Raw genomic sequence first — 144179 nt, 5'->3', positions numbered from 1 at the left:
CACCATACTTTCTAATGCACACTTGGAAAGGGAGTGGTAAGGGAGGGGCATTAAGTTGGTTGCAATCAACTGAATCCTACATAGTGGACCTTTAGTATACTTTAACACCTCACTATAAATATACAGTATTTCATCCCAGGGCTTTGAACCAGAATTTTTTTCCTATTGGTTCGTTCCGAACAGAAACGGAATTTTAACATTTCCGGTTTTGGGTTCCACCATTAAATAGACGTTCCTGAACCGGTTAGAACAAAAAAATTTCGTTCCCGGAACGGTTAATTACGTTCCCTGTCAGCTGTTTAACAAATGGCTATAAAATTATGTCTCTGTCTCATCCAGCTTAAGCCAAATGTAGGCTAATTCTATTACAACCTTCTTTAAATAAGACAAGAAACAATTCAAAACAATTATTATTTCAAATGTTGGCGATTTGGATTCTCAGTATGTCTTCCCATCTACACAAACAGAAAAAGTGCCAAAAATGAAAGATAATTCATTTAGTGTGTTACCAAAGGCTAGTCAGGCCCTATGCATTGATAGGCTAACAGAGGTTAACATCATTTAATGTTCACGAGCCTCTCATTAACATGGACAAATATATTGATATCATATTTGAAATTGACGTTTTTGAATAACGATAGACTGCAATATTTACCTCTTATTTAAGATGTGGAGACGTGATAGTAGTCCACCCTCCCGCTCTCTCCATTCAGTCAGCGAACGTCACACAGGAAGTGAACCCCAGCGGGTCATAGAAACTTGCGCAGGAGAAGAATGACTTTTTTATTTGTAGGCTACGGAAACTTTGAGGAACGAAATAAAAACCGGTATTAACCATTATTTTTAATAAGCGTTTCTGTTCCGGAACATAAAAAGTAATAAAGTTTCTGGTTTCGTTTCTGTTCCATGTGAAATAGAAAAAGTTCCCGGTTTTCGTTCCTTGAACCGGTTCAAAGCCCTGTTTCATCCAAATGTGGAAGTGTTTTATCCATCTGTGGCAGTGGGGGCGTGGTCAAGCATCGGTCTGTGACCGGAGGGCGGAGTCAGGGAAGGTAAGTGGCAGAATCACTGCACCTGACGTTAATTAATGTGTTTGTGTGTCTTCCCCAGTGACCGCGCCCTATTTAAGGAGAGAGAGTGAGAGCAGAGGGAGCTCTCTCCCCAACCAGACGACTGACGTGTGTGCGTGTGTCTGAGTGTGTGTGAGAGTGAATATAGAAGCTGAAAAGCTAAATAAAAGAGTTTTATGAACTCAGTTCTGGCCTGCCGTCCTTCTGTGCTCCACCCACCTACACGAACTGTCACACCATCCGTTATCTCTAGCCGCTTATCCTGTTCTACAGGGTCGCAGGCAAGCTGGAGCCCATCCCAGCTGACTATGGGCAAGGGGCGGGGTACACCCTGCACAACAACCATTCACACTCACATTCACGCCTATGGTCAATTTAGAGCCACCAATTAGCCTAACCTGCATGTCTTTGGACTATGGGAGAAACCGGAGCACCCAGAAGAAACCCATGCAGACATGGGGAGAACATGCAAACTTCACACAGAAAGGCCCTCACCAGCTGCTGGGCTCGAACCCAGGACCTTCTTGCTGTGAGGCGACAGTGCTAACCACTACACCACTGTGCTGCCCCAGAAGTGTTTTATTTACTTTATAGTCTTGCCTAGGCTATGTTACCAAAGAGTTGGCCTAGTGGTTAGCGTGTCCATCTTTCAACTGGGAGATTGTGAGTTCTACTTGCAGTCGGGTCATCCCAAAGTCCATCATAAAAACGGTACCTACTGCCATCTGGCAAGGCACGCTGCAATACAGATGTGAGTACGGAATCAAACTCTCGTGGTTACCAGAGGACCAGCTCCCCCACTGTAACCCAAACTATATAATAGGCGAGAGGCTGAGGGCGATAGAACTGGAGATTGGCGCTACCAATGTGCCTTGATGGCATGGGAAAGACTGACTAGGCTATGTTCCTGAAAGATTATGTTGGGCCAGTTTAACAAATACAATGATAAAATAGTCAATCTGTCTGAAGATGTCTAAATGGAATTTCTTCACACAGTGAAAGTCAGGTTTAATCAAATAGTTGGATAGCTACAAGTGATAGCAAAATGGATATAAGCCTAATCAGTTCAGATTGTACTCAGATACCATGTGTCAAAATGTCCACAGTGCTCTGGTACCACAGTCAGAGTGGAATCTTTATGTACAATTTTCTCCTTTTTCACTTTTGGAGGTAACTGGACCTTACAATTCGATCTCTAAATTCTTTGTTTTAGTGAGATATGCATAAAAGAGAAGATATTTCAAGAAAGCCTGCAGTTTTTAGAACTGTATATCATAGAAAATCTTGAGATTTAACCATGTGAAAGGTTTAACCATGGGAAACTATGTTTCCCCAACCCACTACACATATGTACATGATTTGTTAATGATACAGACACTTTTCTGTATAAGAATATAAAAAGTTTTATAGTTTTATTTAGCTCCAGATACATCATCATGTGTCCTTAACAAAGTGTCAAACTGTCTCAGTATGAATAAATCAAAAATAAAGTACTTTTTCCACATCAAATAATAAATCATTAAAACTTTGTGTTTTTATTATTTAGAATCACAGTTCAGTGTCTACTACAGTTTCCATTTGTGTCAGATAGAGTGACTAACCCTACTAAACACAATGTCTAATAAACTACATATGTACTGGATGGGTGGGATGAGCTCTTTGTGTGTGTGTGTGTGTGTGTGTGTGTGTGTGTGTGTGTGTGTGTGTCTGTGTGTGTAGCGGTGCGGTAGACTGATTGAACAATGATTGCAGAGGCAGCAGAAGTTTACGGATGAGTGGGTGCGAATAAAAGGGGGCCTTGAAGCAAGGCCAGGACACTGATCCTACCATGCATAGGGCTTTGAGCTCATTTCCTACTGTACAATTCAGTCTAAACACATAAGTTATACAGGTTCAGCCTTGATCACAGACTCACAAGAAAAGACAACCCCTCAAATGACAAGGGTATTCTATTAGAGTGAGTGGGAAGAGATTGAGCCTCTCTTTGCGAGCTCAGCTTGGTATTGAAATGTAAATGTTCTTTGGTGAATGTAGTAGTCTTTCTACTTTGTGACTCAAAGAAGGTGCATGGTACAGTCTTGTTTGGTGCTGCCAAAACTATTTGCGCTTTTGAATTTTTGGAGAACAAAAAAAGATGAACTTCAAAATCACACCTGCCTTCTTTAGGGGATGAGGTAAACATGAGCAGATTAGGTTTATTTGAATTACTATATGAATACAGTGTATTTTCATTGTTTCACCACTGGGTGTCCCTGCTCCAAACCTTAGTCATTCCCACTTGCATCAAACTTCAGCTAAAATCCACTTAGCATATCAAAAACTGCTACATTCAACAGTAGCATCATTTGATTATTTGCTATACTTTGGCTCATGGACAGTGAAATTATTTTTAAAAATCCACATTTTTGGTGTTTTGTCTCATTTAGAAATACAGGGTGATTCCATATTTTTCTTTACATTTTACTTTTCTTTTCTTGACAGTACTGTTGTCCTTGTATGTGAAAGGGCTACCAGACTGAAATGGCTCTGGAGCAAAGAAGAAAGGTTGCAGCATGAGGATGAGGTCTTTCAGTCTCCTGTCACCATTACAGTGTTACCCTGTATTAACCAGCCTTAAAGGAGATACGCGGAACCTTTATTTTTAAATAAATTTCTGAGTGGATAGTATCTCCATCCTTGACTCTTGTATGCTGCATAAATGGGAGTTAAAAATATATATTTTTGAGAGTTAAAATCGACCGCAAAGTTAGCATTGGAGCCGCCCCGCTGAGCCAGCCAGCCCTGAGTGTGTGACGTCACAGCGGTAACCGGTTTTAAGGCCGAGGCCTTTGACAGCTATAGACCAAAGTCATATCAATAAAAATTTACGGTGAAAGTAAGAAATACCATTACCAACTTGCTCAACTAAGACTGATTTGACTTCATTGATTGTGGGTTGACTGTCATTAAAACAGGATGGGTGTTATAACTTATGCAACATACATGTACATGCATGCATTTTCACTGACAAAACGTAAAAGGCTAATTAAATAATCAGATGAACGGAGACAATCACATTCTGAAACAAATTAAATAATCTTATACCGGTAACTTAAACACACAATACAAGTTACATTTATTAATCTAAATGCAGGTAAACAACGTGTTGTTTTCTTATCCAAATGAGAGTTGGAGCTTACCCATCTGTGTCCTTGCTTCTTGAGGCCAATTGTTTTGAAACAATCTGACTTTCAGTTGTTCGTTCAGTTCTCCGTTCATTCGCTTCTTCCACGTAAGGGCGAGATGGCAGCAATATCTAGTTTAGGAATAAGATGGCTGCTCCACTCATTCTCTCCATACTGACTATTCTGCCATTACTGCTCGGCTCAGGCAATTACTAAAACCCGGGATGGAACGGGATGTCACCAGTTTTAGCAACAACCGCGGGGAGGTCACTGCCCGAGCGATATGTCCCATCCCGTTCTGTCCTGGGTTTTACCAACAACCCTCGGCTCACACTCCAGGAGGACTGGTGCAACTAAACTCACTTTCCTTTTAAAAATATATATAAAATAAATACTTTCCTTTTCTTGTAGTTTTATTTAATTGTTGATACTGCTCCCTCTTTCAATACGGGCTTATAGCCAACGCTCCTCAACAGATCAGAGGTCTCGTACGAGTCTTCAGTAAAATGTGCAGAGCAGAGGAGAGACCACTTCGTAGGCACCCAATGTGCCCATGAACTTCTCGCAAAACGCATCCAAATCTTTGCAGTTTGAACATTCTTGGGCCATGAATGCAACGTAAATCTACCTTCTGTCATGTTGCTGCACCGGCCAGCAACACATCTACGTGGCATGGCGATAAATTAGCTCAAAATGGAGGATCAGAGTTGCAGTCAGCTCTGTGCTTTAGTATAGCGGAAATGCCGATGAGACCGATAGACTTCCTGCTGTGATTTTATGGACGTCAAGGTCATTCACTCAGACCGCTACCTATATGAATCACTTTAATCGTAAAAATTACTATATTAGGTTTATTGTTAATGCTTAAAACTATTCCTGTGCCATTCTTGAGGTCTCAAGGCATTTATAAGCGAAAGTGAGGCCATGGTTCTGCCTATCTCCTTTAACACGCTTTTTTGTAATATTGTACATTCACTGTTCCTTGGAGCTAAGTGATCCTCTCTCTCTCTCTCACACACACACACACACACACACACACACAAAAAAAAAAAAAAATTGGACTGTGACAAAATATTACTTCCATAGTATGACAGTTAGCTAGCATCTGCCTGTCAAGGAAAGAAAACAAAACGATCACCAAGAAATCTAAGCAGCACCTATCCCTCAATCAGCTTCCACGAAGGCCTGCTCTAAAATTAAGAAGAAAGATTGTCTTAATTGGAGTTTGCATGTTCTCCCCGTGTCTGCATGGGTTTCCTCCGGGTGCTCCGGTTTCCCCCACAGTACAAAGACATGCAGGTTAGGTTAACTGGTGACTCTAAATTGACCGTAGGTGTTAATGTGAGTGTGAATGGTTGTCTGTGTCTATGTGTCAGCCCTGCGATGACCTGGCGACTTGTCCAGGGTGTACCCCGCCTCTCGCCCGTAGTCAGCTGGGATAGGCTCCAGCTCGCCTGCGACCCTGTAGAACAGGATAAGCGGCTACAGATAATGGATGAATGGATGGATGGATGGATTGTCTTAATTCAATGCTGAGGATTCCATAAATATCATGCTACTGTATTTAGGTTAAGAGTTATTGTCAAGGCTGTAGATTGTTACTTATGTTTCACTTATGTTTACTTATGTACTCTTTTTGCATTTCTCTCCGTGTTAGTAAAGCAGTGCTACAGTGCTCCATGGTGGTACAGTAGGTAGTGTTGTAGCCTCACATGTCCAGGGTCCCTAGTTCAACTCGCATTATTGCCTGTTTGGAGTTTCACACATTTTCTTCAGGTCTCCAGTTTCTTCCCACATTCCAAAAACATGCTGACTGTGGGATTGGCTATGCTGAATCGCTCCTAGGTGTGAACATGCATGTATGGTGTCCTGTGAAGGTCCAGCATCCCATTCACCCCATTCCTGCCCCGCACCCAGCGTTCCAGGGATTAGCTCAGGATCTACCACAACCCTGAACAGGATGAAACAGTTACTGAATATGAATGAATCGCTGTTTGTAAAGTTTTTGTGTTCAGGTGTTAAGGCGCTTTTCATGAAAAAAAAGTCGTATAGTAACCATTTTAAAGTATCATAAACTATGGTAACCATGATTGCTACATACATGATTTCTACATAAATACAACCTACTAAGTGCAGCCACAAGCCCTACAAGTGCTTATAATAGGAGTTCAGGAGTTTCACTGCTGAACTCTACTCCCCGATGGCTCCCCTTCACACACACACATTCACCAACTCTCCCGACCAAACTGAATTGATTTGAACTGACTTCACTGCACTATTACTATCACTGCATTATCATTATTTGTACTATTGTTTATTCATACCGCATTTTGTATATACTACAAATATTTATATCATACCATTGCATTATAGTACATTCATATCGCACATTTATACATACTATAAATATCTATATCATATCATTATACCATTCCATACCCTGTAATTTCTGTACATTTATATTTATGTATATTACACTTGTGTTATTTGCTATGTATTTCTGGTTAGATGCAATCTGCATTTTGTTGCCTTGTACCTGTGACATGCAATGACAATAAAGTTGAATCTAATCTAATCTAAAGGTCAAAACAATCTTTTGTATTACTATGATGTGTACATACTCCACTACCCAGGGAATGTTTTGTTCGATGACCACGATTTATACAGAAATGGCTTATCTCATATGACATGGTGACAACTTTTGCAAGTGAGAATAAGGAAATCTGAGCAAATACCCCAAAAGCCCCAAGTAAACACTTTCTCCTGGTGAAGTAAACAAATTTGCATGAGAACAACAAAGTCTGTGCTTACAATTTATTGCATGGGCAAAAACATTTCAGATCAACCAGTGTGTGTTTTTGCAAGAGGTAAAAATAAATCTGGGTGAAGGAACAACAGGGTAACTACCATATGTTTTTGACTTTTGGTAGCAAATATGGCATAGTCCTGATATGTTATGTTACAGGATGAAGGAACAAGAATGATCGGTAGCAGGGAAAGAAGATGATGACAGAATCAGGGCAAGAAAAGAAACAGGAAGGAGTTTGAGAGATAGTGGCAGATGTTGGCACACTTGGCCTAAACTATAGGATAAAATAAGGAAAGGTGGGTATTAAAGCAGTTCACAGCTTGAAACAAAAGGGATAATAACAGAACATTCTCAACATAGCCTCTCTCTCTCTCTCGCTCCCACATTCAAGCCCCTTTCACAAAGGAAGCCTGTTAATCTATCAGGTAAAAACAATGTTATAGATAAAATATAGATATGATGTATAATTCATTCCCATTTCCAGCCATATCTGCCTCTTTTCTTTCCTTGTTGTTTTACATTTGCAGCCGGCCGCTTTCCAGTGAGACAGCATTTAGTATTCGTATTCGTATTATGTAGGTGTCAGTAGTTTCGTCACAATATCACTGCATCATCATTTACGCAATGTTTCCCACACATAATCTGCATCCGAATACTCTTACTGCCTTACTATAGAGTATGTAAAAAGAAGAACAGGGCTATAATCTATAGGCTGTCCAAATCAACAAACAAGATGAATCTACATCAATGGTCTGAACACTCAGTAGGCACTTAAGGCCAATTTATGCTGACAACCCAGTCCTCGCAGATAGCGTCGCAGACAGTGTCTGCGTAGCCCCCCCACCTTCGCAGACGCTCTGCGCGCACCTCCCAAAAATTGTGACCACCGCAGAAGCCTCGCAGACAGCGCCGCAGACAAGAGGGCTCTAATTGGTCCACTCTACATCCGCTGTACACACACTTCTGCTTCCCTACTTTCCCGGTTTGGTTTGTTTTCACGACCGGCATTTTTAAAAACACGAGCGAAGATGGAGCAGCATGAAGAGCGGTTGATTGAGGAAGTACGTACATCTATACGACTCCAGTTCTAGTCATTATAAAAAAAAAAGTTCTAGTCATTATAAGTAACCGGAGGATAAACACTCCACTAACCACACCCACCAACTACTCCTAGCGACTTCGCGCCCCCTTGCGTTGTGCCGGTGAATAACATCGCGCATGCCTATTATCCCCGCTCAACAATAAATTACAACTGTCTGCGAAAAGCTATCTGCGAAAGCCTTGTCACACGAGCATGCAGAGGCCTTTAATAGTAGGCAAATGATGATGTCCTACATCTGTAGTATGCAAACGTACCAGAATGTACAGAAACTGTCAGGTAGTAGATGCATACTGAGTATTTAGATTCAGCCATAGATTTTACTTGGGTGGGATTTAATTTGGCAACCCATTTTAGCAAATAAGTATGAAGAACAAGAATGTTCTGTGAGCGATAGATAAATAATGAAGAACATAATGTACTGTATCACTAAAAGGAACTGTGTTGTGCTGGAATGATTGACCAAATAGCCCTTTCCGCTGGCTACCACCACAAGGATATGTCAGACCTGTGGGAAACACGTTGTCACCACCAGAAACATCAAGACCATTACAAAACTTTAATCCATTGGTACTGATTCCCACTGGAGCCATGGCAAAAGATTAGCATTAATGTTACTAATTTGCCAGTGGATTGATTAAAGTTTTGACTTTACTGTTTTGCTCCCATTCCACACAATACCATTACAACATCTCATCTCATTATCTCTAGCCACTTTATCCTGTTCTACAGGGTCGCAGGCAAGCTGGAGCCTATCCCAGCTGACTATGGGCGAAAGGCGGGGTACACCCTGGACAAGTTGCCAGGTCATCACAGGGCTGACACATAGACACAGACAACCATTCACACTCACACCTACGGTCAATTTAGCGTCACCAGTTAACCTAACCTGCATGTCTTTGGACTGTGGGGGAAACCGGAGCACCCAGAGGAAACCCATGCGGACACGGGGAGAACATGCAAACTCTGCACAGAAAGGCCCTCGCCGGCCACGGGGCTCGAACCTGGACCTTCTTGCTGTGAGGCGACAGCGCTAACCACTACACCACCGTGCCGCCCCATTACAACATAATAGTGGTAAATAAATGCCTTTCAGTGTCAGTGGGAATGGGGCAGTGGACACAAGTTATGACTATCTGTCTAAAGCTGAACTCTTCTTCCGTCTTAATATTTAGTTGAAAATGGAAGTGTATCCAACTAAGCTCCCTTAGAACAGCCTTTCTCAACCAGGGTGCCATGGCACCCTGGGGTGCCATCTGGCTTTGTTAGGGGTGCCGTCAAAAATTATATATTCTAACATTGAAATAAATAAAATGAATTAACATTCCAAAAAACAATAGTTACACTAATGCAGATCATCGCCGCCTCATGCATCATCAAAATTTTTCTCACAGCCCCCTTTCCCATGTCACAACGTCACTGCCGGGGTCAGTGTGACTGCGTATATTTTATATGGGGGTGCCTTGAGAATTTGCATACTTCTGAAGGGTGCCGTGACTGAAAAAAGGTTGAGAAATGCTGCCTTAGAATGTGCTACTTTTAACACTGAATGCACATTTTCTCTGCTTACACTCTGGAAAATGTTGAGGTAATCATATACAGTATATACAAATTTATTCTATCCACATTCACCGGATATGAGCAATCACGCGCTCTGATTGGCTACTCTATTACTAGGATATTGGCTCATATACCGTGAGTAGATAAAAACAGAATGGCGGAGTGTGTTGCTGAACCAACTGAGGATGAAATAAAAACTCTGCTCGAAAACCAAACCCCAAAAATGATCAAGTATCTAAAAGAAACAGAAATAGCTAAAAGAATATAGTGTGTGCCCGCCCCATATTTCCTGTTCCACACTCCAGCCCAGTCAGTGGCAGTAATGGTTGGTTTGCCAACCGCCAAAAAAAAAACCTAAAGAAGAAGAAGAAGAAAACTCCAAAAAATGCAAAAAAAAAACCCACAACAAAATACGGAATAAAAGTATTTGATGGTAAGAATGTATCTTGTTTTATGTTTCAACAGATATTAATATAGCATTTTTCACAAATTGCTACTGTCATTTTGCCGGGTTGTTTACATTCTAAGCGGAAATGATTTTGTCAGACGTTTTGTATGAAGTTTTTATTTGTTGAATTTGTGAAAAATAAAAATAAAAAAAGCTCTGTTTTTCAAAATCCAGTCAATGTGGATAGAATAAAACAATTATTCCACTCAATCTCGTCGTACATGGCTTATAGCCGACGAGGCGCTATCAGCTCATGTACGACTCGATTTCGTGGAATAACTGTTAAATGTACTGCAGGTTTAATTACTGAACACGCTAGGAATGCAATCGCAGTGTGATTTAAATTTCATAAAGCATGTGCTGGATACTCAGCACATAGCCTGTGTTCACATAATACAGCCATGACATTGATTTTTATGACTGTGATATTAAATTTCATGTAAACCCATATTTCCTGTTTTTAGAGGGCAGTTGGTTGGTTGTCTTTTATATCTAACATTGGAGCCAGAGGACTTTTGTTTACCACCACAATTGGAAAGAAGTTGTGTGTCTTGTTTGTTTGCTTGTCTTTTTGTAATTTTGCGTTTTCGGCACACAGCTTGTCTTCAGAAGGATAATTTTCAATTCATATGCTTGTTTAACTGAGCACTGGCCACAGGACACAGCAGCTGTAGTATAGCTGTATTGGTGTGTTGGTGAAATAGAAAAGCAGGTGGGCAGGATTTCCAATAATGCTAATGTTATCCATATATAAATCTGTCATTAAGGGATATCATAAAGCATTTTAATTTTCTCAGCCATTAGTATAAATGCATATGCTGCCAACATAAGGAGTAATTATTCAATTTGCAAGTTGAACATAATAACATGCCAACGCTACATGTTCTGCCTTCACAATATTTCCATCACCAGATAATGATTATGAAATCTTTTAACAGAGTCTGTTGCTGTGAAATACACCAACTCCTTCTCCACCGCCCTCCCAACTCTCAGTCAATCTGTATCTGCTCTCTCTCTCTCTTTTCTCTTGCACTCTTTCTCACCCTGTCACTGCCAAGGCACAGTTTGCAACAAGAACAAGCTGTACATAGAACTGAGCTCATGCTTCTCTCTCTCTCTCTCTCTCTCTCTCTCTCTCTCTCTCTCTCTCTCTCAGGGTTGATTTGGCCAAAAATGCAGTACAGACCTTGCAGCTTTCAGGATTAACAGTGATCTGTCAGTCAAAAAGGCCACTTGACAAACCCACTCACATTCTTCTGTTCTGGTTAATAGTCCAGCTTCTGCTATACCACCTATATGACACCAGTTACTCTGAAAAAAAAAAAAATCCTGTCCTAAATATGGCACATAAGGAGCAATATTGATTCAGCACTGCATTACCAAGAGCTGCTGTTCCAGTTCACAGAGAACCCTCCAAGGCTTCCTGTAAATTGATTACTCAGAGGAGATGAAACACAAACTCCACACCCTGAGATTCAATACACAAGACACTTGTGATAAATCTGAAAGAGAAAAAAAAAATCTATTTTTCACTGTTCTTAATTTGCGTGTGAAGGAAAAGCGAAAGTGTGAAAATTGCAGACATATTCTGCCAAACAGGAAGGGTGTGTGTCAGTGATGCTTCACACATTGTGTCAATCACGTATACTGATCTGGCTGGCTGTCATGTAGACATTCAGGACGTTGTGATGAGAGCACTACATGTGTATGATAAGAAACTTGTGCTGTTGCTGTTTGATGTTGAACTAATAATTAAATACTGGGTGTGGTGGTCTTCTTATCAGATCAGGCATCAGCCTAGAGGTCTGCATTACCTCTGTGAAGTGACAGATCAGCACTGCTATGCAGTCGACTCCACCCTCCCACCACCAGCCCTGTCTTTCTCTACATGCAGCCCCCCCCTTGCACTCTCTCTCTCTCTTTACTGTCTCCACATCTTTCACATACAGGAACACATGCACAGAGATGGCCAGTAACATCTGTTCATTTACTGAAAAAGGCAGCCAGCCAGCTACGCTACTGTGGAATAGTCATAGAGGTCAAACATACCTATAAGATAGCTAAAAATACTTTCTGACTCAGTTGCGCTTGAATATGAGATCAGAACAGATGTAAATGCATTGATGCAGTATTGCAATAATGTAACCATCCTTTTATGCACACTGAATTAATAAATATATACATATAGTAGGGGCGGCACAGTGGTGTAGCGGTTAGCACTGTCGCCTCACAGCAAGAAGGTTCTGAGTTCGAGCCCAGCGGCTGACGGGGACCTTTCTGTGTGGAGTTTGCATGTTCTCCCCGTGTCTGTGTGGGTTTCCTCCGGGTGCTCTGGTTTCCCCCACAGTCCAAAGCCATGCAGGTTAGGCTAATTGGTGGCTCTAAATTGACTGTAGGTGTGAATGTGAGTGTGAATGGTTGTTTGTCTGTATGTGTCAGCCCTGCAATGATCTGGCGACTTGTCCAGGGTGTACCCCGCCTCTCGCCCATAGTCAGCTGGGATAGGCTCCAGCTTGCTCGCGACCCTGCACAGGATAAGCGGTTACAGATAACAGATGGATGGATGGATATATACAGTAACTCTCTTCCTAAGGTGTTGAGCCATATGAGCCACCAGAGCTTTGTCAGTGTGTCTTGTCACAGATTGTTTTAATGATATTGGTGGAGATCGGTATTGAAAACATCTCTCCAAAATCTCCCATAGGTATTCAGTTGGGTTGAGATCTGGCGACTGTAAAACCCATAACATGTTGGCATCATTTTCTTATTTCTCAAGCCATTCCATGAGCTCTCATTCCCTGTGGATATGGGCGGGGTCGTCCTGGAAGAAACCACTCCCATCAGGAGAGAAATGTTTAATCATAGGATAAAGTTGATTAGTCAGAATAACCTTGCATTAATTTCCAATGACCACTCAATCTACGTGGACAAGTGAAAACCCAAAATATGCCACAAATGCACTTGGTGACAATGTAGTAAACTGTATTTTCCGGTTCACGTGATCATATCACCGTTTTCCACATGTCTGTGTCTATGGACTGTCACACATGTTATGAGTGTTTATGCACTGCAACACTATAATATACCTCTCTGTAATAGTGGATTGATGCTTCTTGCTAACAGTCTGATCACATACAGTGTTATTTTACTGCAGTTACTGCAGCTCTTGCCAGCTGACATGGTACACTATCTATCATACTAAAAGTCATCATTATAAGATAAGTGACTTATGACCATTAAAAAATGCAATAAGTGTTCAGCAGTAATACTCAGCTGTGGCATTCAAATGATCTCATCTCATCTCATCTCATCTCATTATTGCTCAGTTGAAATTAAAGGACCCAGTGTGTGCCAAGAAAACCTTCCCCACACCATTACACCACCACCACCAGCCTGAACAGATGACACAAATCAGGCTGTATCCATGGAGTCATGCTATTGATGCCAAATTCTGACCCTACCTTATGCATGTAGGAGCAGAAATCAAGATCAGACCAGGTGATGTTTTTCCAATCTTCACCTGTCCAGTTTGGGTGAACCTGTAGCCACTGTAGCCTGATATTCATGTTCTTGGCTGACAGGAACGGATTTGGTCTTGTGCAGATGTTGCCTAACCACTTCAAGGTTTGACATATTGTGCATTCTGAGATGTTAGATACTTTTCTGCTCACCATGGTGGTGAAGACTGATTATTTGAGTCTGGTTATTTTCCTCTGACTTCAGTGTTTCAGAATGCAGGACTGCTGCCCCCCCCCCCCCAAAAAAAAAGCATGGTTCTGAGTCAATTCAAGAGACTCAGAAGTTTCTAAAATACACAAACCAGCCTGCCTGGTACCAACAACCATGCCATAGTCAAACTGTTTGATGTGAACATTAACTGAAGCTTTTGACTTGTATCAGCATGGTATTATTATTATTATTATTATTATTATTATTATTATTATTATTGCATGAATGAGCAGGTAATATGTGCATTTTATAAATACAATATATAAGATAGGGCAGAGGATGTCATTGTCCCTACAGAGAAGGCCATACACTCAGGATTACTCTTGATTTGCATTTGGACATTGCAAGGTACAAGGGGGTCTCCCCTAACTGTGCATCTTTTAAAAGTCAACCAATCAGAAACAGCAATGACCTCCTGAGGAGGAGGAGCCCAAGAACCCCCAACGTTCCCCATTCACACCCTTTTCAGGAGGAGTTTCTCTCTCTCTCTCTCTCTCTCTCTCTCTCTGTGTGTGTGTGTGTGTTTGTTTCAGGGGCCATGAAAGGGGCTTGCTCAAGCTGCTTTCTGCATCTCATCAACTTTAATGGGCTGTGAATTTTTTATGCTATTCATGTACAAGGTTATCAAGAGGTTCCTAATGTTATGATTAATGCTTTGGTTTTATGTTTACATTTTATAAGGAATTGTATCTGTAATCTGGTATTTGTAATCCACTTACTGTATTGTTTCCCATATTAGTTAACATTTTGCATTTTAGTCATTATAATGTTTTAATGTTTTGGATACAGTAGGGCTTGTATGAGTGGTGCAGAATTATGCATGGAGGACTGTTGATAAATAAGATTTGACATTCATGTGGGTAATATGACAAGGCTACATAACATTACCACCTGCCTGTACACTGCAACTACACTGTAACATTGTGCCCGATGTCTCCATTCTCCAATTTGTATCTCCACGATGCATATGGCTCATCCTGTATTTGACATGTTTACAAGGATAAACTGTAATGCTTTATATTAAGATTCCCTAACATTCTTTGCTGCAAATTTACCATGAGCAGAATCATCCATATGTAATATTAACAAAATCACAAATTTAATACATGCATTACCTGAAATTTGTGAAAATAGCAAAGATTAATTGACTGATGTTTATTGAATCCATGTCTAAAAATAAAGCCACATAAATTAGCAAAAAATAAAAGTAATTTTAAAAAAACCCCACAGCATGTCCCTAAAAGTTGGAAGTTTCTATTCAGTGTAAAATTTTCCAGTTAACCCCCCACCACCACCAGCACCACCCACACACACATTTTAAGCTGTTGGTTCATATCAGCCACTGTGGGATTAATTTTTCCTTCATTGTTTGTATGAACATTGGATTATGTATGGAGGTGTTCATAATTTGGATTTTCTAATTAAAATTAATTATTAAAAGTGTGAGTGTGGTATATTAATGCTAAAGTACATTATTTACTCTTATTAACTAATATGTTAAATTAAGTCACAATCCTTAAAGGTGCAACATGTAAGAATTGGCCAACTGGCAAAGTCATACTCAATACTCTTTAAAAAAAAAAAAAAGAGGCAGTATATCACCAGAAAGTTGGGGTGTCCACTCCTATTTGTAAGAAACAAGTAAACAAAGTTTCTCCTCCCCCTTGCCCCCAAAAGCACCACCACCACCACTCTCATAGAATTACTGTTTACCAAATATAGCGTGAAGCTATTTTGTTAGTCGATCAACTACTGAGTTCATACAATCTAAATTTACAGTCATTATTTGTAAAAAAAAAAAGTTGGCACAGTGGATACCACTGTTGCCTCACAGCACAAAGGTTCTGGGTTCGAACCTCATGGTTGATAGGGGTCTTTCCCTTTCTGTGTGGAGTTTGCATGTTCTCCCTATGACTGTTACCCCTTTTCCACCAAATCAGTTCCAGGGCTGGTTCGGAGCCGGTGCTAGTTCACAACTCGTTCAACTTGCGAGCCAGCTGAGAACCAGTTTGCTTTTCCATAGCTCGTGGTGCTAAGCGGAGCCACGTCATTACGTCGCTGTATACGCCATTACGTCGCTGTATACGGCGCTACTTTTACATAAACCTTGGCGCAAATATCAAAGCAAAAACAACACGGAAGAAGCAGCAGCGGCAACAACAACAATAATAATGGATGACTTTGCGTTTGTACAGCTGCTGCTTCTCGTCGCTTAAAAATGGCGATCTTTCGCGGTCTTGTTATCGTTGTTGGTCTTAACACCCCCCCCCCCCCCCCCCCCCCCCCCCCGACATAAGCGGTTCTTTCCTCTGGCCCAGCAGAGAGTTGGTGCTAGCCTGGAACCGTTTTTTCTGGCCCCAGAGCCAGTTCTTTGTCAGTGGAAACAGAAAACCCAGTTCCAAACTAAGCACTGGCCCCGAACCAGCCCTGGAACTGCTTTGGTGGAAAAGGGGCACAAGAGGTTTCCTCCTGTGGTCCAAAGACATGCAGTTAGGCTAAGTGGCTCCTCTAAATTGCCCATAGGTGTGAATGTGTGTGTGAATGGCTGTTTGTCTGGCAGAGCTGCAACAGACCTAGCAAGCTGGTGGTGGATGTGCTCAAGATAGATGCAGACAGCCTCATAAGAGGCTGGCAACTGACAGGCCAATTGGCTACTGGTGTCAGGGTGAGTGAGTTAGCGAGTTATAAAAAAACAAAAAACAAACAACAACTACTAACTAACAGCAGGGTAGGCATACGCAAAATTCAACCAAACTGCTGAAACTCTGACAGCCAGTCAAGATATCACTGCTATCTTATAATCTTCATGTGTGCCATCAGCCTGTAGTTTATGTTATAGCTTGCTTAGCTCAGTTTTTAGCAAGAAATCAGCCACAGCAACTCACTCATCAATAGTACATGAGACTGTTACGGCTCACGACACGGCAGATATATAACTGAACTCGACGGATGCAGATTGAGTCCAAATTCATATCCCTTTTTCTTGGTTGAATTGCTCAGAAAGTATTCATTGCAGTGAGGTGCAGTGCATATCACATATGACAGCACAACAGCATTCTTGCCTGTCTATGCAGCAAAGTATTGACAAGAAAATTATTTTGAATTAATATCAAATATACTCACTTACCATCTGCGTATAGCTCTGTGTCCATTTCCACATCCATCAGGCTTGTTTGAATTGCTCATGAACTCATCACTGCATAGATATCAAGCACATATCACAAGAAAGAGTAGAATCCGAGTTTTGTAATGATGCTAGACACATTTGTACTGTATTTGTACATACCAAAGTAATTACGTTATGAAGACAGAGCAAACTTCTGCAAAGTAATATCATCACTAATTTCTTCACCTGTTTTCACACTCCTGCCTCTTGATGTCAGCAATGAAGTCCCTATCACTGACATAACATACCGCATAACAGTATAAACAGCAAAACTTACCCTTTCTGATGATACTAAATGTTTCTCTGTGTGTTGTCGAGTAATCTGGTTTTGAATTCACAGTAAATAAAGCAATGGCATTTTATGATTGACATTACAATTTAGTTTCTCCAAAGTAAGGTTCCTTTTCTTTGTCTTTTCCAACATATCTGAAACAAACTGTAACCGCAAATCTATGTTTCGGTGCCTGGATTCCTGGTGTTTCTGTTCTTGCAGTAATAGCTCTTCTCTTTTCTTTAGCTTTCTGTAGTTTATAAGATAAGATACGATAAGATAAACTTTATTCATCCCTCAGTGGGGAAATTTACACATTCCAGCAGCTCACAGATAGAAAAAGTCAGGAATAGACAGAAACAAAAAGAAATAGAGTGCAATAACAGTCTCATCTCATCTCATTATCTCTAGCCGCTTTATCCTGTTCTACAGGGTCGCAGGCAAGTTGGAGCCTATCCCAGCTGACTACGGCGAAAGGCGGGGTACACCCTGGACAAGTCGCCAGGTCATCACAGGGCTGACGCATAGACACAGACAACCATTCACACTCACATTCACACCTACGGTCAATTTAGAGTCACCAGTTAGCCTAACCTGCATGTCTTTGGACTGTGGGGGAAACCGGAGCACCCGGAGGAAACCCACGCAGACACGGGGAAAACTTGCAAACTCCGCACAGAAAGGCCCTCGACGGCCACGGGGCTCGAACCCGGACCTTCTTGCTGTGAGGCAACAGTGTTAACCACTACACCACCGTGCCGCCCCTGCAATAACAATATAAAATAAAATAAATAAAAAAGTAAAAACACAGGCCATGTATGTAATGTACACAACATAAAAATGGAACTTAAGTACGAGTACCTGAAGTAGCAATGTTGCACTAATTAAATACTGCCAACTGAAATAGGAATATAAATATTGCACTAGGTAGTGAATGTTATTGCACAGCATAACGTAACTAACAAGGATGGAATATGTGTGAAAAGTAACCAATAAATGACAAAAAAAACCACACAGGCTATGCAATTAAAAAATAACTGATTTCTTGTTAAATCTATTTGTACAGTCAATCACAAAAAACCTCTTTCACATTTTAGATCTGTGTGTGTGTGTGTGTGAGAGAGAGAGAGAGAGAGAGAGAGAGAGAGAGAGTTTACACAGCATTTGTTGTGTATTTGCGGCTGAAAACTAACTCTGCCTCTCAGTGGGTCTAACAGCGCAGTGAATTCCATATACAGTCACATGTGCTACTTCTTCAGCCTCTCTTTTTGGACTGAGGGTGGACTGGATGCTACAGTGACTCACTATCGGTCACTATCACTCACTATAGATTCTTGCAGCACAAAGTGGTATTGATGACTTGCAATGACGTGATCAAAATGTGCTACATCATGAACGTCCGCCATGATGGTGGATATACAAAGCAACTAGGATGGCAGCTGCTAAAAGCGTGTCTGTAAACAATGCTGAATTTTCTCAGTATTACCACAATTTGAATGATTGAGTGAAGATAGATATGTGGGGGTTTGACCCATATTATTTAAAAAAGTCAGACTTTTCTGAAGATAAGACGCTTCTACCGACCATCGAGTACCCAGATATCACGTTCTATCTGGTTTGGCTGCTGAGTGGGTGCCGAGTCTGGATTGTTTCTTATCGTATAATTTTGCTGGCACTCCTAGAAGTGAAAAGGTAATACACATGTTAAAATTACAACAACCACCGAGTGAACCACAACAAGAGAACGCTCATTTTATAGCAAAATTCTAGCAACACAAAATTTAATTCTTCCGTGATATTATAGAGAAAGCTTTTGAATCTCACCCGAGATAAAATGATTACTGCAAACACGAGCTGTTTTGGTTTTAGCCTCTGTTATTCAGCCGTTCTCGTCTCTCCTCCGTACTAAGCCTTAGGCCCTGTCCACCCAGCAACGGATTCAGGTGACTCCGATACAATTGCTTATCGTTTAGGCCTGGCGTCCACACGGCACCAGCGTTTTGGGTGCCCAAAACGCAATCTTTTTGAGAACGGGTTCCAGAGTGGAAAGATCTGGCAACGTTGCCGTTGTGAAGTCGTCTGGATGAGTAGAACGGATTTGTTTACGATGACGTCACAACCACATGACTGTGAGTGCTTCACGCCGGGTAGAAGTGTAACGAATATCACCAGGATATCACCAGGAAAAAGCCTTACAGAGCACTAGTGAGAGTGAAACACGAGCTTGGATATTATTATTATTATTATTATTATTATGTTCAGTCTTAGTTCACAGTAGTAATGCAAGAAGCAGAATAGTGACAGTAATAGTGAAGCAAAAACATGCAATTGTACAAACACTGCAGCTCTACAGCAAAATATTCATTTATGAAATGGTCTGATTCTTAACACCAGTAGTACTAATGATCTTCTCATTGACTACGTTTACATGCACGTCCAAATCGAGCTGCTGTCGGTAATCGAGCTGAAGGTCCCAGCAGGGTGCCAGAGAAATCCAATCCTACATGCACACAATGAAATCGGGCTATTGTGTGAGGTGCATTGTGCACTCGAGCCACAGGTGGCGCAACACGCCCCATCGTGTTGGTACACTTCCGGTTGTCGTCATGAAGAAGAGCTATTCAAGAGTGTAAACAAAGTTATCAGTTCCGTGTTCTCCATTGCGCGTTTTTTTCCCGTCCATGAATTTTAATATATTCAACTCCTTAAGCTGAATGAGCATGAACTCTGTCTCCTCATTGCTCCAGAAGTGCACGTTTCTGCTTGCCTGTGGCAGTGGGGGCGTGGTCAAGCGCCGGTCTGTGACAGGAGGGCGGAGCCAGGGAAGGTGAGTGGCAGAATAACTACACCTGACGGTAATTAACCTGTGTTTGTGTGTCTTCCCAGTAACCGCGCCCTATTTAAGGAGGCAGAGGGAGAGCAGAGGGGACAGCTCATCCCGGGACTAGAACACAGCGCGCGTGTGTTTTTCTCTCAAGAATAAAAGTAGGCTGTTAAACTGAAAAGTCTGACAATAAAAAGCCTATTAGTACCAGAAGCTTTGTCCTGCCGTCCTCTGTGCTCCACCCACACTTCAGAGAGCTCTACATCGCCATTTTCTTTTCTTCGTTTGTTCCTCCTGACCTCTTCTGCTGCTCGCTACTACTGTTGTCATGCCGACTGAGGCTGTTGTGTTTCCCGCTTGTGGTCTCGTCACTCGTCACTTCCGGAAGTAGCTCGACAAGTAGCTCGATAGGGTATACATGCACAAAGTAGCTCGGCAGAAATCGCATAAACTAGGTCGTGTAGCTCGATTCCGAGAAATCAAGTTCGGTTCAATTTCAGCCGAATTAAGGTGTATACATGGCATTTTGAACTTCGATTTCAGTCGAGCAACGGCAGAAATTCGATTCTCTCTATGTGCATGTAAACGTAGTGAGTGTGATGCGATGCGAGTTATCAACAAATCCTATAACTTGGTTCATGAAATGCGCTTACAAAATATTTTCACTGTGAATATTTATTGTGTAATGGTGCAAAGTGAGAGAGAGAGAGAGACTCTGCCCTTAGGGCAGAGTCAATCCCGCCAGCAAAAATAGGGGAAAAAAAGGAGCGATCTCACCTCTTCAGATGTTGGTTTAAGTCCGACAATACATTCCTCAAAAAGGGCGTAGAGGAGCAAATTAATCCATCAACGTGTAGCATTCAATTTATTCCAGACCATTAAAGACGCCACCTTCCGCGTAGAATCATACGTCATCCTCGCCGCCATATTGGATAGGTCAAAGCGGAGAATAAAGATTCATGTGCTGCCTTTAACTGTACTAACAGGTTTACCGTCCAAACGAGATCACATGGGATTACCTTTCACAGGTGAGAAACAACAAATTAATCCATCAACGTGTAGTATTCAATTTATTCCGGAACATTAAAGACGCCGCCTTCCGCGTAGAATCATACGTCATCCTCGCCGCCATATTGGATAGGTCAAAGCGGAGAATAAAGATTAGCTGCGTTTAACTGTACCAACAGGTTTGCCTTCCAAACGAGATCACATGGGATTACCTTTCACAGGTGAGACTGGAAAAATACTTTTCATTGTATTTGGTCATTATAATGTAATTTTACGAACAGATTTTCCTGACTTTGTGGCTAATATGAAGTCTCGCGCATAATAGTTTATGCACATGCGTCCTTACTTCTTCTATTGTTCTGGTGTCTCCGAAGGGACCGTCTTACAGCGCCCCTAGAGGTGTGGCATGTGTATTTCATCGTTTTCAGCAAGCGTTGCGTTGCCATATGGACCTGATATTTTACTGATCGTTGCCCATTTGGACGCGATATATTTTTAAATAATATCTCGTTGCCGTTGTCGTGTGGATGTAGCCTTAGAGTTTCCTTGCCTTCTTTCCGAATCACGGACGGAATTCTACAAAATCGGAACGTGCCACGGTCACTGTTGTGACCACAACCATATACAGCACAAAGATATGGCATAGCTAAAAGAACGCTTAAAGCAGTGGAAAAACAAAGAGAGTTGTGCATGTGTGACTATGTTTTGTATGGAATGCCGCTTGACCCTGCATTTGTATATCCACCAACATGGCCGACATCTGGGTTTCTATTTTGCTTTGACATCACTTGCAAGTCAAGGATAGACAGCCCGTCCTGTTTCAGGGCTAGGTGGTTAGCATGCTAACTTTAGTAGATGTCTCTGCAACCACAATACATAGATGTTTTTGACATTATGTCAAAGCTGTTTTTTTGTTTGTTTGTTTCAAATTCTGTTGATTTTTTATTTATTTTTTAATGTTTTAAATTTAAGTTCTTACAATTTCTTACACATAGCATCTTTAATATAAAGCTTTTTTTTTTTTTGGACAAACTAATCACAAATAATTCCAAAGGACTTGGAATTAAAGGACTTATCCTGAATGATAGGCCAACTTTGTTTTTGGTGTGGTAACACCAACTGTATTACCCTGCCCAGCTGAGTCACAGAACAGCTTCCCCAAAGAACTCAATGACCACGGGACCATTTAATCACTAACAGTAGTGATAATTAAGTTTGTTATGAACAAACAATATCAAAAAAACAAGTTAAATTCCCTGTCAAAGAGAACATTTACATAAAAGAAAATATCCCAAGACCCAAGTTAACAAACTTTTATTATCAAGCTATACTTCATGCTATTTAAAACAAATTTAGATGCAAGCAAATGACAGAACATGCATACATCTTAGTTTACAAGGTAAGTGCATGTTTTTAGTTTCTAGACTAATTCTAACTGTGATTTACATTTCTTTGTGGTAGATTACATTTCTTTTGAAATGGATGCATGGTAATTGGGTTACAGCAGCATGCAAGAGTGCTATAGCCGACACTGATGTTGCTGAGGTGCAAAGATACTTTTGGTGGAATGAAGAAAGTGTGAGGATGTTGGGGTCTTGTGGCTTGTCTAGGTAGATACAGTATTTGGGTCATTTCAGGTCAAAGAAGCAACTAGAAGCAATAGGATTAGCAACAAAAATGCATTTAAAAATAAATAAAGTACTTTGGATAACAATAAAAGAGGTGTGAATGCCCAGCTTTTGGATCTCAGCAACCCCCCGCCCGCTTATCTGCCCAGTTGAGCAGTGTGGGGGAAGGAGAAGTGGGTTAAGAGGATGGCTTTTTTGGGTGTAACCATGGGTCTGTGAGGAAACTGAGTTGCAATAGCTGGGATAGAGTCTGTTTTGATGACAGCTGACTGGCAGTTCAGCTGACTTCAGATTCATTGGGTAATAGGGTGACATTCGTGGTCTCAATCTGCCAAAGATGTGTTTGAGACAACATCACTCTACATGCATGTACAAATGAAAAAGTAAAACAGATGGATCGTCACATTTGGTGTTCTGGTTTGGTGGACTTGCCTGTGTATTTTGTCACTGAAAAACGTTCGCTATAAATATTTCCAGGGTCGAGGACAAACCATTTAAAATGGCCCCCAAAGAAACATGAGCATACACTGTGTGAAATGTAAATGGCTCTAAAGCATAGTAAAACTATACTTTCAGAACTTTGCCACACACTCCTTTGAGTTAACCAGTCCTCCTTCCCTTTTTTCCTTTTTGTGCATCTGAACAATGAAAATGATCTAAAGATCATTTGTTGTTTCAAGCTGATATTCTGAGTTAAAACAACTTACTATGTCACATTATCCATTCAAGAAAACTCACTTTATGTTGTAAGATAAACAAACTTTCTCACCGTTTCTGCTCACACTTTCAAGTTAAGAAAACTTCAACTATATTTATATCTATTGGTATTTTTGGGCGGCACAGTGGTGTAGTGGTTTGCACGGTTGCCTCACAGCAAGAAGGTTCTGGGTTCGAACCCAGCGGCTGGTGAGGGCCAGTGGAGTTTCTGTGTGGAGTTTGCATGTTCTGTCTGTGTGGGTTTCCTCTGGGTGCTCTGGTTTCCCCCACAGTCTAAAAACACGCGGTTAGGTTAATCTGGGATGGCCTTGGGCTGAGGTGCCCTTGAGTGAGGCACCTAACTCCCAACTGCTCCCTGGGTGCTATTAGCATGGCTGCCCACTGCTCTGGGTATGTGTGTGTACTCATTGCTCACATGTATGTGTTCACTGCTTCAGATGGGTTAAATGCAGAGAGGGAATTTCACAAGTGTGTGATGAACAAAGTTGTGCTTTCTTTCTTTTTAAATTAAGATTACTAATGTGTTTAAATAATTTCAACTTAGATTTATTTCTCATCTTGCCTAATTGCTGGGTTTCACGTGACGTCACATTCGCCTCATTACTTATTCAAAACTTTAGCTGGTGGTCTGCTAAAGCTCAGCTGACAAAGCGTTTGTACGGAGAAGGTGCACTGCTCGCATGAAAAATGCCTTACGCTTGCATTGTTTAGGTTGTTTGAATCGATCAAACTGTGAAACTGATAAAAGTTTCTTCAGGGTTCCCCGTGAACTAATAAAAAAAAAGGGTGAAAGAACACAGGATTTCACACTGAGAAAGGTGGCTTTTGAACCTCTCACTGAAATTGAAGGGAGCCAAGTCGAAGCATGCTCGAGTTTGCAGTGATCACTTGGTGAAAGGTTTGTATCTCCCTCCCAGTGATGTCCTTGGTGTTTTCTAAGTACTTTTCTTGCTATGTGTCGTTATTTTACGGTACTTTTTTTAGTCAAAAAGTGCTAAAGTTCCCAGCTGTTTCTTTGTTTACTCCTCACAAAGTCCATATGCATGAAGGTCACAACAAAATTCTTACCCAGCCATACAGTTACAATGCGCCGTGATCACTTCTCCGTCTTGTTTAACTAAGATCCAGGTCTTTAAAGGGGTTTCTGATGATCTTTGTGAATGATTTACCTGAGAGATAAGAGCCAACACAAGTGAGAATCAAGCGAACTGTTGTTTGTTTACACTTCAGCTTGCAGCGCTTCGTTGTAAAGACGCTAACGAAAAGCTTTAAAAAAACATACTTACACAGGCAAAAACAATACAGGATTCATTCAGCAGTGACTTGATACCGAGGTCCTTTACCCAGCCACATACAAAAAAGCTGTAAGCCTCCATACTCTTCCACGCTTTCATCTGTTTTATGGTGTAGAAGGCCGTCTGCAACACCAGATAGTTCGAGATGTCGGGGAACTCGACTGAAGGGTAGTTTTCGAGATCGTATGACAAATCCTTCTTTCCCAGACTGTAGGAGTCAATTCTATTGCACATAGCAAGCTTCTGAATATATCTACAGCAAGCAGTGGCTTCTAGATTACGAGCATACTCTGATAAGTTATCGCTAGTTGTTTGCACTACAGCAGCCGTTTAGACCACTAACTATTTCACTTCCAGTAAAACCGTTAAGAAAAGTCACGTGACTGAAACCCAGCAATAATTGCAAGTTTGCCAGTTTCCTTAAACCTCACACTGAATCACTTCTGAATCACAGCAGCTTCTCTGTCAGCTTCAACCCCTTCATCCTCCTCCTCCTCCTCCTCCTCTCACTTTCCCTTTTTCATCTTATAACTTACAGACATGCGCTAAATAAACTTTGAGAACCCAGACAAAACTGACAAGTTAAGACAATGGATTACTTTATGTTTAATTTTTGAAAATGTATAAACTCGAGTTCAAAATCCAAAACTTATCTTGACAATTGGAGTTAAAGAGAAGAAATACATTAATATAAATTAATGTGGTTTATATTTATTTTTTATAATTTTTTTTTACAGTGTATTGTGCATATAACTATACAGGGACAAATAGGAGTTAAATATAAATATTGACTTAATTACAGAAATATATAATTAAAGAAAATCACCTTATCACTATTTCATATTAAATCTGGGTTTTAGGGAAAGGAAGGTATGAACTATCCACGCTTCCCACAGATCAAATGGCCAGATCACAGCCACAACATAGAGTCATGAGGTTGAGAGAGACATTACCTCCAGTTTGACCTCTGATGCTATTATCTTCAGGGCTTGAAGGCACCAGATGGCATTCAGTGCACTTTTTCAACGTGTCCTTTTGAGCCTCAAGCAAAAGGCAGTGAGTGATCCTTGAAAATACACACCACAGTGAAGATAGAATAACAGATTAATCACAGCCACAGTCAAAATACGTTATTTTGAACATGTTAATTTGTTATGTATGGTTATCACTCTCTCTCTCTCTCTCTCTCTCTCTCTCTCTCTCACACACACACACACACACACACACACACACACACACACACACACACACACACCAACTTATTGTCATATTGACAACTAGCACCATCTCCTAATTCCTCATTTTGCAATCCAAAGCGGGATTGCAGTCCAAATTAGAAGTTCATCTTTGCATTGTGTAGCACGACTCTGCTGGCTGTGCTATTAAAAAAAATACATTGAGATACATATTGCATGAAACACCCATGCATAACAAGGAATGTAGTTTTTAATTCTGGGTTTTGTATGGCTTAAAAACTACAACCCCGATTCCAAAAAAATTGGGACAAAGTACAAATTGTAAATAAAAACGGAATGCAATAATTTACAAATCTCAAAAACTGATATTGTATTCACAATAGAACATAGACAACATATCAAATGTCAAAAGTGAGACATTTTGAAATTTCATGCCAAATATTGGCTCATTTGAAATTTCATGACAGCAACACATCTCAAAAAAGTTGGGACAGGGGCAATAAGAGGCTGGAAAAGTTAAAGGTACAAAAAAGGAACAGCTGGAGGACCAAATTGCAACTCATTAGGTCAATTGGCAATAGGTCATTAACATGACTGGGTATAAAAAGAGCATCTTGGAATGGCAGCAGCTCTCAGAAGTAAAGATGGGAAGAGGATGACCAATCCCCCTAATTCTGCGCTGACAAATAGTGGAGCAATATCAGAAAGGAGTTTGACAGTGTAAAATTGCAAAGAGTTTGAACATATCATCATCTACAGTGCATAATATCATCAAAAGATTCAGAGAATCTGGAAGAATCTCTGTGCGTAAGGGTCAAGGCCAGAAAACCATACTGGGTACCCGTGATCTTCGGGCCCTTAGATGGCACTGCATCACATACAGGCATGCTTCTGTATTGGAAATCACAAAATGGGCTCAGGAATATTTCCAGAGAACATTATCTGTGAACACAATTCACCGTGCCATCCGCTGTTGCGAGCTAAAACTCTATAGTTCAAAGAAGAAGCCGTATCTAAACATGATCCAGAAGCGCAGACGTCTTCTCTGGGCCAAGACTCATTTAAAATGGACTGTAGCAAAGTGGAAAACTGTTCTGTGGTCAGACGAATCACAATTTGAAGTTCTTTATGGAAATCAGGGACGCCGTGTCATTCGGACTAAAGAGGAGAAGGACGACCCAAGTTGTTATCAGCGCTCAGTTCAGAAGCCTGCATCTCTGATGGTATGGGGTTGCATTGGTGCGTGTGGCATGGGCAGCTTACACATCTGGAAAGACACCATCAATGCTGAAAGGTATATCCAGGTTCTAGAGCAACATATGCTCCCATCCAGACGACATCTCTTTCAGGGAAGACCTTGCATTTTCCAATATGACAATGCCAAACCACATACTGCATCAATTACAGCATCATGGCTGCGTAGAAGAAGGGTCCGGGTACTGAACTGGCCAGCCTGCAGTCCAGATCTTTCACCCATAGAAAACATTTGGTGCATCATAAAACGGAAGATACGACAAAAAAGACCTAAGACAGTTGAGCAACTAGAATCCTACATTAGACAAGAATGGGTTAACATTCCTATCCCTAAACTTGAGCAACTTGTCTCCTCAGTCCCCAGACGTTTACAGACTGTTGTAAAGAGAAAAGGGGATGTCTCACAGTGGTAAACATGGCCTTGTCCCAACTTTTTTGAGATGTGTTGTTGTCATGAAATTTAAAATCACCTAATTTTTCTCTTTAAATGATACATTTTCTCAATTTAAACATTTGATATGTCATCTATGTTCTATTCTGAATAAAATATGGAATTTTGAAACTTCCACATCATTGCATTCCGTTTTTATTTACAATTTGTACTTTGTCCCAACTTTTTTGGATTCGGGGTTGTAATATTTATTCATCCATCTCTTGTAGCTGCTCTATCCTGATCAGCAGGAATGCTACTGGACGTGGACTGTAGTCAGCTGCATGTTGCATTAACCACCCATGAACTCGGCAAACTCACGAACATTTGGAACTGCCATAAAATCGTTTACAGGGTTGTGGGGGTTGTGGGGAAGTGTGTTGGTGGGTGGGGGGTTGGCATGTCATGCCACAAAACCCCCTTGATTAATTTATATGTTGCTGTCCGGTTATATCAGACGAAATAACTGGTGGTTGATCTGAAGAGAATCAGGGCTCTGGTGAACCCTGTTAACATCCAAGGGGTCAGTGTGGACGTTGTGGAGGAATATAAGTACCTGGGGGTGGACTTGGATAATAAACTGGACTGGTCCAAAAATGTGGACATGGCATACATAAAGGGCCAGAGCCGTGTCTATTTTCTGAGATGGCTGAGGTCCTTCAACATTTGTCGAATGATGCTGCGGATATTCTATGAGTCTGTGGTGGCCAGTGCCATCCTGTACGCTGTCATCTGCTGGGGCAGCGGCTTGAGGGTGAAGAACACTAACAGACTCAATAAGATAATCAGGAAGGCCGGCCATGTTGTAGGCGAGGAACTGGACTCTCTGACAGTGGTGCTGGAGAAGAGGACACTGTCCAAAATAAAGACAATCTTAGATTGTCCTTCCCACCATCTACATGAGGAGCTAATCAGCCACAGGAGCACGTTCAGTAAACGGCTGATTCTTCCACGCTGCACAATTGAGAGACACAGGAAATCATTCCTACCTGTTGCAGTCAAGCTGTACAATGCCACATGGTACATTGTCTTACCAAGTATACTGTATTCTTAATTCAGGTGCAATATATGTATATAGGAATCATGTAAATAGAATCACTTCATTTTGTTTTTATTTGAAGTTATTGAACTTATTTAAATGTATTTTATTTTATTTTTATTCTTTTTTCAGATGATTTTATCTTCTATTTTTAGACAGGTTTACTTCTTCTCTGATTCAGAAGCTTTGTAGCAAATTTGAATTTCCCTCCGGGGATTAATAAAGTAATTCTGATTCTGATTCTGATATTGGGATATACTTCAAACTCTGAAGGCCAGCATGTACTGGAGAGGAATGGTGTTGAAAAATACCCAGTGTTGGCCGGATGAATAACTGATGAAAAGCAATTTGCTGCGATGCAACAAACAACAGACTGCATATCAGTCTCCGTCATTTAAGCATACAGATCTGATACCATTGGGAAATGTGGGAAAAACTGTACTACAGGTGTCATCAATGGGCAGACCCAGCAAATTATTTCAGCAGACCGAACCACACTGCAAAAAATGATATCTTAGCAAGTGAAAATATCTTGAAAATAGTTGAAATGATCTAGCCTTTCCTATTAGAAGAATACAAGACACCAATTCTGAGATTATTAAACCTAATTCTAGATTGCAACCAACTTATTCTAAGATGTCTTATCAAGTGAAAAACATCTGTCCATGCAAGATAATTTGACTAGTATTAAGTAATTTTCTCCTCAAATTCAATTTTCAATTTTTTGCAGTGCATGTACCTGAAAGAACACGGTAACAGATAGATAAACACCTTTTTTTATTATTTATTTATTTATTTTATTTTAAATTGGTCATAGTTCAGTGACTCCAGTTGTCTAAACACAAACCAGCATGGTTTCTGGAGCTCTGTTGCTGCTTATCAAGTCACATTAATTTATGCAAATCATTTAGCTGAAGGCAGCTTATCAGCCCAGAGGCTGGCTCCTGGGATAAAACATTAGATCAAAAAGGAAGACTTTTCACAGATAATTTAGTTTTATCCCTGTCATCCCTTCTTGATCTCATCTCATTATCTCTAACCACTTTATCCTGGGGCGGCACGGTGGTGTAGTGGTTAGCGCTGTCGCCTCACAGCAAGAAGGTCCTGGGTTCGAGCCCCGGGGCCGGCGAGGGCCTTTCTGTGCGGAGTTTGCATGTTCTCCCCGTGTCCGCGTGGGTTTCCTCCGGGTGCTCCGGTTTCCCCCACAGTCCAAAGACATGCAGGTTAGGTTAACTGGTGACTCTAAATTGACCGTAGGTGTGAATGTGAGTGTGAATGGTTGTCTGTGTCTATGTGTCAGCCCTGTGATGACCTGGCGACTTGTCCAGGGTGTACCCCGCCTTTCGCCCGTAGTCAGCTGGGATAGGCTCCAGCTTGCCTGCGACCCTGTAGAAGGATAAAGCGGCTAGAGATAATGTGATGTGTGTGTGACTTTATCCTGTCCTACAGGGTTGCAGGCAAGCTGGAGCCTATCCCAGCTGACTACGGGCGAAAGGCGGGGTACACCCTGGACAAGTCGACAGGTCATCACAGGGCTGACACATAGACACAGACAACCATTCACACCTACGGTCAATTTAGAGTCACCAGTTAACCTAACCTGCATGTCTTTGGACTGTGGGGGAAACCGGAGCACCCGGAGGAAACCCACACGGACAACATGCAAACTCCGCACAGAAAGGCCCCCGCCGGCCACGGGGCTCGAACCTAGGACCTTCTTGCTGTGAGGCGACAGTGCTAACCACTACACCACCGTGCCACCCCCCTTCTTGATCTGATTTGTGAAAAAAAACAAGCAAACAAACAAAAACTTGACAATAAAAAAAAGAATATTTATATTTAGTTTGACTGGACAGACATGGATGCATTTATTCTTCCTGCATCAAATTCCACATATCATCTTTAAAATATGTCTTTACATGACAAAACAAAATAACTGTAACTATAAGCAATAAACTGTTCATTAACAGTTAAGTACTAGAAGGTAATTGTTGTTGGTCGCTTATCCAGACATTTATAAGCAAAGAATTTTATGTAATGTACTTTTATCGGTTTTGACTCTATATCCCAGATAGAGCAAGTAGGTGAATGTTTTATACTTAAAAAAATATTATTCGACTGTGTTTATAATAATAACAACATCTAATGAGTTTACAAGTCGCGGCATGGTGGTGTAGTGGTTAGCACTGTCGCCTCACATCAAGAAGGGCCTGGGTTTGAGCCCAGTGGCCGATGAGAACCTTTCTGTGTGGAGTTTGCATGTTCTCCCTGTGTCTGTGTGGGTTTCCTCCGGGTGCTCTGGTTTCCCCCACAGTCCAAAGGCATGCAAGTTAGGCTAACTGATGGCTCTAAATTGATTGTAGGTGTGAATGGTTGTTTGTCTCTATGTGTCAGTCCTGCAACAACTTGGTGACTTGTCCAGGGTGTACCCCGCCTCTCACACATAGTCAGCTGGGATAGGCTCCAGCTTGCCTGCGACCCTGTAGAACAGGATAAGCAGGTACTGATAATGGATGGATGGAGTTTACAAGTCCAAAGGGAACGCTTTGTACATTAAACATTATGATTTAACACTGGGGGAATATATGTATATAATGCATTAAAAGTTGTTACAGTTTTAAATATTTTGTTTTGGAATACGGCGGCATGGTGGTGTAGTGGCTAGCACAATGTGCAATATAATGTGCAATATAAAGTGCAATATCTTTCCTGCTTCCCCCCCCACACACACTTACCCTAACCCCACTTCTCCCCCTTTCCCCCCTCCCCCTTCCTCTCTTCCCCATATCTTATTCTTTTATATTTGTATATGTAAATACTTAATTTATTTTAATTTATCTAGGAGTTTTTCTCTATTTCTTTTCTCTGTTTATCTGTAATGATGCTGCTGGAATCTTAATTTCCCTGAGGGAACCCTCCCAAAGGGATCATTAAAGTTTTATCTAATCTAATCTAATCTAATCTAATCTAATCTAATCTAATCTAATCTAATCTAATCTAATCTAACTGTCGCTCACAGCAAGAAGGTCCTGGGTTCGAGCCCAGCAGCCGGTGAGGGCCTTTCTGTGTGTTGTTTGCATGTCTGTGTGGGTTTCCTCCGGGTGCTCTGGTTTCTCCCACAATCCAAAGACATGCAGGTTAGGTTAACTGGTGACTCTAAGCCCATGTTTACATTAGACCGTATCAGTGGATCATCAGATTAACGTTTTTAAAACGATTAGTGTGCACACAGCAACACCAATACACGATTTGTGTGCACACAGCAACACCAATACACGGATACGCTCGGCTCTGCAGGCATCCTGCGCTCCAAATCACTCCTCCCTGAACAGCGAGTGCCCTCTGGAGGGTGCGCACTCCGGCCTTGCGCAGCTCACAGAGCACGCGAGTGAAGTGCACAAGCTGTGATTCGGGACTGAGCCACTGTGTGTGTGATCCCAGCGCATATCACTTACCACTTGCAAGTGGAAGGATGGCAAGCCTAAAGACAATCATAACTACACAATGGGCAGTATTTGCATCAGTATTTGCAGTATTTTCATACTTTTATACTCTTTAATGAAAGGTGATACAAGGCGGAAGTCCGCGCCGTTTTTCAGCAGTCGCGTCACATGACCAACGCCAGCGAATCAGGAAGGTGGATGTCACAGTGACGTTGTCCAATGAGACGCCAGCTAGAGCTCAGCACAGCGTATCCGCGTATTCTGAATGTTTACACAGCACCGGAGCTGACACGATCTGGATTGAATACGTGGACGCTGGCGGATTCCCGTTTCCCGGTGTTTCCAGGCGGTTTAATGTAAACGGACAGTGCATCCGCGAAGAAAATGAGACAGATACGGTCTAATGTAAACGTAGCCTAAATTGACCGTAGGTGTGAATGTGAGTGTGAATGGTTGTCTGTGTCTATGTGTCAGCCCTGTGATGACCTGGCGACTTGTCCAGGGTGTACCCCACCTCTCACCTGTAGTCAGCTGGGATAGGCTCCAGCTTGCCTGCAACCCTGTAGAACAGGATAAAGCGGCTAGAGATAACGGATGGATGGATGTTGTGGAGAGTGTTGAATTGAATAAACTGTTTGAACTCTGCTAAAGGCAATAAAGAATGGTTTCCTTTCTGCAAATTTAAATTTACGGATATGAAATATGTCCATTATAATAATAAGATCAATCATGTACTGTGGGCGGCACGGTGGTGTAGTGGTTAGCGCTGTTGCCTCACAGCAAGAAGGTCCTGGGTTCGAGCCCCGGGGCCGGTGAGGGCCTTTCTGTGTGGAGTTTGCATGTTCTCCCCGTGTCCGCGTGGGTTTCCTCCGGGTGCTCCGGTTTCCCCCACAGTCCAAAGACATGCAGGTTAGGTCAACCGGTGACTCTAAATTGACCGTAGGTGTGAATGTGAGTGTGAATGGTTGTCTGTGTCTATGTGTCAGCCCTGCGATGACCTGGCGACTTGTCCAGGGTGTACCCCACCTTTCGCCCGTAGTCAGCTGGGATAGGCTCCAGCTTGCCTGCGACCCTGTAGAAGGATAATGCGGCTAGAGATAATGAGATGAGATGAGAATCATGTACTGTATTCTTTTCCAGGAGACCAAACAATATATAGTAAGATAAATCTGTGAATGTTTGTTTTTATACGAGTCTGTCACTTTAAATGGGCGTGGCTACGCGAGTACTACCAGCCCCTTTATGTAAATGAGCGTGCCTGTTCGGTAGGATAATACAGAGCTGTAGTTGTTTCGCGGCTCCATAGTAAGTTGAAGCGGCAGCGCTGGGCAGCTCTGTGTTTATTCTCTGTATCAGCTTGGACTTCGGTTTGGGCGAAAGAACCCTGAAAACACGGACCAACTGCACCAAGAAACCTGTAGGCAAGAAAGAAACTTGTGTTCCCGCCTCCGGGCTCTGTGTAGCTTGTGTTTTGGGAAGCGTGTGTTCGGGAATTGAGTTTGAAAGCTGTGAGAGTGAACTGCAGGAGTGATTCTGTTCGGCGCAGTCGCTCGGGAATTTCACAACTCAAATAAATGTCTTGTGGGAGACGGACTCTGGGGAATATCTTACGGTAAGCTTGTGAAAGGGTAGAAATCATTAGCTGTTTGTGCTGCATGGTTGGGTGACTTTGTGGTTAGTGAAGTAAATGGTTTCTTTGAAGCTACAGAGCTCTGCGAAGAGAAGAACCGAACCGAACTGCAGTTCTGTACCGAACCCGAACCCACTCCCCGGTGAAGCTGCTGTTGTGTAATCAAATGGATTGCGAAACTTGTCTTTTTTTTTCTACTTCGACTGTCACATTAGTCTGGAAGCCTGATAACTAGAAGGTGTCTCATAATAATGACTTAATATCTCGTTATTATGAGCCCTTTTGCATAATTATGAGACAGAGGTATTATGAAATCTCAATGATGACTTTCTATCTCAATTCCCACTTAAAAAGTCATCATTATGAGATACTAAGTGGGAATTATGAGAGTATCTCATAAGGTCTTTCTATCTCATAGTTCCCATTTAGTATCTCATAATGAGTACTACCTCAATTCCCACTTAGAAAGTCATCATTGAGATACTAAGTGGGAACTATGAGATAGAAAGACCTTATGAGATCTACTAAGTGGGAACTATGAGAGTATCTCATAAGGTCTTTCTATCTCATAGTTCCCACTTAGTATCTCATAATGATTTACTTTCTAGCTCATAGTTCCCACTTATTATCTCATAATGATCTCATCTCATTATCTCTAGCCGCTTTATCCTTCTACAGGGTCGCAGGCAAGCTGGAGCCTATCCCAGCTGACTACGGGCGAAAGGCAGGGTACACCCTGGACAAGTCGCCAGGTCATCACAGGGCTCTCATAATGATTACTATCTCAATTCCCACTTGGATAGAAAGTCATCATTATGAGATACTAAGTGGGAACTATGTGATGGTATCTCATAATGATGACTTTCTAGCTCATGGTTCCCACTTGGTATCTCCTGACTATCTCATATAATAATCTGTTCTCAGAATATGAAATCTTAAGTCATCATTATGACAGCAAGTCATAATTATAACCTAGTATCTCATGAGATACAAAGTCCTAATAAATGTGATGGTATCTCATAATTATGACACCACAGAATTTGACTTCATTTTTCTTCCAACTGGCGGAGTCTGACTTCCATACTTTGGTTTCTTGCAGCTCTTCACATTTCTGAGAGTCATGCTGAAGGGAGTGGTGTGACTGCACCGAGCTCATTTGAATAACAGATTTAACGCTTAAATAATGCTGCTGCATTGTTTTCATAAACCAATGTCCAGACAATGAACCTGCAATGGAAAATGACTTCACTGAAAAATCCAAGTCCTTTTATTTAAAACCTGTAGAAGAGAATAAGCTGGTCTCTTGCCAGGCAGACCGGCTGCTTTAGGACACACTGCTGACTTATTTGAGCAGTTGCAAGACATTTCTTAATGAATTGCTTGTCTGTCCTCTTTTAGGTCTTGTTTATTCTGACTTGTGGCTGGTGCACACTTCTGAAAGGTTCTAAATGCCAGGAATCAGTGCGAGCCCTTTACCCTATGCATGCTGGGACATGGAGGATCCAGATCAGTACCAACACTACTTTTATGACGACCATGATCCAGATGAAGATTTCTTTAAGTCCACTGCACCCAGTGAGGACATCTGGAAGAAGTTTGAGCTTGTGCCCACACCACCCACGTCTCCCGTGCGGAGGCTGGATGAAACATCTGTGTGTCCATCACTGGGGGACAAACTTGAGTGGGTGTCCCACTTCCTGGGCCAGGATGACGAGCTTGAGGCACAGTGCAACCTGAGTTCCATAATCATACAGGACTGCATGTGGAGCGGCTTTTCAGCCACTCAGAGGCTTGAGAAGGCTGTCAGTGAGCACATGTTATGCCAGGGTGGGGCCAAAGTGCCTCTTGTCCCCCAGATTCCCCCTTCGAGGTCACAGAGTACTCATGTGGAGTCGTTATCTCTCAGCAGTCCGATGGTGGACTGTGTGGATCCAGCGGCTGTGTTGACCTTCCCGCTGAGTGGCTGCAAGAAGCAGGTGTCCTCTGGCTCTGAGTCACACACCGACTCATCTGGTAGGTGCAGAGTCCTTGACCTTGATTTAGATCTGTAGTGGGCTGGTATTTTCAGACTCACTCAATGGGCGTGAAATGTGTTAAGCTGTGATGCAATGCTGAATTTTAAGGAGCCTAGTTGTTTAGGGCTTAAAGACCTGTTAATTCTGATTAAAGCTCTAGAAAGTGTGGTGACGTGTATTTAAGATTTGACCACAAGTTAGTCAATGATCTGGTCAGCACTGTCTTTTTCAGTGTAACAACAGGTTCTGTATTGTGGTTTGTTTTTTTTTAACTGTTAAGGTAATGTGTGAAAACCTTAGAGGTGTTACTCCAGTTATGCCCCGTTGCCCTGGTTTTGAGGTTGACATCACTCTGGGTTTGGTATGGAATGTCTTTGTGGACTTGTTCCATGGTCCTGCATTCCTGAGCCTGAACAACAGGATGGGTTGTTTTACTGGTGGGCGGGGCACAGAGAGTGAATGGCTGTAAGGAGAACCAATGGGTTGTGGAAGACCAGATCCAGAAAAGTCCAGGATAGGTTTAGTGGAGGATTAAAGTATGTTTGTGTGAGAGATTAAAAAGGCTTTTTCTTAGCATTTTCAAGCCTTAATCACAGAAAATGTGTGCCTTAAAGAAGACTGTTTTGAAACTAAGCAGTTCTTTTTGATGTCAGCAGAAGTGAAATGTCCCATTGAATATTTCAAGTTGCTAATGTTCTTTTGTAACTCGGGCATGGTTTTCATGTGATTCAGTTAAGCTGCCTTTTGTGACTGAATAAATCCATTTATTAAATAGTGTAATAATTTTGGGAACTTTGGAAGTTATGATGCAAGTGTTGGCCTTGAAAGCATTTGGTTCCATACCAGAATGTTGCTGTAGGAAAGAACTTTTTGGCTTTTAATCTTTTGGTATTCTGTAGTATCCCAACCATCCCTCAGAATAGCTCTGTTATGCTTTGATCAGGAGTTATATGGGTCAGTGGCTGCACGAAGACCAGGATTAAATAACCTTTTTTTTTTTTTTTTAAGTTAATGTTGTATAATCTATTCTAAGTATCTGAGGGTTAAATTGTTTGTAATATCTGTCATTTTAGATGACGAGGAGATTGACGTAGTGACAGTGGAACACAAGCATGGCAAGTCACGGCCAGTGAACTCGCGCAAGCCGGTCACCATCACGGTGCGTGCTGACCCACACGACCCAGGCACAAAACGTTTCCATATCTCCATCCACCAACAGCAGCACAACTACGCTGCCCCGTCCCCTGATTCAGAGCCTCCTCGCAAGAGGATCCGCCAGGAGACCTCACAGCCCCGGCCAGGCCCCACAGTCCACACAGTCGAGAGCAAACCCCACTCACCAGTTGCATCTGTTTCCAGTCCAGCACACTCCACAACCCCCTCACCACCTCTTGCCTCATCCCATCATGGCCCAAAATCGCAGCCGGCTAGCCCTCAAAGCTCAGACAGTGAGGACATGGACAGACGCAAGAACCATAACTTCCTGGAGAGGAAGAGACGCAACGATCTCCGTTCACGCTTCCTAGCCCTGAGAGATGAGATTCCCAGCCTTGTGGACTGTCCAAAGACACCCAAGGTGGTGATCCTGACCAAGGCGACAGAGTATCTGCATCTGCTACATGCCACAGATAAGCAAAAAGCCCAGGAGAAGAAGCATCTCAAAAACAGGCATCAGCAACTCCTTCGGAGGATAGCAGAGCTGAAACGCTCTTAAAGTTGGTCACAGATCCAGGCCAGTCACAGGGACTGTTTTTTGTGAGCGTGCTTGGTTAAAAGTGGGGATTATTAAAGACTTAAGAGTTCTGTACGTTTTGTTTTAGTTTATTCTCCAATGATCTTTGCACATTTGATTCTGTAGTTAGGGGGAAGGATACTCCTGGTGTGTTGTGGATTACATAAACTTCACTGAGTTTCCCAAAGAGTGCCCTGCTGATAAAAGAAAAGGGTCTTTCCCCCAAATCTCTTTAATATTAAAACAATCCTAGTCAGGGACATTGTATGAATTTGAATTACCGCGCCGTTTGGCATTGCTTGAAATGTAGCATTTAGCTTGTATGCACATTTGACCAACTTAATAAAGTGGATTATCTGATGTAATGTCTTTGCCCTGCTGTGCCATAGTTTTGAACATTAGTTCAAAACTAAATGTTTTGAACAATTTAAAAGTGAAGTTTGTGTGGCCCTTGCAATACTCTAGCAGGATTGGAGTTCAATAGACAGGAAGTTGTTACCGTTTGTCTACATGGATTACGTTTGGTTTATCAGTTCATTCTAAATGTTCTTGTACTGGTGCACATCAGATTTCATGCCTTACCAATATTTTGTGTGTGTGTATGTACATAAACTGTGAAATCTGTAACCATTTGTACATAATAGCTCTGCTGTATAGGTGTGTAAAGTATATTATACATGCTTTCCATTTTAATACCAAAATTGAGGTCGTTTTGAACTTTTTTGTTTTTATATATTTAACCCTCTCTTGTTCTGAATCTTGGTTGGCCTACTTGGTTTAATCTTATTTCAAATCAAAGCTTCTATTTTTGTTAACAAAAGTAAAAACAAAAAAAATTAAAATGACACTATAGAACCTTACTTTGCATTGCAAGTCACCTTGATGTTTCCACTGCCTAGTCATCTTGTTTTTTAATGGGTATATAATAATCGGTTAGTAATTCAAAAATGCTGAAGAGACTTTTATAATCTATTTTCTTACAGAGTTCTGTGTTCCTTTGTAATGGTAATGTGTGTGTTCTCCCCCCCCCCCCCCCCCTTTTTTTTTTTTTAAAAACAAAAAAGCTCTACTGGTGGTGTATGCTTCATTCATTTACAAGAATCTCATATTTTTATTACAGCACATCTCTTCCTAGTGCAATATCCTTTGAATCACACAACTTTCCAGCTCTTCCTTTATAATGTCATCATCCTGCATGATGCCTTGCTTTCTCATACGTACACTTTCACTCAACCAAGAACCCTTTTAGAGTATCGCTGTTATTCCAAAGGCTGATTTGCACATCATCTTCTGACTCAATCCTTTTCAAATTCAACCTAGTTTTGAATTTAAGTCACTATAAACAACAATTCTCCATTGTAAAATCACTTTTGGTGTTGAACTAGGCCTAATTGGTCTGAAAAATTAATCCAAAGAACTATGATGGTAGCCCGTTTGTTCTATTCCTCACTGATCTCTTTCTCCATTTCTGAGACTTTAAGGCCTCTTTATCTCCAAGATGCATATACCATCAGCAAGCTCAACACTGTGTTACGTTTATTTTCTGGTGGATGAGCCAAGCTTTAAGATGTTAATGTTTTGGAATGTCACATACCTTTTTCCTCTGTTTGCTGAGCTGATTTTTTTTTTTAAACATTTTCTTTGTTGCTCATTTGTTCACTTTGTCTCTCCTAGTGGTTAATTGTTACACTTGGAGCATGACAGCAGCATTACGCACTTTGTGTTCAGTACCTCATAGAACCCATAGAAGTCAGACAATAAATTCAAAATCAGAACACTCATGTCTTTAGTGTTTTCTTTCACTAAAACATCTCCGTAAGGAGTAGCACAATATAACGTAATAGCAAAATAATCAGTACCATCCAGGATGTACCAGTGTTTTATTCCACTTACATTACATTAAAAAAAGCTACACCATACTTTTTTTTTTTTAGAGTTAGTTTGATTTGCAAATTTATTCACCTCCTTGAAATTTATTTATGATAAACATGCAGGACTGTGCAAAAGTCTTAGGCACATGTAAAGACCAAAAATGGCTTGGAAAAAAAAATGTTTCAACATCTCATTATCTCTAGCCGCTTTATCCTGTTCTACAGGGTCGCAGGCAAGCTGGAGCCTATCCCAGCTGACTACGGGCGAAAGGTGGGGTACACCCTGGACAAGTCGCCAGGTCATCACAGGGCCTGTTTCAACATTTATTTTTAAGTAGCAGTAAGCCATAATAAATGAAACACGGTCAATATTTGGTGTGAGACCATCCTTTGCTTAAAAAAAAAAGTAGTCTCGGGTACAATGAATGCAGTTTGATAAGGAAACGAGCTGTAGGTTTTACTGGGCATCTTACAGAACCAGCCACAGTTCTTCTGGACACTTTGACTGTCACACTTCTTAATTTTACACCAAAACCCAGTAGACTTCATTATATTTTCTTTTTTAATCTGAAAAGTGCCTTCTTATGGGGTGGCACGGTGGTGTAGTGGTTAGCGCTGTCGCCTCACAGCAAGAAGGTCCTGGGTTCGAGCCCCGGGGCCGGCGAGGGCCTTTCTGTGCGGAGTTTGCATGTTCTCCACGTGGGTTTCCTCCGGGTGCTCCGGTTTCCCCCACAGTCCAAAGACATGCAGGTTAGGTTAACTGGTGACTCTAAATTGACCGTAGGTGTGAATGTGAGTGTGAATGGTTACTGTGTCTATGTGTCAGCCCTGTGATGACCTGGCGACTTGTCCAGGGTGTACCCCGCCTTTCGCCCGTAGTCAGCTGGGATAGGCTCCAGCTTGCCTGCAACCCTGTAGAAGGATAAAGCGGCTAGAGATAATGAGAATGAATTAGTAAATTTTTCTAAAACTCATTGGTCAGCGAGTATTTCAAAGACAATCAAAAATTAAAAAATGGTGCTTACATAAGTATTTAAACCCCAAATTCTGGAAACTTCAGATGAAAAATATTGTACTAACAGAGACACAACTGACTTATAATTAGCCTTCACCTGGGAATTATTAAAACGGCTCTCATATTCTGAACAAGAATAAAAAAAACACCTCAGTTGAAATGTAATTCAAGAATCTGTCAGTCTGAAGGAAGGGAGCAAAAAATAGAAGTTAATTAAAAATAAGGTAATAGAATTTCATAATTTAGGAATACGGCGGCATGGCAGTGTAGTGGTTAGCACTGTCGCCTCACAGCAAGAAGGTCCTGGGTTCGAGCCCAGGGACCAACGGGGGCCTTTCTGTGTGGAGTTTGCATGTTCTCCCCGTGTTTGCACGGGTTTCCTCTGGGTGCCCCAGTTTCTGCCACAGTCCAAAGACTGGTGGCTCTAAATTGACTGTAAGTGTGAGTGTGAATGGTTGGTTGTCTCTGTGTCAGCCCTGTGATGACCTGACGACTTGTCCAGGGTGTACCCCACCTCTCACCCATAGTCAGCTGGGATAGGCTCCAGCTTGCCTGCAACCCTGTACAGGATAAGTGGCTATGGATAATGGATGGATGGATAAGAGACTGGAGATCCTAGTTAGCACTGTTGGATCAATAGTGAGGAACTGAAAGCTGCATCACACCACCCATGCACTACCCAGACAAGGCTGTTCCTCAAAACACAACACAAAAACAAAACAGAGACTAGTGAGGGAAGCCACAGTGAGGTCAACAGTCACTCTGGAGGAGGTATAGAGTACAGTGGTTGAAGGTGTGCTGCGAGTTGAGCAGAGTGCAAGTGCACCAGACACCCGTTTCAAAAGCTCTGCATAATTGAGTACTGTATGGGAGGGAGGCTAGAAAGAACTATTCCTCTAAAGAAGCATTTATTTATTTATTTATTTATTTTTGGTTTGATAAGAACAAGATTGAGAGAGCGTATTTGGGCAAGTTTCGAAGTGCAATGTGTGGTACAAACCACACATCAATTAACACCATTCCTAATGTGAAATATGGTGGTGGCAGCATCATGCTCTGGGGACACTTTTCCTCCTCAGTACTTGCACTTCTTGTCAAAATTGAAGGGATACTAGATGGAGCAAAATGCAGGGGGATATTACAAGAGAAGCCCTGCGATGACCTGGCGACTTGTCCAGGGTATACCCCACGTCTCGCCCATAGTCAGCTGGGATGGGCTCCAGCTTGCCCATGACCCTGCACAGGATAAGCAGTTATGGATAATGGATGGATGGATGGATATTACAAAAGAACTTGCTTAAAAAATTATAGCTTGGGAGAAACTTTACCTTTCAGCAGCACAATGATGTCAAACACAAGATGAAAGTAACACAGGAGTGGTTAAAAAAAGGTTAATGTTCTACAGTGACTAAGTCAAAGTCCTGCATCTTACTGAGAATCTTACCATGGCAATGTTTGAAAACTGCAGTCAACAAAAATTTTTCCAACCAACTTGAAGAACCTGGAGCAAGTCTGCCAGGAAGAAAGGGCAGAGATTACTTCCAAACACTGTGGAAAGCTGGTAGGAGCTTACCTCAGACTTACCCCAACAGACTTAAACCTGTTACTGCAGCAAAATATTTCTTCTACCAAGTACTAATCTGAAGGGGTTGAATACTTCTGCAAGCAGCATCCCCCCCCCCCCCCCCCCCCCCCCAGATTTTAAAGAAATCTGATGACTTTTAAGGAGGACGAATACTTTTGGACACTACTGTAAGTATTCTTTAACATCATGGAATGTTCACAAAACAAGTTAGTTCCTGTGATCACTTACTTTAACAGGTTCAATCACTCATTCTTCTTTTTGTTCTATCTTTTTTTAAGTTAAAAATATATTTAAAAAAAAACTAGATAGAACTCGACGCCAACAGCGTCGATGGGGATGCCTCTGCCCGGTAGACTACATGCCTTATTAAGTTGTGATTTGGGGATGGACATTTGACCTCACAGTAATCTTGACCTGGTGAAATTACTTGTATTAGCCTTGGAGATACTGTGTTCACAAGGTTTTCGGACAGACATTTGACCTCACAGTGACCTTGACCTTAGACCTTTTGACCTCAAAATGTAATCAGTTTATCTTTGTCCCCAAATGCACAAATGGTGAAAGTTTGGTGAAATTCCTTTCATTAGCCTTTGAGATATCGTGTTCACAAGGTTTCGGGACAGACGCACGGACGCACGCACGCACGGACAGACGGACAACCTGAAACCATAATGCCTCCTGCACCTTACGGTGGCGGAGGCATAAAAACAACAACAACAACAACAACTTGTCTTACTGAGAAACCACAAAGCCCTCCTTCCTGAAAACTTTCCGGTGTTTGAAAATGTACAGTTTTACCTGTAAAGCTACAGCAGAACATTTAACTGTTACAGAGCGCTTACAGTGGAGACTCCTTTGAAAAATGCTAAATAAATGTATCCCTCCAGGAAGTTAAATGAGCACATGCATCTTTTTTTTAATCTGGTTTTGTGGTGTGTCTGCCACATCCTGTACCTGTGTAAGAAACGATAACATATTGAACAAGCACATGAATAGAAACCTGACAGCCAAAACTTTTCTCAGAGCTGGTGTTAAAGAAAATTATTCAACATCTTCTGATGCATTAGATTGAGTATTCAGGAACTATCTTTTAAAAGGACATTTAATTCATATGCAGAAGTAAATATTCAGGGATTATAAATGAGGGAGATTTTAAGCTAATCAGCCTTTTCATAGCCAAATGTTGGTGCACAGACACTGCGAATCGCAGACTACCTGATTGTGGTCTTTTATAAAACACTTGGCCTGTTTATATATTGTAATGATTCTCAAGGGCATTAGAAAGTCACTGGAGGAAGTTGTGCCATATTACTTTTTACTGTTCAGGATTAGTTCTGTAAAATATAATCAGTCATCCAAAACATACTTGGTGTCTGATGTTTCCATGTTTAGTGTTGCACTAGAGCTACAATGTACAACCCCAATTCCAAAAAAGTTGGGACAAAGTACAAATTGTAAATAAAAACGGAATGCAATAATTTACAAATCTCAAAAACTGATATTGTATTCACAATAGAACATAGACAACATATCAAATGTCAAAAGTGAGACATTTTGAAATTTCATGCCAAATATTGGCTCATTTGAAATTTCATGACAGCAACACATCTCAAAAAAGTTGGGACAGGGGCAATAAGAGGCTGGAAAAGTTAAAGGTACAAAAAAGGAACAACTGGAGGACCAAATTGCAACTCATTAGGTCAATTGGCAATAGGTCATTAACATGACTGGGCATAAAAAGAGCATCTTGGAGTGGCAACGGCTCTCAGAAGTAAAGATGGGAAGAGGATCACCAATTCCCCTAATTCTGCGCTTACAAATAGTGGAGCAATATCAGAAAGGAGTTCGACAGTGTAAAATTGCAAAGAGTTTGAACATATCATCTACAGTGCATAATATCATCAAAAGGTTCAGAGAATCTGGAAGAATCTCTGTGCGTAAGGGTCAAGGCCAGAAAACCATACTGGGTGCCCGTGATCTTCGGGCCCTTAGATGGCACTGCGTCACATACAGGCACGCTTCTGTATTGAAAATCACAAAATGGGCTCAGGAATATTTCCAGAGAACATTATCTGTGAACACAATTCACCGTGCCATTTGCTGTTGCCAGCTAAAACTCTATAGTTCAAAGAAGAAGCCGTATCTAAACATGATCCAGAAGCGCAGACGTCTTCTCTGGGCCAAGGCTCATTTAAAATGGACTGTGGCAAAGTGGAAAACTGTTCTGTGGTCAGACGAATCACAATTTGAAGTTCTTTATGGAAATCAGGGACGCCGTGTCATTTGGACTAAAGAGGAGAAGGACGACCCAAGTTGTTATCAGCGCTCAGTTCAGAAGCTTGCATCTCTGATGGTATGGGGTTGCATTAGTGCGTGTGGCATGGGCAGCTTACACATCTGGAAAGACACCATCAATGCTGAAAGGTATATCCAGGTTCTAGAGCAACATATGCTCCCATCCAGACGACGACTCTTTCAGGGAAGACCTTGCATTTTCCAACATGACAATGCCAAACCACATACTGCCTCAATTACAGCATCATGGCTGGATAGAAGAAGGGTCCGGGTACTGAACTGGCCGGCCTGCAGTCCAGATCTTTCACCCATAGAAAACATTTGGCACATCATAAAACGGAAGATACAACAAAAAAGACCTAAGACAGTTGAGCAACTAGAATCCTACATTAGACAAGAATGGGTTAACATTCCTATCCCTAAACTTGAGCAACTTGTCTCCTCAGTCCCCAGACATTTACAGACTGTTGTAAAGAGAAAAGGGGATGTCTCACAGTGGTAAACATGGCCTTGTCCCAACTTTTTTGAGATGTGTTGTTGTCATGAAATTTAAAATCACCTCATTTTTCTCTTTAAATGATACATTTTCTCAGTTTAAACATTTGATATGTCATCTATGTTCTATTCTGAATAAAATATGGAATTTTGAAACTTCCACATCATTGCATGCTGTTTTTATTTACAATTTGTACTTTGTCCCAACTTTTTTGGAATTGGGGTTGTAGTTAACAAATAATGAAAGTGTCTCTGTCCAAAATCTTCCATAAATATGTGCCTGAAGTGCAAACAGTTCTTCTCTAAGTACACTACTGCTTTCTTATAGTAGTCTATAAACACTGATGGTACGGGAGGTGGCCACTTTGGATTGGACAACCACAGTTACCTTTTCCCCCTCAGTACCATGTATTATCAGTTTCTCCTCTAGGCCTCAGGTTTACCAAACCTGCATCCAAATCCATTGCAGGTTGGAGGTGAGATGGAACCAACATTGGGCGAGAAGCAGAACGAGAGGTCGCTAATCTACCGTGGGGCTAACACAGCAAGACAGACAGCCATTCACAATGGGCAATTTAGAGTAGCCAGTTGATCTCATCCACATGTCTTTGGACTGTGGGAGGAAACTGGAGAACCCAGAGGAAACGTAGAGGAACCAAGAACCTTCTTGCTATGAGGCGACAGTGATAACCACTTCACCACTGTGCTGCCAATCTGCTAGAGTTTGAAAGAGGAGGAATTTTGCTGGAAAACAAAATTGATTATCCATTCCATCCATCATCTGTAGCTGCTTATCCTGTGCAGGGTTGCAGGCAAGTTGGAGCCTATCCCAACTGACTATGGGTGAGAGGCAGGGTACATCCTGGACAAGTCGCCAGGTCATCGCAGGGCTGACACATAGAGACAACCAACCATTCACACTCACACCTACGGTCAGTTTAGCGCCACCAGTTGACCTAACCTGCATGTCTTTGGACTGTCAGGGAAACCCACGCAGACACGGGGAGAACATGCAAACTCCACACAGAAAGGCCCCTGTCAGCCGCTGGGCTCGAACCCAGAACCTTCTTGCTGTGAGGCGACAGTGCTAACCACTACACCACCATACCTCCTTAAATTCATTATATATGTATGAGGATAATAATACTATGGTTTTGGTTTAAATGTATAAATATGGATTACCAATACTTGATATTCTCATCTCATTATCTCTAGCCGCTTTATCCTTCTACAGGGTCGCAGGCAAGCTGGAGCCTATCCCAGCTGACTACGGGCGAAAGGCGGGGTACACCCTGGACAAGTCGCCAGGTCATCACAGGGCTGACACATAGACACAGACAACCATTCACACTCACATTCACACCTACGGTCAATTTAGAGTCACCAGTTAACCTAACCTGCATGTCTTTGGACTGTGGGGGAAACCGGAGCACCCGGAGGAAACCCACGCGGACACGGGGAGAACATGCAAACTCCGCACAGAAAGGCCCTCGCCGGCCCCGGGGCTCGAACCCAGGACCTTCTTGCTGTGAGGCGACAGCGCTAACCACTACACCACCATACCTCCTTAAATTCATTATATACGTATGAGGATAATAATACTATGGTTTTGGTTTAAATGTATAAATATGGATTACCAATACTTGATATTTTCAATTTAATTTTAGCTAAGGGCGGCATGGTGGTGTAGTGGTTAGCGCTGTCGCCTCACAGCAAGAAGGTCTGGGTTCGAGCCCCGTGGCCGGCGAGGGCCTTTCTGTGCGGAGTTTGCATGTTCTCCCCGTGTCCGCGTGGGTTTCCTCCGGGTGCTCCGGTTTCCCCCACAGTCCAAAGACATGCAGGTTAGGTTAACTGGTGACTCTAAATTGACCGTAGGTGTGAATGTGAGTGTGAATGGTTGTCTGTGTCTATGTGTCAGCCCTGCGATGACCTGACGACTTGTCCAGGGTGTACCCCGCCTCTCGCCCATAGTCAGCTGGGATAGGCTCCAGCTTGCCTGCGACCCTGTAGAACAGGATAAAGCGGCTAGAGATAATGGATGGATGGTTTTGAATGAGAGACTTTATTACTTTTTAGCTACATTAACGTCATAGCTAAAGTGTAAAACTACACCAAACTTTGTAATGGATGGAAATCCGGGTCAGTTAGTTTTCCCACTGAGTTATTCCTTTACAATCTTTAAAGGCACCATTTACTACAGATAACGAGTGGCTGTTTTATAAACACTGGCTGTCCGGGTTCTTTTCTGTGTTACCTGCAGGACTGAGCTTAGAGAAGGACATTTTGATTATTTCACGCACTGCACGAGGACGCTTATTCCAGACAAATCGCCATGGCAACTGACATCTCTTTTTTTTCCTCCTCGTTGGTGCAGACAGTTCAGTTTCCATAGCAACCAGGCAACTATTCGCGTCCGTGAGGCGCGCGTGAGTCAACAGGATCCAGAAAAGTCAACAAAACCACGTGTGCACCTGATGACCAGTCCAGTGGTGCTGTAAGGGAAGGGGCAAGAAGGCTGAGTGCTCTGTTGTTACTGGGGAGTGGGCGGGGGGGGACTAGAGCTATTTCGGTGGAAAAAACAATGAATCATTGTTTCTCGAATCATTTATATATTCACAATATTTTGTAATCTAGACGTCAAATAGGTAAACATAGGATTTCCGGGAAGCAGCTAAAGAGCAGCACAAAAACTGCGTTTCTCAGAATGTTTCTATGGAAACTGCTTTGGGTTGCTAAGATACAGAGCTCTGCTACTGCACGCCGCTTTGAACGCGCATGCTCAGTAGAGACTGTGGCGCAACCATCATGGCGGCCTCCACGCTTGGTGTGCAGCGTGCGCTTGGGAAAGGTGTAATCCCTCCTTTGGTCGTGATTTTAGGGGCTACTGGTACTGGGAAGTCCAAACTAGCGATCGAGATCGGGAAAAGACTTCAAGGGGAAATAATAAGCGCCGATTCCATGCAGGTGAGTTTTTTTTAAACTTCCTACGCAAACACTGGAAATGAGAGGAGCAGAATAAACAACTATATACATGAGTTTAGCATATAAATCTGTATATATATATATATATATATATATATATATATATATATATATATATATATATATATTTTAATAAACGTGTTCAGGAATGTTTTAGAAACGGGTGTCTTTATATCATTATGTCACTCAGAAATCACAATATATGCATGAAACAGCTCTTATTTCATTTGTTCGTGTATTAAATGTTGAATAGGCTGGTTAGTGAACATGACCTGTCATTGTGCTTGCATGCATCGTGGTTGTGTTAACTAGTACAAGGTACTGATTCAGTGATTTATTTATTTAACACGGATATATCCACGCTTTTCATTTCTGCCATGTTCTAATAGCTTTAATATCCGACATGTAGTTTGTGCTGATTATTTATTTCTAATCAGATTAGATTCGTTCTCTTCAGGATAGATAGATAGATAGGTAGATTCTTTATCATCATTGCACATTACTATACAACGAAACACTGTTTGACGGCTCAGATCACAGCAGCATATCAATAATAAATAAATAATATACATAACCTTTTAAAAAGCAGCATATTGGCATATAAGCAGCAGTATAAATTGTAGTATGTAATTATTCAATATAGCCAAGCACAGTAAGGTGCGGAGTGTGAGTCCAACTCCGGATCAGACCTTCAGCAGAGCTTTTACAGCCCTGGGGAAGAAACTATTTTGGTGTCTTGCGGTTTGTGACTTTATGACCCTAAGCCTGCCAGAGGGAAGGGTGTCGAAAAGACATTGTCCGGGGTGAGTGCAGTCAGTCCTAATCTTTGTGGCTCTGTTTCTCAGCCTGGCAGAGTAGATCTGTTCCAGGGATTGGAGAGGGGTGCCAATGATTTTAGATGCAGTCCTGATGATCCGCTGTAGATCTTTCCTCTCCTCTGAGGTGCAGCTGGAGAACCATACTATGCATCAATAGCTCAGAACACTTTGTATGGTGCACTGGTAGAAGTTGGTGAGGAGCTTCTATGAGAGCCCAGTTTTCCTCAGGGATCGCAGGAAGATGAGATGCTAAGTCTGATGAGGTAAAGCTAAAAATGCTGCTGATGTTTGTTTTTCAATTATTTTATTTTATTTTAAACAAAGATTTCTATTGCAGCAGTTGTGCAGTAATCTGTAGAAACATTGTACTGATGAATGCTCTCCGTTACCGAATTGTCTGGAGCATTTTAATCAATCGTGCAGTTACAGTGGTGCTTGAAAGTTTGTGAACCCTTTAGAATTTTCTATATTTCTGCATAAATATGACCTAAAACATCATCAGATTTTCACACAAATCCTAAAAGTAGATAAAGAGAACCTAGTTAAACAAATGAGACAAAAATATTACACTTGGTCATTTATTTATTGAGGAAAATGATCCAATATTATATATCTGTGAGTGGCAAAAGTACGTGAACCTTTACTTTCAGTATCTGGTGTGACCCCCTTGTGCAGCAATAACTGCAACTAAACGTTTGCGGTAACTGTTGATCAGTCCTGCACACTGGCTTGGAGGAATTTTAGCCCATTCCTCCGTACAGATCAGCTTCAACTCTGGGACATTGATGGGTTTCCTCACATGAACTGCTCACTTCAGGTCCTTCCACAACATTTCGATTGGATTAAGGTCAGGACTTTGACTTGGCCATTCCAAAACATTAACTTTATTCTTCCTTAACCATTCTTTGATAGAACGACTTGTGTGCTTAGGGTCGTTGTCTTGCTGCATGACCCACCTTCTCTTGAGATTCAGTTCATGGACAGATGTCCTGACATTTTCCTTTAGAATTCGCTGGTATAATTCAGAATTCATTGTTCCATCGACGATGGCAAGCCGTCCTGGCCCAGATGCAGCGAAACAGGTCTAAACCATGATACTACCACCACCATGTTTCACAGCTGGGATAAGGTTCTTATGCTGGAATGCAGTGTTTTCCTTTCTCCAAACGTAACGCTTCTCATTTAAATCAAAAAGTTCCATTTTGGTCTCGTCCGTCCACAAAAAATTTTTCCAATAGCCTTCTGGCTTGTCCACGTGATCTTTAGCAAACTGCAGATGAGCAGCAATGTTCTTTTTGGAGAGCAGTGGCTTTCTCCTTGCAACCCTGCCATGCACACCATTGTTGTTCAGTGTTCTTTTGATGGTGGACTCATGAACATTGGCTAATGTTAATGTGAGAGAGGCCTTCAGTTGCTTAGAAGTTACCCTGGGGTCCTTTGTGACCTCGCCGACTACACGCTTTGCTTTTGGAGTGATCTTTGTTGGTCGACCACTCCTGGAGAGGGTAACAATGGTCTTGAATTTCCTCCATTTGTACACAATCTGTCTGACTGTGGATTGATGGAGTCCAAACTCTTTAGAGATGGTTTTGTAACCTTTTCCAGTCTGAAGAGCATCAACAACGCTTTTTCTGAGGTCCTCAGAAATCTCCTTTGTCCGTGCCATGATACACGTCCACAAACATGTGTTGTGAAGATCAGACTTTGATAGATCCCTGTTCTTTAAATAAAATGGGGTGCCCACTCACACCTGATTGTCATCCCATTGATTGAAAACACCTGACTCTAATTTCACCTTCAAATTAACTGCTAATCCTAGAGGTTCACATACTTTTGCCACTCACAGATATGTAATATTGGATCATTTTCTTCAATAAATAAATGACCAAGCATAATATTTTTGTCTCATTTGTTTAACTGGGTTCTCTTTATCTACGTTTAGGACTTGTGTGAAAATCTGATGATGTTTTAGGTCATATTTATGCAGAAATATAGAAAATTCTAAAGGGTTCACAAACTTTCAAGCACCACTGTCTATAAAGTCGGAGTCCCTGTCAGTCTGGACCCTTCACGTTTGGGTGAATCTAGATTCACTTTTATTCAGTTTTCTTGAGGATTTCTAATAATATGAGAGACAGAGAGAGAGATGGAATGCCATTCAAGTCAATATATGAAATAATTCCTAAAATAAATACATAGAAAAAGAATACATGCAGGGCGGCACGGTGGTGTAGTGGTTAGTGCTGTCGCCTCACGGCAAAAAGGTCCGGGTTCGAGCCCCGTGGCCGACGAGGGCCTTTCTGTGTGGAGTTTGCATGTTGTCCGCGTGGGTTTCCCCCGGGTGCTCCGGTTTCCCCCACAGTCCAAAGACATGCAGGTTAGGTTAACTGGTGACTCTAAATTGACCGTAGGTGTGAATGTGAGTGCGAATGGTTGTCTGTGTCTAGGTGTCAGCCCTGGCGTCTTGTCCAGGGTGTACCCCGCCTTTCGCCCGTAGTCAGCTGGGATAGGCTCCAGCTTGCCTGCAACCCTGTAGAACAGGATAAAGCGGCTAGAGATAATGAGATGAGATGTTTTCAAAGGACTGCTTTTATTTATTCCAGGGGCCTTTTATTTCATGATTCCACATTTATTTATATAATTATTTACTTATTGTCTCACTGATTTCTTTCATAGGCTTATTTATTTTTAAATGAAATTCTGTAGAGATAGCTAAAGTTTGGTTATTTTTATTAAGTATTTAAAAGGAAAAGAGTGTAAAGCAAATAATTGAAAGCTAATTGTATAGACTCGTGAGACGACACCATGTTAACCTGTTGCTGTGGCACCAAGCAATGTTGTTTATAAGCTGTACAGTTGCTGCTAAATCTCCTCAAACTCCAGATGATTTTCCAATATGCCAAGAAAATCTTAAACTGTAACAATATTACAAAATCTCTCTCTCTCTCTCTCTCTCTGTGTGTGTGTGTGTGTGTGTGTGTGTGTGTGTGGCAAATCGCTGATTACTGCAGTGACGTGGCCGTTCTGATGGCTTTTACCAGCTATCAGAGTTTTCTCGGGAGGAGTTACAGTAGTGGTTTCCTGTTGCCTTCTACTGGATTATTACAGAGGTTTTCTCCTCTCACCATTCACACCTATGGGCGATTTAGAGTAGCCAGTTAACCTAACTGCATGTCTTTGGAGGTTGGGGGAAACCAGAGCACATTCCTCCACACAGACACGGGAGAACATGCAAACTCCACACAGAAAGGCTCCCATCGGCCGTGAGGTTTGAACCCGGAACCTTCTTACTGTGAGGCGACAGTGAACCACTGTACCACTCCAATTACAAAATAAAGAAAGCTTTTTATTTTTGAATTTTTTTAACCCATCACAAAAGAATGTGTGCTTGACTTGCATTCAGAATTGCAAAGAGCCCCCCAAACACACACACACACACACACACACACACACACACACACACACACACACACACACACACACACACACACACACACCTTCATACAACTTGAACGGAGTATTAAACTGAAATTAGTAAAAGTCCTGTTGCACAAAATTCCATGTTTACAAAGGTCTGGATGAGCAAGTGAAATGACGAAAAGACAACTGCAATTACCATTTAATAACCATTAGTGATTAGTTCCTGGCTGTAAATAAGACAGTTTGTTGTGGTTTTGTTTTGTTTGGTAGTTGCAATTCATGTTACCACTTTTGACTAAATCCATGGACTCTGAAGAGATGAGACACATCTTTTTGGGATTTGACACAGAGAGAATAAACGCATACTTCTCGATATGTTTATCTTTAAACGTTCTGTTCGTCATTGCCTGTTTAAAGAAAAGTCAATGTCGTGAGCTAATCAGACTGGTGAGTATAAACAAAATGAAAAAGCTGTCTGTGAAAGTTCTGCCTTTTCTAACTTGTGTCTCTAGCTCAGGATAGTAGCTCATCTCTGGTCTGATGAGCTACTTTCAGCTAAACAATTTACATAAATGATTGGGTTTGGATGGGTGGCATGGTGGTGTAGTGGTTAGCACTGTTGCTTCACAGCAAGAAAGTTCTGGGTTCGAGCCCAGTGGCTGGCCAGCAGGGATCTTTCTGTGTGGAGTTTGCATGTTCTCCTCGTGTCTGTGTGGGTTTCCTCCGGGTGCTCCGGTTTCCCCCCACAGTACATAGACATGCAGTTCGGCTAACTGGTGTACTCTAAATTGTCCATAGGTGTAAATCTGTGTGAATGGTTGTTTCCCAAGCCCAGAAATGGAAGAGTTGTGGTAGGAAGGGCATCCGGCGTAAAACTATGCTCCAAATATGACATGTGGATCAACAGGGTCCACATGGCAGCGACCCCACATATATAATTGGGACAAGCTAGAAGGAGTAATGGCCCTTTTCCACTACCCTTTTTCAGCTCACTTCAGCTCGCTTCAGCTCACTTCAGCCCGACACGGCTCGCGTTTCGACTACCAAAAACCAGCACGACTCAGCTCGTTTCAGCCCTGCTTAGCCCCTAAAACTCGCACCGTTTTGGAGTGGGGCTGAAGCGAGCCAAGCCGTGCCGAGTGAGGCTGGGGGCGTGAGCAGACACTCCCCTGTGCACTGATTGGTGAGGAGGAGTGTCCTCACATGCCCACACACGCCCCGCGAGCACGCTGGGATCTGTAAACACCGTAAACCCGGAAGGAGAAGAATTACGAATTATGAGAATTTCTGAAGCCTTATGCGCCTCGCCTCATCTATACGCTCTTGCCAGTATCTGTCCGCGTTGTCGGTGACAACAAGCCACAGCACCAAGACCAGCAACACTAACGACTCCATGTCCTCCATGTTTATTGTTTACTATCCGGGTCGTGAGACTACCGCTTAAAAGCTCACTGATGTCACTGTTTGCGCTGCTTAACGACATCACGTGACGTCCACCCACTTTCGCTAACTCCACCCAATGTGTCCACCCACTTCCAGCCAGCACGGTTCAGCACGGTTGTAGTCGAAATGCAACTCCAACAGCCCCACTCAGCTCGACTCAGCACGGCACGGCTCAGCCCGACTCAGCCGCGTTTGTAGTGGAAAAGCGGCAAAAGTGATTGAGATTGGATAAGCAGCAAAACACCCCCCAGCCATCTCCCAACATGTTTTGTGGTTCTGCTACAGGGTCTGCATTCGGATCATGGTCTACTAGTTGACGATCTCTGACCTGAACGATTAAAGACTCCATCTAACAGGCAGCAGGTCAGAGGTGAAACATACCTCACCAGCCAGCACTGGAAAGCCTACTCTGACCACTTTTGCACATCAGACTAAAAGCAGTGAAGGTGGCATAAGTTCAGGAGGCTTTTCTAATCTTTGTCTTGGAAAAAAAAGGCAGAAACAGTGATGGAAGCACCAACATGGATGGTATATCGAACAATTAAATCAGTCTTTTCGGGACAATGGAGAGTATTTTTGAAAAATTGATGACACAAACCAAGGTGTTGTTTCACCTACTGCCCCTTCTGTTTATATTGGTATTGTAACATGAGCACATTGTGTACGTGTACAATCAACATGCAGACTAGTCATCTTGCATACATATGGTGAAAAGCAAATATAATCACAGTCTTTGTATTTATATCTGCCTCAGGTGTTTCAGTTACAAGTGCACACCTGGCATACACATGTCTCAAATGTTTTTCCACTGAAGCCTTGCAAACAGATTTGTTGATCTCCGTTGTCCTTGGATGTTGTCAGCAGAGGCTGGCAGGAATGCTGTACATCCATGTCGTTATATTAAATTTAAATAGCTTTTTGAATTAATTGTACTTGAGTAGTAGTATTTGGGGCTCTTGGCATATGGGTCGGAACCGGTGTGTGAAGGTAGCTAGCTACAGTTAGCACTGGATACCATAGTGTGGCTTGTTGGGGTATATTGCGACAGGTTTGGCTATTGTTAAATAAATCACTGAGAATATCTCATCTCATTATCTCTAGCCGCTTTATCCTGTTCTACAGGGTCGCAGGCAAGCTGGAGCCTATCCCAGCTGACTATGGGTGAGAGGCGGGGTACACCCTGGACAAGTCTCCAGGTCATCACAGGGCTGACACATAGGCTACATCCACACGACAACGGCAACGAGATTTTTTTTTTTTTAAATATTGCGTCCACATGGGCAACGGATCAGTTAAATATCAGGTTCATATGGCAACGCAACGCTGGCTGAAAACGATGCAATACACATGCCACACCACTACGTGCGCTGTAAGACGGTCCCATCGGAGACACCAGAACAATAGAAGTAGACGCATGCGCATAACTGCGCATGCGCACAGTGACTGTCACTGTCACACACGCACACTTTCTCACTCCCTATCCTATGGATATAGTCCCTTTAAATCACGTGCTCGGGTTTTGAATGGAGACGCGGAAAGAGGAATGAATGGGGGTAGATGGAAGCCGGTACGCTAACATTCTGATATCCTCCAGAATTCTTTAATGGTCCGGAATAAACATCTGAAGAGGTGAGATCGCTCCTTTTTTTTCCCTATTTTTGCTGGCGGGATTGACTCTGCCCTAAGGGCTATTCTCTCTCTCTCTCTCTCTCTCTCACTTTGCACCATTACACAATAAATATTCACAGTGAAAATATTTTGTAAGCGCGTTTCATGAACCAAGTTATAGGATTTGTTGACAACTCGCATTGAGTTTGTTACACTTCTACCCGGCGTGAAGCACATGTGGTTGTGACGTCATAGTAAACAAATCCGTTCTACTCATCCAGACGACTTTGCAACGGCTCCGTTGCCACATTTTTTCACTCTGGAACCCGTTCTCAAAAGATTTCGTTTTGGGGCACCCAAAACGCCGGTGCCGTGTGGATGCCAGGCCGAAACGATAAACAATTTTATCAGATTCACCTGAATCCGTTGCCGTGTGGACAGGGCCTTAGACACAGACAACCATTCACGCTCACATTCACAACTACGGTCAATTTAGAGACACCAGTTAACCTAACCTGCATGTCTTTGGACTGTGGGGGAAACCGGAGCACCCGGAGGAAACCCACGTGGACACGGGGAGAACATGCAAACTCCGCATAGAAAGGCCCTCGTCGGCCACGGGGCTCGAACCCGGACCTTCTTGCTGTGAGGCGACAGCGCTAACCACTACACTACCGTGCCGCCCCCACTGAGAATATGTCCAAGTAAATTCAGACTTTTGTACTGAAATCCTACTCGTGTCTGCTTGTGACCCATACGGCCTAGCTTTGTAAGAGAATTCAAATTTGAGAATTAAACAACACTATTGTGTATTTCTTCTGCATTAAAGCAAGCGTACAGTACCAGTCAAAAATTTGTACACCCTGACTCATTCATAGATTTTTCCATATTTTGACTTTCTGCATTGTAGAACAATACTGAAGACATTAAAACTATGAAATAATATATGGAATATATATGAAATTATGTGGTAAACAAAAACAAAGTAGCCAGTGTTTACCTTGATGACATTTTACACACTATTGGCATTATCTTAACCAGCTTAATGAGAGTCACCTGGAATGCTTTTCAATTAACAGGTGCCTCATCAAAAGTTAATTAGTGCAATTTCTTGCCTTCTCAATGTGTTTGAGATCCAATAGTAAATAATAAAAATACAGTAAATAGCCCTATTCCACAACTGTAGTAATCCATATTATGTCAAGAACCAAACAACTAAGTAAAGAGAAATGACATCAATCGTTACTTTAAGGCATGAAGTGACTTTTAATTAAAAAATCATAAAAACCATTGAATTAGAAGTTGTGTCCAAACTTTTGACTGATACTGTATACCACGGTGTGTCTGAATTCTTGAATGTGATTGGTCAAAAGGTGTTGAATGTTTGATTTTTCTCTAACAGCGTCTCTGACCGTAGTTCTGGCTGTAATTCAAATCATAGGCAGCACAGTGGTGTAGTGGTTAACACTGTCGCCTCACAGCAAGAAGGTTCTGGGCTCCAGCCCTGTGGCCAACGGGGGCCTTTCTGTGTGTAGAGCCTCCTATTTTCCGTTTCAAAAAACATTAAATTCCGTTTCAGAGAATGGCTAATTCCGTTTCAGACAATTTGTTTCAGTTATATGCTCAAATGACAATTAAATTGGCATTTTTAGATTTTCAACATATAAAATACATAATTCAGAATCAGAATTCTTAAGTACATGTAATAAATGCATGAAATTTTATGTTTCAGGTAACTGGTGTTGGGAGGCATCTGTATGTTTGTTGTCCTTGTGCATTTATCCCTGTAATCCTGCTTTACTGGCCTGCTGTAGTACAACTTCATATAAAGCTTTAAACTTTCTGTACACAGTCTACACTAAATTTCACTTCACTGAAAATGTGTTTCTTTCATTTATTTAAGACTGTAGTTAATTAGTGCTGTTAACTTGATTGTTGACTGGCTCCTGCTATTTTCTTTAAAACTTTATATTGTATATTAATACTTTTATGGTTATCCTTATTCTTTATATATGTACATTTAAATAAAACAATCTCAGTTATCATTTTATCCATGTTTTTCAAACTTTTATTCATTGTTATGCTTACAATGTTTTCAGTGCAACGACAGGTCTAACAAAGTGTGTGACAGTGTCCATTTAATATATACTTTAAATGATTCAAATTATTTAACAGTTAACTCTATTATTAGTTTAATTTACATTTTGCCTGTAAATTATTAATTTAATAATGCACAAGTCTTCAAACTCTTTATATAGAAAATCATTCTTTGGAACCTAACTTCTTATTTAAGAACATAAACCATTAAATCATGAAAATAATCAGTTGCTATTATATAATGTTAAACTGAAAAGCCTTGGTGCAAACTACTAATGGAAATCTGACTATTCAAAATCTGCCTTCAAGATCACCATTATAATACAGCATTAGGAGTCCCTTTGTGCTTGAAAATATTCCGTGGCCACGCATTAATAACGCATGGGAACGAGATCCTATTCCGTGGCCACGACTTGTTTAATGTGTGGGAACGAGATGATGATTATTAGGTGGCCACGAATTAATAACGCGTGGCCACGAGAAGTGTTAGTCATTTCATCACTGAGACTGTGGACTTTCTGGCATCAGTAGCTTCAGCCGCAAATATGGGCAAGTTTGATCTGATTTCGTTTTATTTTAATCTAGGAATGAAATGATATCTTTAAATCACTTGCAGTTAGACATGGAGTAATTCTGAGCAAGAGACACTTAATTCGGCTGCTCAAAAAGCACGGGCTCAAACGTAGACAATATGCTGACCTCGGGGAAGTTATAGATTTCATCAAGGCAAGGCAAGTTTATTTATATAGCACATTTCATACACAGTGGCAGTTCAATGTGCTTTACAGAAGTAAAAGCAGAACAGTAAACAATAGAAAATAAAATTACATAAAATAATTGGGGAAGAAAAATAATAAGAATTAAACAATAGTAGAAATAAAATAATAAAATGAAATAAAGTTCAAAAAAGGAATCAACCTCGAGATTAATTATTATTATGGGTTTAACTCATAAAGCGCGCTCTTCCCGTGGCTCTTCCACGAGGATCACCAAAAATCGTCCCGCAGACACAATCTACGAGGATCACCAAATAAAATCGTCCCGCAGACAAAATCTACAAGGATCACCAAATAAAATCGTCCCGCAGACAAAATCTACGAGGATCACCAAAAATCGTCCCGCAGACAAAATCTACGAGGATCACCAAAAATCGTCCCACAGACAAAATCTACGAGGATCACAGTAACAAAGAATTAAAGTAAAATCATTAAAATCCAAGATTAAAAAGAAATTAAAATAAAGAAAGTAAAATCATTAAAATCAAAATTAAAAGAAATTATGTTAAAGGAAATTAATTACTTAGGTAAAAATTAATCAAGTGAAAGCATCTGAAAAAAACAGCTTTGTCTTGAGCCTGGATTTAAAACTAACAACAGTAGGAGCATTTTTGATATCATCTGGAAGTTGGTTCCAAAGCTTAGCAACATAGCAACTAAAGGCTGCTTCACCACACTTCGTTTTGACAGCTGGTATTACTAGCAAGTTTTTCTCTTGTGATCTTAGAGACCTAGTTGGTGCATATAATTGAAACATATCCAGTAGGTAGCTGGGTCCCATCCCATTTAATGTTTTAAATAGAAGAAGTAGTGCTTTAAAGTCAATTCTATAGCTCACTGGGAGCCAGTGCAGAGACCTTAGGATTGGAGTGATATGGACTACCCTTTTTGTTCTTGTAAGAACCCTTGCTGCTGCATTTTGGATTAGTTGAAGCTCTTTGATGGTCTTTTTTGGAAGACCTGTGAAAAGGCTATTGCAGTAATCAACCCTACTGGAGATGAAAGCATGAATAAGTTTTTCTAGATCATGTTTTGACATGAGACCCCTGAGTTTAGAAATGTTTTTTAGGTGATAGAATGCAGACTTTTTTTACCACTTTCATATGACTGTTGAAGTTAAGTTCGCTGTCAATAAGGACACCAAGGTTTTTGACAGTATCCTTTGCTTTAAGCCCCTTAGTTTCAAGAACAGTGGCAATCCTAAGCCTTTCCTCCTTTCACCATACAGGATAAATCCTGTATTTATTGCACGATTGATGGCCGCTCAAAAACTGGACATCATCCCATCAGGCTGGAACTTGAATCATCTCGTGGCCACGCGTTATTAATTCGTGGCCACCCAATAATCATCTCGTTCCCACGCATTAAGCAAGTCGTGGCCACAGAATAGGATTTCGTTCCCACGCGTTATTAACTTGTGGCCATGGAATATTTTTTTTCACCCATGTCACCAGAGGGGCTCCATAGAGTCCGTTTCTGAGCACTAATTCCGTTTCTGACCCCAATTTCCGCGATTTCCGTCCGTTTTCCGCGATGCCGGAAAATTGGAGGCCCTATGTGTGGAGTTTGCATGTTCTCCCCGTGTCTGCATGGGTTTCCTCTGGGTGCTCCGGTTTCCCCCACAGTCCAAAGGCATGCAGGTTAGGCTAATTGGTGGCTCTAAATTGACTGTAGGTGTGAATGATTGTGAAGCTGTGACAGGCCTAGCAAGTCGGCATGTGTGTGTTCTTGATAGACGCAGACAGCCTCGTAAGAGGATGGCAACTGACAGGCCAATTGGCCTATAGGGCCTCAGAATAAAACAAAAAAAAAAAATTCAAATCACAGCACAGGTTTATATTAATGCCCTGATTTGTAATGTTTCTATTACTGTAGTAACAACTCATTCACAAAGATTTGCATGGTGGATGCTTCATGTAATCTAATAAAGTAATTAAAAAAAATGATCAAAGGTGTCTCTGGTGTTAGTACTTTGCAAATATCAGTCAGTTTTCCACCATGAGTATTCAGGATGGAGAACCTTGTGCTTTTTGGTTTCTTGATAACATGACTGCTGTGGTGTGTGTGTGTGTGTGTGTGTGTGTGTATGTATGTGTGTATATATATATATATATATATATATATATATATATATATAAAACAACTGTTCATAGCTGCTATAATGTAAGTAATAGCAGGAACTAGTTTGTTTTGCACATGTTCCACAATGTTAAACATAACTGTAAATGGCTAAATATGCAACATGTTGTTCTTATATTAAGAATATAATCAAATTAAATAGATCACCTTGTCTTTTTTTTTTAATTGGTAGATGTAACATCATGCCCCACTGTGTATTATTGCTGACTTAAGCGATTAATTATTCCACACATTATTTTTATGCTTCTGTCAGTGTGTCCGTCTGAGATTCTCATTAGCAGGATATCTCAAGAACGAGTGGGTGTTTGTTTGTAGGATGTATCTGGAATCATCATTGCAACCAGCAGATGAACTGAAAACATTTTGGAATTGATCCAAACAGGCTCAAATTCACAGCAAGGTCAAATGTCTTCAATAGCTTCCTTCCTGTTTGTCATGCAAAGCTGATACTTATGTTTTCATGTTCATGAACTCAAGGCCTGTTTTAATGCTAGCTATGATTTTTGCTGTCCGTCCATCCGTCCATCCCTGTATTTGAGATTCTTGTATAAAATCCATGTAACCAGCAAATGAACTGATTAAATTTGAAAAGGTCAGTCACTGTACAGTCAGATGTCAGAAATGGTGGTTCTTCAATAGCACCCTTTACATTTGAAGTACGGGATGTTCTTGCATATGAGTTTGACTTGTTTATGGTTTAAAATAGCAACATGTTCACAGTAAGGTTATGCATGAGTATTCAAACACCCAGTTAACCCATATGTGAGTGGAGGAATGTTTTATTGTTAAACTGATACTTAAAATGATTATGCGACATTAAACACTTGTCCTTGTCTCAACTCAGGGAACTGAATATTGGATCAAATTCTTACAGTTGTCCAAACAGTAAAATTAGGCGAGCGAGTTTATGTACATGTAGTTTATTGTCTGAAAGTTTGTATCCTAGTCTCTTTGGAATAAGGCATTAAGCAGGGTTCTCCAGAAAATCTGAAGTAGCTGGCTAAAAAAAAAGTAGTAGGGGGCTCTGGACTTTGCTGCCATGGTGCGCCAAAGGCGTGCTAATGCTAGGGGGGTCTGGGGGCATGGCCCCAGAAAATTTTGAAATTCACATGCCTTCTGGTGCATTCTCTGCTAATAAATTAATAACCATTTCCCTGTAAAATACTTGCAAAATATGTATGAAATTTCCCTCCGGATGTGTGTGCGCTTGGCTTTCTCCGTTACCCTCTGTAGTACACTGCCTGGCTCTGTAACATAACTACATGGTGAGCTTATTTGGTGCATGTGTAAATTGCATTATTACATTACATTATAAAATATTTCGTAAAAACCGAGTGAAATCATCTGCAACAACCAACTGCATCTTTACCGTCGTCGACCAAGTCTTCTGCTGTGGCGTGGTCACGTGGTTCAGCTCAGCCAGTCGGAGCACGAGAACTGATCAACAAATTGGGCCTCGCTTCCCGTCATGCCGGAATCCGAATCGAAGACAATTTCGTGGTGCAATAATTGGATTTGCAGCAAATTATGGGCAGTGGAGACAATATAAATTGCTTGAACATTGAAAGGCAAGTTTTTATTTTTTTCTGGGAATGAGTAGCTTGCGCAGACCGTATGTGTAGGCGAAGAAAACTGCCAGTTGCTGGTAATGTGGACATCTCTGATTAAGGCAATGTCATATATCTATAGATGGAATAATTCTCCTGATTTGTGATAGAACTAATAAACACTAATGGCTTCTTATTCTTGACATTCATTCATTCGTTCGTTCATTCATTTGTAAGTATATTTTAATACTGGAAATATGTTTGTTTGAACCTTGAATATATGTGCTGAAATGCCTGTTCATCTATTAATTTTTTTTTGTGGATAATTTTGACCACTTCAAAAGTACATGCAGAAATGTGATGTAGTAAAATGTATGAGACTGATGCTCTTACAATCATTATCCATTTGTCTTTTTTTTCTTTTAAATGACAAATTTAGAACAGAGGCTTTACCCCTGAATCTCCGATTCAGTCTCCACCATAATAACCCATTCACCCATTTATTACGTGTTGCGTTTCATAATTTAGGGACATTTCTGTCCTTGTCTTGTTTCTTAACCTTGAGCGTGTCTTTACGGCTGTCACCTGGTGCAGTTAACTAGGTTACGCTAATGAAATTCCTGCAGCACAAGCGCCTTAGGTCCTGTCCACACGGCAACGGATTCAGGTGACTCCGATACAATTGCTTATCGTTTAGGCCTGGCGTCCACACGGCACCGGCGTTTTGGGTGCCCAAAACGCAATCTTTTTGAGAACGGGTTCCAGAGTGGAAAGATCTGGCAACGTTGCCGTTGTGAAGTCGTCTGGATGAGTAGAACGGATTTGTTTACGATGACGTCACAACCACATGACTGTGAGTGCTTCACGCCGGGTAGAAGTGTAACGAATATCACCAGGAAAAAGCCTTACAGAGCACTAGTGAGAGTGAAACACGAGCTTAGATATTATTATTATTATTATTATTATTATGTTCAGTGTTAGTTCACAGTAGTAATGCAAGAAGCAGAATAGTGACAGTAATAGTGAAGCAAAAACATGCAATTGTACAAACACTGCAGCTCTACAGTAAAATATTCATTTATGAAATGGTCTGATTCTTAACACCAGTAGTGCCAATGAGCTTCTCATTGCGATGCGAGTTGTCAACAAATCCTATAACTTGGTTCATGAAACGCGCTTACAAAATATTTTCACTGTGAATATTTATTGTGTAATGGTGCAAAGTGAGAGAGAGAGTCAATCCCGCCAGCAAAAATAGAGAAAAAAAGAGCGATCTCACCTCTTCAGATGTGGGTTTAAGTCCTACAATACATTCCTCAAAAAGGGCGTAGAGGAGCAAATTAATCATTATTTAATTAGCATTCAATTTATTCCGGACCATTGAAGACGCCGCCTTCCGTGTAGAATCATAGGTCATCCTCGCCGCCATTTTGGAGAGGTCAAAGCGGAGAATAAAGATTAGCTGCGTTTAACTGTACCAACAGGTTTGCCATCCAAACGAGATCACATGGGATTACCTTTCACAGGTGAGACTGGAAAAATACTTTTCATTGTATTTGGTCATTATAATGTAATTTTACAAACAGATTTTCCTGACTTTGTGGCTAATATGCATCCTTACTTCTTCTATTGTTCTGGTGTCTCCGAAGGGACCGTCTTACAGCGCCCCTAGAGGTGTGGTATGTGTATTGCATCGTTTTCAGCAAGCGTTGCGTTGCCATATGGACCTGATATTTTACTGATTGTTGCCCATTTGGACGCGATATATTTTTAAATAACATCTCGTTGCCGTTGTCGTGTGGATGTAGCCTAAGGTAAACGCAGCTAATCTTTATTCTCCGCTTTGACCTCTCCAAAATGGCGGCGAGGATGACCTATGATTCTACACGGAAGGCGGCGTCTTCAATGGTCCGGAATAAATTGAATGCTAATTAAATAATGATTAATTTGCTCCTCTACGCCCTTTTTGAGGAATGTATTGTAGGACTTAAACCCACATCTGAAGAGGTGAGATCGCTCTTTTTTTCTCTATTTTTGCTGGCGGGATTGACTCTCTCTCTCACTTTGCACCATTACACAATAAATATTCACAGTGAAAATATTTTGTAAGCGCGTTTCATGAACCAAGTTATAGGATTTGTTGACAACTCGCATCGCAATGAGAAGCTCATTGGCACTACTGGTGTTAAGAATCAGACCATTTCATAAATGAATATTTTACTGTAGAGCTGCAGTGTTTGTACAATTGCATGTTTTTGCTTCACTATTACTGTCACTATTCTGCTTCTTGCATTACTACTGTGAACTAACACTGAACATAATAATAATAATAATAATATCTAAGCTCGTGTTTCACTCTCACTAGTGCTCTGTAAGGCTTTTTCCTGGTGATATTCGTTACACTTCTACCCGGCGTGAAGCACTCACAGTCATGTGGTTGTGACGTCATCGTAAACAAATCCGTTCTACTCATCCAGACGACTTCACAACGGCAACGTTGCCAGATCTTTCCACTCTGGAACCCGTTCTCAAAAAGATTGCGTTTTGGGCACCCAAAACGCCGGTGCCGTGTGGACGCCAGGCCTAAACGATAAGCAATTGTATCGGAGTCACCTGAATCCGTTGCCGTGTGGACAGGACCTTAGACTCCATTGAAAGTGTGTGTAGGTATAAGCCTTGCGCTTGTGTTTGAGATGGAGTTTGTGCAAGACTATTGTCGCGTTTGCACAGACACTATAGGGAAGTGCCATTGTCATGCTCAGTTGGTTCCCACACTCGTATTGAGTTGAAGAGCAGTCGCCACTTCTGGCGTTCAGCAGTTGGGTGGCTTGCATATGACACTTTCAATAGCAGTACTGTATGGGGTGCAAGCCAGATTAACCATAACAATGCAACCACGTTAAGTTTGTGTTATTTAATAATGGCGGACACACATAGCCGAGGCATTGGTATGAACCCTGACCTTAAAGGTCACAGAGATAATAGTTCAAAGGCTATTAGGATGAATGAGGGCTCATGGGAACCTCATAGAGGACTGTGTGCTATCCCAGAAAGTGGGCTCAAAAGAAAGAAAGGGACTTTGGAGACCCAGTGTATCCTTTTTACCATGGGAGGTCTTGGAGGCCCTGAAGGGTAGATTGATGGGGCACTAATAAAAGTCAAAGACCGGGGCACATGAGTCACAAGGGAATTAAAATAGTTCTGCATGTTTGGAGTTGGTGGTTTGGAGAGCTTATGCTTAGAGGAATATCCCTTAGAGGAGCATTTAGGGTTGATGACATGCTCATAAAACTCTTTCATTGCTCAGAAAAGGAAAAGCAAAGGGGGGAAAATCACCCGAGTAATGAGCTAGCACTAAATAAATTGATAATTATGCAAAGCAGAAATCACACACACACAAAATACAGTACTGTGCAAAAGTCTTAGGCCCTGTCCACACGGCAACGGATTCAGGTGACTCCGATACAATTGCTTATCGTTTAGGCCTGGCGTCCACACGGCACCGGCGTTTTGGGTGCCCAAAACGCAATCTTTTTGAGAACGGGTACCAGAGTGGAAAGATCTGGCAACGTTGCCGTTGTGAAGTCGTCTGGATGAGTAGAACGGATTTGTTTACGATGACGTCACAACCACATGACTGTGAGTGCGTCACGCCGGGTAGAAGTGTAACGAATATCACCAGGAAAAAGCCTTACAGAGCACTAGTGAGAGTGAAACACGAGCTTGGATATTATTATTATGTTCAGTGTTAGTTCACAGTAGTAATGCAAGAAGCAGAATAGTGACAGTAATAGTGAAGCAAAAACATGCAATTGTACAAACACTGCAGCTCTACAGCAAAATATTCATTTATGAAATGGTCTGATTCTTAACACCAGTAGTGCCAATGATCTTCTCATTGCGATGCGAGTTGTCAACAAATCCTATAACTTGGTTCATGAAATGCGCTTACAAAATATTTTCACTGTGAATATTTATTGTGTAATGGTGCAATCCCGCCAGCAAAAATAGGGGAAAAAAGGAGCGATCTCACCTCTTCAGATGTTGATTTAAGTCCGACAATACATTCCTCAAAAAGGGCGTAGAAGAGCAAATTAATCCAATTTATTCCGGACCATTAAAGACGCCGCCTTCCAGGTAGAATCATACGTCATCCTCGCCGCCATATTGGAGAGGTCAAAGCGGAGAATAAAGATTAGCTGCGTTTAACTGTACCAACAGGTTTACCGTCCAAACGAGATCATATGGGATTACCTTTCACAGGTGAGAAACAGCAAATTAATCCATCAACGTGTATCATTCAATTTATTCCGGACCATTAAAGACGCTGCCTTCCGCGTAGATTCATGTGTCATCCTCGCCGCCATTTTGGAGAGGTCAAAGCGGAGAATAAAGATTAGCTGCGTTTAACTTTACCAACAGGTTTGCTGTCCAAACGTGATCACATGGGATTACCTTTCACAGGTGAGACTGGAAAAATACTTTTCATTGTATTTGGTCATTATAATGTAATTTTACAAACAGATTTTCCTGACTTTGTGGCTAATATGAAGTCTCGCGCATAATAGTTTATGCGCATGCGTCCTTACTTCTTCTATTGTTCTGGTGTCTCCGAAGGGACTGTCTTACAGCGCCCCTAGAGGTGTGGCATGTGTATTGCATCGTTTTCAGCAAGCGTTGCGTTGCCATATGGACCTGATATTTTACTGATTGTTGCCCATTTGGACGCGATATATTTTTAAATAACATCTCGTTGCCGTTGTCGTGTGGATGTAGCCTTAGGCATGTGCAAAGGAATGTTATAGACCATCCATCCATTATCTGTAGCCGCTTATCCTGTACAGGGTCACAGGCAAGCTGGAGCCTATTACAGCTGACTATTGGTGATGGGCGGGGTACACCCTGGACAAGTCACCAGATCATTGCAGGGCCAACACATAGAGACAAACAACCATTCACATCTACGGTCAATTTAGAGGCACCAATTAGCCTAATCTGCATGCCTTTGGACTGTGGGGGAAACCGGAGCACCCGGAGGAAACCCATGCAGACACGGGGAGAACATGCAAACTCCACACAGAAAGGGCCTCGTCGTCCACTGAGACGAGCCTTTGCTTTAAAAATGGTAGTCTCCAGTACAATGAGTGCAGTTTTATGAGGAAATGTGCTGTAGGTTTTACTGAGCATCTTACAGAACCGGTCACAGTTCTTCTGGACACTTTGACTGTCACACTTGCTTCTTAATTTTGCAACAAAACCCAGTAGCCTTCATTGTTTTCATTTTTCATCTGAAAAGTGCTTTCTTATGTAATATGCTGCTCAGATACAAAATTTTTTTCTGTAACATTTAATTTTGTGCTGGAAAACGAACGTTTGGACTCTCAAGTGTTTTTGTACTGACTAGAAGTCATAAAATAGAAGTCTATAACAAAGTTTATATGGAAAACAAAACAAAAAAACAGGGTGTCTAAGACTTTTGTAGAGTTATGTATGGTTTTGGTTTGTTGGTCCACATATCCAGAACACAGCACATTTCTGCAATTCTGCCATTCTGTACTTTGGCTCAGTTTAGCAGCTCATGTCTACAGAAAAAAATGCATAAAACATGTTTGGCTCCTTTCCTGCATTTGAGTCAATTCAGGATCGCTTTCTTACTGCAATCAAGCCGTGCTAGGGTTTGAACCAGACCGACGTGTTTTCACGCCTACACAAACAAACCACATCAAGGGCGTGTCAATAATTTAACACATGTTCTTGAAAAATTGCTCTTCTTTAAAAAAATACAAAGAAAAAATTATATATATCACAATATATAGTGATCTGTATGTGGTTTGCTACCAGAGATGTAACAGGGTTACAAAAAAAATCACTTGAGTGACACTAAAATGGACTGATTTCATAGGGGTTTGTATGGTGGATGCACCACAATCTAAGGCTTATAATTAATTGAATAAAAACGTTATTTAACAAAGAAAAATGTATACTCATTGATATAAGGTGACATTTTCTGTTCAGAAATGCTTTTTAATGGAAGCCTCGGTTGTCACTTCTTTGTAATAGTCAGTACATTTTCTAATATCGGATCTCTTCAGGACAGAGGAGTTTTTTCACTTTCCAGTTTCTTGGTAACATGACATTTTGCCTTGTTAACTTAAAGGAGATACGCAGAACCTTTATTTTTAAATAAATTTCTGAGTGGGTAGTATCTCCTTCCTTGACTCTTGTATGCTGCATAAATGGGAATAAAAAATATATATATATTTTTTGAGAGTTAAAATTGACCGCAAAGTTAGCATTCGAGCTGCCCTGCTGAACCAGCCAGCCCTGAGTGCGTGATGTCATAGCGGTAACCGGTTTTAAGGCCGAGGCCTTTGACAGCTATAGACCAAAGTCATATAAATAAAAATTTATGGTGAAAGTAAGAAATCCGGTTACCGACTTGCTCAACTAAGACTGATTTGATTTCATTGATTGTGGGTTGACTCTCATTAAAACAGGATGGGTTTTCTAACTTATGTCTGTGAAGATTCTCAATCATCCAGGTCATAGTAAACTGTGGGTGGTAGAAATGGGCAACTGGACTTGCTTGAAGATTCTTGAAAACGTTTCACCTCTCGTCCGAAAGGCTTCCTCAGTTCTGTCTGACTAATAGGGAGTATTAGTCAGACAGAACTGAGGAAGCCTTTCGGACGAGAGGTGAAACGTTTTCAAGAATCTTCAAGCAAGTCCAGTTGCCCATTTCTACCACCCACAGTTGTTCTAACTTATGCAACATACATGTACATGCATGCATTTTCACTGATAAAACGTAAAAGGCTAATTAAATAATCAGATGAACTGAGACAATCACATTCTGAAGCAAATTAAATAATCTTATACCGGTAACTTAAACACACAATACAAGTTACAGGTATTAATCTAAATGCAGGTAAACAATGAGGAGTGTTTTGTTTTGTATCCAAATGAGAGTCACAGCTTACTCGTCTGCGTTCTTGCTTATTGAAGGCCGATCTTGTGGCCAATTGTTTTGAAACAATCTGACTTTCAGTTGTTTGTTCAGTTCTCCGTTCACATGCCGTAGATGCCACACATCTACGTGGCATGGTGATAAATTAGCTCAAAATGGAGGATCGGAGTTGCAGTCAGCTCTGTATTTTAGTATAGTGGAAATGGCGATGAGACCGATAGACTTCTTGCTGTGATGTCATGAACGTCAAGGTCATTCACTCAGACTGCTACCTATATAAATCACTTTAATCATAAAAATTACTATATTAGATTTATTGTTAACACTTAAAACTATTCCTATGCCATTCTTGAGGTCTCAATGCATTTATAAACAAAAAGTGAGGCCATGGTTTTGTGTATCTGCTTTAAAAACAGAGGACAAAATACAAGGACTGAGAACTGTTTGAAGCTATGATAATGTAAGTAATAACAGGAACTAATTTGTCTTGCAAATGTTAAATGTAACTATTGTAGGTGCAATTAGTTTAAGTGAGTGATCAATCTCATTAAATCTGAAGGTTAATAATTAAAATTGAATCAGTCTCATTGAATCATACCATTGAATCGTTTTCATTGAATCAGTCTCATATCATTAAATCACTCATGGAATCAGTCTCATTGGATCAGTCTCATTAATTAATACCATTAATTTTGGTGCTTAATAATAAATTACCAAACAGCTAAATTATGGTATATTCCAAATTATTATGATCACTTACCATATTACATAAATCATATGCACCTTTGAATTCTTTTGAGATTGGATGACTTCAGAAATATCGGAACACAAATAAACACACAGTTTCAATAATAAATGAATTTATTATAACAAAGATAAAAATGGATAATGGCAGTTGAAATATATACAAACATATACTGGATGAGCGTGAGTGTGTTGGGGGTCACCACGTGTTTCTAAGTAAACAAGAGAATTAGCTTTGGTTGCTAAGACAAAGAATTAGCTTTGTGTTGCTAGCTAAGGCAAAGGAAGGCTAGCTAAGGGGGTGTGTCACCACGTGGGGTTTGAGAACAAAGGATTTAGCTCTGGTTGCTAGCTAAGATGTGTTGGCCACGTTTGGAGACACAGATTAGCCTTGTGTTGCTAGCTAAGACAAAGGGATGCTAGCTAAGGTGTGTTTGTGAGGCCTGTGGAGGAGGGTTAGCCTAGCTTGCTAACGAGACAAAAGAATTAGCCGTGTGGCTAATTTCACTAGCTTATAGCATTACTAAATCCACTGAAACCTTGATGAGGTCAAAATATGTGTAAATAAGGAAATTGAGGATGTTAGTAGGAATAGAGAGAGAGCATGCAAAGCCTATCTATTAAACAATTGAGAGATTAAAACAAAATGGAACAATCAATTCAATTCAACATGCTGCGTGTTTACAGTGTACACATTTAAACTGTTCCTGAGTTTAAATTCACACTTCATAAAAGCTAATTCCTAAGACTAGTTTTTATGCCCAAAATTGCCAGTCTTACTCAGTATTTTGCCTTTACGCAAAATTATGAAGAGATGTTCCGAGACGTTTGGAATTTCACCATTGTGAAGCACATGAGTCGCTCCGTGAAGCAGAGGATCTCTTGGTCCGACGTGTGGTCGCTCGTGATGAAAGAAAGTCTCTGATCAAAATAATGTGCACAGCGCTTTAATTAGGAGGAATTTGATCGCTCCTAACTTTAAATTAAAACTGCTTTGAGCGGCAGTTTGGTAACGTTACTGATAGACAAACAAAACCGGTTGTAATTCTATCTGAGTTTAAAAATCGCACGATTCTGGAGTCTACCGTGGCCAAGGGTAAACAAAAAAGAAATCGCACTGAATCGTGGATCTTGTCCAGACAGCTTGAAGTCCAGGACGGAAAGAGAAAGTATGGCGGATTTCCGGGTTTCTTATGCCTTCATGGAGGATGTGACGTTGGTGATCCCGCCCCCGCGTGACTCAAGTCAACGCGGAAGCTGGTGATGGGAAATGTAGTTTCTTAAAGAGACGGGCTGTTGTAGTTCTTAGACGGACGGTACCTACACTATAAACAGTTAAATTTTTTTTCTTTTTTCATTAGTAAAGAGGAATAGCACACTTCAGAGCATGCTGTTATTGAAAATAATCAACACATTACAAACTAATAGTAAACTAAAACTCAACTGAGTTTCAGTGATGGTAATAAAAAAAAGTGTAAAGTTTGTATAGGATGATGATGATTTGTGGGACAGTTTCTATCAAGTGAAGATTCTGATCAAGGATGATTTATGGGCATGTGACTGTTCTGGGATTCTAATTTCGTTCGCTCATCTTGAGTAATGTACAAACCCCTCAGGAGAGCTTCACTTCTGTGTACAGCTCTCACTATGCAGGGCATGAAAAATTCAGGCGTCTTGACTGTAAATCTGACTAATGCTGCTTGTGCATGTTAGAAAGCGAGCCTGATTGCGTGTTCTCATCTCTGTGATGCAGGGTCTTTGTATGTTTAACACAACTACTACACTTGGCATCATAACAGATACAAAGGACCTAATTAATTCAGAAATAACTGTGATTTATGTAGGGTTTGTTTATTTATTTATTAAAATCTTGTTTCCTCTCATAATAGGTGTAAGTGATGAGCCTGAATTATCTGAAGCTGTCCTGTTTTTGTGAACGCATGGTTTAATGCTAATTTCGTCTGAGCTCTGTGCTGATGCAGGCCTTTAATGTGATTGTGTGATATTTGCCACCTCTTTCATACTGAGCCACACCTGTGTGAGGTCTCCTGTGCACTAACCTCTCCCACTGTGTTACGGTGATGCTTGGAAAGAGGGCATGGAAACTGGAAAAAAGCCCAAAGCAAATCCAGAGGCCTTTATACACATATATATTCAAATATCATTCTATGTGCAATCAGTCGAAGACAGAGATGGGAGGTATGTTGCGAAGGTTATGCTTTCAAATATAATTTCACCTTTTAAATCAAGCACTTAAAGTGAAAGCAGCAATAATCAAATAAAGACACTTTTAAAGCAATAGCGTTATTTACTGTCTGGGATAAACGCGAATAGCAGTCTACATTCAAAGCTATAGTTACTTAAGTGTCATTACCTTTTAAATCATTTCCATCACTCCAAGCACACCAGAGGCCAAATTAAATTTGCCCTGAATGAATGAAAATCCAATTGTGTCAGGCTGCCTGGCATCATGCCTTGCGACACAGTACATGTCTGGCTTGACGTCTGTGTTCATCCAGACTTTTGCCGGAGCTTGATGGAGTCTCTGATAAGCCTGATGATGTCAAAGGAAATCAGATATATTGGTTATAAGGAGTAGAACAAGTCCATTGACTGGTTATTATCCATGGAAAAAGGAAGTCTTTGTTCAAGAACCTACTTTAAGATTCTTGACCTTGCCAGGAAGATTGTCATAATAAATGTAGTGCTTTAACATGCTTTTGCAGTGTCATGGCGTTGAATGCAAAAAGGGGTAAAACATATCTGATTTAAGCTCGAACAGGTTTTTCAAGATGTGAATATGCGATTTTAAACCAAAAATGATTGTTACTGGGTTTTTCCCCCTTCCTTAATGGCCACTAACTGTATTAAAATGACATGACGGGGTCCATTGTCGTCAAAGTGGAAGGTCTGTGATTTTATTTTCACTGCTGGAGATTTTATTTTATTTTTTTTATGTTTCATAGCAGGTTTTTTTTTTTTGGCCCACCTGCCAATTTCTACCCACCAGCCAGCTATCATACGCCAGCCACCAACCAGAGAGGGTGCAGGCAAAAACCCTCCTTCCTCCAAAATATGGAAAGTCAGACAACTGCATTTTTTTTCGACTGTTGCTCATGCTGCCTCACAAGACAGTGTAATGCACCCGGAGGAAAGCGCTATCTACCCTATTCCGCATACATGAGCTCACAGGTGCTCATGATTGTCTCGTGTCACTGTGATTGACAGGGGAGGTGGTGTTTGGCATCCCTCCCATCCAGAGTGCATGGGTAATTTTTGTTCCATTGGCTCCTGGCTACTGTTAGCATTAGATTCATTTGAATCTTGACATGCTAACATTTTTGCTGCTGCTACTACTACTACGACTAAACATTTTGTTAAGACACAAGCGAGATCTGAGTACCTGAGTTTTGATTTGCAGTGTCGTATTAATAGATTTAATAACAGCCAAAACCTTTAGTTCAGTAACGTAAGCTAAGCTAGCTAGCTAAGCACACAGATTCTGTGTGTAATACTATAATAAGCATATTGTCAAATAACAAACTAACCACATAGACCCAAGGATGGACAAAGTACCAGCCTGGGAGACTGAGATCAGCTGATTTATGTGTACTGATATAATCTTTTTTTTTTTACTCAGTTGACTGTCAGACAAGTAGGTTTCATAGGATTCTGTTATACTGGACACAAGGATATTTTTTTTCGTTCATCTTCACCAACCATGGAAAGGAAAACAAAATGCCTGACTGACTTATAAAATAGTTTTAAAATAGTTTAATAGACAATGAAATGCCACATGCTCTGGTGGGTTGTGATATCGATGTTGACAGGATGTGCTGCTAGTTTTCAAATCTCATTGGCTGCTAAACTGCTCTAGTCACCTGAGCCTGCATTTGGGCATTCAGCAGGAATTACTTTTACTAGTTCAATAAATTGGCTTATATGGATGAGATATATTTTTAAAAATTGCAAATGGATGGTAAAGACATGGCCAGATATGAATAACGTTTTATATTAGTGATGTGGAAAGAGAAAACCACAGCTCATAGTCAAAAGAGAGGGTAATGACTGTTGCGGCCTTCAAGTCCAATCAGAAACCTCATAATTAAAAGGTGAACACACTGTGCTGGTGTTCAAATGTCTTAATTACAACATGGGAATTCATATTTTATTATGAGACCCTACTCTAGGGCAGCACAGTGGTGCAGTGGTTAGCGCTGTCACTTCACAGCAAGGTTCTGGGTTTGAAACTCACAGTCAACTGGGGCCTTAATATGCATTAGGTCTGGTTAGTCTAAATTGCCCAGAAGTGTGAATGTGAGTGTCTCTGTGTTAGCCCTGTGATAGATTGGCAACCTGCCCAGGGTATAACCCGTCTCTCACCCAAGGTCAGCTGGGATTGGCTCCAGCTTCCCCCGTGACCCTGACGGATAAGCGGTAGAGATAATGCATGGATGGATCCTACTCTAAGTTGGGGATGTATCAGTAATAAAAAGTCATTTCAGCTCCTAATCTCAATATCACACCTACAACAGACAGTTTTAAGATTTAAGTGCGAACGAAGGCCAAACAAATTTCTTGGTTTTAATGGAAAAAAATAAAAACAGACTTTTTAAAAAGAAAAAAACAAAAAGCTGCTTGAACAATTGCCACATCCAAACTTGAGGAAGACTCCTGTCCCGTCCCAATCCCATGACAGAATAAAAAAAAAAAATCCTGTCCCATCTCAATCCCAGACTAATGACTCCTGTCCCATCCTGTTCTTGTCTAGTGTTTAAAAAAATAGCATTTATTGAAAATAGTTTATTCATATTAGAACCACATATTTACATGTAAAAGCTGAATTATTTATTTATTTTTAATTATTATATAATTTTTTTTTTTCCCTCGTCCTGTCCCAATCACGTGATGAACTGTAACTCTGACTCCCATCTCGTAGGAATCCTCACAGGAATCCCATGACCCACAGGATTCCTGAAAAAGGTCAGCCTCTAATCCAGACTTGTCTGCACAATCTTCTGAATAGGGTTTGAAGGCAGCCGGTGTGTAGACAGTGTTGTCATCTTCCTGGGAGTTTGAGGTGTCTGTCATTATTGTTGGTCTGTATGGCTGTCACTTTTTAGCTCATCCGGCCAACAGGCGATGAGCTTATCCCATCGTGTTGTCCGGCGTTGTCCACATTTCATGAAAATTGGTTCTTCTCTCTCAATTCTTCACCGATTTGTATTCTTTTTGGCAGGAAGGTAGGTCTGCCTGGGGTGCATATAGCTTCTACCCAAATTTGCATAATTGCAATTAATAATGAAGATATGGAGTAATTAAGCCCTAACAAGCAGTTTCCTCACAAATCGCTTCTTCTCCGTCAATTCTTCACTGATTTTGATTCTTTCTGGCATGAAGGTAGGGGGACCTAGGGTGCATATAACTTCTACTCAGATTTGCTTAATTACAATTATTAATGAAGTTATGGACTAATTAAGCCTTAATGAGCAGTTCAACAAAAATCGCTTCTTCTCAGTCAATTCCTCACCATTTTGGATTCTTTCTGGCAAATAGGTCGGTATTCCTAGGGTGTATATAGCTTGTATATAGCTTGCAACATTTATTGCGCAAGGTGGCCCACTTTAGATCGTTCCTTCTGGACTGGACGGGGCCGGAGTGCGCTACGCCATCACTGATGGTCTCGTTATCCTCATTCAACCAAAACATGGGACTGTTCAAGCACATTGGAGCTTGCGTGGTGTGCTAGCTACTGAATTTGTCATCCTTCAGAAATCCAGTTTCTCAGTTTAGGAGTATTGTAGTGTTTACAAGCTGTAATGTAAGTGAGTGAAATGTGTAACACATCCAGCTTGTAAAAATTTACAGTAACTTTTATTGTTTCTGTTATACTTTAAGGCCGTTGTCCTGTGAGAGCCATGATAATATTATCACAGCGAGTTATATGGCTTACTGACTGGCTAACTGCTGCTGCTTCTTTGTTGGGTGTGGTTTTCCTTACTGCCTTTTTTCTTGTTTATACCTCTCCTTCTTCTTCCTTTTCTCAGCTCTGAACGGTGCATGAGGAGCTGTAGAAATAGGCCACATACGAGTGAGCTGTTGAGTTCTGCACGCCTGTAGAATGATTGAGAGAATATCGTAAAAGATCAACCTCATGAAAGATTCATTAGAGGGGATTTTTCTGAGCCGGTTGCTGTAGGAAAGCGGGGCAGAGGCGAATGAGAGAGCTGGGCACTGAGGAAGGTGTGTAGAGCTGCAGAGGGAAGCAATGGAGAGAATCTGGTGCTAAAGGGAATTCTGCACCATCAGCAGCAGTGAGAGATGAAGGTCATGCTAAGGATGTTTTGTGAGTGTCATCTTTCAGCCCCCTTCTCACTCATCCACATTTTCCCCACATTTCCTCTGTTTCCTGTTTGATACGGGCGGCACAATTATTCGGACTTTAATCATGATTACATTTTCAGCTTCCTCATTTAGTGGAGTGAAAATAAATAGGCTGGCCAGTAGACATCTAATATCAGTCTTCTTTCAGTTTTTCTCCTTTTGTTTGTTGTATTTGTATCTTTCACTTTTACTTTTTTTATGGACTTGATTTTTCATTTGATCTTTTTTTTTTGTTTCAATATTTCATGTCTTGAAACCTTTCACTTTTTCTGTTTGAAATCTTAAATGTAATCTTTAATTTAAATTTTTTCTGATTTCTGATAATTCAATTTGTCTTTTGATCCTTCAAACGTTCCCTTTTAATAATTGTTTCAACTAATTTGTTCTTTCAGCCTTTCCTTTCATCTCTTTTCAATGTTCATTTCTTGTGATCTTTTAAAGATGCTGTCAAATAACCTGAGTAAGGAATTGTTATCCTGGGTAAGGAATATAGCCTTGTACAGTGTCTTGCAAAAGTATTCATCCCCCTTGGTGTTTGTCCTGTTTTGTCGCATTGCTGGACTTAAAATGGATTTTTGGGGGGTTAGCACCATTTGACTTGCACAACATGGCTACCACTTTAAAAGTGAAAATTGTTGTTTTATTGTAACACAAACAATAATCTCATCTCATTATCTCTAGCCGCTTTATCCTGTTCTACAGGGTCGCAGGCAAGCTGGAGCCTATCCCAAAGACTACGGGAGAAAGGCGGGGTACACCCTGGACAAGTCGCCAGGTCATCACAGGGCTGACACAGAGACCCAGACAATCATTCACACTCACATTCACACCTACGGTCAATTTAGAGTCACCAGTTAACCTAACCTGCATGTCTTTGGACTGTGGGGGAAACTGGAGCACCCGGAGGAAACCCACTCAGATACGGGGAGAACATGCAAACTCCGCACAGAAAGGCCCTCGTCGGCCACGGGGCTCGAACCCGGACCTTCTTGCTGTGAGGCGATAGCGCTAACCACTACACCACCGTGCCGCCCACAAACAATAATTAAGATAAAAAAACAGAAATCTGGAGTGTGCATAGGTATTCACTCCCCAAAGTCAATACTTTGTAGAGCCACCTTTTGCTGCAATTACAGCTGCAAGTCTCTTGGGGTATGTCTCTATTAGCTTAGCACATCGAGCCACTGGGATTTTTGCCCATTCCTCAAGGCTAAACTGCTCCAACTCCTTCAAGTTAGATGGGTTGCGTTGGTGTACAGCAATCTTCAAGTTATGCCACAGATTCTAAATTGGATTGAGATCCGGGCTTTGATTAGGCCATTCCAAGACAGTTAAATGTTTCCCTTTAAACCACTCCAGTGTAGCTTTAGCAGTATGTTTTGGGTCATTGTCCTGCTAGAATGTGAACCTTCGTCCCAGTCTCAAACCTCTGGCTGACTCAAACAGGTGTTCTCAGGGTGTTGGATTTGCGCAACACATGGCATTTCCCATGATGGCCAAAAAGATCAATTTTAGTCTCATTTGACCAGAGAATCTTCTTCCATGTGTTTGGGGAGTCTGCCACATGCTGTTGGGCAAACTCCAAACATGATTTCTTAAGCAGTGCCTTTTTTTCTGGCCACTATTCCATAAAGCCCCACACTGTGGAGTGTACGGCTTAAAGTGGTCCTATGGACAGATACTCCCATCTCCGCTGTGGATCTTTGGAGCTTCTTTGGTGTTATCGTTCATGTCTTTGTTGCATCTCTGATTAATGCCCTCCTTGCCCAGTCTGTGAGTTTTGGTGGGTGGCCTTCTCTTGTCAGGTTTGTAGTGGTGACATATTCTTTCCATTTTGCTATAATGGATTTAATGGAGCTCCCTGGGATATTCAAAGTTTGGGATATGTTTTATGACCCAACCCTGATCTATACTTCTTCACAACTTTGTCTCTGACCTGTTTGGAGACTCCTTGGTTTTCATATTGTTTGCTTAGTAGTGTTGCAGAGTCAGGGTCCTTCCAGAACAGGTTGATTTATACAGACATCATGTGACAGATCATGTGACACTTTGCACACAGGTGGATCTTAATCAACTAATGATGTGACTTGTGAAGTGAATTGGTTGGACCAGCTCTTATTTAGGGGTTTCATACGAAAGGGAGTGAATACCTATGCACACTCCGGATTTCTGGTTTTTTTTTTCATCTTAATTATTGTGTCACAATAAAACAACAATTTGCACCTTTGAAGTGGTAGGCATGCTGTGTAAATCAAATGGTGCTAACCCCCCCCCCCCCCCCCCCCCCCAAAAAAAAAAAAAAATCCATTTTAATTCCAGCTTGTAATGCGACAAAACAGGACAAACACCAAGGAGGATGAGTACTTTTGCAAGACACTGTATATTCGAGCTAAAGCTAAAATTTGGTTTCCTGTTGTTTCAAAGTTGTAAAACAATCAGAATTATTTGAATATCATTATCATTTTCAGCATTAACAGCAGCCATGGTGCGAAACAAGCCCTGTGTAATTCATGTTTTTTCGATCTGGGTTTCCGTTCTGGTTCAAATTTTGTGTTTCACCTCTTGGCCTTTTTCCAGCTTGATTGGTGGATCTCTTCCCCTCTCTCTCTTGTCTCCTTGCTTCATCTTTCTCTGCTGATTCTCATGCTCCCCCCTTCTCTCTCTCTCTCTTTCTTTCTCCGTGTGTGTGTATGAGGAGCAGCTGTCTCGTGCGTGGCCTGAGGTGGGGTGTGGATGGCAGGCCGGCTGCAGTCATCCAACACTGAGTCCATTGTCTGGGAGAGGAGAGACAGGGCGGTGGGGGCAGTGCAGGACTCTATCCCTCTCTTTCTCTCTGCCACACATCCACACAAAGAGGAGCTGGTCCCACCACGTGGAGCCATGCTCCTTAAACACATAGACTAGCTCCTCCTTTGTTTCACCTCCCTCTTTCCCACTCGCTTGCTGTTCTGTATGGAGGAAGAACGCACATTCAGAGGCTCGCATTCTCACGCTTGGCTCCCATGTGGTCCTGAAAGGCCCGTGCTAGTGAGAGCTGTCGCGTATTTCAGAGCAGTAATACAGCTTCATTTCATTTTGTAAAATGTCATTTGTCAAGATAAAATGTAGATGAAACCCACAGGCACTCCTCCTTTTTTACCATGTCAATTGTTTTGGCCTTGAAGGCTTTCAGTGAGCCTTTCTGGTACTTTTGACTTATTGTCACACACATGGGTCTGTCCCAGACGTCAGCGCTGTTGGAATACATTTGCACTGTTCAAGCTTTTTAATATTAACCTATTCAAAGATGTACTTCATATACATTTAGTCTATTTGAAATTAGATTTGATCATTTTTTTGGCCTAATTGACATTTGTTGCTTGATGTAGTCTGAATAAACAGGTTAGTTATTTTTTTTCAATTATGATGTTTTAAAACTTGGATGGACAGTTACAGGAAACTAATCAGCGACAGGGTGATGTGATGTGACCCAACACAACGCTGAGGTACCATTACCACCTCAAAGTATTATTTTCCAATAACAACATTTCTCGTAGTGTTGTTTTTTTTTTTATTCCTCTTGTACCACAGCGATTTGCCAATGATTACAATTTTCGTAATTTGCTTTGAGCACATTTTTACTTTTAACCATTTATAGTTGCCTGTAATGTTGCAGAACATTAGAGTTCCTGTTATCACTTATGTTATAGATAATTAATCAACAGTTTCTGCCCAGTCAGGTTTGAGATCTCAACATGCTCCCACATGACATTAAAGGAGAACTGAAGTCATTTTTAAACTTGCTTTATTTCAGGTGTGTTATTCAATTATGTTTTCGGTTTCAGTAACCTTATATCGTGACTCATATTGGCAACTCATTCTCATCTCATTATCTCTAGCCGCTTTATCCTGTTCTACAGGGTCGCAGGCAAGCTGGAGCCTATCCCAGCTGACTACGGGCGAAAGGCGGGGTACACCCTGGACAAGTCGCCAGGTCATCACAGGGCTGACACATAGACACAGACAACCATTCACACTCACATTCACACCTACGGTCAATTTAGAGTCACCAGTTAACCTAACCTGCATGTCTTTGGACTGTGGGGGAAACCGGAGCACCCGGAGGAAACCCACGCGGACACAGGGAGAACATGCAAACTCCGCACAGAAAGGCCCTCACCGGCCCCGGGGCTCGAACCCGGACCTTCTTGCTGTGAGGCGACAGCGCTAACCACTATACCACCGTGTATTGGCAACTAATTGCAATTAAATATTATACTTATCGGCCTATTCGGTTTTTAGCCATGTTGAATTTAGTTCGTTTGGTCCACAGCAGGCGTCACTTATCCGCGCGATCTTCACGAGACTTGCGTGAGACTTCGAAACGTGAAGTGTCAGCCAGGTGTCAGTGCCGCCATTTTGAAAACTATTTTCCAAACGAAATATTGCACAAAAACGAGTTTAAATGACGATTACTGCCTACTTTTTTCAAACTTTCCTGATTGCTATCAAAACAAACTACACTTCCGGCTTGATTACATCAGCATTCAAAAGAGGGCGCATGCGTCTTTTGACAACGTTGGCAGATGTTGGTCACTTTGATTTCCGCTTTACGTTTTACTTCCGTCCTACGATGCCTCGCACAGGTCTCAGCGAATCTCGTTTACGGCCATTGCTTTGACATATGGACTGAGATATTACATAGCATATTTCAAACACTCATAACTTGCTATAGCAGTGACAACATAGTTGTCAGAAATGCATTCCTACATTTTATAAAATGAGATAAATAGAATTTTGATGATAAAAAAATTTGCCTTCAATTCTCCTTTAAAGGATTTGAATACTGTCGATTTTTGTGTGCATTCCATATAGCATAATAAATAGTGCTGTCAAAGTTAACGCGATAATAACGCGTTAACCCGATCTCAATTTATCGCGATTAAAAAAAATAGTGCCGTTAACGCAAATTCTAATTTGGCCCTGCGAGTCACCCGTAGTTCCTGTTGAGGCTTGCCGCGCGCTGCTTCAATAAGAGTACGTGTGAGTGATGGAGAAAGGCATAGACATATAAACATCCTCGCTGCCGTATTGGATGGGGCAAAGTGGAGATTCTTCAACCGTCTCTGGTATAGCGTCTAGACAGTAGCTGAGAATAAAGATGCCTCATTCATGTGCTGCGTTTAACTGTACCAACAGGTTTACCGTCCAAACGAGATCACATGGGATTACCTTTCACAGGTGAGACTGGAAAAATACTTTTCAATACTGTTCCTTCAGTCTTCAGTTTCCCAGCTCATCTCCACCGGGTAGGTGTAGAGTTATAAGCAGTGAGAATTAGAGAATACAGTGCCACACTATGATGAACGTTTTTGAACGTATGATGAATGTTTTTATTTTTGTTATGTTTTTTTCTTCTTTTATGGCAAATACTTCTCTTCAAAAGAAACTAATGAAGAGTAAAATAAAACATTTTTTTATTTTCACAGTGATATGCACTTTATTTTTCATCCCTTGGTTTTCTCATCTAATATGGAGGTTATGGATGTCAGTGGCTGTGACAAGACGTGTTATGCTCTGCAATAAAAAAAAAAAAAAACATTGGTACAAAGCAAGCCCATTCACTTTTTTATGCTGATAAGAGAATTACAATGGTTTTTCATGTGACAAAAATGTGCGATTAAATTGCGATTAATCGCGAGTTAACTATGACACTCGCGACATTAATCGCGATTAAATATTTTAATCGCTTGACAGCACTAATAATAAATAAATAAATTCTAGATAAATCTCAACCATCCTGTGGTGAAATAAAATCAAAACTAAATCGCATTTGAAAGAAAACATGATGCAAGGAACAGGAATCAGAGAGACAGACTGAGTCACAAACTCAGGTAAATGATGGGAAAACTTGAGCAAGAGCCCAAGCAAGGACAAGAGTGACATTATTAGCAGGACAAAAGCTGCTGTTCTACCAGAGGACGGTCTGCGTGGAGAGGACACACAGCAGAAGGAGTGTGAGGCAGCCGGCGGGAAGAAAAGCACACAAAGAGGAAGTGTGTGAGAGGGAAAGATTTCCGAAAATGCATTGGAGGGGTGAATGTGTTGGGTGTTCGGAGGGTGGTACTGAAGTGCGAGTGTGGCTGAGAATAAACCTCACTAATGCAGGCAACACTTAAGCAGTGTGGCCCCAAATGAGAGCCACATGACCAGGCAAGATGTGGCTTTCTTCTATTATTTATGCCTCACACAAGCTCACATACATTCACACATTTCCTCTCTCTCTCTCTCTCTCTCTCTCTCTCTCTAACACAGCCACTCTAGATAGGTTTTATCCAAATGTCTATATAAACAAAAATGAAATCAGTGTTATCGACAACAAGTAGACACAATGCTAGCCATCAGCTACCTCCTCCTCCTACTAATACTATGAATTGTTATATCAGGTGATTTAAAAAAAAAAAAATTCTTAATGAGCATTTGTCTGCCATGATGCTTTCCCTGGCACTATGATGACAGGCACTTCCTGTAAATGAACACCACATCATGTTACATAGCTATCTTGACACACATATATTGTGATGTGATGTTCAAGCACAGGAAGTGGCCTGTTATCATAGAACCAGGGAAAGTGTCGTGACTGCTGAATGCTAGATTAGTGATCTAACTACACTTGTGTCAGGGTTTGTACCACAGGAAGGTGTTTAGAATCTCTTCTCTTTCCCATTTCTCTAAGGTGTTACATTTATGATGTTATGGCCTTTACAGCATAGTGCTGTTAAGAAGGTGGTGATTAATTGTCTGTAATAGAATGGTTGACAGTAGTATTGGTTGTAAATCAAAGCATAGGTTTATATTAATGCACTCATTCGAATGCAGTTTTGTTTCTGTAGTGGAGTTTGCATCTTCTCCCTGTGTCTGCGTGGGTTTCCTCCGGGTGCTCCGATTTCCCCCACAGTCCAAAGACATGCAGGTTAGGTTAATTGGTGGCTCTAAATTGACCGTCGGTGTGAATGTGAGTGTGAACGGTTGTGTGTCTCTATGGCTACATCCACACGACAACGGCAACGAGATGTTATTTAAAAAAATATCGCGTCCAAATGGGCAACGATCAGTAAAATATCAGGTCCATATGGCAACGCAACGCTTGCTGAAAACGATGCAATACACATGCCACACCTCTAGGGGCGCTGTAAGACGGTCCCTTTGGAGACACCAGAACAATAGAAGAAGTAAGGACGCATGCGCATAAACTATTATGTGCGAGACTTCATATTAGCCACAAAGTCAGAAAAATCTGTTCGTAAAATTACATTATAATGACCAAATACAATGAAAAGTATTTTTCCAGTCTCACCTGTGAAAGGTAATCCCATGTGATCTCGTTTGGACGGTAAACCTGTTGGTACAGTTAAACGCAGCACATGAATGAGGCATCTTTATTCTCCGCTTTGACCCATCCAATATGGCGGCGAGGATGACGTATGATTCTACGCGGAAGGCGGCGTCTTTAATGGTCCGGAATAAATTGAATGCTACATGTTGATGGATTAATTTGTTCTTCTACGCCCTTTTTGAGGAATGTATTGTAGGACTTAAACCAACATCTGAAGAGGTGAGATCGCTCCTTTTTTTCCCTATTTTTGCTGGCGGGATTGACTCTGCCCTAAGGGCTATTCTCTCTCTCTCTCTCTCTCTCTCTCTCTCTCTCTCTCTTTGCACCATTACACAATAAATATTCACAGTGAAAATATTTTGTAAGCGCGTTTCATGAACCAAGTTATAGGATTTGTTGACAACTCGCATCGAGTTCGTTACACTTCTACCCGGCGTGAAGCACTCACAGTCGTGGTTGTGACGTCATCGTAAACAAATCCGTTCTACTCATCCAGACGACTTCGCAACGGCGCCGTTGCCAGATCTTTCCACTCTGGAACCCGTTCTCAAAAGATTGCATTTTGGGGCACCCAAAACGCCGGTGCCGTGTGGATGCCAGGCCGAAACGATAAACAATTGTATCGGATTCACCTGAATCCGTTGCCGTGTGGACAGGGCCTATGTGTCAGCCCTGCAATGACCTGGCAACTTGTCCAGGGTGTACCCCACCTCTCACCCATAGTCAGCTGAGATAGGCTTCAGGTTGCCCACGACCCTGCACAGGATAAGCCGTTTCAGATAATGGATATATACATGTAGGATAAGCGATATGCTAACAATATTGCATGCCATCAAACCAAATGAATGAAACCCACTCGAAGGGAATAGAATACATGTTTTTATTCCATTGAAAATGTGTCCTGTATGTATAATAATTCCCAGTATTTCACTCTGATGTCACTCCCAGTGTCTTCCCGCTGATTAGACGCGTGTTTTCAAAATGGTGAACCGGTTCAAAATTTAAATTCTTTTGATTTAACTTGCGTATTTTTTGTGTGGATGTGTCTATAAAATATAAATAACATTACACAGTGGTGTGAAGATTTGAAGTTTATCTTCTCGTGTTGAAAAATATATCACTCATTCGCTTCCCTCACTCGTGGATATGTTCACCACTCGAAGATAAACAACTTCATATCTTCATGCAACCGTGTAATATCATCCATCCATCTATAAAATCGAGGGGGTGGTGCTCTGTAATTCAACTATTATTGAATTATAACTAAAAACCTTATTTTCTGCCTGATCAGAGGTGTGTGCGCGCGCGTGTCTTAGATTGGATACTGATTGACCTCGACGTCTCCCTGGCATTGGAAACCAAACAGTGCTGTTCCTGCTAGTGAGCAGGAATGACAGCAGTATTTCCACAGTCTTGTTTTTTTTTTTTTACATGCGAGTCGTGAACGTTGTGTCGTATATTGGTGCATTTTGTCCAAAGTGCTCACTTGGAAAGTGTCAAAATAAGATGAGATTGCATTTTGTGTGCACTCCTCTGCTAGTTTCTGCCTTATAGCTAGTTTAAAAAGCTACACTGGTTAACATGAGTATGGCACTGCAGTGCCTGTTTTAGTAAAATGGATTAAACTGAACTTTACCATCTTCTTATTTAATGTTGCTTATAAACCATTTAGAATTATGAGGTTTGCCCATGAAGCTCAGCAAGATCAGATTAACTTCGTAGAGAATTACAACAAACATCACTCTTTCATTCAAACAGAAAAAACATCCGTAACTATAGTACTGGCATGTCAAGTATGTGCACGTATGTGTAATGAGCATTATACTGTAAAAATGTTTTAATTAGGTAAAAATACAGCCTGCCTACCCTTGCTGTAATAGTTATAGATGATAATTATTTCAGTGATGGTGTAATTGGTCTTTAACATATCTTTCATTGTTTATAAAAAAAAAAAGTGACTTAGAAATATTACCATACAAACTGCTACTAATAGTAAACTAGTGTATTGAATGACTAAATACAGTTTTGCTCATGCTCAAGAACAAAAAGGCTGAGCGAGTGGGAAAGACGTCACGACTTTGAGTCGTAGAATGAAATAAGTGTCTTTATGAAATGAAAAAGGTCATTAGGAAATAAATGACTGAAAATGAGTATGATGAAGTAATTTCTAATAATGAATTCAGTGTTATTGATTGATTTGATTGATTGATTGATTGATTGATTGATTGATTGATTGATTGACGTTTCTATACATTTTCTTTGCTGGATTTACATGTTTTTATAAGAAGAAGAAGCCTTATTATACCTCCACTCCAAAGGGTTTATACTGGTTTACCTCTGTCTGTCCGTATCTCCGTATTCCCGTCCATCCGAAACACCCTTTTTCTCAGCCACCACAAATCATAGCCACTTGGTACCAAACTTCAGCTTGGGGTTCTATACCGTGTATAGCGTTTTCAGGTCTGTGACACATCGACTTCCTGTTTACCGACTGAATGTATTAACGAAATATATAGCATGGATTTACAAAATTTTCGTAACACTTTTCTCAGCAACTACAAATCACAACTGCTTGATATTTGGTACAGAGTTTCAGCTTGGGGTTCTATACTGTGTATACCGTTTTCAGGTCTGTCGCACATCGACTTCCTGTTTGCTGACCGAATGTATTTACGAAACATATAGCGTGGATTTACAAAATTTTCGTAACACTTTTCTCAGCAACAACAAATCACAACTGCTTGATATTTGGTACAGAGTTTCAGCTTGGGGTTCTATACTGTGTATACCGTTTTCAGGTCTGTCGCACATCGACTTCCTGTTTGCTGACCGAATGTATTTACGAAACATATAGCGTGGATTTACAAAATTTTCGTAACACTTTTCTCAGCAACAACAAATCACAACTGCTTGATATTTGGTACAGAGTTTCAGCTTGGGGTTCTATACTGTGTATACCGTTTTCAGGTCTGTCGCACATCGACTTCCTGTTTGCTGACCGAATGTATTTACGAAACATATAGCGTGGATTTACAAAATTTTCGTAACACTTTTCTCAGCAACTACAAATCACAACTGCTAGATATTTGGTACAGAGTTTCAGCTTGGGGTTCTATACTGTGTATACCGTTTTCAGGTCTGTCGCACATCGACTTCCTGTTTGCTGACCGAATGTATTTACGAAACATATAGCGTGGATTTACAAAATTTTCGTAACACTTTTCTCAGCAACAACAAATCACAACTGCTTGATATTTGGTACAGAGTTTCAGCTTGGGGTTCTATACTGTGTATACCGTTTTCAGGTCTGTCGCACATCGACTTCCTGTTTGCTGACCGAATGTATTTACGAAACATATAGCGTGGATTTACAAAATTTTCGTAACACTTTTCTCAGCAACTACAAATCACAACTGCTAGATATTTGGTACAGAGTTTCAGCTTGGGGTTCTATACTGTGTATACCGTTTTCAGGTCTGTCGCACATCGACTTCCTGTTTGCTGACCGAATGTATTTACGAAACATATAGCGTGGATTTACAAAATTTTCGTAACACTTTTCTCAGCAACTACAAATCACAACTGCTTGATATTTGGTACAGAGTTTTAGCTTGGGGTTCTATATCATGTATACTGTTTTCAGGTCTGTCGCACATTGACTTCCTGTTTACCGACTGAATGCATTACGAAACATATAGGGTGGATTTTGACACCATTTCAAGAAGTAAAATGCTATTTCAAAATGACAGTTTACCAGGATGCTAGTTGAAATCCCTGGGGAGAACACTGCTATTTACTTCCTTGTTTCAGGGTTAATTATTTGTTGAAGTCAGCATTCATAATAAGTGTCCTATTCCTTCGATTGCTTGCATTCTGATATAAGTGAGAGCGGGGGGATACGTACCGGTAAATGAGCACTAGCTCACAGTTGATCTTGTTTATCACATGCACACTGTGAAATTTGTCCTCTGCATTTAACCCATCTGAAGCAGTGAACACACGCATGCGTGCACACACACAAAGTGAGCAATGAGCACACACGCATACCCAGAGCAGTGAGCAGCCATGCTATAGCACCCCGGGAGCAGTTGGAGGTTAGGTGCCGTGCTCAAGGGCACTTCAGCCTAAGGCTGCCCCATGTTAACCTAACCACATGTCTTTGAACTGTCGGAGCACCCGGAGGAAATTCGCGCAGACACGGGGAGAACATTCAAACTCCACACAGAAAGGCCCCCTGTTGGCCGCTGGGCTCAAACCCAGAACCTTCTTGCTGTGAGGAGACAGTGCTAACCACTACACCACCATGCCATTTTATTGTTTATCGTAGCTGTATTTATTTAAAACAGTATTCCATAGACATCTACCATGAAATCTACCACACTGCTGTCAAACTCAAATCGGGGGGAGCAGAAAAAAGCATTTCAGAAATGTTCTTTCTTTGACCACAAAAGGTACAATGAATAGTAAAAAGCTAATTATGGAAATGGATTGAATGGTTCGAAACGGTTCTATAAATCTGACTATTTTATGTTTTTGTTGTTCACTGTTTGTCTGGGTGTGGTGTTGTGTTGTACGCTGTGTCTGAGAGTCTGCTGTTTCAGGATCTGTGTGTCAGTGTCAGTCAGATTTACTGTCCTGCATTGAGATGAAGCCACAGTGATGGTGATGCCAGAATAAAGCAGCACCTGAGGTCAGAGAGTGGCAGGCTGCTCTGCGCTCACCCTCCAGCTATGCAGCACGTCCCTCAACACGCTGCTCGAACCACAGGGTCACATCCTGACAGTACAGTGATGACCTGTCAAATAGACACACTTGCTCCCAGCTAATGCCAGCACAGACCTATAGGAATGGTTAAGCAGAGCATGAGGGTCTGCTAATGTATACAGTAGATGATGTGGGAAAATTATGACTAGCATTGGGCTGAGGAGCTGGGATTGGGGTAGACAGGAAGTGTTGCATGCTGCTCACACCCCTCCAAGTCATGGAGATGGACACTGTGGAGCTGAAGTATTGATCTGTCTGCTTTTTCCTGTCTCTCTCTTCCACCCACCCACAGAGACAGATAAATCTTCCTAAAAAAGAATCCAGTTATGACTTGAAACACATTCCTTACAGTTTACTTCAATCCTATAAATATGTGGTTTGCAGTTTGCTTAAACTGCCTTTAAAAGGGAAAGATAAGTATGACTTTAGATGCTTTTATTGAAAATGGTTGACGGGTAATTACTTTTGTATGAACATCAAGAGGAGCTGTAGAAGAAAGGGAGGGGCGTTTCTCTGGAAAGCAGAGGCAAGCATTTTCCAGGCGCGCTAAAGCTGCAGTGAGCTCCGGAGTGCTGCGAGGTATTGATAAGGCATCTGTGCCTTTTTTTTTTTAAATCACTCGGAGCTCTGGGGAGAGTGAGGCGGCACCCTCTGTCAGTATTTTCCTGCTGATTCCACTCATCTCACCTCTGGATTCACCCAGCAGCGATGCCCTGTGGAGACAGCGAAGGGGAAGAGAATTTTAATAATTCAGCATTTTCTTTGCACAGATTGCGATAACATAGTTGGAATGCAGGGCAGCAATAATCATAAGCACGACAACCCAAACTGAAGGTGCTCCTCGAAATTCCAGAACATCCCGTGAGACGGGAGCCTCGCTGCTGGATAGTAACGGGCAGCTGTCAAAGGCAGAGTAAGAGAATGTATTGGAAGCTTATTCTCACTCCATGTCCTGCTGTGAATGATGGCCTGCTAATAATGGTTCTGTATTTCACATATAAAAGTGTTATATATAGTTCAGGAATGGACGAATAGTACATTTATTAGCTAGACCAACAGGCAATTAAAGGGGCCACCAGCTCACCTTTCCGAGGAGCCTCTGCGCTAAGTTCTGAGTTGCCATTTTTGATGTGTTCGGAAAAACAATCCACAACAATGTAGCGACATCCTCGGCTCAGGCTCGTAGTACTCGAGTCCAACTTGTGCCCTAATTTTAAGGAATCGTGACTTGACTTGGACTCGAGCACTGATGATTTGGACTCAGACTCGTGCATGAACTGCATTCGGACTCGTAAACTGGAGACGAGGACTCTAATTTCTTATTTAAATTTTTTGTAACATGCCATAATAATTTGGCATAATATATTTATATCTACATTAATTTTTGTACTAATTTCGTGCAAGAGCGTCATACCTGTGCGCCTTGGCCTGTGCATCAGACTCTCAGGCGCACCTGAGGTGCAAACGACTCGCGCAGGATTAAGGCGCAATCAGCATGCCTATGTGAAAACACACTTACTTCGCGAAGTATTGAGTTGCGTTGCTGACACATTACCAAGCCTTATTTCCTTGTTTGGTTTCCTGATCCCCGATTTCCTGTTTCTCGTCTTTGATTCTGCTGAGTCTACGATAGCCTGTTTGTTCCTCGCTTGACCTGTTGCCTGTTTCACTGTTTTACGATTTTGCCTGCCGTTCTGGATTGTTTACCTGTCTTTACTTGTATTAATAAACACACCTTCTGCACTTACATCCATCTCCCAACCATCTCTGACAGAATACTTCACGCTCCCTGGCAAAGAGATGCACATTCACCTGTTCATACATCATGTTCAGGAACAAAATAATGTTAATGGCGCTAAAAGAGCCACCGTCAAATGGTGTGGTTGGAGTGTTGGACTCGACTCGACATTTTTTTTAATGACTTGGACTTGAACACTGGGGACTGGACTTGGACTCGAGGTTTAGTGACTTGACTACAACACTGCCTCAGCCACAGATCATAAATTGTCTGCGAAATTGACCGTATTTCATCAAAGTGGGTATATTTTAAATTCTTTTGACTAAGCCATCCTATTCCCATATAGTTATTCTGTTGTAATGAACCAGAATCAGCCTCGGCCGTCTTGTGGACGCTACGAAGGAAAGAAAATATTAGGCATGTTGTGTTCAAAATTGTGTGCTTTTTATTAGCAAAAGTTTTCTTGTAAAGGTTTGATATTCAGTGAAGTGAGCACGCATGAAGAGCGCTAGCAGAGTAGCAGTCACATGCTTTCAAAATGCAGTGGCCTGGTAAACAAAAACACAATTGGATTGTGGGAAGGGTGAGCTGGCCCCTTTAAAGAAAATATCTCGCAAATAAACAAATTGAGCTAAAAGTCAGTCTTTATGTTTGTCCTTTATTAAAAAAAAGCTGTTGAATTTGTTCTTAATGATATAACCACTAAAGTGATGAAAATAGACGGGACTATTTTTTATCATGGAGGCCACCATTACTCCATTGTGCGTGATGTCATTTTCCGTGAGCACAGCGGAGGTGTACAAGTGCATGCTATACTCGACTATAGTATAATATTTTGGTCTAGCGTGACTTCTCGGTCAATTTGTTTGTATTTCTCCACAACAATTATGCCAATGCAGTATTAGAAAAGGAATCAAAATAAAGTAGTGGCTAGTTTACTGCCTGTTTATTTAAAAAAAAAAATTTACCTGCTTTTCTTCCATCTTTTTGATGGATGACACAATATGCTATCGTGCTGCCAATGTTTTGTGGTGAAACAAAGTCCAGATCGTGTCTCACTTCACTCAGTGATTTTTTTTTTTCCATACAAGTCCTCCACAAAACAGTCTTCTGTAAAATGCTTACTGCACAATTTGCTGCTTTTTCCAAGAGTAAAGTTTTCTCGCTTTACTTGATTAAGTCACTCGGCCAAACGTCTTAGATCCAGGATGGAATGAGGAAGACGTGCGGTATCCTAGGTCACGCAGCGCCACCCTCGTTTTCGTCTCCTAATACATCCATGTATCTGGGTAATCCAGTATGGCCGCACCCGAGGAAATGACCCAACAGACTGATGTTACAACTTTTAACGTGTTTTTTAAAGCTAAATTCGGCTTAATTTTTTTGTCTAGAACATCTTGTATTAATGTATAATGATGACATTTCATAACCCCGTCATTTCAAAATTTCCTGGTTAATCGCTTTAAAAGCTCCACTGTGCTGACCAGTCCTGTGTTTTGGTTGCCTGGGAACATAATCAACCAAACTAAAAAGTGGTAGCTAACATAATGCAATAAAGTGTGGCAAGCTAGTTAGCTAATTAAGCGCACCAATGGAGGTTAAGTTAAACAAATGGGTATTTGACTTCCTGGCAAGGGGATGAATTTGTAGCCATAGTCCTTATCCTCTCTTGATAAAGTTTACGATGTAGCACTTTGTCTTTGCAAGTATGGCAAAAAGTTTTGCCCAGGATGTGTTGTGGTGTTCTGTCTTCACATCGCAAGGAAAAATATTATTCAGTCTGGCTACCATCTTGATTTTCCTCCCAGCATCCCATGTTTAACTGCAAAGTGACTACATGTTATGCTCGGAGAAGAGTTCTATGACAGCACTTTATTTGATTTTGTTTATCAGTGTTTCCGCATACCCATGACTTCCTGATTCTGAGATCATCCGTCATCCATGCTTGCTTGTAAATCTGTCTTGCGAAAAAGTTCTCCTATCTGACGGAGCGTGCCTCAGCTGATGAGTGAAGTGCAGCAATGCGCGGAGATTCAGAAGCATGAACTACAGTGACGGCAAAGAGCTGCATCACGCGTGTTACTTTTAAATGTGTGCACAGTATGAAAACTTTTGCAAAAGTCAGTAAGAAGTGGGGTTTCATTTCTTTCTTGGTCAGGTAGTTGTTGAAACTACTGAGCATGAAATTTGCTTCTCCTGTGGTTAATTTAACCTTTTATGCTCCTTTACGTTTCCAAACTCTACGGCAAATCACCTTGTAACTACACTGAGAACTGCAAAATGATTACACTACTATTCTTCGACTCGTTCAATATCGTGCTAGCTGAATGGAATATTTCTGATATACCATTTAAAAAGCCATTATTATTATACACATTCCTTTCGGGTGTTCAACGCGTCTTTCTCTTTCAAAATTCTCTCAATCTTCCGTATTTAATGAAGGAAACCTGGCGGCCATGTTTGTTTACAAATTGTCAGTCACTCGCTAGTGCGGAAGTTTTACATCTCAGATGTGTGACGTCATGTTGTCTTGACTACCATGCAATATCGTAAACCATATTCAATGCTCATTCTCCACTGGGTAGAGTGACGTAATACACGTAGGATAAGCGATATGCTAACAGTATTGCATGCTATCAAACCAAATGAATGAAACCCGCTAGAAAGGAATAGAATACATGTTTTTATTCCATGGAAAAAGCGTTCTGTATGTATAATAAGAATACATAATATTCGAGCTGATCTTGGGAGCATCTAGGACAAAGACATCCTGGGCCGGACGCACGTCTATTGCAGGACACAGCGATCCTGTTTGTTTAGTTTGGTGTAATTGTAATCGCCAGTAAAACATTTGTTTATTGCAACGTAATGTAATACCTGTGGTTTTGTGTGCCTTGTGATTTCTCTCACTACAGGTTTATAAAGGACTGGATATAATCACTAATAAAGTGACAGCAGAGGAGCAGGCACAGTGTCCCCATCACATGATCAGCTTTGTGGACCCTCTGGTGAGCAGCTACACAGTGGTGGACTTCAGGAACAAAGCACTGTCTCTCATATCCTTTTCTGTGCACAAGCTAATAACTCTTATCAGAACGAGACTTCAAGCTGATTCCTGTACCTTCATAAAATTATCTTTTTTTTTTTTTGTTCCTTGCTAACATTGAAAATGGTTAAAGGGACACTCAGGAACATTGTGGCCCAAATCCTTGCCTGTCACTATATTAGCAGTAATGCAGTCACTTTAAAAAAAAAAGATTTCAAGAAAAGCAAGATGGGAACCTGGTTGTGTGTTGGAGGTGGAAGTCAGTTTGGAAAGACAACCACTTTGAGGCGATCGTTGATGATTAATCGAAGTTAAGAATTTAGTCAGCTACATTTTCTAATGTAACAACTTTATTCTATTAGGCTAATCTAAATAAAGTGATTTTAAATTATGCATGAGTCTAATTACTAAGTATACAATGGAGCAATAATTTCTGCAACACAAGAATTTTATCAGAACAGACTGCTTTTTTTTTTAACATTAAAAACCAGCAAGTGCATGAATTTGGCCCTTTCAGGTTCGCTGTCTTTAACGTAATGTTTAAGGGAAGACCGTGTGCCAATTTTGTACATTTTCTCTGCATTTTCTCTTTTGTCACTTTTTGCATTTGTCTATAATTAATCAATAGCAGGTTTTAAATGTTAACAATAATCAACCAAGGAATTTCCTTCCCTTTTCCACCCTAATACTAAAGCTTCATGGTTAAGAAGGGTTGAATAGTTTCTACTCCCTAAACGTCTGAATAATTTAAGATGAGTGTTTTCTTGCTCGTCTTGCAGATGTGCTTTCTTGTTAAGCATCACTGCAGTAATGGTCAACTAGAGTTCCTCCCTAAAACTAGCGTCTCTAACCACAGTCTTTGTACATTTCTGTTAAATAGATTTTCCTGAGTGAGTGTGGCGTTTTTCTTGCACGAGTTGAAAAGCAGTGGCATTTCCAAGTGGGTTATGAAGACTCCCTGCATCTGGTGATCCCAGTGCCATGCACGCTTTAAAAGCATAAGTGTGTGTGTGTGTGTGTGTGTTTTTGTATACTACTGAGGACCAAATATCCCACAAGGATAGTAAAATCTGACAATTTCTACCTTGTGGGGACATTTGGATGGTCCCCATAAGGAAATTGCTGTTTGTGTTTTAAAAAAAAAAAAAGAGCCAAAAAGTTTCCTTTTAATTACTGAGGTTAGGTTTACGTGCGGGTACAGCATTAATTAACTGCAATAATAATTGTCAATGGAAGGTCCTCACAAGGATAGTGAGAGAAACGTGTGTGCATGTGTGTCCTCCTTCTCCCTGCCTCCTGATGCTGTTGGAAGTGAGAGCTGATCGGGGCGGATATTAATAGATCTAGGAGATGCTCTCTGTCTTTGGTAGTTGTGAGGAGTCATCACTAGGCATGTCCAGGCACAAGCACAGCCAGATGCGTATGATTGTACATTTTTATCGGAGAGGCTTCAACCTCTGCCTGTGTAAAGGAGTAAAACAGAACGTAATCGATGCTCACTTTATCACCGGAAACTAGAGGCGTTGTCTTCAGTCAGAGACAGATGAATCTCTCTCTCTCTCTCTCTCTCTCTCTCTCTCTCTCTCGCCTTAATCTCCTTCCCAGGAGAGCAGAGTAATGCAGGGTGTAGATGGTGTGGGTGGGTGAGTGTTGGAGGATGAGTGCTTTTGGGCCTTGTCTTACCATTTAATTACTCCAGGGAGACAGGCAGTGAGGCCTCTGCTGATCTTTATTATCATCTCCACAGCCGAGTAGAGGGACAGAGGTAATTGTCAATTCACAACGAGCTCTCCAGATGAATTTTGAGCCTATTTTAATAGCATGTATGTAGAGTAAATGTACATTATTATGGAACATCAGATCTACTTCCGTAAGGAAATGTGTACTAAAACACGGTAGGAATTTCTAGGAACCACATAATTCGATTCAGTTTTGATTCGCTGCGCCAAGATGTGATTATAAACTGATTCTGTATGCGTCTTGGTTTTTCTAGTATGACCACACACTGATTTGAAAACGTATCATTTTCAGAGTGTGCTATTATGAGTTATCACTCAAAAGTATGCAGAAGATCGGCCTTCTTTTCCACTCAAAAATGGTAGATGAGCCAACTGACATATGCATCTGTAATGACTGACAGTTGTGTACTTGTTTTGAACTCTCTAATAGTAACAGACACCCCTGACCCCTGTAAGCCCCGTCCATTTATCTTGATTTTTCTTACTTAAAAAATATAGTGCTCTTTTTAAGCTTGTTAAGTATTATTTAACTTTGGTTAACTATATTTATAAAATTTCAGCCAAAAAATGGTAAAAACTGCAGTTTTGAAGAAAAACAACACAAACGCAGAAAAAAGACAACAGGGAAATGTCAGATCTGCGCATTCTACATAATTTAAATGGTACTGATATTTAGAAAATAATTAAAAACACTTTGCTGTCCTGCACTCGTCAGCTTGGAGGAGTTTAAACAATCATGGTAGAAATCCCCCTGCAGTTCTCATAGTAGTGAAGGCTTCGATGATATTCGTTTAGGACTGCTTCCTTAATGCAACACATTGAGGACCTCCATCGTCGGAAGAAACTCCCAATCATTGTTGGCGGCACAAACTACTACATTGAATCCATTTTGTGGAAAGTTCTTGTCGACAGTGGGGTAAATATAGTGTGTGTGCGCTGTTTGGATCATTGTGGAACAATATTATTACTGCTCATACATTTTCCAGAGTTACTGAGCCCACTTGTTTTTTGCCCACCGCAGGAGAATGGAACAGAAAGGGTTCAGTGTGTCTCCTCCACTCCAAAAGCTGAGTTAGAGAAACTGGGAGGTCCAGAACTTCACAAACGCCTGATGGATGTGGACCCTGACATGGCGGCCATGTTACACCCCAATGATGCACGTAAGATTGCAAGGTAAGCAATAGAGTTATTCAAGTTGTATTTTGGCTAGCACTACTGTTGCTGAGACTCTGCAGCCTTGCATAGTTTAATGACAACTTTAACTGAATACACCCAATCCATCACAGCACTTCGTTCTTGAACATAAAATAGTTGGAACTAAATTCTAAGAAGATGGCTCTTCAGCAGCTGGGTTTGGCAGCTCTGGTCTTGGCCACACTAGCAGGTTTCACTGAAAAAAAGAAATCTACAAAATCAACAGCGTTCATTAAGTGATTAAACGTTGTTGTTGTTAGAGCCGAAATCATTACATTACATTACAGGCATTTAGCAGACGCTCTTATCCAGAGCGGCATACAACAGGACCCTGACCCACCCCACCCCACCCATTGAGCAATTGGGGGTTAGGTGCCTTGCTCAAGGGCACTTCATCCATTCCTATTGGTCCAGGGAATCAAACCAGTGACCTTTTGGTCCCAAAGCTGCTTCTCTAACCTCTAGGCCATGGCTTCCCTCAATCACACTAGAAATGTGCACTTCTCGTTTCTGCGAGAATAAGTGTAACCAGGATGGGTCTTTTAAGACTTGCAATGAAAAAAGTCCTTCAATTTAGCCATTTAGAAATTACTTTGATTTTTATATGGATATAGCTTTGTCCATCCATCCATCCATCCATCCATCCATCCATCCATCCATCCATCCATCCTTTATGCCATTATTGTGTGGGAAGCTGGAGCCAATCCCAGCTGACTTCAGGTGAGAGGTGGGGTACACCCTGGACAGGTCGTCAATCTTTTGCAAGGCGAATACAGAGAATACCAACCATTCTCACCCACACTCTCACTCATGGGCAGTTCAAAGTAGCCAGTTGACGACATCTGCATGAATGAAGGAGGAAACTAGAGCACTTGGAGGAAACCCACACAGGCACGAGGAGAATGTACAAACTCCACACACAAAGGCCCCAGTTGGCTGCAAGGTTTGAACCTAGAACCTTTTTGCTGTGGGGTGACTGCTACCCACTACACCACTGTGCTGTAGCATTGGCTATTTAATTACTTAACTAATTATTGTTGCATAAATACTATTCAGCCATCATAATTGTTAGTAATAATCAAGGTACTAAATCAAGTACTGAGTGTGCACAGATTTTTACATCAGTAGTTTTCTTACTAATCTCTCTGAGTTGGTTGCCAGCAAACTAGTTCTCTCACCAACCATAAACAATGAAGGAGCTAAGTTTTTAGGACAGAGGGTTTCATGGTTTCGGGGGGGCCCTAGGGGCTAGGCTGGTGAGGGAAAGACTGTTTTTATAGCTATTATACTGTAAGTGATAAAAGAAAGTAACTTCTTTTGTGGATGTTCGCATTAAATTTGTCATTCTTTATTAACTAACAATTATTCACTGAAGGCGAGGTGAATATTGGTGAATAATAACCAAGGCAAAGTCAAGGTTATTATTCACTCATATTCACTGGGCCTGAGGCAGATAATTGTTTTAGTATAAATACACAGGTGATTATTTAAAAAAATATCGGATTAAAAAATAATTTATTTCAAACTTCAGAAGCAGCATGCAAATGTAATGAATGCACGCGCAGACTTGTCACTTATCTATGCCGAGTTACATAAAATACTTTGTTTTGAAATAGATAAAATAAAATAAATCACAATTCCACCTTACCTTTGAATAGTTCTAGACCAAGCTTTGTAGCATCTTTAGTGTTTTTAGGAACAGCATTTTCTTTCATAATTTGTAATTCTTTCTCACTTACAGTGACGAAGTGATTGGCCGCCATTTTGCCGAGTTACAGTACTCGAGGCGATTATCGAGAAATAGTCCAAATCTCTCGACCAATCAGCATACACGATTTCCTCTAATCACCTGCGTATTTATACTAAATGGCAATATTCTAGTGTTATTGGAATATGATCAACTTATAAGACATTTTTTTTTTTTTACATATCCGGTTTGGTAATTTAATAATATCCAGTTTTGTAAGTTTAACTATGCTCGCTAATAAGTTGCACTTGTTTGCACTTGATTACTCTCAATTATTGTTTAAAAAAAAAAAAGCAAAGAAATTTTGCCCTTGTATTTATTAATCTAATAGGCAGAAATAGAAAGTAAAATTCTTGCTTTGCTTTTTCTAACATTTTTCAATAATACTCTGTAATGAGAACATAGGACTGTATTAATGTATCAAGATGATTTTTCCCTCCATCCTGAACCCAGTTTTGTGTTTAATCCTGGCACCAGTTTCTAAAAATCTGTCTCCCCACCTGTGTGAAACAGTTGCCTCCGGCTGACTAGCCTGCTGTACACGACACGCACTTATTTTCCGAATGCTTTGGTTGGGTTTTAATCACCATCATGGGACCAATTAACACCACTTTTTTTTTCCCTTTTTTTCTTTTTCTTTCTTTTTTTTTTTTGGGGGGGGGGGGGAATCTGGCTCTCTGCGTTTTGGCTAATTGATGCCATCATGTTTTTTGGGGGGAGGGAAATCAGTCCCAGTCCATCACTCCCTCAGTAATAGATTTGCTGCTTTTGAAATTTTCTTTCACTGACAGTAGGAACAGAGGCTTCTGACCCAGTGGCAGCTGCTCAGCTGTCATGTCGTCTGCTACATTGCCAGGCAAAGTGGTAGCAAGTTGGGTATTGGGCTTCGTTCATAGAGCCATGTCATGCCTCTTCTTAATGTCTGTCCTCAGATGGTTCTCAGATTAACAAACTAACTAAGGATTGAGTCCTGTTGCATGTGTGTTTTTACAAATACGGCAGTGAAGTTAATGCCCCTAAACCACACTTTTTTTTCCCCCCTTGTACAAAGCAACAATCATTATGTTGATTGATCATGTATTTTCGAACCATAGCTGATCCAAAAGGCCATAAATTGATGGAAAATCAATAAGATCAGCCGATTTTCTCGGAATCTGCCGAGACTGATCCGGAAGATCCCGAAGGGGTGTGTGAGTCACACGTGTAACAAAGATCCAGATATCAATTTCGTTCATGTGCGCAGCAGTGGTTAGACCAGTCTCGATACGGAATCATGTTTTGGAGAGAATACTGATAGTGATTGGGATTCTTAGATGTCAGATGAAGGGGTAGATGATTATCAAGGATATTCCGGAGTAAATGGTTATCTTTTCGAACCCCCAAGATGAGAAACAGATGCCAGTTCACTCAGTTCACAACAGTCCCGCTCACCGCTGATAGCGCACCACCAGCCAGAGAGAATTGGAAACAAAGATTGGTTTGTGGATTTTTATTCTAAGCTGGCCACTGCAGAATATAGGGAAAGTATTTGCATGTACCTCAATAAATGCAGAAAAATAATCTTTAAAATGTACACTTATTCAGTGTAATTATTGAAAGAAAATATGAAGTGGGCGATAATGGGGGAATTGATGACTGTCCAAATGTCAGACCACATGTTATTTTATTAAATCAATGGGTTTCTTTTTTGCGCCAATAATTCCCATGTGGTCATTCTGGTGGTAATGAAGAACACTTGATGAATCAGATTTATTATTAGTAGGCCTAGTCATGTGTAGATCTATGTGCAGTAAACATTGGGTCTAGACTCTAGTGTCCCTCCTGTCCGTGCAAGTTAGCAACTGCATGGTGTGCAACTGTGCATGTTATGATGCATCAGTGTACATACATGTGTATATATATATCTGGTACATGTAGATCTATATTTCACCAAGCTACATGTATTTCTAATATATGTGTATATATGGTATCTTTCAGGTGCCAGTGTGGTCATTGTCAGCCAGTCTGGATAGTTGGCACACTTCCTGGTTTCAAAAGTTTTTTTCTCTCTTCTGGCCTGTCATCTGTTCCATCAAGAACACCTGTCCTTCATAGCAGTTCTTGTCAAAATGCTGCTCACAAATTCCCACTTGACTCTTCTCCGGTGACGACACGAAATCTGCCCGCTTCGTTTGCACAAACTTCACCCGCTGTTGCTTTAGTTTAGTGTCATTTCTCGGAAATTCGTGAACTGAATGTCCTGTTGTATATGAATTTGAATATCCAAACACAACGCAGCACGTTCCCATTGTTATTTTTGTAAGATTCCATCAACAATATCCAATTTCAGTAAATAAGCGTGGAGTCAGATGAACAGAAATGACCCAGATAACCAGGATTCCATGTGTGACGTCAGGCGAGATTAGCCCTGGGGCAAGGCTGCCTTTTTTCGGGATCCGGACGCCCCGATTTATCGATTATTTTTGTGCTTGATAATAAAATAACAAATAATGTATATTATTTTTCCCCCTGCTTTATTAATTAATTTTGGTCATTACTAATTTTATATATATATATTCATTTTGAAGCATTACAATAAGGCATTACATTCACTTTAACAGGATTTGTACTTTTACCATTTAAAAAAAAAAAAAATCGATCCCGGTAGTGGTTCCCTATCATTTTAGCCAGAACATAAAGACAGGAAGGCTTTTTAGGTTTAGAAATAACAGGAAACATGTAAGGATTTCCTTATAACAGGGATGTGTATGTCTAAGATATGCAGCATAGCTTATCTGGCTGTATTGGAGGATGTCGCATAGTGTGCCATTCAGAGACAGCATGTTCCAGGGCCTGGACTAAGAGCTCAGAATGACTTATCAGCAGATACTGAGAAAGATACTGTCCAAAAAGCATGCTCACATTCTTTCAAATGTATAATTTTGGCTACAGACACGTATTAGATAGAGATTGGTGACATAGTAGTATTTTAACCAGCTCGCCTAAAACAATGCACAACAGACCCATGCGAAACAAGACTTCCAAACACGCTCTGTCTTTCTCGATATCAATAGCTTGACTGTAGTTGCAGTTACAGCATCATCAGAAAATTAATTCCTTTCTATAAATCCTTGGTTTCTCTTCTATAACCGTGGCACTGATTTGTGATGCACATGTGTTCATGTTTAATACATTTATTTAAATTCCAGAACTCTGAGAAATGTTAAATATCGCAGAATAACTCTCCATTTTGTACTTTAAAATCTCTGCTTTGAAATAAATTTTTTGTTTTTAAGTATTCCTCCGTAACATTAGCAAAAAGTCCTTTTCTGGCTACCATATGAAGTAGTATGTATGCCTATATATGGTGAATTATGGTTGTGTATAAGCAATGAAATTCATGTGCATGATGACTATGAATCATTTCTACACAATGTTGATAATGACATTTCCAAAGCTTGTATTAACAGATGCTTCAATTTCAGTTACTTTGTTTTAAAATCCTGTTTAGTTTAAGAGTTTCCAAGTGCCAGTGTTAGTCATGGCTAATTCCTGCTTATTAGTTAGTTATAGCTGCCAAACTGGAAGGGAGATGATGAGCACTTTATCTCCCAACGCCATCTTTTCAGACTGCTTTGGCAAGCATAGGGAAACTGACCCCTCTAAGCGCAAACTAGCACAAGCTAACATCCATCCATCCATTATCTCTAGCCACTTTATCCTGTTCTACAGGGTCGCAGGCAAGCTGGAGCCTATCCCAGCTGACTATGGGCGAAAGGCGGGGTACACCCTGGACAAGTCGCCAGGTCATCGCAGGGCTGACACAGAGACAAACAACCATTCACACTCACATTCACACCTACGGTCAATTTAGAGCCACCAGTTAACCTAACCTGCATGTCTTTGGACTGTGGGGGAAACTGGAGCACCCGGAGGAAACCCATGCAGACACGGGGAGAACATGCAAACTCCACACAGAAAGGCCCTCGCCAGCCACTGGGCTCGAACCCAGGACCTTCTTGCTGTGAGGCGACAGCGCTAACCACTACACCACTGTGCCGCCCACAAGCTAACATGTATATGCAAGATAGAAAACTTGCGTATACATGAGTGAACTGATGGCTATGATTGACTCGTGTCACTCTGATGAACTGGCCAGAGAGGAAGGACCCCCTTTTATCCAAATGGCAGGTTCAGTTATACCCTCTGAGACTCCCAGGCACACACAGTTAGGGTTTACTAGCTAACTGTCAGAGACTGTTGCACTCTTTGGGAGCCTGGCCAAGTGGTTTTAATTGGCCATGGTGAGGTGGACCATTTTAGTCATTTCCTGTATGGAGTCTATTCCTGTATGTGTTCGTAATTCCAATTACTAGTGATTGATTTGATTGACAGGAGTCTTCAGGTTTTCCAGGAGACAGGAGTCAAGCACAGTCGTCTGCTGGAGGAGCAGAGAGAGCAAGCGGGGGCAGATGGTCTTGGTGGTCCTCTGCGTTTCTCAAATCCCTGCATCTTCTGGCTCCACTCCAGCATGGATGGTACGATGGAGCCTCCTGTCTGTGTTGATTACCCAGAGCAATGGATGATACTGACCACTTTCTGCTCAATTTTCTTTCCTGTTGTTGTTGCTTTCTTTCCACTTGTAGCTTTAGATGAGAGGCTGGATAAGCGTGTGGATGAGATGCTGTCATTAGGGCTGATTAAAGAACTAAAAGATTTCCACCAGCGCTTCAACGAGAAGAAAATCCAAGACAACAGGTGATGAACTGTGTGGAATTCAGTTAATAAAGTCAACATTCCAAGACTGACCAATTCAAAGCCCTGCTTTATTTTCTGGCTCTCCAATCACTGCTTAGCAACTATCACTGTCGACGACAGTGCTGTGAAAAAGTGTTTGCCCCCTGCTGATTTCTTCTATTTTTACTTGTCACATTTAAATATTTTTAGTCATCCAGCTAAGTCTAATATAAGATGAAGACGATTTAAGTAAACACAAAATGCAGCTTTTAAATGATCACTCCATTTATTAAAAGTAAAGGGTTAATCAAAACCTGTATCATCACCCTTGTGAAAAAGTAATTGCCCCCTTAAACCTAATAACTGGTTGGGGTACCCTTAACTGCAATTAAATGTTTGCGATAACTTGCAATGAGTCTTACATCACTGTGGAGGAATTTTTGCTCACTCTTCTTTGCAGAATTGTTTCGATTCAGTCACACTGGAGGGTTTTTGAGCATGAACCGCCTGTTTAAGGTATTGCCACGGCATCTCAATTGGATTCAAGTCAGGACTTTGACAAGGCCACTCCAAAACCTTAATTTTATTTCTTTTGAGCCATTCAGAGGTGGACTTGCTTGTGTGCTTCGGATCATTGTCCTGCTACATAACACCGCTGCACTTGAGCTTTAGGTCACAAGCTGCTGGGCAGGCATTCTGCTTCAGGATTTTCTGGTAGAAAGCAGAATTCATGGTTCCGTCAATTATGGCAAGTTGTCCAAGTCCTGAAGTAGAAAAGTAGCCCCAGACCATCACACTACCACCACTGTGTTTGACTGTTGGTATTTTGGAATGCTGTGTTAGCCTTATGCCAGATGTACCAGGACACATGTCTTCTAAAAGTTCTATTTTTCACTCATTGGTCCACAGAATATTATCCCAGAAGTCTTGGGGGTCATCAAGATGCTTTTTGGCAAATGTGAGACAAACCTTTTGTGTTCTTTTTGGTCAGCAGTGGTTTGTGTCTTGTAACTCTCCCATGGATGCCATTTTTGCCCAGAGCCTTCCTTATTGTAGAATCATGAACACTGACCTTAACTGAGGCAAGTGAGGCCTGCAGTTCTTTAGATGTGCATCAGGGTTGTTTTGTGACTTCCTGGATTAGTCGTCAAAGTGCTCTTGGTTGAATTTTGGAAGGCCGGCCACTCCTGGGAAGGTTTGCCACTGTTCCAAGTTTTTTCCATTTGTAGATAATGGCTCTCACTTTGGTTCACTGGAGTCCCAGAGCCTTGGCAATAGCTTTGTAACCCTTTCCAGACTGATAGATTTCAATTATTTTGTTGTGCATCTGTTCTTGTAACTCTTTACTTCGCAGCACCTTTTTAAGCTCTATTAGCCTACTTCACATTGCCAGCCTGGCTCTATTTATGTGATATTTAGATTAAACAGGTCTGGCAGTAATCATGCCTGGGTGTGGCTAGTGCAAATTGAACCCAATTATCAATTAAATTTGGCTAGTTGTTTGTTTGGTTGAGGTTAATTGGTTGAGGGGGTAATTCCTTTTTCACATAGGTCCAAGTAGGGTTGAGTAACTATTTTTTTTCCATCAATAAATGAAATCATCATTTGACAACTGCATTTTATGTTTACTTGGGCTATCTTTGTCTCATATTAAAATTAGTTTGATTACATGAAACATTTAAGTATGATAAATATACAAAAATGGAACAAATCAGCAAGGGGACAAGTACTTTTTCACAGCACTGTTTTATCTCAGTCAAGCTTTCAGCACTTCAGCAGGTACACTAGCATTTCCTGTTTTCATTCTACAGTATGTTGTGTGAAAACATGTCTAACATCTCAGATTTAACAGTCCAAACATAGCTGCAGTTAGCTGACATGCTAATGAACTGTCACCTGAAATTGGTGTTGATGTAAAACCAGAGTCGACTAACTTGTTTTGTTCTCATTCATTTGTTTAAATAATGCGACATCATTTAAGTCTCCTTTTAACTTTTACATAAAGCTGATCTGATACACACCAGATATTGGGCATGCATGTAAACAGCTTGTGGCACTTGGAAATGAGGTTCTAAATCTGAAACATATTCAAAATCTGGTTATTTGACTCACGTTAATACTATGTTAATAGAGAGTGTTAGGGCAGTCGAACCTGAGCATATGGAGCACTGAGGAGAGCATGTTTGATAACCGACAGTGCAAGATGCTGTGATTTGTGCACGCAGATATTTGCAAGCATGGAGCAGTGAACTGAGCGTGAATCAAGTAGAATGATTACAAGCACTGAGACTTTTTATGCTTTTGCCTTTCGCTTGCAGGGGCTACACTGTATTCACAAGTCCAATTGAATTTTGAGATTTTAACATGTTCTGGGGGGGTGGCATGGTGGTGTAGTGGTTAGCGCTGTCGCCTCACAGCAAGAAGGTCCGGGTTCGAGCCCCGTGGCCGACGAGGGCCTTATTGTGCGGAGTTTGCATGTTCTCCCCGTGTCCGCGTGGGTTTCCTCCAGGTGCTCCGGTTTCCCCCACAGTCCAAAGACATGCAGGTTAGGCTAACTGGTGACTCTAAATTGACCGTAGGTGTGAATGTGAGTGTGAATGGTTGTCTGTGTCAGCCCTGTGATGACCTGGTGACTTGTCCAGGGTGTACCCCACCCTTCGCCCATAGTCAGCTGGGATAGGCTCCAGCTTGCCTGCGACCCTGTAGAACAGGATAAAGCGGCTAGAGATAATGAGATGAGATGAGAACATGTTCCGGGGCTACGACTGGTCGCACTCAACCAGTCCCCTTCTTTCTAGAAACATAGACCATGATCTGATTCAGAGTATACAAGCATTCAAAGAAATTGACTGTCTACAAGGCAATCATCCTGGCTTCTATGCCAATGTAAAATTAAAAGCCTTGAAACAAAGACCACAGTAATCGAAATGGAATCACTTGCCATTTATAAACCATGTGATGCTACTGGTACAAAGCTGTTGGCCAAGCAGGGGAAAGATGTAAACATGGAAATTGAATATGGGTCAGGTCTTATATATATGGAAATGGGCAGAACAACAGAAAAGTCACATCTATATCAAAATTTTGGAATTATCTGCAGCCTGACTGGGTTCACCCAAATCCAGAAGGTCGTGGTGGGTTTTTTTTTTTTGAGCAGTTGCAGAAATGCAGGAATGAGCGCTTTAACAAGCAGAACTTGTTTTCTGGGCTTGGAGTGTTTAACACGTCCCAACCTGTCGCTGCCAGACTATTCTTGCATAATGTAAAAGGAGGGAGTGAATAAATGCATTTCCTTCAAAGGGATGAGAAGAAACCTCCCTTTAAAGCATTAACATTATAGGCATTTTTAAACTTAAATCCTGGTATAAGATTAGGATTTGCGGCCAGCTTGACTGAGAGTTGAATTCTTCCAAAAGTACAGCAAAAATGAAATGTAGACTTATAGTATTGGCAGGTATTTAGAGTTGACAGACTATGTCTCATTGCTGTTGTAATGGGGTCAGCTGCATGGAACATCAGATCACATTTAATTTTTCCACTGTGCAGAATACCACAAAACTGGATGTGCTTTCTACAATGAGCTTAACTGTGCTTTTGAACGTTGGTCACTAGTCCAGTACTATGTACTTATTGACTGAGTGGGAGGGCCGGACAGGAAAATATTTGGCTCGAGGTCATGCCGTACGGACCAAGTGCAGCGAGGTCCATACAAATGACCAAGAACCAAATATTTTCCCATCCAGCCTGACCTAATTCGGTCAGCAAGCATTTTATCATATGACCTTTTTTAACCAACATATACACAGTGGAAAACAATGAACAATGGTGTGCAAAAACTGAACCGATCAAATTTTACTTGATTGACAGCAAACCATTTATAACCTTTGCACAAGTTTGAAAGAACAGTGTGAATTCTACAAAATACAACTGACTTTACTGTTCTCTCGAAATGAAAACAATTTTAAGATAACATCATTAGTAAAAGTCAGTTCAAACTCAGGTCAGCTCATGGAGACATCATCAGTACAAGCCTATTAAGTCTCCACAAAAGAACTTAGGAATGAATTTCTTCATTCCAAAGTACCTTCGTTTTTTTCATTTTCTTTGACAATTTCAGCTTGTTCAATTAGGTCGGTGTCTGATAAATCATCTGGAGAATAAAATTCACTCATTTGTGTCGCTCATTTTTCAAAGTAACAATTCAGAGCAAAGTGAAAACAGCAGAAGCGAGGGAAACACGTCTGGGGCCGCATACGTCTTTTTCCAGACCAAATTCAAAAATCTGTATCTGCCCAGTCACGCGACTTTTCCCAATGGTTTTATTACCAGCCTGTGTGCGGGTCCGTACGGGTCATATGATGATAAAGGTTATTCCTCATGATTGGCAACCAACAGGACTGAATGGTACTGGGTGGGGCAGCTGTCTCTATTTATTTATTTATTTATTTATTTAATTGCATTTTTTAAATCCCACCACCCCCTGCAAAATGATTAAATGCGTATCCAGTTTGCAGTTCTTCTCAGTCCTTTTGTAGCGTGTGTATACAAACAAAACAAAGAAACCAAGCAATAAATGGATGTTTCATATGGTATGTTCTATGAAGATGGCAGAGGGTAATAGTAACTGATGTTCTGACATATAACCAATGTGTGAAGACCAAAATGAGGAAAAATAAACAGAAAACAGCATCTCTAAAGGAAAAACATGTATAACATTTGCTGATTATTTGACATTGCCTTCTGTTTGACTAAATTTAAAACCTTGGTCACTAACCCTCTTCATCAGTATTTTGGATTACAGACAAAAGAAGCCGGTTAACCCGGTGTCTGACAAAGGAGTCATGTTAATCGAGTATAATGAATATAGTTGACTTCATCTGTGTGCCATAACAATGACATCACTTTAACTGCTGTTATTGTGACTGTTCTAGTTCTCTCCAGTATTTGTCTGTTTCTGTCTGAGCCTGTTGTTAGGTTTTTGTTGTTGTACTTGGTTTTTTTTTTTAATGTACAAATGAACTTGGCAGATCCTTTACCTCTGGCAAGAAGTCTTTGTGTAACTATGGCAGGAATCAAAATGTGACTTTTGATTTGCGCTGTGCTCAAGTCTCCTGTGCAGTGTATTAATATTTGGTCATTTACCAAAAAAAGCATCTAAATCTGCATATGTATCAGAAAATCTTCACTGTGCATTTGCAAATCAAGAACGTTCTCTTTTGAGATTATGCTGTGAGCAGTTTCTCTGTTTGTTTGTTCTCTGGTTTAATATTGCTCATGGCTTCAGCTTTGAACATGCTGTTCTGTAGAGAAGTTGAGTAAGTGCCTGGCTATACAGCCAAATTTTACTAGAAGAGAGACATTGATCATTTGAAAATAACCAATGAACACTGGAGACACAAAGCATTGTCTTGAGTAGGGACGCAAATTTTGGCAGTCTTTTGACTGCACATTGTCTGTCTGGCTGTCAGTAATTTATCATTAACAACAAGCCTGAACTCAAAAATGAATTCAAAAGAAGACACACAACATTTCATATGTAAGTTAGTACTAATGCAACATGTGTATGTTTCTTATTTGATGATAAGAGGTATCCCAGCTAAATCACAGGCAGGGTTATAGGCTAAAGTGACTAGTAGACAGTTAACCGAGCTAAAGTATGATAATACACATCAGGGTCATTACACTAAATATTGACTTTGTTTAATTTCTTATGGTTTATTGCTCTTTATAGTGTTTAATTTTAACGTAGAAACATTTAATTTCATTATTTGTAAAGGCTTGTTTGCTCGACAGCATTTCTTTACATGTACCCAAGACTATTGCATAGTACTGTACATTTTTTCACGATATCAACAACAAAACATCAGCAAAACACATAGCAGGAATAGTAAAATTAGTAGTAGTTGTCTTCAAGGATTTGCTCTAGGGTTGTGGGTTGGCATAAATTGAGCTAACACAAACGGTTTTGCAAAAAATACATCCTAAATTTCACGTATTTAACTTATCCATATTAGCTACATCCAACAAAAGTGCTAACATTAGCTAAATAACAGATGTTAATGTGAGTCTCAAATCAACCTAATCAAGAATTATAGATAGAAATTAGTTAACAGATAAATCTGTAGCAAAACATTTCTTATAACTTACAAATAATGTTTTTTGTACATAGTTGCTGATAAAAGAAACAAACAAAATGAAACCGTAACCTGACTGAAAGTTTCACAAAGTCAAACTTTGAAAGTTCATAGTCTGTAGGTCAAGTAAACAGTCTGTTAGTAGTCTTAATGGCTGAGAATACCAGCTCTGAATGAACTATTGTCTGAGGTATGCATGATCTTAAAGGAGAACTGAAGTCATTTTTAAACTTGCTTTATTTCTTAATTAACGCGTTATTCAATGACATTTTCGGTTTTAGTAACCTTATATCGTGACTCATATTGGCAGCTAATTGCAGTTAAATATTATACTTATCGGCCTATTCAGTTTTTAGCCATGTTGAATTTAATTCGTCTGGTCCATGGCAGGCGTCACTTATCCGCGCGATCTTCACGAGACTTTGAAATGTGAAGTGTCAGCCAGGTGTCCTCGGCATCTTGTGTCACATTTATTCCACCAAATGAACTGTTTTCCGGAAAAAACAAAATATTGCACAAAAACGAGTTTAAATGACGATTACTGCCTACTTTTTTCAAACTTTCCTGATTGTTATCAAAACAAGCAAAACTTCCAGCTTGATTACATCAGCATTCAAAGGAGGGCGCGCACGTCTTTTGACAATGTTGGCAGATGTTGGTCACTTTGATTTCCGCTGTACATTTTACTTCCGTCCTACGATGCCTCGCACAGGTCTCAGTGAATCTCGTTTACGGCCATTGCTTTGACATATGGACTGATATATTACATAGCATATTTCAAACACTCATAACTTGCTATAGCAGCGACAACATAGCTGTCAGAAATGCATTCCTATATTTAATAAAATGAGAAATAGAATTTTGATAATAAAAAATTTGCTTTCAGTTCTCCTTTAATGTTAACTGCTTTTGGAGTTTATGCAGTCTCTCGCCTGTATGTAGCTGCTTTACATTTTCTCACCTCATAGAAGACACAAGATTTTGTTAATTTTATGTTCAAGTGAAGTGAAAAAGGTCAAGAATACGGGTTCTGTTTTGGGCTCTTTGATGGGGAGTAACTTAAAGGTTTTGCTTAGTCACATAAACTGTAGTTACAGCAGTACCTGTGTGTTGTGTAAGTTGTTAGGTTGGGGTGAGAGAAAAGTGACATATGGGAAGATTGAATTACAGCCTTGCAAAAGAGCAGGAGTGCCTCAGACAAGCTGAAGCTGGTAGATTTGCACTTTGTTGAATGCGTCATCCATTGTAAAAAGCAGGAGTTGATTCATTACTGGTCAATATGTGCTGGTATAATGCAGTAATATGCCTTATATAGCTCATACCTAGCAGTGAACTTAATATCATAAGATCTCTATCAGACAGTGAATTATTGATATCATAGTCTGGACTGGTGCTTGCAGGTTGTGCAGTGATATTGGCTGACTGGCTGCACTGCAGAGAGTGTGTGTGTGTGTTGTTGGGATGGGTGGGGATGCAGAGAATTGATACCCTGGTGGCTGGCTGTTCCGTTGCGCCAGTCAAAGCCCCACCCCCAACCTGGCCTTTCCCAACCCCCCACTAATCATTTACTGTCTCCACTCAGGCCATCCCTGGCTACGTAAACTGGCCACCCATGCACTTTTCTCCCTCTCCACTTTCACTAGTCTTCTGTCTCCTACTTTCTCCTGCAGTCGTCTCTCTGTTCTGCCTTTGTCTGCCTCCCTTCCGCTGATCGTCTCGCCTTTCAGACGGTGCCGTCACAAAGCAGGAAGGTCAAACTTTGCCCTAACCTTCCATCTCCCCACTTTCTCTTGCACACAGTCATTCATTCTGTCTGGATAGTCACTCCATCTTGCAGTCTGGTGTCTGTAGGAGACATTTCAACCTTAGGAAGCTTTTCAAGAACTTTTTCAGGAACCTTAAGCTTGTTTACAGGAACCAGGACTGATATTGGTTCTTGGGCCATAGTTACTATTATGGTGATGCTTGCTTTCTTCTAACCGAACTCATTCAAATTTGTCACAAGCTTCACAGAATGACTGGCCATCTTACCTGTTCTTTCCAAAAACATATGGTACATTTATGTCACAATCGATTACTAAAGCTATTATATTAGAGGTAGAATGATACAGTCAACAAAACAAAGCTTCTGCAATGGTTTAGTTTTTTTCATAATTAGCAAAGTAAAAATCATTGCAGTTTTTTTTTAATGTGTTTTAGGGGCAAGTCTAGAAATGGGTATATACAGGTAGTCGTTGACTTACGACCTATGCAACTTACGATCGACTTTACGACCATCTGGTTACGACTGGCGAGTGTTTCCCAGCTGAGCTAGCTGAGCGTACGACAGTTTCCGCCCCAGCTCTCGGCATCGCCCAGCATCCAGCCTCTCGCCACGCACGCTGCTCAGTGTGAGCAGTATCCCGGTACAGTAAACTTCTCCCGTGTCCGTTTGAAGCAATGGACCCAAACATAGAACGATTTGCAAGGATTGAACAGATGGTACATGACGCGCTTCATCCATATCGTGAAATTTATGAGGAGAAAAAGAAACAAACAATTCAGACGAGGCTTACCATGTTTATGAAAAGAGCAAATCCTCCCGCCAGCCCGAGCGCTGCAACAGCTGATGATGGTGTAGACGACCCACAGCCAAGCACCAGTCATGCCAGCGGTCACTAAGTTTTGTATTTTGCTATGTTTTACATTTGTATTTTGGTATGTTTCAAACTAAAATGGTTTCTATTTTTCACACCTGTATTTCATATTTTTTGTTTTGCACATATTAAACGAATTGTACTGTACGCAGTGTAGTATGCAGTGTTTGACTTAAACCAAATAATGAGCCACGGTAATGAAATAAGAAAATGTTGATAAAATAAGACTAAGATGATTACAATATCATTACACATCACAATATACTTACGTTCATTTAACATAGGCTGACTTACAACCAGATCGGTTTACGACCGGTCAGTCTTAACCAAACGCAGTCGTAAGTCGACGACTACCTGTGTGTGTGTGTGTGTGTGTGTGTGTGTGTGTGTGTGTGTGTGTGTGTGTAAAAACTACTATTGGTTTAAAAAGTTACCAGTAATGTTAATAACATTCACACAACACAGGAAAAGAGAATAAAAACAACACGACTTGTACCATCATTTCAAGTAATCAATCCTGTTTTCAGACAGTAGTAGGTGTGCTTCTTTTCTACAGGTTTCAGTGGTTTGTTCTTATCTGTGTTTTAGCCAGGACTACCAGCATGGTATCTTCCAGTCTATTGGGTTTAAAGAATTCCATGAGTACCTCACTGCTGGAGGAGACATCAGCCAGGAGGACCATGAGAAGCTAAAAAGTAAAGGTACGACTCAGTAAAACACCAAATACACATACAGTCATAAAAAGGTTTCTTATTAGAGTCCATTTTAGTACTTTTCATGTCTAGTGCTTTTCCATTAAAGTGCATGGTACACCTACTAATCTGAATCTCAAGCTATCTATAAGCTAGTACCTGTTTTCCATTGCACACTTGTACCCAGGAAAGTGTCTGGAGGTTGTGAATGGTGACCTCATGTTTTTTTTTTTTTTGACAAGATGGTAAACAAATATAACATGGGACACCAGATCTCACTGGATTTGCCTTCTCAATCAAACACACATGCTTGCTTTTCAGCATCCAACCAAATTGAAATTTTGCCAGAATACCCTCCTCCCATTTTAGCTAGACCTTTGCCAGTAACAGAATTATCTTATTCAGTTATCCATGTTTAAAATAACCATAGTCAATGGTAAAACAGTTTTGAGGGGGAGGGGGAGGATTGACACTTGCACACTGGCTTCATTGCATCATGCTCGCGAATAGCTTGTATTTCTTGTATTTCATATAAGCTTGTTTTCATTTTTAGTGAGCACACTCACGATCGCTGCTTTACTGCTTTACACTCTGTTAACGATACTGTTTAAACACCATAGACTGAGCTGTGAGAACTGACAACACTGAGCACAAGATTTTTTTTTTTTTCACATAAAGTAAGCTACTTTTACCAAAAGCATCCTATGGGCTAAGGCTAGGCATGATGTATGCCTACTGCCTGCTAATCCCCAAGTGTATTCAACAAGCGTGACAGCAACAGCTAGGTTTCTAGAATATTCTCATTTATGATTGGTACAACAAATGTGGTATTAATGTAGGATATCAATTCTGTTCACATTTGGGAAAACTATTGCTTTGCTATGAAATAAATCGATAAATGAACTTTTTTTTTTTAAGGAAAAAATAAAATGTGCTATTACTGCGAATGGGAGCTGTTTCCACGGTAACTCTGATACTGTCACCAGGCACAGGCCTAAAAGTAATACTAAAAACTAATGTGCCATTATGCATGGAAAAAGCAATATCTGACCCGAGTTACGACTCATGACAGTTCTCTGACAGTTCTGTCTGCCTATGAATGGCCTGCGCTATTTCTATCCATACATATTTCCTGCTTGGTACTCTTGGTTCCCTGGCAGAAAATCTCAAAACCTTACACACTACAAAACTTTAGTTGCTTGTGATCACTTGTCTGCTGTTGTACTGGTGCGCACACTACATGAGCACTTGTAGACTTTCACCTGGCGAGATCCTTGCCAAAGTGTGTCCAATCCACAAATCCTGCTTTCTCAGGAAAATAAACGATGTCTGTTTCCTCTTTCCTTTATTTATTACCTGTCTGTCACCTGACTTATTTATACTCCTGCTCCGAGGGGGGGAGGTATACTGGTTTACCTCTTTTGTCCATCCATCTATATCTCCATATTTCCGTCCATCCGAAACACCGTTTTTCTCAGCAACCCCAAATCATAGCCACTTGGTATAAAACTTAAGCTTGGGGTTCTATACCGTGTATACTGTTTTCAAGTCTGTCGTAAGTGAGCAGTAGCTCACAGTTGATCTTGTTTTGTCATGAAACAAGAAAGAAAAGTGGATTAAGAGAAAATGTAGTGGAAATATTCATTTGTGGAGATGCAGGCAGTGTATAGTGAAATTTTTTTTTTTACGCTGTGTCTTCAGGGATCATGTTGTGTTTGTATTTATTTTTGGTGTTAATAACCATTTGGGTATGACATGCCAAATGTTCTTATAGAAGCAGTATCACTGTGCTTACATTTTGTCCTCACTCCTACGCAAATAAACAAATGATAAACTGGATTCAGGGATTCAGTGCTGCAAGCGCCAAAGTATGAGCCATGGGTTTGATATTGTACTGTATCTCTTTTCTTTCCCTCTCACAGGTATTGAGGCCCTGAAGCAGGCAACACGGCGTTACGCTCGAAAGCAGAACAAATGGGTTCGCAATCGCTTCCTCAAAAGTAAGAGGAAATCTTTTACCAAAGCAAATGTTTCAGTGTTATCAGAATTCAGGCAGACAGCTTCTTGACCGGAGTGTATGCCTCATTTGTCTTGTGCTGTTCTCTTTATTTCGTGTGTAACAGTGAATCTAAGTGAGTGAGATGTTTGTCTACTGCACTGCTGCACCCTCGGTAGTTTCTGCGCTACTGGAGTACACTGCAAACATCACGGCAACCAGGGAAGCAGTAGCTCCCTGTCATACTTCCTGTTAATGCCTTACTTTCACAGAATCTGTTTTCCCTCCATCCGTTTCATGAGCTGCTCCGTTGATTGCATCAGTGCACAGAACATGCAGATTTCTGATGAGTGAATGCACTTGATGCGTATTTTCGGATCCTCAGTAAGGATTGGTGTCAGGAGTGTGAGTGTCTGTGTCTCAGCAGGTTCTGATGGCTAAGGCAAGCACATCTGCCTTAAATGAGACAGGATTCACACAGGCTATTAAACACACACACACACACACACACACACACACACACACACACACACACACACACACACACACACCAGTCACATGGACCTGACTTTCTGACTGTACAGAAAACCAGACAGAGAGTTGGGACACCTGGAGGGTTCATGCTGTTTCCTTACAGTCACTAAATTGGCACGTCGTTTGTCTCTCGGGTTGCAGTGGATGTGATTAAAAGATAAGAAATTGTAAAGTGCAAAAGCTAGATTAAGTGCATTACACAGAAGTGTTACTCAACCATACAAGGAGGCAGAACAGGTTCACTCATTCACAAGGCTAGACGTTCACACCTCCTTTGTTTTTTTTGTTTTTTTATACAGTTGCACTTCATGTCAATACTACACAGTAGATAGAACCAAAGATTATTAAGAGATTTGTTAAAGAGCTACAGGTCAATGAAAAACATCACAACATAGGTTTTCAGTGCTCTTCATGTTCACTGTGTTCCTCTTCTAGTGCTTTGTGCTGAAATTACCTGACCATCACACACTTTGCCTCACTTCTATTATTTTACCTCATGGTTCTGGCAACGAAGTGGAAACATGAAACAGGAACTGTAGTGTTTATGTTCAGATTTTTGGAACTCTATCTCTCTAAATCTCAGAGAAACCAAACCACCATGGTATAGTTCCTTTTGTCATTGTGTTCAGTCAGTCCCTGCTCTATATTCCCATTCCCTATAACCTACAAAGTGCATTTTGGTTACTGTGTATCCCCTAAACTACCTCTATCCAGATTTGGCACCCTGTTCCATGTTCAGTTTGTTCCTACAAACGGCAAAGTGCATTTGTGATTTGTGACTGCCGTGTGATTTGCATCTTCGAAGTGACATTGGCTTACGTTCAGATTGTCAGTCCAAATCCATGTTTTTGCACATTCAATCTGAATCCGATCTTCTTGATTGACTGTCCACAAGATATTGTGCATGATTTATCTCTCATGGTCTAAACCATAAGGTTTTATTAAATATATACCCTACTACTATGCCCTTGGAAGCACTAAAATACACTGGGAAAAAATAGAGCTACAAATGTCAACGTGATCTGTAATTTCTGGCACTGACATTGCCTCAACTGCAGATCACTCAAGAGATGTATACAGGACTTTTTTTTTAATCCCACTCATTTTTTTATTTGTACCTGCCTATGATCCTTTCTAATAAACTTAGTTAGTTCTATTTCCAAAAAAGAAAAACAAAGTAGCTTGATTTAAATCAGGGTCATGACCCTGACCAGGCAGTTACTAATCACTGCTGCATGTTCATGTTATTTGAGCTTCAAGTCTAACAGCTCGCTTGCCCCCACATGAAAGTAAATCTTCCAGCTCATACAACTTTTGTTTTTGTTGTCCGTGGGATTCTAGTCGACTACGTACCCTGTAGCATCTGGCAAATTTTATTAAAAAAAAAAAAAACAAGCAAAAAATGCATCTCCTCTTCATACCTGTATTTGTATCTTTTTTTTTTTTTAAATTAATTTATTTTTTATTTTTATTTATTTTTTAATTAACTCCACTGTTCTCAACACTGATGATGAATTTGTATTCGGTTTCACCCTACATTGTAGTGAATAGTATGTGATTTTGGACATATGGACCGTCTCTGCATTCAGCTGTAGCACTGATATCATGTTTAACCCTTGATTGGAGAGTCTTATCCCCCTGTGCAGTATGCTTCAGAGATGAGAAGGGGGAGTGAGCAAGTGTGATGAAGAAAATTTTTAAGGAGGTTTGGTCCTTTGTAACTTCATATCCTTGACACTCATTTTTCCTGTCTGTTTACAAACTCTTCACCCACCCATCCATACCATCCTCTTCACATTTCTTCCTGTAATGGCCCACCATCCTGTGGGACAGCCTTTGATCCGTTTCCCTTCCCGCTCTTTGACTGGATGTCAACCCTCCTCCCACACCGCCACCACTTCTTACTGTTCCACCACAATGGCTGGAGCGTGTCTCGGATTTCCTGTGCCATTCGTTTATCTTAACCCTCCCATAGCCATTATTGTTTCGCCAGCGCTGCATGCAGGCTGTGGCTGCAGAGACCAGTGTGTTGACGAAGGCCTGCTGTCCACTCCCTCAACCAATCCTGTTAGGGTTAAAGGCATGAATGGAAACTCTGGGTAAACCTGATTAAGTGTTTGTATCTCATGCCATATGGGCCTACACCCTGCTTCTCTTGGGCCACCATAATTCTTTCTTCAGGGGATCTTGGGGCACAGCTTGCAGTTGTTCAGTGAGCATGCAATGACAGAGTAGTACATTTTTTTTCATGGAGGTGGAGGTCAATGTGGTTGGAAATTGTGGTTGTTTTTTCTTGCTTTATTTTACCAAATGTTCTCAGAGTTTATTCACTGACACCCCTGTCTAGTTCTGTCATATCACATGATTCCCACTAAGCTAGCTACACTCTTTTAGGCCCTGTCCACACGGCAACGGATTCAGGTGAATCCGATAAAATTGTTTATCGTTTCGGCCTGGCGTACACACGGCACCGGCATTTTGGGTGCCCCAAAACGAAATCTTTTGAGAACGGGTTCCAGAGTGGAAAGATCTGGCAATGGCGCCGTTGTGAAGTTGTCTGGATGAGTAGAATGGATTTGTTTACGATGATGTCACAACCACATGTGCTTCACGCCAGGTAGAAGTGTAACGAACTCGATGCGAGTTGTCAACAAATCCTATAACTTGGTTCATGAAACGTGCTTACAAAATATTTTCACTGTGAATATTTATTGTGTAATGGTGCAAAGTGAGAGAGAGAGAGAGAGAGAGTCAATCCCGCCAGCAAAAATAGGGAAAGAAAGGAGCGATCTCACCTCTTCAGATGTTGGTTTAAGTCCTACAATACATTCCTCAAAAAGGGCGTAGAAGAACAAATTAATCCATCAACGTGTAGCATTCAATTTATTCCGGACCATTAAAGACGCCGCCTTCCGCGTAGAATCATACGTCATCTTCGCCGCCATATTGGATGGGTCAAAGCGGAGAATAAAGATGCCTCATTCATGTGCTGCGTTTAACTGTACCAACAGGTTTGCCGTCCAAACGAGATCACATGGGATTACCTTTCACAGGTGAGACTGGAAAAATACTTTTCATTGTATTTGGTCATTATAATGTAATTTTACGAACAGATTTTTCTGACTTTGTGGCTGATATGAAGTCTCGCGCATAATAGTTTATGCGCATGCGTCCTTACTTCTATTGTTCTGGTGTCTCCGAAGGGACCGTCTTACAGCGCCCCTAGAGGTGTGGCATGTGTATTGCATCATTTTCAGCAAGCGTTGCGTTGCCATATGTACCTGATATTTGACTGATCCGTTGCCCATGTGGACGCGATATTTTTTTTAATAACATCTCGTTGCCGTTGTCGTGTGGATGTAGCCTTAGAGTCCTGACCACAGATGTCGGTGTTATTGTTGAGTTTTTAAATTGATTAAGATTTAGGTTAATGGCTCAGTAGTTATGGTTCTGAGTTAGTGATTTCTTGCCAGTTCTCTGCTCTTGAGCAAGATACTTAAATCCCTCAACTGCTCTGATCAATTGTAAGTTGTTTTAAATAGGTGTCTACCAAAAGGATAATGTAAATGTAGTTTCCTGTAGAAAATGGTAGACTTTACAGTTGTTTGAAGAAGTCTTTATTTGTCACATGTACACTCAAGCACAAACTTGAGCATACAGTGAAATTCTTCCTCTGCATTTAACCCATCTGAGGCAGTGATCACACACAAGTGAGCAGTGAGCACACACACATACCTACTCAGAGCAGTAGGTAGCTATGTTACAGCGCCCGGAGAGCAGTTGTGGGTTAGGTGCCTTGATCAAGGGCATTTCAGCCCAATCTCAGGCCATGGCTGCCCCATGTTAACCTAACCTGCATGTCTTTGGACTGTGGGGGAAACCAGAGCACCTGGAGGAAACCCACACAGACACGGGGAGAACATGCAAACTCCACACAGAAAGGCCCCCGCTGGCCACTGGGCTCGAACCCAGAACCCTTTTGCTGTGAGGTGACTGTACTAACCACTACACCACCATGCCGCCAAGAATTTGGTTGATTTTGGCTACCTTTTTTTTTTTTTTTGACACATTTTTGAGACCAGTATGCCTGTCACATAGCCACCTTAGCCATCTGGAAGTGCTTAAACCAACACACATCAATATGTGGTTCATCAAATGCTTATTTGTTGTAATTGCACAGTTTTGCATCAGTAATTCTCCTTTGCATCTTTGGTCGTTGTTCACTTGGCTGCCTTTAAGCCTATAAGCTCTTTCACCTCCTTTCCATGCTGACCCACTACCCTACTCTTCACTCAGTCAGCTGACTTTCCATTACAACCGTGTTTACTGTTACACTGCAGCAGTCAGTTCTGGCTTTCCTTACATTGCTGTCACTGGAATCCTGACCTGCTTTTGTCATGGTTAAACCCCTCCAGCTTGGTGGCTTCGTGGGAGCCTCAGCAGATCCTCTCTAATCCAGTAGGTATTAGCAGACTGCCTGGTATTCCTTCGTGTAGGGGCAAGACCTCCTCACAAAGTCTTGGACACCATATAGGTGGCAGCACTGAAAACGAACCTAAAACAATAGTTTCAGTTCAAACATTTAGAACATCAAAAAATTGACAATGTTAAAAGCATTGACTAGGAATCCAAAATGCCCTCTGTCATTTGACAGTTTAAAATATATAGTTTAAAATATATAGTTTCTAATCTGTTGTGTGTCCCTGGTGAAGTGGGATTTTCCGATGGTAAAGCAGGCACTTCCCAAATATGGAAAGCCATCGAGACATTTAAAGATTTCTTAACAAAGGTAACTATTTCCAAATTTTTTATAAATGCCACTCATCGCACGTGCATTCATAGTGGTGAAGGAATATGGTGTCATTCTACAAAATAACATACAAAGACTATAGTTAATTTGATTTTACAAGTGCTGTGATTCACATTTTATGCTGTTGGCCATCAGATTATTCTAACCATATTTTATTGTATATGAAGGTTCATTAATCCAGTCATATTTTCATATACTCAGTGGCAGGTCAAACAGTTTGGATTTTAGGACTACAAGCTGAAATGTAGCCATGCAGATTTGCTGTTTAGTTTGAGCCAAGGCTACAGAATATAACATTATTTATTTATTTATTTATTTATTTATTTTTTTTTTTTTTATTGTGTTTCTAGTTATTGTGTCTAGCTTTTGGGTTGTGGTGTGTTGGCTTTGTTTTCCCCCCCCTGAGTGGGAAATACACAAGCCATGACGGTTTTTTTCCGGGGTGATAAGACAAGGTAAGATTAAAGCAGGTGACAAAAAGGGACCAGTGGCCTTGGTGAGGTTTCATACGTTTGGCAATGTGGAGGTACTCACTGTTCTTATGTTCTGGGAACGATAAATAAGTGTTTGGCACCCTCCAGCCAGTGTCTCCATTCTTCCAGCATGAGTTTTACAGCTAGCAGCTCTCATTACTTATGTCAAAATTCTGTTCTGCTGGGGAGAATTTTCTTGAGCAAAAGACTGCAGGACACATATTTGGCTTCTCGCCAAGGCGCTGCGACAAGATGGCTCCCGCCCCCGTTTGTGATGCATCCACCTCAACTATGAATGGTTTGGTTGAGTCCAGATGACAGAGTATGGGGGCCGTAATGAACGCGGTTTTGAGTTTCTGGAATGCCTCCTCGGTGGCCGTACTCCATGAGAGCCTTTTGGGGCCTTTCTTCAATAATGCTGTGAGTGGGATTGCAATTGAGCTGAAGCCTCTAATGGAAGTGCCTGCAGAAATTTGTGAAACTGAAGAATCGCTGCAGCTCTTTGATTTGTGCGAGGAGTAGGTCACTCAACTATGGCCCTCACCTTGGTGTTATCAATGGTTATGCCCTGCTGTCTAATAATGTAGCCCAGGAGAGAAATGGTGGGAGCATGAAGCTTGCACTTCTTTCCCTTGACATAAAGCTGGTTCTCCCAGTGATGGGACAGCACCTCCTTGATATGGTTAATGTGTCTCTAGAGAAGGGGATTAGATTAAATTATCCTCAATGTAGGCGATTACGAATTTCCCCAACATATCTCTCAGCGCATAATTAATAAAGCACTGGAACACCGGGGGGCACAATAAAGTCCATACTGCATGACCATGTACTCGTAGTGGCCCGAAGTGTTGTTAAAGGCCGTATTCCACTCAATTCCTGGCTCGGATATGGACCAGGTTATATATGTGTTGTGTGGGTCTAGTTTGGTAAAAACACGTGCGGTGTAGAACTATTCAAGAGCGGAAGGGACGAACGGGAGAGGGTATGGATATTTTACCGAAATCTGGTTCAACCCCTGGTAATGTATGCATAGGTGTAGTCTTCCCTTGCCTTTTATTTTTTCTCCACAAAAAAGAATTCAGCTGAGGCTGAAGAGGTGGAAGGTTGAATAGATCCCTCCTGGACATACTCTTCCATAGCTCTTTTGGGCAAGGGACAGCGGATATTACAGTACCAGTCAAAAGTTGGACACCCTTACTTATTCATAGGTTTTTCTGTATTTTGACTATTTTCTACATTGTAGAACAATACTGAAGACATCAAAACTATGAAATAACATATGGAAAATATATGGAATTATGGGATAAATTGTTTAAAAAACCCAAAATGTTTCATATTTTAGATTCTTCAAAGTAGCCACCGTTTGCCTTGATGACGCTTTGCACACTATTGGTGTTATCTTGACCAGCTTCACGAGCAGAGGTGGAAAAACCCGGGTGCAGAAAGTAAAAACCCTGCCACATTTTTGCTCCAGCCAATTCAATGAACCAGCTGATCCTAATTACCACATCCCCTAAGCCAGGTTGATGAGCTAATTGGTGAAATCACCTGTGTTGAGAGCACAGGCAGAAGGAAAACCTAAGCAGGACTTTTACTTTGTCAATCCAGTTTTTCCACCTCTGTTCACGAGGTAGTCACCTGGAATGCTTTTCAATTAACAGGCATGCCTCATCAAAAGTTAATTAGTGCAATTTCTTGCCTTCTTAATGCGTTTGAGCTCAAATAGGTAAATAACAACAATACCATAAATAGCCCTATTCCACAACTGTAGTAATCCATATTATGTCAAGAACCGCTCAACTAAGTAAAGAGAAATGACATCCATCATTACTTTAAAGGAACAGTCCACCGTACTTCCATAATGAAATATGCTCTTATCTGAATTGAGACGAGCTGCTCCGTACCTCTCCGAGCTTTGCGCGACCTCCCAGTCAGTCAGACGCAGTCAGACGCGCTGTCACTCCTGTTAGCAATGTAGCTAGGCTCAGTATGGCCAATGGTATTTTTTGGGGCTGTAGTTAGATGCGACCAAACTCTTCCACGTTTTTCCTGTTTACATAGGTTTATATGAGCAGTGACATGAAACAAGTTCAGTTACACAAATTGAAACGTAGCGATTTTCTATGCTATGGAAAGTCTGCACTATAATGACAGGCGTACTAACACCTTCTGCGCGCTTCGGCAGCGCATTGATATCTGAGCTCCGTATCAATGCGCTGCCGAAGTGCGCAGAAGGTGTTAGTACGCCTGTCATTATAGTGCGGACTTTCCATAGCATAGAAAATCGCTACGTTTCAATTTGTGTAACTGAACTTGTTTCATATCACTGGTCATATAAACCTATGTAAACAGGAAAAACGCGGAAGAGTTTGGTCGCATCTAACTACAGCCCCAAAAAATACCATTGGCCATGCTGAGCCTAGCTACATTGCTAACAGGAGTGACAGCGCGTCTGACTGCGTCTGACTGACTAGGAGGTCGCGCAAAGCTCGGACAGGTACGGAGCAGCTCGTCTCAATTCAGATAAGAGCATATTTCATTATGGAAGTACGGTGGACTGTTCCTTTAAGACATGAAGTATTTTATTAATAAAAATAAATTAAAATTTTTTTATTTAATCAGTATGTCCAAACTTTTAACTGGTACTGTATATGGCCAAGCAGCGGGGTGATACCTAGAAGGAGGCTGACAGAGCAATCGTATGGGCGGTGTGGAGGTAAGCTGCTAGATTTGGTCTTACTAAAAATGCTGCACAATTTGAGGTATTCCTCTGGGATGTGTACAGCAGAATGCTGGTCAGGGCTCTTGATTAAAGTGGTAACTCATTCTCACTCTGCTAGGCTCAGGCATGTGTGGCTGATCGGCATCGGCTCCGGCAGATCACGCCTAGAGACAGGGTGTGTGGAAAGGTGTCAGTTCCACTCTTGCAGCAGGTTGTCCAGGCAGATGGCAAGGTCGATGAGTGAGTTGAGTGTTGCCTTTTTGTCATGACATGCCAGCTCAGTGAGGACATCATGGTCGCATCCTTGGGGGAACCATGGCTTTCAGTGCCGGTTCGTTACTCTCCACCCTGCTAGCCTGTGAAACTCTAAGGTGTAATTGGCTGCTCTTCGCCTGCACTGCTTCATGGCTAGCTGTGACATTCCTGACCTCCTTTCCACTCCCACAGCATAGTAGTCCAGCTGAATGCCTTGCCAGTGAACAGACTGAAGAACTGCGCTATTTTGGCCTGGTCAGAGACGCCCTCCTGGACAAAGTACAGGTGGCACTGGAAGAGGAAGTCCCAACACTGTGAAGGCTCTCTTGTGAACTTGTCTGGTCAGGTGACGAGGGGCTGAGCAGGTGTGACAGCAGTTGGCGGTGCCACTAGTGCGGTATACTGGGTGGTGACTTGGGCGTGGGCCAACATGAGCTGCTGAATTTGCTTGGTCATCTCTGCTTGCCAAGGTGGTGACCTTGGTCTGTGGCATCCATATTATGTGGTGAAGCAATCTGTCACAGATCACACAGGGAGAGACAGACACAGAGGCAGACTAGGATGCAAGTGCGGTGCTGTTCTTTACTTCAAACAATGCAGGCAAACAAATCCAAATCAGCACACAGATGTCAAGGTCAGGGACAGGCATTCGATGAGATTATTCGATACAACATTCGATGGGATTATTTGAACTCAGGGTCAGGGACAGGAAATGGTCAGGTCACAATCCAAAACTTGTGAAACAGAGAATTTAAAAAAAGGTCAAAATCAGGGTAATAATACAGATGCTGAACTACTGTGTCATAAAATGCGAATGTGTGGAGAGTTCCAGTATAGTCTCTGGCATGGTGTGTGATGAGAAGCAGGTGTGTATGGTGAGTTGGCGCGAGTGAGGTTTTGTGATGAGTGCTGGGAATTGGAGTTCATGTTGGCCATGATTGTATGCCAAGTGTGCTCATGGGAAATGGAGTTTGTGGCGGATTCTGGTGCTGATCTGACAAAAATCGAAAGCCCAGGAGCAAAGAGGAAAGTTTTGCTACTCTCAGTTGGCCCAATTTTTAGGGTTTTATTTATATTTTTAAAGAATTTGGCTTATTGCAGTGTTTACTATCAATAGTCCATGAGGTTCTATACATTCAGATACATGAATTTCTATAATTTTCATCAACCCATTTCAGCATACCTATTTATCAGTTAAATTCTTTCAACCCTGTATGTAGACCTAGAATTTTTACTTCAAGAAAATTTTACTTCTTTGTTTGAGAGTATTTTCTTATTTAATACCCACCAAAATGGACAGAATCCAGCATTTCTTCCTGAAATACTTATTACATACTCATGAGCTTATTACACAAGCTTTCATGCGCTATAGTTGAGATTTGAGATTTAGCCACAGAAAAATTGACAGTGACCCATCATTTTAGAGTTCATGCTTTGTTTTATAGTTAATTACAACCGTTTTTCATAGTTTTAAAACAAGTGCAAAAGAAGTATGCCATTAATGATGTGTATTGATGTGTATTTATGCTGAGTCATCTTTCTAGCAACAAGTGATGGTTAATCAAAATATTAGGAAAGACGTTTCAGTATGCATTGCATCGCTCCTGTGAAGGACGGCCCTATGAGGACAGTTGAGGGTTATACCTGGAGGATGCTCTGGACTCTTACAGTAACGCTTTTATGGCTGAGGACGACAGTTGACTTGCTAACTTTAGGACTGCAGTTGTCATGAACAGTTTTGCACTCAAGTTTCCATCAATGAAGAGTTTATAACATCAACGAAACTGTCTTCATGTTAAAACTGTTAATGTTATAGTCTTGCTGTCTGTTGTTGCCCAAATGAGGATGGGTTCCCTTTTGAGTCTGGTTCCTCTCGAGGTTTCTTCCTCATGTCGTCTGAGGGAGTTTTTCCTTGCCACCGTCGCCACAGGCTCGCTCATTGGGGATAGATTAGGGACAAAATTAGCTCATGTTTTAAGTCGTTCAAATTCTATAAAGCTGCTTTGCGACAATGTTTATTGTTAAAAGCGCTATACAAATAAACTTGACTTGACTTGAGTATGCTTAAGCAATTGAAATTAGAACCTGAGATCTCAAATGTTCATTTTTTTGACCCCTGAATATGCAAATTGTGAAAATTTCAATAGTGTTTGAACCTTTCTAGTGAGTGTATTAGAGACTCCAGGAGTCAATTATTCGATGCATGGGGAAAGTCCTTCCTGACTCTGATATTTGCAAATGCGCTTGGTTGGGTGTATATTGAATTGTAAGTGTTTCAGAGCTCGATAGGCCAGTGTTATGAAGGCCTTGCTTGGAGTGAAAGAACATCCTTATAATAGTCTGTCTGTGTGTGTAACAGAGAGGAATTCAGGAGCAGTGAAGAGGAGAGCTATGTTCATGCATTCCAGGAGTTAATTGATAATTCAGTCAATCACATATACTCTTGTTCAACTGAGAGTATCTTTGTGTGTAGTTTGGTGTGTGTGGGGATGGATTTGGTGTTGTTGTGTGTCAGGTGTGTCAGCTGGGGTGAGTGTTAAGTAACAACCTTGCACCTATTTGTCAGCTTGAGTGGAAATTTGAGTAGGACGGTGCACAGAACAGGTGTGACATTGTGACGGGTGTTTCCTTCCATGCCACATGCCTCCTTCATGCTGCTTTTAGAAGCTTGCCATTACAAAACCATACTGTACGGAGAACACTTCTCAATGTTCAAGTCTGTCAGCTGTCATAGTGTGTGTGTGTGTGTGTGTGTGTGTGTGTGTGTGTGTGTGTGAGTGAATGTTCTCTTCTAAGCACGGATGCAGCAGGTGGGAAGATGTCAGTCTGTGCCTTTGCCATGCTCAGGCTGTAAGCTGTGCCAATCTCTGTACCCTGAGCTGCTGTCCTGCCATCTCCTACCAACTCTTGTGGTTGACACTCGAGAACTCTGTGGTCAAAAAGCCTCATTTATCTCCTGTCTTCCCCATTCACATCCAACTGGATTATTTTACTTCGATTTCACTGAGATTTGAAGTTAAAAGGGGCTGCTCCATCCAACATCTGCTGTCCCTCGGGCGAGCTCCACCGCCCTTCTATCTTAACCTTTCCAGCTCTCAGAACGACAGAGGGGAGAAGTTAAAAGAAGTGAGTAGAAAAGAGAGATATGCTTCCTCCACTTCACACATTGCTCAGGTAGGCCAGGTGCTTCAGTGCAGCAGTCCCACCTGCTGCCTCTTGTCTGAAGAGGATAAAAGAGGACAAAAAGAGTGCTGGCTGAAAAGAGAAACCCAATCTTTGATTAAGAGCAGCAGCAGGCGGGAGACAACATGGGACAACAGGGTGGCGAGGCGTGCTCTACACGAGCCAGCTGGGGTTGAGCGTGCACGTGTGTGTGAGAGAGAGAGAGGGAGAAAAACAAAGAGAGCTGTTGAATACCATGAAACATTAGGGCTGGGATTATAACCAATCTGGAAAAATTTACAAATTTGTACAAAATAATTAAGAAATGTCTGTCTTGTGTATTTTACTTCTTCTGTTTGCGCCAGTACAAGTATTAAAGACTTAGTCACTTAAAGGGGAACAGAGGGCAATATATAGAGTAAATATAACAATAAAACACACATTACCGAACCTTGTTCAAGACTTACAAAAGTTTTTTGTTCTAAGGTTGGAAAGTTATAGTGTTTTGAAAGTAGCTCGAGCAAACTATTTCCGCAGTTTGAACAGCCTGCCATGATATTAATTTTATCCAATCAGAATGCACGTTCATTTTCTCTGCGTAACACTCATGACGTATGTATGTGCCCAGTTGTGTTGGCTCATTGAGGTTGGGACTAGCACGTGTGAATCGGAAAGTAGGATGAATTGTAAGTGATCGGCTACACAATGCCACAGTGTGTTGCTTTCGGGTGTAATAATAAATAATAATTACCTGTTTCTGCCTCTTGCGACGATTTCGCAAGTCCATGGGTGGTGCCTATCTCATTGCAGCAAATAAATTCTGCTGGACTCGTGAGCAACTCCACGTTACATTTTCCGCACGAGCACCACGCCGTGTCACCTGCACGCATACGCTCTGCCCCACGCTCGCCATGCCCATGGTCAGCATCAGTCTCATCCTCGCCATCATCTGAGCTTTCTTCTCTTCTTTCTTCATCACCGGAGTCGAGAGTACCTCTCCTAGGTTCAAACTGGTACCCTTCTAAGCCATAGCCTGCTTGCAGTGTGTCTTGCAGGATCTCTTCGTATGATTCGACAGAGCTGTTGCTTTCACTTGATGCGCCTGACGCCATGATTACACGCTTCTCTCCTAGTGCAGTGGGTAGGGCTGATGTCACGGTCTTTTAAAAATGGCGACTCTTGTGCCGTTTAGCATACCGACTATTATATTTACAATTACCAAGATATTTCGTTGTTTTCTAGTATATAAATTTGATAGAATACTTAAGAATACGTTACTTTGTCACATCAGCAACTGTATATATTATATTTGGTACCCCTTTAAATGAAGAAATATCCTTAAAGGCATAATAAATAAATAATACAACCTCATTTACCAGTTTATTCATTACACCTACATTGTTTCTACACTTTTTAGCATTTTTATCAGGCACACCTATATACAGGTGTGCTTTGTAACTGAATGTACCCTTCGATTTCTGTGCACAATTCGTCACCCCCTTTACCCCATCTAGCAAAGAAAAGTGACTGTGTAATACAATGCACACACATGCTGTAAACAGAAAAGGACAATTAAAGGCGGTCCTCTTCCTCGCATGCGCAGACACACTGTCCTTGACAGGGTTTTGGGAGATAAGTATTTTATGAGTCGCCATTATTTCTTCAGATTTGCATATGTATTTGCATATAAATGATAGTCACGTTTTATTGCAGTTTGTGTTAAAGAAGAAGCTGCACCATCCCTATTTATTCACTCTGGTCTTTCAGGAAAGTGTGGAAACCCCCTATTTAATCCCAAAGGCCTTGGGATCAGTAAAGAACTCGAACCTGTTGTTGGTTTGCACAAGTTTGAAGACTGATACTTTCTCTGTGGGAGAAACTATTGTGAACAGTGTGTGAATGATTTATTTATTTATTTTGGCACTGCTGGATTTCTGTTTCACCTGCCTTGAAATCAGCGCTAAAGGGCTTCATTCCGAGTCAAGTTTTATTAAGGGACTTCCTATCTATTAAAACCTGGACAAAGCCGTTGAAGATATTTGAATACACAAACGTACTTCAAGGCTTGCTTTGAATATGTCTGGCCTTTTACACAGTAAGATGGGGTTATACAGAAGGCAATACTCTTTTTGCCTTTATCAGTTATCAGGAAGTAATTAAGCTTTTTTTTCCAACTAAAGTACTAGAATTAGGTGTAATAAAACTGAACTGTGTGGATTAGGCTTGCTTTGATAAACTAAAATCCATTAATCATTAGTCCTTAAGAGGAATTGCAGCTGTTTGATTTTATCAATAGGATTTTTCCTACTGATTGGCCACCCACTTGGTGAAACTGGGCACTTGGACAATGCAACACAGTGCTAATTAGCTTAAAGGTTGATGTATCAGAAAGTTTGTTCCATTCTGTAATGCCTCTTTTGATTTCCTGCTGTTGGAGTAGATTAACCTGTAACCGATTTGGATAATTGAGCCATTGGAGCTAATATGATTAACACAAGAAGTAAGCTTCATTGAGGCGCAAAGGCAGTTAGTTCATAGCAATCTGAGCCTTCATAATAAAAACTCGAACCAGCCGGTGCCAAGGTTTTGCGTTCTGATTCTGAAGTATTTTTCTTCCCCAAAGCAAAAATTGCATCTCATGATTTCAACCTAAAAGCATGTGTAGTATTAAAAGTATTTCACCTTCAGTCCAAGTTTTGATAAGACGTAGCCTAAGTAAACAGTCTCAACAAATGGGCATTTCAAGCTGTTTCTTTCTTCATGTGGATGTTCGTTTTCCTTGTGTCATTACCAGCTGGTGTTGTCTTTCTGCGTGTAGATAAATTCCTACCTCTGGGTCATTTTCTCTCTCTCTCTCTCTCTCTCTCTCTCTCTCTGTCTGTCTGCAATGCGAATGAATCATTAGTGAGAGTGGAGGCTCTGGCAGAGCCGGATTCTGCCAGTCTGACTGCTGACTGTGCCAGAATGCTGAGGGAGCTTATGGAACTGTTGCAACTCAGCAAGTTAATGTTTCTTGTTGGTCCAGTCTGTACAGTGATGCACATAGCTCTGCTTTAATGCTGTCAATTCCCCCCCACAAGTTTTCACTTTTCTGATCACTTCTCAGTTCTTATGCTAACTCAACTGTCTTGGATTTCTACGGGTGTGCACTAATGGTTTAAAAAAAAAAACAGAAAAAATATGATGGTTTAAAAAATACTGTGCTTGAAGACAAAGTTTTATTGAGACCTTGGAAATGTAAGGTTCTATCGGATATTTTTTTGGGGGGAAAAAGAATTAATATTTGAAACAATATTTTTATTAAAGTTGCCATGCGTGCTATATGAACATATTGACTAAAAGTAAATAAAGAAAGTAAATTTTTTTGGGAAAAAAGAAACAAATCTTTAGCCATATTGGGGATTAAAACATTGGCTCATTATCTTAAAATCGCAGACTTAAAAATCAGCAACAACCTTATCATTCTCGATATTGACCTTTGCTGAGGTTTTGAACAGTGGAATAATATCCAGGGTGTTTAAAAAAATGTATATTATTTGAGATGTAAATATCCCAGAAAATACACAGTCTAGGTAAATGAAAGTGAACAGGCTTAATGTTGAGCAATATAATATTTATTCCTCAAAATTTGAATGAGAAATTCTAAGGTATGTGGATTCCATGAACGATTTCACAAATGTTCAGTATGCTTGCCGCCTGAGACACGGCACACGTCAAGTCGGTAGTCCAGCTCCTGCCAAACACGCTGCAGCATGTCTTTGGTAACAGTCTTTTATGGTAACAGTGCATTTTTTAGAGAATTCTCTCATAAATACATGCTGTACAGTCTTGTTCGACTGTGTTCAAGTGTACTCTAACACACAAAACGCCTTTTCCTTTTCCAGTGAATGGCATTTCTATACCTAAAAAGATAAAAACAAAAAACAAACAAAATTTTGACCTGTTTCCACACATGCTGTTAAAATTGAGGTCAGTTGAACGAGAATTGGCAAAGTTATTAGATTGTGAAATATCAAATTTTTTGAAACACCTTGTATAATAAGAACCCCTAAGTTCAGAGATGTTTTCTTTAAAATTGCCCCCCAAAAAATTAATGATGGGGGGTGGGGGGGGGGGGTGGACTAGTACAACATTTAATGTTAATGTTATATACTTGTGGAGTTACTGACACCTGGTGATACTGAGAAAAATGTATTTTAAAGTGAATAGATCACTATTTCCATGTTATATCATATCCATCATACCAGCTGTACTTGTGCCACCATCAGCTTCTTTAAACCGCTGGATGCCTTAATTGTGTTCAGCCTCATGTACAGCCCCAGAAACCCTGCATGCATGATAGCATTCTAATTAGGTTAATGTTGGTCTTGTGGGAACACAACTTGATTGTACAAAGTAGGAATAATTGAACTAAACTAAATCTCGGCTGCTTCCCAGTTGTCCCATTCTGATCAAATCCCTTCAGGATGGCATTAAAATGAATACTCAAGGTTAAGGCTGAAATATACAGTATTTTTCTAAAATTACCCTGTGTGTATGATACAATATAAAATCATCATTTTCTTTTGGCTGATCCCGTTAGGGGTCACCACAGTGGATCTGTTCCGCATGTTTGATTTGGCATGGGTTTTACAATGGATGCCCTTCTTGATGCAACCCTCCCCAGTCTATCCAGGCTTGGGACCGGCACTAAGTATGCACTGGCTTGTACCACCCCAGTGGCTGGGTATTTTACCTAATCCACATGTCTTCGAACTGTGGAGGAAACTGGAGCACCCGGAGGAAACCCACACAGACACTTGGAGAACACGCAACCTCCACACGGAAAGGCCGTCATTGGCCGTGAGTTTCGAACCCAGAACCTTCTTGCTGTGAGGCGACAGTGCTAACCACTACACCACTGAATATAAAATAAAATAAAATGGTGAGGGATGTCTTTCTTTGCCTCTTTTCTTTTCCTCACTTTTGCCTGCATGGCATAGCAAGCTGGGAGTCTCAAATAAAGGGATATCAATTAAAGGTGCTCATTAGAATATCGGCCTACATCCGAGTCACATTCTGCTCGGAGTTCTCAGTGAATTTAGCTGTTTTTGACCCATTTGCTCTGTCCTGTTTCAAGTTTGCTATGAAACAAATTGCATATTTTACACTATCTAAAGGAGCTTTACGGTTGTTTTTGCTCAACAGGTTTTGCTCACTTATTAAATGTAAATAGAATGTTTATTAGGAAAACACTATTAGGAAGATCTTCCTTTGTTTGTACATGGCATTCATTTGTTGCTGTAGTTTCTTACCCTGCGTTCACACCAAATGTGGCAAGAGCGTCAAAATTTGCTCTCGCCACCCTGCCAACAATGCTGGGAAGTTTGCGGACACTCTGTGACGTAGATGAAATAGGCAGTTGTTCAGAATGCCTTGTCTTGCAAAGTTTTTTTAAAAGGGCCACAAAGAAAACACACGTCAACTTGAATATCTTAATAAAATAATTTTTAAAATACAATTATTTAAATAATTAAGTTAAATTAACAATACTATGTGGGAGAGCGGGTTGACTTTGTTTTTACTTGTGTATGTTTTTTTTGTTGTTGTTTTTGCTTTGTTGAAAATTTAAAAAAAAAATCAACAAAAGTGACTGCTTTCATCTTAGCATATCCAACGTACACTTCTCGTTTTGTAATACCTGCAGTTTGACAGTATCATTCAAGTCATATGTAAGTGAATACCCAGCACTCTTTTGCATCTTGTGGCGCTAATTAGCATGTCATCATCTAACACTGTCTCTGCCTGCGGCGGATTACACACTAATATGAGATCTTTCATAGTTTCCTGTTATGTGTAGCTTTGTTAAGGTCGTTGATATTGAGACCAGACCATTGGTATATATTGTCTCGCCAACGCTTTCTCGATCTTCCTCTGTTCCGTTTGCCTTCCATCATGCCTTCGACACAGATCTTAGCAAGTCCTGTTTCTGCCCGTTTTACATGACCAAAGAGTTTGAAAGTTTTGCTCTTGATTACATTCATTATGGGAGTTATTTTAGTAGCTTCAAGAAGATCCTCAGTTTTGATGTGGTCTGTTAACCTGTGGTTTGTCATGAACCTCAAAATGTGGTTTTGAAATAGTCTCTATTTTTCTGCATAGGTTTGTTGTCCAGTTTACACATTCTAGTCCATAAAGGACGACTGGTAAAACATGTGTTGTAGATTTTGTTTTGATTTACAGTGGGGCAAAAAAGTATTTAGTCAGCCACCAATTGTGCAAGTTCTCCCACTTAAAAAGATGAGAGAGGTCTGTAATTTTCATCATAGGTACACTTCAACTATGAGAGACAGAATGGGGGGAAAGAATCCAGGAAATCACATTGTAGGATTTTTAATGAATTAATTGGTAAATTCCTTGGTAAAATAAGTATTTGGTCACCTACAAACAAGCAAGATTTCTGGCTCTCACAGACCTGTAACAACTTCTTTAAGAGGCTTCTCTGTCCTCCACTCGTTATCTGTATTAATGGTACCTGTTTGAACTCGTTATCAGTATAAAAGACACCTGTCCACAACCTCAGACAGTCACACTCCAAACTCCACTATGGCCAAGACCAAAGAGCTGTCAAAGGACACCAGAAACAAAACTGTAGACCTGCACCAGGCTGGGAAGACTGAATCTGCAATAGGTAAGCAGCTTGGTGTGAAGAAATCAACTGTGGGAGCAATTATTAGAAAATGGAAGACATATAAGACCACTGATAATCTCCCTCGATCTGGGGCTCCACGCAAGATCTCACCCCGTGGGGTCAAAATGATCACAAGAACGGTGAGCAAAAATCCCAGAACCACACGGGAGGACCTAATGACCTGCAGAGAGCTGGGACCAAAGTAACAAAGGCTACCATCAGTAACACACTACGCCGCCAGGGACTGAAATCCTGCAGTGCCAAACGTGTCCCCCTGCTTAAGCCAGTACATGTCCAGGCCTGTCTGAAGTTTGCTAGAGAGCATTTGGATGATCCAGAAGAGGATTGGGAGAATGTCATATGGTCAGATGAAACCAAAATAGAACTTTTTGGTAAAAACTCAACTTTTTGTGTTTGGAGGAGAAAGAATGCTGAGTTGCATCCAAAGAACACCATACCTACTGTGAAGCATGGGGGTGGAAACATCATGCTTTGGGGCTGTTTTTCTGCAAAGGGACCAGGACGACTGATCCGTGTAAAGGAAAGAATGAATGGGGCCATGTATCGTGAGATTTTGAGTGAAAACTTCCTTCCATCAGCAAGGGCATTGAAGATGAAACGTGGCTGGGTCTTTCAGCATGACAATGATCCCAAACACACCACCCGGGCAACGGAGTGGCTTTGTAAGAAGCATTTCAAGGTCCTGGAGTGGCCTAGCCAGTCTCCAGATCTCAACCCCATAGAAAATCTTTGGAGGGAGTTGAAACTCCGTGTTGCCCAGTGACAGCCCCAAAACATCACTGCTCTAGAGGAGATCTGCATGGAGGAATGGGCCAAAATACCAGCAACAGTGTGTGAAAACCTTGTGAAGACTTACAGAAAAGGTTTGACCCCTGTCATTGCCAACAAAGGGTATATAACAAAGTATTGAGATGAACTTTTGCTATTGACCAAATACTTATTTTCCACCATAATTTGCAAATAAATTCTTTAAAAATCAGACAGTGTGATTTTCTGGATTTTTTTTTTCATTTTGTCTCTCATAGTTGAGGTATACCTATGATGAAAATTACAGGCCTCTCTCATCTTTTTAAGTGGGAGAACTTGCACAATTGGTGACTGACTAAATACTTTTTTGCCCCACTGTGTAAAGAAGAGTCCTTTGAGAAGTTAAGAGATCTTTTGTTTTCATTAAAGGCAGCCCAGCCTAAACTTATTCTGTGGTTAACAGAAGTAGACCCAGCATTAGTGCATAGTTAACATGTAATTCCCTCCTGTTTTCACAATATAGTGATATTATGCACTTCACCAACTCTCTTGAAATGACTATAATTTCTCACATCTTGGTCCATGCTTCATGTTTTTTAATGTATTATTTCTGTATGCAGACAGGGACACATCAGAATAATGGGGAAACCTGCCACCTCCATGGTAGGCTACTTGGGAACGGTTTGAACAGAACCAAAATTTACACGACAGTGTTCTCTAGGATTCTTTAGTGCTGAGCTCATCTCAATTCTGATTGGTTGCTGTTGAACCGTTTCATAGATTGTTACCATAAAGTTGAGAGATGCTGGCTCACATAGAAAGTGAATGGTCGTTTTGATGCTCTTGCTGTGTGTGGTGTGAACGTAGGGTTCTAAGTTTTTTTTTGTTGTTGTTGTTTCTGCTTCTTTCCTTCAGGACCAGGTAGCAGTGTTCCACCTGTCTATGGCTTAGACGTGACAGATGTGTCCATCTGGGAAGAAACGGTCCTCATTCCTGCCCTAGACATTCTGGACAGCTTTTGCAAGGTGTATTTTCTATTTCTGCCCCCCTTTTTATCCTGTCATCAAATGATATGAGATGTTTATCCTGAATGACCCGAAACATGATATTTGGAGTTTGCTTATAGAGGCTTGTTGATTTCTTGCCAGTCTTGATATTGTAGGCTGAGCAAATGTGGTAGAGTTAATGATGGCATTATTTATTTGTTCTTTTTAATGCTGTACTTGTATCTGACCTCCATCAGATGTAGATTGCCAGTGATCACTTATTATTTATGGAAAGATCACATCATTTGTGTATAAAATTGATTGCCAGCTTACACAAATGGCAGTTGATATTGTTGTTTCAGTTTAAATACATTGACATGGAGCGCTTGAACTACTTTACTTCGTGTTAACTTCTCCAGGGAGAACAGCCATCTGTTGAGCCAATCACAATTGAGGGGGTGGGACCACGGAACAAGCGGAGCCACCACACATGTGAACTGTGTGATAAAGTAATCATCGGTGACCTGGAGTGGACAGGTGAGCTCTTTTACCTCAAAGTGATTTCAGGGATCAGGATCAGAACTTTCGGATGTTGAAAATTAATTCAGTTTGGGCTGGTAAGAGTAACGCCGCTTCACAACACCCCTTAGTCAATTATTTATTAACTTATGATTAATTGCTGTCATTATCATTGAATAATTTTAAAAACACTTCATCAATGAGCCAGTTTGTAATTTTGCTTCAACCAATATTAGCTGGTGATCCAACAAAAACCAGCCAATCAGACAACAGAGCTATGTTGTTTTACTTAACAATAGAATTGTTGCAAGTCGTCAGTTTGATATCTCCACCCTCCTGCATCAGAAATCTAGAATTTCAAGTTTTTGTTTAGGCCTGTTCATTTTAATATGGTCAAAGGTTATCCACAGATGATCCACTATTGCTCAGAGTGTCATTTATCTTCTCGTTCAGCTCATCTCAAGTCTAAAAGCCACTTGCATCATGTCCGGAAGAAGCGGAGAGCTGAGGAGACCTCTGAGCATCAACAGGGTATTGGGTCTGAATTCTCTTCCAAAGCAAAGTGTCAGAGACAGGCAGGTACTACTCCTCACACACCAGGCTCTGAATTGGGCGTACTCGAACCAGGAACACAGAGGAACCGTGATAACGAAAGACAGATTTCTGAGGAGTCCTAACCTGTGTGAATGAGCGAAAGGATTTTCATTTTACAACTTGTGCCAACTGATGCCTCAGGAGTACAGACCTGCATGGACTGCATTAGAGTGGCCTTGAAAACTACACAGATTATATGATCTTTTCTTTTTTTTCCCCTCTTTGTCTAGACTGAGCCATTTCAGTCTATTTTTGCCTGAATTGATACAATATCCACATTGCTCTGAGTGAAATCTCTGCGGGACATCGTGGAAGTTCTAATGGAAATTGTTGTTGGATGGAAAACCATTTTTGAGTTTTTAGCTGGAAAAAATATCTGAGCTTTACAGAATTGCACTCTAGCTTTTTTAAATCTTTTGTCTGGCTTCACAAAGGCCCAGTAGACTTCTGTTTTCTTGCACAAATGCTCGGTCCTGATGTCAAGTTTAGTTTGAGTATATAATGAACATCACATGGTACATTTTATAATTAAAGTGCTTTGCTATTTTAATCCTACTTCTTTGCCTGTACTGTCGTGTGTGTGTGTGTGTGTGTACATATACAATACCAGTCAAAAGTTTGGACACACCTCCTAATTCAATCTATTTTTTAAAAATCAATTAAGTCACTTCATGTCTTAAGGTAATGATGGATGTCGTTTCTCTTTACTTAGTTGAGACATAATATGGATTACTCCAGTTGTGGAATCGGGCTGTTTACTGTATTTGTATTATTTACTGTTTGATCTCAAATCATTAAGAAGGCAAGAAACTAATCCACTATTTAACTTTTGACAAGGCATATCTGTTAATTGAAAAGCATTCCAGGTGACTACCTCCATCAAGCTGGTTAATGCCAATAGTGTGCAAAGCGTCATCAAGGTAAATGGTGGCTACTTTGAAGAATCTAAAATATGAAACTTTTGGGGTTTTTTTAACACTTCTTTTTGTTTACCACATAATTCCACATGTGTTCCATGTGTTATTTCATAGTTTTGATGTCTTTAGTATTGTTCTACAATGTAGAAAAATAGTCAAAATACAGAAAAACCTATGCAGGGTAGGTGTGTCCAAACTTTTGACTGGTACTGTATATACAGTACTGTGCAAAAGTCTTTGGCACATGCAAAGAAATGCTCTAGGACAAAGATGTCTTCAAAAATATTGATATAAATTTTCTACACTTAAAAAAAAAAATACTATAAAGAGCAGTAAACAGTAAGAAATGAAACAAAGTAAATATTTCATGTGAAGACCTTTTCCCTTAAAAAAAAAGTAGTCTCAGGTGCAATGAGTGCAGTTTTATAAGGAAATGAGCTGTAGGTTTTACTGAGCATCTTACAGAAGCAGCCACAGTTCTTCTGGACACTGTGACACTTGCGTCTTAATTTTGCAGCAAAACACAGTAGCATAACACAGTTATGTTTTTGTCTGAAAAGTGGTCTCATAATATCCTGCTTTCTTTACTGTCGTACAAACATTTTTCTCTAACATTTCATTTTGTCCTGGAAAGCTAATGTTTGGAAATTTAAACTGTGTTTGTACAGACTCGATAATGTAGAAATCATAAAATGGAAATCTATAACAAAGTTTGTACTAAATAATACGCCGTGCCTCAGACTTGCGCAGTGCTGTATATCCTTGGCTCAGGTTAGAGGGTGTGTGCTGCTCTGAGGGATCTGCATGTTTGCTACTCATCTCTCCAGATGTGTTTGCGTTTCACAGGCTTGGAGTGGTATGAAAGGTACTGTACGGGGATCAGCTACGCTTCCTCTTAAATGATAACACGTTCTAATTTAGAGGCTGGGGCATGGTCGGGAGTAAAAGGTCATTAGGACTGGCGGAGTAAAAAGAAATGGCCTCCTTTTTCCTTACACACGTCTGTGGCAAAGGTCACTGTTGACCTTTACATCAAGGCTGTTTTTATTGCTACTTTTCTATTGTTTCTTTGAGATATGTCTCTCAATGAATCACAGTGACTTAATAACATCTGGTTTGTGAGGATGTTCAGAACATTTATTTAGCTCTTGCTCTGCCAATTAGATTTGCCATTCTCATCTTTTGCTGCTAAATCAGTCTTCATGTTATAAAAAGCATGTGGTTAGTCAGAATGTTGTTAGAAAATGCTATGAATAAGAGCAGCCCAGGAAATGAGTGCTTTAGTCTTGTTAACTGGCTACACAGAGCTTGAAAGTGGAGCAGGTTGTCTCTCGAAATAGAGAAGTGTGAGAGGGTCATGTACGCACGTACACACACACACACACACACACACACACACACACACACACACACACACACACACACACAGACAGTGAGATGTTTGTGACACATGATGCAGCCATTACCAATCTTTTTATACCTTTAATTTTGTCTTGCACCTGTAAAATGGTATAAATGCTGTTCATCTTAGTCTCTCTTTCTCTCTCAATATACTGGATTTGGGGATAGATTTTTGGCATACAGTACATTTCTATAGATTTTGTTTTGACCTTCAGTTACTGTAGGTCAACCCCCACCCTGTCCATCAGTGGAAAAGGACCACCACAGGGCCAGAGCTGACCGGATATTACTTGAGTGGTGAATCATTCTCAGCACAGGAGTGACACACTTTTACTAGTGCCACACACACACTCACTCTCTGTCCCCCCCCGTGTCCAAAATCTCTCACTCATTCACTACTCCCTACATAGGGAATTACTATATAGAGGACGATATAGTGAGCTCATTGGTAAAATGAAAAAACGCTTTCGGACACTAGTCCGTTGCGCTGGTATTTACGTCATTACTGTCGCACAATTAAAACGTGCCAGATCAGTTGGCTGGTGGGTTTTCAAAATAATAAATACATGCATGTATTTTTGTGATAAATACATATTATACTGAGCGCATTTCCAACATTAATCAATACAAAGTACCTGCATCTTTCAGTTTTTTAAAATCAAGGTTGAATACTTTCTTCTTTGCCGCTGCCTTTTATTAAATCAAATTTGAGACATTTAATTTGATTTCTTTCAATGCGACCGCAATGCATGATGGGATATAGTGCTTGGTTAGTGACCATCGGTTGTACACTACTTTTCCTGATGCATTGTGGGATACTTTGAGTGCTATATAGGGTGCAAATAATCCTCACTAAGGTTTCGGACAGCACTACAAAATGGCGTCCTTACTATATAGTGCCCTATATAGTGAGTAGGGAGCTATTTCGGACACAGGCTCTCTCTCTCTCTCATGTCCATATCAGACACACAACTGCATTACTGGAATTTTTTTTTTAACACCTCACTGACATTTATTTTCTCATATGGAAATCTTCAGCCAAAGTTATCCTGTAGTCAGAAACTGAAACTATCTGACATTCACGAAAAGGTCACTTTCAGTAATGCAAGTGGTAGAGTAAGCTGGAAAAAAAGTCCTTGAATTGATTACCTATTAGAATGAATTTCTGATTTAGGTTACAAGCAAACAAGCATTAATCATGGCTAAACAAATGATAGATTAATTAGCACTGAGAAAGTTAAAGCTCCAGTATTCTGTACAGACCCATGCTTGGTTGCCAGGAAACTGACTAAGCTACAAAGCGGTAGCTAAGTAAGAGGTAATGTACAGCAAGCCGCTCATTATTGCGAAATAAACCCTGACTGGGTGATGCAGAACCCTGACATGAAGCATCTTGAATCACCTCGGAGGAGTTTATTTTGCAATAGTAACCAGCTTGCTGTACACCATCCCATTTATTACAGGGCTATTTACTTAAGAAATCAATAATTTGACAAAATATTGATCTACAAATTATTTTATTGTTTCTGCCTTTGGTGGGATCCATAGCAACGGCCTGTTACGCATAGCAACAGTCTGTTCTCCAGAAATAACAGACTGTAACAGGGCTTTCCACTAAGGCTCATACTAGCCAGCCATGACAAATAAGTAGCCAGCCGGGGGGAGTAAACACAAAATAAACTCCTGTGCACGCAGTTCCCAGGATTAAATGTATTTTACACAGACCATTTATTTATTCATTTTACTCAAATACAAAGTAAAATGGCAGTAAATCTTCTTTCTTTTCTTGCGTATTGCATCATGAGACGTTCCTGGCTTGTAAATCTCTTATTTTCGGTGCATGACACATTCACGCAGCTGAGCATGCTATGAATTAACAGCGACAACGGTCTGCAGTGGGGCTACACAATTACACACTCGGCGAACATTTCTCCATTTGTGTATGAAGATACACTCTAACGACTCGGTTTGGTTTCATTTACAACCAACGGTGTCTTTTGATGCCAGCACGTAATTGAACGAGAGAAGACTGGTTTACCGGAGACAAAATAAGCGTTATCTCTGCTTCTGTTCCCTCCGACACACTACTGCCTCCGCCGAGTGCGCGTGCGCACACACCGCATGTCGGGGCCACGGATGAGTTACTCTCCCTTGATCAACGAAGTCGGCGGGGAATTTGTGGTTATTATCGGTACAAACAGCGCGAATCACAACTTAAATGAGTGCGGTTCAGTTTGACATTATTGTCAGTCCGTTAGATAAACATTTAATTTTATTAAAATCGAAAATTAATATTTAGAGCCTGTGGGCTACAAAAATAATAGTCATTAAAGTAACCGGCTGGACTTAATTGTGTAGTCGGCTGTATGGCCGGCAGCCGGCGCTTGTGGAAAGCCCTGTGTAAGCTACCATAACTGACCAATAAGAATCGAGCATTCAAATGAGCCGTGTAATAATGTAACAATAAATTATGATAAGATAATCAGCTAGTAACAGAACTAAGGGAACCAGGTGCATGTATGATCATTAACAAAGTTTATGATGCTTTTGTGCTCTCAGAATAGTCAGAAAGTCATTGTTTCATCGATGAGATAAATATACAGTGGTGCTTGAAAGTTTGTGAACCCTTTAGAATTTTCTATATTTCTGCATAAATATGACCTAAAACATCATCAGATTTTCACACAAGTCCTAAAAGTAGATAAAGAGAACCCAGTTAAACAAATGAGACAAAAATATTATACTTGCTCATTTATTTATTGAGGAAAATGATCCAATATTACATATCTGTGAGTGGCAAAAGTATGTGAACCTCTAGGATTAGCAGTTAATTTGAAGGTGAAATTTGAGTCAGGTGTTTTCAATCAATGGGATGACAATCAGGTGTGAGTGGGCACCCTGTTTTATTTAAAGAACAGGGATCTATCAAAGTCTGATCTTCACAACACACGTTTATGGAAATGTATCATGGCACGAACAAAGGAGATTTCCGAGGACCTCAGAAAAAGCGTTGTTGATGCTCATCAGGCTGGAAAAGGTTACAAAACCATCTCTAAAGAATTTGGACTCCACCAATCCACAGTCAGACAAATTGTGTACAAATGGAGGAAATTCAAGACCATTGTTACTCTCCCCAGGAGTGGTCGACCAACAAAGATCACTCCAAGAGCAAGGCGTGTAATAGTCAGCAAGGTCACAAAGGACCCCAGGGTAACTTCTAAGCAACTGAAGGCCTTTCTCACATTGGCTAATGTTAATGTTCATGAGTCCACCATCAGGAGAACACTGAACAACAATGGTGTGCATGGAAGGGTTCCAAGGAGAATGCCACTGCTCTCCAAAAAGAACATTGCTGCTCGTCTGCAGTTTGCTAAAGATCACGTGGACAAGCCAGAAGGCTATTGGAAAAATGTTTTGTGGATGGATGAAACCAAAATAGAATTTTTGGCTTAAATGAGAAGCGTTATGTTTGGAGAAAGAAAAACACTGCATTCCAGCATAAGAACCTTATCCCATCTGTGAAACATGGTGGTGGTAGTATCATGGTTTGGGCCTGTTTTGCTGCATCTGGGCCAGGACGGCTTGCCATCATTGATGGAACAATGAATTCTGAATTATACCAGCAAATTCTAAAGGAAAATGTCAGAACATCTGTCCATAAACTGAATCTCAAGAGAAGGTGGGTCATGCAGCAAGACAACAACCCTAAGCACTCAAGTTGTTCTACCAAAGAATGGTTAAAGAAGAATAAAGTTAATGTTTTGGAATGGCCAAGTCAAAGTCCTGACCTTAATCCAATGGAAATGTTGTGGAAGGACCTGAAGCGAGCAGTTCATATAAGGAAACCCACCAACATCCCAGAGTTGAAGCAGTTCTGTATGGAGGAATGGGCTAAAATTCCTCCAAGCCGGTGTGCAGGACTGATCAACAGTTACCGGAAACGTTTAGTTGCAGTTATTGCTGCACAAGGGGGTCACACCAGATACTGAAAGCAAAGGTTCACATACTTTTGCCACTCACAGATATGTAATATTGGATCATTTTCCTCAATAAATACATAACCAAGTATAATATTTTTGTCTCATTTGTTTAACTGGGTTCTCTTTATCTACTTTTAGGACTTGTGTGAAAATCTGATGATGTTTTAGGTCATATTTATGCAGAAATGTAGAAAATTCTAAAGGGTTCACAAACTTTCAAGCACCACTGTATAATTCAAGTCTGGCTAGCATCTTGACTGTTACTTCTAGCAGGAGAGATACATGATAGGGCCAAAAGTATGTGAACACCTGACCATCACACCCATATGTGGTTCTTCCCCAGAAAGTTGGAAGCAAACAATTGTACAGGATGTCTTTATATACTGTAGATTTTAAATTTTCCCTTCACTGGATCTAAAAACTTTAAACCTGTTCCATGACAATTTCCCTTTGCACAAAGCAAGAGCCGTAAAGATATGGTTTGCCAAGGTTGGAGTGGAAGAACTCCACTCGACCACTCGAGTGGTCTGCACAGAGCCCTGACTTCAACCCTACTGAACACCTTCAGGATGAATTACATGACTTTATTTTCAGAAGGTTAATAACCAGTTCAGCTCATGCTAACCTTACACTGGGCCTTCAAATCTGTCTGGGCTTGAGACTGGCACTAAGTATGTACTGTCTTGTACAAACCTGGTGGCTAGGTATTTGTCTTTGAACTGTGGTATACGTCTTTGAACTGTGGGGGAAACCGCAGCAAACCATGGGGAGAATGTGCAAACTCTACACAGAAAGGCAACCGTCAGCCGTGAGGTTCGAACCCGGAACCTTCTTGCTGTGAGGCGACAGTGATAGCCACTACACCACCGTGCCGCCAATTAGAACACCAGCTGTGCACCCCAGGCCTCCCCACACGACATCAGTGCCTGATCTCACTAATGCTCTTGTGGCTTAATGAACAAGCCCCCATAGCCAGGCTCTAAAATTTAGCATAAATTCTTCCCAGGAGGGTGGATGTTTTTATAACAACAAAAAAAAAGGGGGGGGGGGGGACAACACTAGAAGTGGATGTTCAGAATGCATAATTGTGTTGTTCAGGTGTCCACATACTTTTGGCCATATTGTGCAAAAGACGGCATTGCACTGGATTCTAGCTTGTGTTTGTGTGCATGCTTCACACTACCATGAAGTATGTTAAGTTTACATGTATTCATACACAAAATGATTTTTTTTTTCAAAAGTTAGTAAGAATTCATTCATTCATTCATTCATTTTCTGGTTGTTGAACTTACCTGTCCACCTATGAATTAAAAAAATCAAACAAACTGATAACTGAGATAACTCTTCATGTTCCAGGCGTCTGTGATTTGTCCACCCCTTTTAATATGTTACATCATTTTGTCTGCTTCAATGCTCTAATGCATGTTTTTAAGCTGAACATATTGTACAGGATTTTTATATGAGAAGTTGAACAAAATCAAGTCTCTGGGTCTGGAGCTTGATCATAACAGTAATTAGTGGTGTGAGAGGGTTTATCGATTCAGTTTTAGCTTTCTAATATTGTTCCTTAACATCTTATTACTGAAAACATGCGAGTCTTGTTGCATAACATTACCAGGGATTTAATTGCATGAATGATAGACATAGCAGACGGTGGCCAATGACGGAGCAGGGGGAAAAGGAGGAAACAGTATAACAGAGTGGGGATGCAAGGAAGGAAAAATGACAGATGTATGTGTGCGTTATGTGCCGCTGAATGCGCATGAAGCCCACTTTTAAGTAACATCATCCACAGGTGTTTTAAGCACTGGTCTAAGATGTACAGCACTGTCTGTGGCACACTGTAATGGGTCTGTTCTGATTACCTTAAGATTTAGGACCCGAGGGTCTTCTTTTCCCTAGAATTGTCTGCGGTGCGCACACTTATGACAAGTAGGCAAAAAATTCAATATTCTATTAAGGCAAAAGGCAATAACTGTGCAGAGTCAAACAGGGAAAAAACAGTTTGTTTAATATCCAGCCAAAACACTCAACATGTAGATAATTACATATAGATTTATTCTTGGCTAATAGAAAGGTTGATCACTTTAATTACATGGCAAACACAACAAATACTCTATTTAAAAAAAAATTTTGGTAGATTTTGCTTTTGTGGGTCTGAAATATTTAATCCTCTTTCTCGTTCTGCAAGATGTTCGGGCTTTGTAAAGCACACATGCCTGGTTTTAGTCGCCTGTAAAATCTGCAGATAATCCTAATCCTGTTAGACAAAACAGATGGCCATCTGGAGCTGGCGACGTGAACAAGGCTAATAAACATACAATGACCACAAACCTCCAGCAAGAGACAGACAAATATTATTCAACCACACCATCCAGACAAACATTAGTACATTCTTTATATACGACTTGCTTCATAACTAAAAGTAGACACAATACGCCTGATAACGGGTTTTAGAAGTGTCCTTGAAATAAAAACAGTAAACTGTAAGACTGGACACAGTGGACATGTTCTAGTGAGGAAGTATATTGTTAATGGATAAGTGCTGAATGATATTTTAGTTTGTGAGTAATATTAATCATAAAATAATGATCAGTGATATTTCAAAGTGTGCTGGATATGGCTCACAAAAATACTGACGTTCTACACTTATAAAGTAAGTCATTTATTTATTTATTTATTTATATCACACTGTTTTCCTGCTTGATTGACTTCTGTGCTTGCTTGTACAATGTTATGTTTACATTATCTGTTGCCATTTCTCTAGCATTTAAAAAAAAATGATTTTTGCATATACACTACCGTTCAAAAGTTTGGGGTCACTTTGAAATGTCCTTATTTTTGAAAGAAAAGCACTGTTCTTTTCAATGAAGATCACTTTAAACTAATCAGAAATCC

The 144179-nt window shown here is 40.9% G+C and overlaps 2 protein-coding genes across 5 annotated transcripts; both read left to right on the top strand.

Moving 5' to 3' along the window:
- The first annotated feature begins 33440 nt into the window (after nt 1–33440).
- myclb (MYCL proto-oncogene, bHLH transcription factor b) lies at nt 33441–39304 on the top strand. Of its 2 annotated transcripts, none has more exons than XM_060942837.1 (3): nt 33441–33567; nt 35179–35793; nt 36869–39304. In XM_060942837.1, the coding sequence occupies exons 2-3, from the start codon at nt 35229–35231 to the stop codon at nt 37507–37509; spliced, it is 1206 nt and encodes a 401-aa protein (XP_060798820.1). In that variant the 5' UTR covers nt 33441–33567; nt 35179–35228; the 3' UTR covers nt 37510–39304. The 2 variants fall into 2 exon arrangements, with proteins under 2 accessions (XP_060798820.1, XP_060798819.1); XM_060942836.1 differs by having other exon boundaries at nt 33441–33762.
- An 8284-nt stretch (nt 39305–47588) lies between these two features.
- Nucleotides 47589–135538, top strand: trit1 (tRNA isopentenyltransferase 1). Of its 3 annotated transcripts, none has more exons than XM_060942835.1 (11): nt 47589–47752; nt 92506–92646; nt 95193–95291; nt 95397–95548; nt 101691–101833; nt 101942–102053; nt 111391–111503; nt 113417–113494; nt 133800–133909; nt 134290–134407; nt 134843–135538. In XM_060942835.1, the coding sequence occupies exons 1-11, from the start codon at nt 47594–47596 to the stop codon at nt 135064–135066; spliced, it is 1449 nt and encodes a 482-aa protein (XP_060798818.1). In that variant the 5' UTR covers nt 47589–47593; the 3' UTR covers nt 135067–135538. The 3 variants fall into 3 exon arrangements, with proteins under 3 accessions (XP_060798818.1, XP_060798816.1, XP_060798817.1); XM_060942834.1 differs by lacking the exon at nt 95193–95291 and adding an exon at nt 48616–48851 and having other exon boundaries at nt 47675–47752; nt 92506–92598; XM_060942833.1 differs by lacking the exon at nt 95193–95291 and having other exon boundaries at nt 92506–92598.
- Nucleotides 135539–144179: the final 8641 nt, after the last annotated feature.

The sequence above is a fragment of the Neoarius graeffei genome, chromosome 16, assembly GCF_027579695.1.
Source record: "Neoarius graeffei isolate fNeoGra1 chromosome 16, fNeoGra1.pri, whole genome shotgun sequence".
Lineage (NCBI taxonomy): Eukaryota > Metazoa > Chordata > Actinopteri > Siluriformes > Ariidae > Neoarius > Neoarius graeffei.
Note: the sequence above shows the minus strand (reverse complement) of the source record. Positions and strands in the feature narration are given on the sequence as shown.

Excerpts from the sequence above, each read along its gene's own strand:
- myclb (XM_060942837.1), top strand. The coding sequence starts at position 35,229 with ATGCCAGGAATCAGTGCGAGCCCTTTACCCTATGCATGCTGGGACATG. Across the intron at positions 35,794-36,868 it reads GTCACACACCGACTCATCTG|ATGACGAGGAGATTGACGTA; the intron begins GTAGGTGCAGAG and ends CTGTCATTTTAG.
- trit1 (XM_060942835.1), top strand. The coding sequence starts at position 47,594 with ATGGCGGCCTCCACGCTTGGTGTGCAGCGTGCGCTTGGGAAAGGTGTA. Across the intron at positions 95,549-101,690 it reads GATGCACGTAAGATTGCAAG|GAGTCTTCAGGTTTTCCAGG; the intron begins GTAAGCAATAGA and ends TTTGATTGACAG. Across the intron at positions 113,495-133,799 it reads TCGCAATCGCTTCCTCAAAA|GACCAGGTAGCAGTGTTCCA; the intron begins GTAAGAGGAAAT and ends TCTTTCCTTCAG.